Source organism: Sciurus vulgaris (genome assembly GCF_902686455.1).
Source record: "Sciurus vulgaris genome assembly, chromosome: 5".
In the NCBI taxonomy this organism is placed as follows: Eukaryota; Metazoa; Chordata; class Mammalia; order Rodentia; family Sciuridae; genus Sciurus; species Sciurus vulgaris.
In genome coordinates this window covers 14663462-14803103 of record NC_136465.1, presented here as the reverse complement: position 1 = coordinate 14803103, position 139642 = coordinate 14663462, and the positions used below count along the sequence as shown (strand labels likewise).

At 47.7% G+C, this 139642-nt stretch overlaps 6 protein-coding genes and 1 long non-coding RNA gene across 13 annotated transcripts; 5 read left to right on the top strand and 2 right to left on the bottom strand.

The window, feature by feature from the left end:
* Window positions 1-11807: 11807 nt before the first annotated feature.
* On the top strand, window positions 11808-52082 carry XPO7 (exportin 7). 2 transcript variants are annotated; one of them, XM_079140104.1, is made up of 28 exons: window positions 11808-13677; window positions 14215-14361; window positions 16698-16791; window positions 17380-17546; window positions 18518-18610; window positions 21270-21374; window positions 22897-23062; window positions 23833-23906; window positions 25342-25461; window positions 26484-26630; window positions 27675-27847; window positions 29512-29705; window positions 30159-30264; window positions 32593-32728; window positions 33239-33312; window positions 34447-34533; window positions 35426-35483; window positions 35875-35983; window positions 36912-37018; window positions 39673-39761; window positions 40359-40466; window positions 42815-42897; window positions 43165-43379; window positions 43624-43762; window positions 46430-46590; window positions 47288-47386; window positions 48288-48415; window positions 49391-52082. In XM_079140104.1, exons 1-28 carry the CDS (start codon window positions 13657-13659, stop codon window positions 49482-49484), a joined length of 3294 nt encoding a protein of 1097 aa, XP_078996230.1. In that variant the 5' UTR covers window positions 11808-13656; the 3' UTR covers window positions 49485-52082. The 2 variants fall into 2 exon arrangements, with proteins under 2 accessions (XP_078996230.1, XP_078996231.1); XM_079140105.1 differs by having other exon boundaries at window positions 11809-13677; window positions 18518-18583.
* Window positions 34329-35867, bottom strand: LOC306661253. The gene is made up of 2 exons (XR_013763841.1): window positions 35409-35867; window positions 34329-34516 (listed from the first exon to the last, which is right to left on the bottom strand). It is a non-coding gene; the product is annotated as an uncharacterized lncRNA (long non-coding RNA).
* Window positions 52083-55727: 3645 nt separating the features above from the next.
* On the top strand, window positions 55728-75490 carry NPM2 (nucleophosmin/nucleoplasmin 2). Its single transcript, XM_079140463.1, has 10 exons — window positions 55728-55902; window positions 59375-59470; window positions 59868-59956; window positions 60119-60204; window positions 60331-60456; window positions 72536-72629; window positions 73538-73710; window positions 73894-73931; window positions 75220-75253; window positions 75365-75490. Exons 3-10 carry the CDS (start codon window positions 59896-59898, stop codon window positions 75407-75409), a joined length of 657 nt encoding a protein of 218 aa, XP_078996589.1. The 5' UTR covers window positions 55728-55902; window positions 59375-59470; window positions 59868-59895; the 3' UTR covers window positions 75410-75490.
* A 4591-nt stretch (window positions 75491-80081) lies between these two features.
* FGF17 (fibroblast growth factor 17) lies at window positions 80082-85883 on the top strand (the record flags this gene model as incomplete). Of its 2 annotated transcripts, none has more annotated exons than XM_079140376.1 (5): window positions 80082-80116; window positions 80310-80346; window positions 83424-83568; window positions 83812-83918; window positions 85095-85883. In XM_079140376.1, 5 exons carry the CDS (start codon window positions 80082-80084, stop codon window positions 85386-85388), a joined length of 618 nt encoding a protein of 205 aa, XP_078996502.1. In that variant the 3' UTR covers window positions 85389-85883. The 2 variants fall into 2 exon arrangements, with proteins under 2 accessions (XP_078996502.1, XP_078996501.1); XM_079140375.1 differs by having other exon boundaries at window positions 83391-83568.
* Window positions 85884-103214: 17331 nt separating this feature from the next.
* DMTN (dematin actin binding protein) lies at window positions 103215-117224 on the top strand. Of its 4 annotated transcripts, XM_079140371.1 has the most exons (14): window positions 103215-103356; window positions 103565-103639; window positions 104009-104164; window positions 105043-105087; window positions 105443-105542; window positions 105876-105932; window positions 106171-106320; window positions 107589-107713; window positions 108161-108266; window positions 114907-114971; window positions 115108-115156; window positions 115309-115562; window positions 115804-115884; window positions 116023-117224. In XM_079140371.1, exons 1-14 carry the CDS (start codon window positions 103339-103341, stop codon window positions 116134-116136), a joined length of 1395 nt encoding a protein of 464 aa, XP_078996497.1. In that variant the 5' UTR covers window positions 103215-103338; the 3' UTR covers window positions 116137-117224. The 4 variants fall into 4 exon arrangements, with proteins under 4 accessions (XP_078996497.1, XP_078996498.1, XP_078996499.1 ...); XM_079140372.1 differs by lacking the exon at window positions 105043-105087; XM_079140373.1 differs by lacking the exon at window positions 103565-103639 and having other exon boundaries at window positions 103216-103356.
* Window positions 117225-121530: 4306 nt separating this feature from the next.
* On the top strand, window positions 121531-133604 carry FHIP2B (FHF complex subunit HOOK interacting protein 2B). Of its 2 annotated transcripts, XM_079142329.1 has the most exons (17): window positions 121531-121678; window positions 125199-125277; window positions 126924-127096; window positions 128417-128521; window positions 128615-128737; window positions 128933-129178; window positions 129287-129483; window positions 129768-129876; window positions 130095-130171; window positions 130449-130638; window positions 131248-131393; window positions 131508-131639; window positions 131747-131837; window positions 132013-132156; window positions 132488-132628; window positions 132805-132905; window positions 133047-133604. In XM_079142329.1, the coding sequence occupies exons 1-17, from the start codon at window positions 121634-121636 to the stop codon at window positions 133183-133185; spliced, it is 2238 nt and encodes a 745-aa protein (XP_078998455.1). In that variant the 5' UTR covers window positions 121531-121633; the 3' UTR covers window positions 133186-133604. The 2 variants fall into 2 exon arrangements, with proteins under 2 accessions (XP_078998455.1, XP_078998456.1); XM_079142330.1 differs by lacking the exons at window positions 132805-132905; window positions 133047-133604 and having other exon boundaries at window positions 131508-131650; window positions 132488-132627.
* Window positions 133605-135631: 2027 nt separating this feature from the next.
* NUDT18 (nudix hydrolase 18) lies at window positions 135632-138826 on the bottom strand. The gene is made up of 3 exons (XM_079139057.1): window positions 138517-138826; window positions 137435-137648; window positions 135632-137186 (listed from the first exon to the last, which is right to left on the bottom strand). Exons 1-3 carry the CDS (start codon window positions 138676-138678, stop codon window positions 136591-136593), a joined length of 972 nt encoding a protein of 323 aa, XP_078995183.1. The 5' UTR covers window positions 138679-138826; the 3' UTR covers window positions 135632-136590.
* Between the last annotated feature and the right edge of the window lie 816 nt (window positions 138827-139642).

Sequence of the window (139642 nt, the reverse complement as noted above, 5' to 3'; positions counted from 1 at the left end):
AAGAACAGATTCATAAGGCAAACCAGAGAGTTTTTGTGTCCCATACAGACACATTTGAATGAGTGGTAGGGGGTGATATAGAAAAGTAACAGTAATTTATGTAAATGTGAGCATTACTTTGAAATGATATAAGTCTAACTATTGAAGATTTTTCCTGTATTGTTCCTCTTAACAGAAAACTTTTTTCTACCAGATAGTTCCAGTATGGATTCTAATTTAGGTAGGCAGAGAGCCACGGTTACATCTTCTCTGAATACCTGTGTATTAAACTAGAGAATGGTATTCATTCTGTTGCTCTAACATAATATAGGTTAGTAAACCAGAAAAATATTAAGATAAAAATTGAGGAGGAAGAGTAGGACTTTTTAAGCTGGCATATTAGATTTGTTTTTGGCAGACTTTATTTTTTAGAACCATTTTAGGTTTATGGAGAAATTGAACAGAAAGTACAGAGAGTTCCTCCATACCCACTTACCCTCCCCTCCTGTTTCCCCTATTTATTAAAACTCATTCTGTGGTGTTCATTCTATGGGTTTTGACAAAGGTATAAGGACATGTGCTTCATTACATTATTATACAGAGGAGTTTTACTGCCCTAAACATCCTGTGCTCCACTTGCTCATCCCTGCCCACAACCCCACACTCATCTTGCTACTGTCTCTATTTTGTTTTGCATTTTCCAGAATGTAAAATACAGTTGGAATCATGACAACATGTAGCCTTTTTAGATTGGCTTCTTTCACTAGGCATTGTGTGTTTAAGTTCCTCGTGTCTTTTATGGCCAAGTTTGGCACTTTAAATAAGACTTCTATAAACCTTTGTGTACAGGTTTTGGTGTGGACATGTTTTCAAGTTATTTGAGCTCAGTTATTGAATCATATGATAAGAGTATGTTTACTTTTATAAGAAACTACCACACTACAGAATGGGAAAAAATCTACACTTGCACCTCAGATAGAGCATTAATCTCCAAGATATGCTTCTAAAGTGAATGTACCATTTTACGTTCTCACCATCAGTTTCTGTTTCATGTTTTTGCGGGAAGCTGGTATTGTCAGCATTTAGGGTTTTGACCATTCTAATAAGTATTTAGTGATATCTCACTGTTGGTACCTTATAGTACCCTGATGATTTATAATATATGGCTGTTTTTCATTTATTTATTTGCCATCTGTATATCTTCTTTGGTGAGGTATCTGTTCAGACTTTTTGCCCATTTTTAAATTGGATTGTTTTCCTATTACTGAGTTTTAAGAGGCCTTTGTGCATCATAAACATACGTTGGAGAAAAGATAGCCTCTTCAACAGATGGTGCTGGGGAAACTGGAAGTCCATATGTAACACAATGAAATTAGGCCCTATTTCTCACCTTGCACAAAACGCAAAGTGCATCAAGGACCTAGGCATTAGACAGATACTCTGTGCTTACTAGAAGAAAAAGTAGGCCCAGTTCTTCATCATGTCAGCCTAGGAACCGAATTCTTCAATAAGACTCCTAAAAGCTCAAGAAGTAAAATCAAGAATCAATAAATATAATGGTGTCAGACTAAAAAACTTCTTCACAACAAAGGAAACAAATCATTAACATGAACAGAGCGCCTACAGAATGGGAAAAAATCTACACTTGCACCTCAGATAGAGCATTAATCTCCAAGATATGTAAAGAACTCAAAAACTGAACACCAAAAGAACAAATAACCCAACCAGGAGAAATGGGCTAAGGAACTGAATAGACACTTCACAGAAGAAGAAATACAGTCCATCAACAAATATATGAAAAAATGCTTAACATCTCTAGCATTTAGAGAAATGCAAATTAAAATTACACTGAGATTTCATCTCACTCCAATCAGAATGACAGTTATCAAGAATACAAGTAACAATAAATGTTAGCAAGGATGTGGGGGCCAAGGTACACTCATACACTGCCAGTGGGACTTCAAATTGGTACAACCACTCTGGAAAACAGTATGGAAATTCCTCAGAAAAATTGAAATGGAACCATCATTTGACCCAGTTATCCCACTCCTCAGTATATACCCAAAGGACTTAAAATCAACATACTGTAGTGACACAGCCTCTGTTGTTTACCACGGGGACTCGTGTAATGGGGGGGTGAAGGGCACAATGTCAATAGGGGCCCTTACCCGAGAGCCGAAGAAACCACGGGGGCTTGTAATGGGGGGTGAAGGGCGCAGTGTCAGTAACCACACAGACACCAGGAGCCAGGTAAGAGCAGGCGAGCTAGTAGCTGCTGATTCATTTATTGCGGAAGCTGCTGCTGCTTTTATTGAGTACCTATCCAATCAGCACGTCAATCAGCGCATCACCACTTGAAACCACCAATCATTTGAGGGTTTTGTATTTTGCACCAATGGGGATATATTACTCCACAAGCCTTGTCAATGTTTATAGCAACGCTATTCGTAATAACTAAGCTATGGAACCAAAGCAGGTACCTTTCAACAGATGAATGGATAAAGAAAATGTGGTACATATATACAATGAAATATTACTCAGCCTTCAAGAACGCAACTGTGGGATTTGCCTGAAAATGGATGGAACTGGAGATGTATCATGCTAAGTAAAATAAGCCAATCCCAAAAAACCAAAAGTCTGTTCTCTGATAGATGGATCTGACTTACTGGGGCGGGGGGGCGGTTCACCAGATTGGACAGGGTAGAGTGCGGGGAAGGAGGGTGGTGTGAATGGGAAAGACAGCAGAATGAATTGAATATAACTTTCCTATTTTCATATGTGAATACACAACCAGTGAAACTCCACATCAAAAATGGGAAGTTATACCCCTTGTATATGTGATATATCAAAATATACTCTATCGTCATGTAAAACTAAAAAGAACAAATACATTTTTTTTTAGAAAGGTCTTTATATATTTATAATATTACTCCTATGTCAGATTTTTGGCAAGATTTTCTGCCAACTGTAGCTAGGTTTTTCATTCTCTAAGCAAACTAGATTCCCTTTGTAAATGCATTTTCTGTCAATCCTGGAAATTCTAAGAACTAGTAAATAGAAAGAAGGGGGGAAACCTAAGAGTCTTGAAGTTCCTTGAATATTTTCCAAGTCCATTTACGTTTATTTGGGTAGCTTATTAATTGCTTGAATCTACCCTTTTCATCTAGTTAGTGCAAAACAGTGTTGAAATGTGATGTTTGGTGGATTCAGAGATTGGTGATTGTGTGTTTGATGGCTTCCTTTGCTCTCATATATAATTCAGTGTTTAAATGTAGCTTTTAATATATTAACAGGATTCTGCATAAAATGCCTCTAGTACTCTGAAGTTTGAATGTTGTACCAAATTGATATTAAAAACATAAATTTAAAATTATAAATGTGCTCTGGCCCAACAGTATTCTTCTGCAGGGTAACTTATATAATAAAGAACTGATAAAACCAAACAGCTCTTGAAAACCAGGGCTAAGTGAAGTCAGTGTTTATACTTTTTTCATTTTTGCTTCTTTAATGCCTAACTAAAAGAATATCACTTTCTGAACTTTGGAAGTCAGTTGTTTGACCATGCTTGCTACATGGTAAATATCACTATTAAGTTTGTAAATCTGCAGCTAATATCAAGATTGTTCACACCACTATTAAGTTTGTAAATCTGCAGCAAATATCAAGATTGTTAGAGATGTGGGGTGGTACTCTTTTCAGTATGAGGAATTGAACCCAAAGCCTCACACATACTGGGCAAACATTCTACCACGGACCTTAAAAATTTTATTTTGAGACACAGGGTCTCGCTAAGTTGCCCAGGCTAGCCTTGAATTTGGAGTTCTCCTGCCTGGGCCTCCTGAGTAGCGGGAATTACACGGGTGCACCACTATACCCAGGGTAGGGTGACGTTCTTAACAGGAGTATTAAACCTCTATCAGAATGTATTTACAGATATAACTGTTACAAATTTGGGTTCCCAAATACCTGGATGTTGCTTCCTTTGGTGATATGCTCGCCTACATAATCTACTTTCTTACTCAGCTGTTTTCATAGTAGAGTATATTGTTTTACTCTTTTAATACTGTCGAGCAGGGCAGAATTGAGTTCCATAAAAGGCAATTTAGAGACCAACAGCTTTTTTTGATAAAGAAGGAAGTGAAGGTGGCAAAAATGCTCGTGTATGTTGTTTTTTCTTATTGGAACTCCATTTGCAAGTCACAAGATACAAAATTTTTTATGCCCCAGCTTACTCTCTTATACACTATGCTACCGTACTATGCAGTGTCAATTTCAAAGCCAGCCTTCGAGGTTGCTCACCTGCCCTTGTCTTTGGAATGTTAGTTAAAAATGATTTTGCAGCTCTATAGAAAAACTTCCCAAAATTTAAAAGAGAGCATGATTTTATCAGTTGAGGGGGTTTTTTTGTTAATTAAAAACTTCAGCATGGATCTTAAGACTTAAAATGAGAAATCCCACCCACATATTCGGTCCTCTGGTTAAATAGGACAGTGTTAGTGGGGACCTTGGTGATGACTCCACTTGTCCCTTGAGCCAGTCTGGCTTGAGTAAGTCCTGGATGCTCTCCATGTTCAGCTTATCGTTCAGTAGTTGTCCTGGGATCTCACTTCACCATCATCTCTAGGGATTCCCTTGATATTCACACCCTAGTGTTGGATATCCTGTGCCCTCCCCTCCGAGCTTACCTTTCTCATGAGTTACTTTTATTTTAGTGGCTCCTTGAAAAGGGGAGCATGGATGAGAGGCTTCTGTGTCTGGTAGGCCCCAGAGGAGCTTTGTTCTGCCTGCACCCTTGCCTACCTCTGGCTGGGGAGAGGCTCCAGGTTGAAGATCATTGCTTTTCAGATTTCTGCACACCCTCTATTGGCTTCTCGTTTCCATGGTTGACTTTGTGATGTCGAGAGCCATCATACTCCTGATCCTTAAGTGTCACCTGTTGTTTCTTTTGTCCTCAGGTTTCACAGATTTGGTGGATCTTTTCATTCTAGCAACTGATATTCTTCAGTTCTAGGAAGTTTCATCAAGTTATTTTGTCAATGATTTCTTCTTCCTCCCCAATCTCTGTTCTCTTTCTGGATCTTCTGGAACTGAATGAGGGGCATTTTGCATTGGCCTGAGCTTAACTTTGCTCTCATGTCATCCATCTAGGGTCTTCTGCCATGCTATCCACGTGATTGTAACTTTATTTCCAACCTGCCAGTAGATTTTGGTCTCTGCTGTCATAATTTTATTCTCTAACATCTCTTTTCAGGTTCCTTGAATGTCTCTTCAGTGGACTTAATGATATATCTTTTTTCCAGGGTGAGGGGTGGGGGAACATTGGGGATTGAACCCAGGAACTTGCTAGTCACTCTACCACTGAGCTATATCCTCAGCCTCTTTTTTTTTTTTTTTTTTTTTTTTTTTTTGAAACATGCTTTCACTAAATTGCTGAGACTAGCTCAAACTTCAGCTCCTGCCTCAGCCTCCTAAATAACTGGGATTACATGTGTTCCCCACCGTGCCTGCCCCAGATTATTTTTTGTGTACTTGTTATTTAGCATTCTGTCTCTCTTCCATGTGAAAGGCTTTCTTCTGATTTCTGGTACTCCTTGATGGCTCAGTATCAAGGTTATAGACTCCAAAGCCAGTTGGAAGCTTGAAGAGCTTAGGTGAGGCTTGTGGGCTTGAGGCATCACAGGAGACTCATTTGCCACTTTTGGGGTAACGCCCATGTCACTGTATCTTCAGCTATTTCCTTTGTGACTACTGAGATTTTCGAGGGGGAGAATTTCTAAATTCCTGCTTAAGGAGTACCATCTGTACATGACGTATCTGGGTCAATGCAGTGGGGAAGATATAGCCACCTTCCGTGTGGAGGCAGCCACTTTATCAACCCATTTGACATGTGGTGCCCTTATCTTCAAGTGTGCACTGAGTTGGCTTAGTGTCTCCCAAGAAAGGGCCATTTAGAGGCACAGAATAAGGGGAGATATCTGGGAGTCAAAACTTTTCAAAAAAATACTTTTGTTGTTCTTCTCAACTAGGCCTCCTCACTGGACCTGTGTCCAAGCAAGTGCTATAAATCAGGTTGGTTTTAGTTTTAGTCAGGGGCTAGAGAGGGATTTGACTTTCTTGGGTCACTTAACTTGGTTACCATTGATTTTTGTGGATTATAAAATTTTGTTGCTATTGTCCTTTGTCCTCTTTCCTATTCTTATGGGAGTATGAGTTGTTGTTGTTTTTAATCTAACTTTAGTGTTATTTTAATTGTTTTGGAAGGAACAAAATTAATGTGTGGTCAATTGCCATTTTAACCCACAGTCCCTTTAGAACCCTTTTTAAGAGTTGGACTTAACCATTTATGCAAGATATTTTTGTGTGAAGCTCATAGTGTGTGCCATACATACTCTTATCCTGACCATCCAGTGTGTGTATACATAATTAATACAATGGCAACTTTAGCAAATTTTTGAAGCACTTTAGGAATCTGAGAAAAGAGTATCTGTATTAATATAGAAGTTATTCCTCTGTTTGAACAAATGCCTTGAAACTATGGTAATAAATATAGTTGTTTTCATGGGAAACTATGGACCTGGTACCACCAGTGAGACCAGAAATACAACTATATTGTAACTTAATTGTTCCCTGTAGTTATGTTCCATAAAGTCACCAAGAACACTGAGCTAGCAAATACTGAACCATTTTGGGTAAGGGAAATACAAAGTTAGGTTCCCGTCAAACTCATCACAACACCTGCATCAACCAGTTAGCATATAAACTTGTTTTATGTGTTTCTATTTAAAGACATTATATTTAATGTATTTTATTGATTCATTAACCTTGAACTCTGTACCATGATATAATATTCAACTCTTGGCCGAAAACACTATGTAACTCATGCTTCAACAAAGCTTTATTTGACGCACATGGTTTCTTTATCAGGCACATCACAACCTTGCACATAGGAACCCTAGACAGCACTTCAGCATTGTACTTGGGGGCCACTTCAGGCAGTAAAATCAACAAAAAGCACAACACTGCCCCCCAAAACTACCAAAAAATACTACTAAATAAAACACAAAAAGGACTGTACACTTGTTTACACTGTGAGATTTAAGACAAGAAAGCAAAGCATTGCAGTGTTCAACCTCAGTTGGGAATGTGTGTCCAGTTACTCAAATTTGTTGCCTCTCTGCATATCCATGAATGACTGTGCAAAGCTCCATGAGCAAATACTGATTTGTGAGTTACAAATATTTTAGCAAGTAGTGATTTCACAAAAACAGGATCCATGAGAGTGAGGACCAGTTGTATAGCCTGTCCCTAATCCCTCTAGTTCTACAGGGAAAGGGCATTTAAAATTCCTTTTGAAGAACCATGACATATTTTGTATTCATTTGTGCAAACAAATATAAAAACTGCTATTCTTTAGAGCTTTTAGTAGCCAGTAGAATAGATAATAGCCAGTAATAAACTCAGTAATTAGCACATCACCTCACTGACATTTACAGCCTTATGAAGTAGGTATTATTTCTATTTAAAAGAAGAAAAAACTAGTTTGATGTAACCTAAAAATTTAACCATTACTCGGTATTGAACCTCAACTCAAAAGGACCATTGTCCCTGCTGCTAGGTCACTGAAGTTGTTTGTGGGGAAAGGCACTATGCTATAATGACAAGATGTATATATGTGTTACCTGATTTATTAAGAATAATTCTCTTTTGAAAAAAAAATTTGTACTGACTGTTGTCTTCATGACCATTTTAATTTTAATCTTTGGCTCGCTTTTAACTTTGATTTACTTATATAGTTAAAAATAGGAAGAATAGTATATTATAATCATAGAATTTTAGAACTAGAAGTTCTTTGTAAATTGCATAATACAGTCCAGTTACTTTACACATGAGGAAACTAAAGCTCCTGGAAATGAACTTGCCGGAGTCACACGGTTAGTTGCTATCACCAGAGCCCAAATTGCTTAACTCTCAATCTCTTTTCTCTGCCTAAGTTTTTCATAGCCCCTTTTATTCAGAAGATTGTTGTGACCAAATTTGGTAATGACTTACTAGCCCAAGTTAAGCCAAAATCTATATAGCACTGTTAGCTCCCTCCTTTTTACATCTGACAAACTGGCAAGGGGGGTTGGCCCAGGAAACACTTCTCTTTACAAGTGGCACTGGCTAGTGACACTTCAAAATGCAAGTGTTTTTGGACTTTCAGATTTTTCATAGGAAGCTGGAAAATCAGATATTATTACAAAATATTGGCAACCTTGTCAAACTTAAAACCACAATGCAAGACCAAAACCAGAAGTATCTACGGGCTGTTTGAGGATGCTGGTTTGAAACCTCTGTCTTAGCAGATTTTTCTTATGCTGCAGCTTTCAGTTTTCAGCACCACCAGTGACTATGAGAAGGAAACCCAGTTTTCAGTGACAGATTAAGTGAAGAATGCTCTTCGGTTACATTTATAAGTCAAAAACCATTCAGTGACCAGGCACAGTCACTCTGGCTGTTTATTTTGTGAAATTGTTTACGTGTGTTTTGGCCTCTTATTACCCACAATGCAAAGTCCATATGTGTTTATTACAAGTTAGAATTGATTCATATTTTGAAGTTAGAATTTTGCAGTCTCACATGTTAACAGACTTACCATCGTTATCTAACGCATGCAAGGTTCTGGTACAGCAGTATCACTTGCTGAAGTACACAGTTTATCTTTTTTGAAGGTAGTAGACATTACACAGCATCTGCAGCCAAAAAGTGTTTCTCGCCCTCTCAGTACTCTCAAAAGTAGAATGTCCCCAGATACATCCGAAAACCGTACCTTACTTGTTTCCTGAGAAAATAATGGAAATAATGCTTTTTCAATTAAAACAAAACACAAATTCATATGAAACTAAATATTCTAAGTCTAAAGTACAATGATAGGTTATTGATGAACTTCTTTCCCATTCATATCAGAAGATAATAGATAAGAATAAATACCTGGAGAATTTTGGGAGAACTGTGTCATTTATCCATACATTGAAAAAAATACACAAATCATAAATGTACAACTTAGTAAATAGTCACAAAGTAGACATGCCTGAGTAACATGTATACAAGTTAAAATGTGAAATATTTTTAACTACTATTAATGGGTACTTGACTTTTGATTTGGGAACTATTACATTTCGTGCTGCTACGAACATTCTTGAACGTATTCTTTGGTGAGCTTCATATTCATCCCCATTGGGCCACATTACCATGAATGGAGTAGCTGGGTCATAGAGTATCCATAGGTTTAGCTTTAAGAGATGCTGCCAGGTTTGGATCAATTCAGACCCTTAAAGAGCATATGAGCTCCACATCTTAACTAATAGTGATCTTGACTTTTCCATTATTTTCCATTTTCATTCTAATGGGTGTCTCATCATTGAGTTTTCATTTCCTGAGTGATTGCTGAGATTGAAACCTTTTCATTTGACCATTGGCCATTTGGATATCCTTATTTCAGGTTATTTCCACAATGGCTTTCTAAACATTGTACTTAAACTGACTTTTTAAAATGAGTAGTTTGCATGTTTTAACATTCTTATTCAGAGAGCTTGTTAGCTTCCACATTGACTCCACTGCAGTACATGAGTTATTCTCCTCAGAAATAACTTCTGAGAGATCTCCTAATACATGTATAAAACCAAGATGACTTTGGCCCACAAAGATTACCTTCTGTTAACTTTATAAACAACAGGAAAACTTGAGTGAAATGTTCTTTTATGCCATTTAAACTACCAACATTAATAAGAAAGAAAAAAAAGTAGTGATTTTTTTTTCTTCTTTTTTTCCCCAGTACTAGGAATTGAACCCAGGCGCTAGCCTCTAGCTTTTGATCCTCCTGCCTCAGCCTCCTGTGTAACTCATTATAGACATGTGTCACCACTCCTGGCTTGCCTTTAGCCTTTTTGGGTTCATAAATTCTAGTGGGTAACAGATCAGCAGTTAATAAGTAGAGCATTACTTACTAGAAGAGTTGGATCAGAAAAAGAATGGAGCTTAAATTGCCTTTTAAAAACAATTTTTTTTTTTTGATACTGAGGATTGAATTTAGAGGTGCTTTACCACCGAGTCACGTTTATTTGTTATTTTGAGAGAGGGTCTCAATAAGTTGCTTAGGGCCTTGCCAAATTGCTGAGACTGGCCTCAAACTTGGTATTCCCCTGCCTCAGGCTCCAGAGTTTCTGGAATTACAAGGTGTGAACCACTGTACCTGGCTTCAAATATTTTATAGGTACAGTTGTTGAAAATTTTTTCTTGCTTATATATTATTATAAACATTGACAGATTTGTGGTAAAAAATTCAAAAACTGTATACCATAGATACAATATATGGTATATATATATAAATATATATACCATAGATATTATGGATCTTCCATAATCTCACCTTTGAGAGATGATTCAATTTGTTTTTATTCATCGAGATTTTCTTAAAATTTGCTAATATATATCACAAATGTTAATATATATACTGTTTGCCCCTTGCTCTTTTAACCTAACAATAATTCTTGAATTTTTATGTTTTATGATAATTGGATATTCAATATTGAAAGTAAGAATGCCTTAGTGAATAGGTTTTAAAAATATAATTTCTACATTAGTCTCATTAACCTTCTAGGAAATGTCTCATTTCTGGCAAGATTCACAGTCCATCTTTTAAACACTTTTTGTTTCCTGCTATACAGAAGAGTTGCAATTTAGGATCTAAATTAACAGGTTGAAATTGCCTGATGTTTTTCAGCAATTCTTTTTTATACTTAAGACATCATAATTATGAAGCTTCCGTCTCCAAGCTGGTAAATGCACTCTCTGTTCTTTGAAACTCATCGATTGCTCCTCCTCTGTGTAATGTAATGAAATGTAATATAATGTAATGTAATGTAATAGTAGCTTCCCTCAGATGGGCAGGTGGCAGTCAGGTCATGGACATGTGCAGAGACCTGCAAATCTGCTGGTCCTCCAAAAGTTATGCTTATTTCTAACTTATAACTTGGCATTATTGGGAGTGTCATTAAGCCCTTCCAAAAAGCAAGTGTCCTGGTGTCTAGAAATCTCTAAGAGGAGTTTTTGTTTTGTTTTGTTTTTAAAGCGGTGAGGCCAATTTAAAAATATAGAGTATAAGGCTATTTAAAAAGCAATATTAGGCAAATTAAATAAAGTAGATTCCAGGGTGTTCTGCTTTATAGAGTAGGACAACATCTAATCTACAAAGTTTTTATTTTCCTTTAATCTATGGCAACTCTTTAGATTAATCATTATACTCTAAGGTCTGTAGTTTCAACAAACTGCACCTATGTTGAATTGAGAATTATTGAACTGCATTTTCTCTATCCAAGCTGAAAAGACTGTATAAACTAATGTTACTAAATAAAGGTGGTGCTTTTTTTAAAATACCTTCATTGTGGCTTTTTGCAAAATCACTCTGGTTCTGTGTTTGGGGTTAACTGGCTGAGTTTCCTGTACTAAAGTAGTACTTTGCTAGCTGAGGATCGCCTTCCAGTTTTATAAATGTGCCTTTCTGTTCCAGTGACACCAGATGGATGTTTCTGTATGGATTATAGGACAGGCTTGGCAATCTCGGAAACAGAAAATAGACATTCTTCTCTAGAGGCTTTTTTGTGACCGAAGTAGCATCAGATAATAGCTGTCCTTAACAAAAACTGTGGATTAGGGAAAGGTCGAACATCAGTGTTAAGAAGGGAATGCTCTGCTGTGTCATTGCCACCCTCAGAGTGAAGTCCTAGTTTTAATAGCCAGTCAAATAATTGTAAGATAAGTTATTTTAAGCTAGCCCCCCCCCCAAAAAAAAAGTGATTCAAAATAATTCTGACCATTAGAGTTGCTTTGGAAATACTAGGAACTGAAAGACCATAAGTGTAAAAGTCTTATTCCTCTTTTCCAGGATGGGGTAAGCAACCCAAACAAAGTGACTTTTAACCCTGTTTTTTAGGTGTTACCACAAGTTGTTTGGGAAAACAAAATTGTTCCCCATTTGCTCTTCTGGAAACAAAGAAATAGAGCTGTAGTTCTTCGTACTGTATAAATGGTAAATTACTTTTAAATTACTTTTGTTTTGTTAGCAGTCTTGTTTCCTGAGCTGAGAACTCATTACCAGACTTACCCCCAAGTATGTTTTGTCTGCTAAATTAGCAAATGAAAACAAAACAACAAAAGCCCCACCATAACCTGCATGTAGGTTTTTAGCAGTAAGGAACTACCAGTGACAGATGTTTAGCCATTGTTGTGTGAACAAGTGTCTTGTAATAAACATAAACAAGAATTGTGTCTGATTGATGAGACCTTGAGGAGAGTCATTATACCCTAAGCAGCAGGTCTGTCTAGGGATTATCTGTTGGAATTGGAAACCTCTGTGTGGATGGCTGTGGGGGTTGTGAATTGCTGCTGCTCCCTAATACCAGATTTTGTAGCCCGCTTTCACTTGTAGTTGTGGGGTCCTTCTGTTGGTGTCTCTGCCTTACCTGTTTCAAATGATGTGTTCCTTCTAAGTGAATCATTTTATAGGAGGAAATAAAAACGAAACTTCAATATTGAAACAAAACCTTGTGAAGGAGACTTAATCCCTTGTTTAGGAATGTGGGGATTTATAATTAAACTAACCTAATTTTCAGTAAGGTCTGAGCCAGTACTGGCAAGTGTAAAAGTTACTTTAACACATGTTTTATGGCTTGTATAAAATTGGCCTTATCTTCCATTTCCTGTGTTTGTAAGCCATGTGAAGAAAATCAGATACTGTTTGTAGAACTTCATTACTTGGTGTCTAACTTTACAATTGCAGTTTTCTTTGTGCTTTTGAATTGAAGAGATTAAGTGGGGCCCCTGGAAGTCAGAGAGAAACAAGTTCAGCGTAAGCCTACTCACAGACCCAAAATAGTTTGAAGGGTAGTTTTGTTGTTTTGTTTTGACGGTAGAGGATGTTGTTTTATTCTTTTGGGGGCTCTCTGAAGTGACTGATGATCAAGATTATCTTTCTTGTTTCCTTTAGGTTAATGTTGGAAATTTGTTAATCCGGTTGAATAAAATAGGAATTCTGCCTTAAAGGCTTTCCTGCTTAGTGGAAAAGCTGTGATTTATAAAGTCATGGTGTAATGGGAAAAGTGATAATGAAAAGCCTTGGGCAGACTGGCTGTGTAATATATTTTAGGCAATTTACACAGGTTACTTTAATTATTATTTTTCTGTTGTTATTCTTATTAGAATGGCCATTTCTAGTAGTAGGATCCCCCAAACTACTTAAACCAACTCTTGCTTGCTAAGTGAAAATAGGCTCAGATTTCTTAAAGTCCAAACCATTCCTTTAAAGGCTAACAGATGTTTACTGTCCTTCAGTCAGTGAAAGGTGATAGTTGAGTGTGGTCTTAACTAGTTCCTTTCCTCTTTGCCTTGAACATCATGTTCAGTGGAAGTAGATTTGCTTGCATCCACTTGGGCTTTTGACCAAAACACACACCCATAGATTGCCTGCCTCCCTGGAACTGGTTCAAGATTTGGAGAGAAGGGTTTCTTTGGGGGTGTTTCCCTTGTCTTATCTCCGGGTGAGCAGATGCTAGGGTCAAATTTATTTTGGCCCTTTCATTTTAAATTTGGAAGTGAAGCAAGAGTTTAAAGTACAACAGAAGAGACTACTGAACTTTAGACATGAGGGATCCGGGGAGGAAGGTGCGTACCTGCATGCTGAAATGTCCTCCTAGAGGTTCTCTTGGGAGTGATGGTCCTTATGCAGATAGATAATCTTAAGCTAGTAACTACCACTCAAGAGGAAAATACTTAAAACTATGGAAAGATCTGTGTGGCACTCAAATTGTGTGTTTATGTGCTTCATTTTAGCAGCAGTGCCTCTTGTATTCATACTTGTAAAATTGATGACAGAATTAATTTATTTTGAATTTTTATTTGAAAGCCTTTTGGAAAACTTAGGAGGATGAGTATTTGCAAGGAAAAATGTATCATTTGTGATTGATCAGGGAATGACTGAAAAAGTATATAGATATTTTAAGCATTCTAACGTTTTGTCTTCTAAAGCCTCAAATAAAGAGAAGTACAGTGGTTATCAAATAAAGGTTACCCAGCTTCTCAGAGATGAGAAGCTATTCTCTTTTCATTGGTTGTTATTTATCTTTATCTGGTAATTTTGAGCACAGTGCCTTGAGTAGATAGGAGACTGGACTGACTTCTTTCTTGACCAATCTTTTCCAGAGCCTGGCCCAACTAGAGAATCTGTGCAAACAGCTGTATGAAACAACAGATACAACCACTCGACTGCAGGCAGAGAAGGCCTTGGTTGAATTCACCAACAGCCCTGACTGCCTGAGCAAGTGCCAGCTGCTCCTCGAGAGAGGAAGTGTACGTAAGATTCGACAAATCCTGGAGGATGGCAGAGGCTTAGGGGAATACTCTGGTTCTAAGCTCAGGGGTTCATCAGAATAGCCTCTGTTCCCTGATCTGTCATGTGTCCCAACCCTTTCCATTTTACTTTTGAAAAGCACCATACTTGCCAAGTTTGCAGAAAAGGCCATGTGACCTCATCAGGAAAATCTCTTGAAATGTGTACTACAGTCCTATCCTGTTTCATCTTGCAGACAGGGCTATATAGAAATGGCCTTTCCTACCTAAAGTCCTTATCTCTGAATAAGACCCTCAGTCTTTTGTGTTTTTCCTCCTCCATACCACAGCTGCTGTTTATTGCCTTTTATAGGTCTAGGAAACAAAGACCTTGACAATGAAAATTACAGGAAGTTTAGCTTTCAACATTAGAATTTCTTCCAGCTTAAAAATGGCATGGTAATAATCAAAATAATACTTCTAATGAGACATAATTTGGTAGAATTGCTATTTTTTGCAAAAAGGAGGTCTTAGTAAGATCCCACCAGGATACCATGAAAGGGCATGGACAGTCGGAATCACAAGTAGATATTAGCAAATAGCTCTAACTTGCTTGCTTTCTCTGTGTGCGTGTGTGCACATGTACATGGCATGCATTTTACTTTTACATGGTGGGGATTGATCCCAGGACCTCTCACATGCTAGGCAAGTGCTATACCACTGAGCTGCATCCCCAGCCCTTTTTGTTTTTATTTTGAGATGGGAATCTGAGTTACCCAGGCTGACCTTGAACTTGTGACCCTCCTGCCTCAGCTTTCCAAGTAAGTGGGATTACAGTCATGCGGAACTGTACCCTGCTAGCACTAGCAACAAAGCAGTGACATAATCAAGTGCAATTCTCCTGATAGTCCTAATGTTCAAAGAACTTTTAGGCATACCTATCCATATTATCCTGTTTCACAAATGAAAAGGAAGAAACTAAGAAGTGCAAGCAGTAGCAGTAATTATTATTATTGTAGTAAGGGTAAAAATAGAAATGATGATTCAGTATTATATCTTGAATAGCAGGATCCCTTTTAAAAAAAAATTTATCCCTAAAAATCTGTATAAAATTTACTTTTCGTCTGGAAGGAGACAGTAATAAAACGAAAGCAGTTAATCTTGAGAGGGCAGAATTCTAGATAACTTTATTTTTGAGTTTTCATTAGTATTGTCACAGTGTTGTTTATGCAATAGATATAACAAATTTTACTTAGTTCAAATTATTCTTTAGTATTTGAGGATTACAGAGAATGAGTACTGGTCTATTCTAAGGTTTCTGCATCTAATATTTTGTGCATTTCTTTTAAATCACTTGGTCTTAGGATTGATCCTTTGCATTTACCTGTGGGAGAGGCACAACCAGCACTTCAGCTGACTTCTGCTGGAGCTCCACATGCAGTCTCTGACTGCTAACTCTGGGGCCTTGTTGACAGTTTACAGGCTAGAAGAAAGTAGAACTGGTACAATATTGAGCAGAATTATAGTGGACTTCCTTTATAATCTCTCTACTGACTTGTTTACAACTTGGCAGATGTATTGAATTATATATAAAAATCATTTACATATTATATAGTGTGTAGTTACAATTATGTGCTGTGATTATGGTAGTCCCTTGCATAGTATTAGTGGCTTGACATATCCACTTTACCTAACCAGCCTAAATCGTGCTCCAGGTGAGTTGAATAAATATCAAATGTCAAAGTTCTTTTAAAATTTTTTTTTGCCACGGTGTATTACATTAATTCATACAGAAACAAATAGCCTACTGTATTTAGGATTTTTTGTTTTGTGGATAATTATTCTTAGACTCAAGAAGCTGAGGCAGGAGGATTGCAAGAGCATTCAGGGCAGCTTAGTGAAACCCTGTCTCAAAACAAAAATGAAAAAGGCTGGAAATGTAGAACAGTGTTACAGTGTTCCTGGGTTGGATCCCCAGTATGATTGCTTTGACTGATGATTGATTGATCGATTGGTAGGTAGATAGGGCTGGGATGTAGCTCAGTGGTAGAGTGTTTGTGCAAGCCCTGGGTTCAATCCCCAGTACTGCAAACAAACAAACAAAAAAACTGTCATATATATTCCCCAGAGCTATAACTGATCAGTAGCTGTGCTAGTGGAAAGACATAATTTGGAGATTAACTATGCAGCATAATGTGTTAGTTTCCACTAATATTTTTCTTCTTTCTTTTCGAATACTATACATACAGGAATGTTTTGAGGTGAAACTTTGTGAAACATCAGTATAAAATCTCTTAACAAACCTTGTGACTGACTGACCAATACAATTTTAAGTCCCTCTTCCCCCTCTTTTACAGTCATCTTACTCCCAGTTACTGGCAGCTACATGCCTTACCAAGCTTGTATCACGCACAAACAACCCTCTACCATTGGAACAACGAATAGATATTCGTAAGTATGGAATTTTCTTATGTGGCCTAAAGAAATTAGTTTGTTTAGTGGTGTACTAGTAATAGATAAATGCAGTTTTTGGTTTGTTTGTTTTTTTTTTTTTCCAATTTAATAGGTATGGGCCTGTTTGGTAATGTGCTGAAATTGCTAAGCATACAGAATATCTAGAATCCAGCTTTTTCACAGAATTTTGGGCCTATGAAAGTAAAGAGGATCTAATAACAGTTACTTAAAGATAAATCCCAAGTCATTGCCTGGGTTGTCAGACAATTTCTTTCATTCAGTTTTTATTGTCACTTAAACTCAAAACTTTTCTAGGGATTTTGAATTCTGTATAGGACCATGTTATTTAGCCTTGTAGAGGTATATCTGAGGCTACAGTGTTTCAGATCCTTTACATGGCAACATAAAAGACTGAATTTGAAAACCCATCTATGATCTTAAATTTGAGGTCCCAGCATATTTCTCAGCATAAAGAATTAAGAGAGTAAAGGGTGAAGAGTCTAACATTTCTTGACCTATTGATGCTTGAAGACAAACCTCCTTCTCTAGCAGAAATTTCTATTAAGTGGATATTTCCCCCTACAGGGAATTATGTGCTCAACTACCTTGCCACACGGCCAAAGTTGGCTACTTTTGTGACGCAAGCACTTATTCAGTTATATGCCAGGATCACAAAACTGGGCTGGTTTGACTGTCAGAAGGATGACTATGTCTTCAGAAATGCAATCACAGACGTCACAAGGTTTTTACAGGTATATTGTATGTATTTGATATAATAAAAATGGGAGAAGCAATAGAAACTTACGTTTATCTATTTCTTAAAAGTTACACAAAAATGGAATTTTTTGGCATATTCTCTTGCCTCTTTTTTGTCCTTATTGTCTTTACATTGTTCACATCAGCACAAACATCCTTTCAAAAATTCCTAACATACTATCCCCAGTGAAATACCATAGTTTATTTAACCAATCTCTTACAGAAGGGCATTTAGTTTGTTTCCAGTTTTTTGGCTGCTAAATAAATACTTTAGTGGCTATCCCAGTACATTTATTTTGTGCTTGAATAAGTGCTTCTGAAAGGCAAATCCCTTATCTTGGAATTAATTCAATTGAAGGGATATTTAATATTTTCAAATAACCCACAAAATGTTATACCTCATTTATACTTCACCAACATTTTCTAAGAGTACCTGCTTCATATACATACGTCTCAGCCTGGGAAGCTAAACTTTTTTTTTTTTTTTTTTTTCTTTTTAATAGGTAAAACAATTCATATCTCATTGTTTGTGTCGTGAATGAGACAGAACACATCTTCATTTGTTAATTTGCTACTTGTCTGCTTTTCTGTGAACTTCCTATTTTACGTTTTTTTCCTGGGGTTCTTTGTCTTTTTCTGTATTTAGTCTCGTCCTAAAGGCATTATTCATTACAAATGTGTTTTGCATTTTATCTTTTAATAATGTATATGCTACAGTGCTTATAGGAACTTTTTCAAAACCAGAGTTTTAAATCTTGCTGAGGTCAGATTTAGCAGTCTCGCTCTATGAAAGTTAGCTTTTATGTCCTGTAAGGTAACAGATAGAAGCTATAATTCCTTGCTGCCTTGTCTAGGCAGTTTTATTAGTGACCAGGGAATCTGTCATCCAGTAGCATGAGTGCATCCCAAATGCCAAAATCAAGCACACATGCCAACTCTTTCTACCTTAACATATTTTTTTAACCAGGACAGTGTTGAATACTGCATCATTGGCGTCACAATTTTATCTCAGCTAACCAATGAAATTAATCAAGTAAGTGCTACAGCCTTCCTCATTGAAGTAAGTGACATATTTTTTCTTAGTCTTGGTGTTTTCTGCTATGTGTGGGATGATCTTTTTTGGCCGTTGTGTGCTTTTGCGGTAAGTGATTAATGCCCTCTTGAAACAATCTCGTTCCATTGGGCTTTCCTCTGTAAGTGCAGCCTAACCTCATTCTTTTTTTCCTGGTCCCCTTCTGTCTCCAGAATATTGTACCCTCTCATCTCAGCTTTTCTCATTGGTATTAATGTTCATTTTAAAGATGAGAATGATGGTCCTAAGTTAAAAACACAATGAAATATTGCCTTGCTAATGAAAGAGAGTAAGTCCAAAACAGGGACCATAAAAATGGAACCAGCATCATTTGTGTGCCCTTTTTCCTATATACATTAATGCATTGTAGTCATGTATACATTTCTTGTTTCCATGTGCTACTACTAAAGATTTTCCTAGACTCTTTTTAGAATGCATGAACCATTTTGCTAAGACCTGTTAATTTTTTCTTTTGATGCTGGGGATCAAACCCAGAGCTTCACACATGCTGGGCAAGTGCTCTACCACTGAGTTGCAACGCCAGCCCACATGGTGTTTGATATTTTAATAGTCATTAATGTCACATAGTACTACAGAGGAAACACCAGTGGCTTTTGTTTTTGTTTGTGTTTTTGCTCTGGCTATATTTTTTTTCAGTTATTTCCTTTCATGTTCAGCTAAAATTTTATAATTATTGAACAGGCCAATATTAATATTCATTGTAATATCTTACCCTTAAGTTGTCAGTGTATTAATTACATTAGCACTACAGTTGCTATTGCTCATAATTTATGCAGACATTTTTATTAACCCCAAGAAATTTTAACTGTGAGTCAATACTCTCTTAATGCACTAGCTTATAGCCTATTAAAATCTGGAATCCACGTGTTTTTTGTCATGTGCAGTCCCTATTGTGATCAGTAATTATCAAAATAATAACTTATACTTCTGAGTGGTTATAATATACTAGCCCCTTTTCTTAGCACTTTCTATTAACTAATCTTATTCTCACAGCAGTCCTGTAAGTTAGGTATTGTGGTTCTCTCATTTTCTGGATAAGAAAACTGGGACACATAAAGGTTAAATAATTTGCCTACAGTTATAGTAAGCAAGAGCATCTGAATTAGAACCCAGGTAGTCTTGTTCCAGAGTCTATGCTCTTAACTGATTGGTTAACCACTATTACCTTTGTAGTAGGAGAGCATTTGTTAACTAAGTTTAGAGATTGTGGCCTTGTTGTTCTCCTCTTTGAAGTATGTCCCCATAAAATACATAAATGTTGGTATAAAAACTTGCAAGGCTTTACTTTTCTTTTGTAAGAAAGTGATGAAGCTGGGTATGGTGGCATGCGCCTGTAATCCCAGTGGCTCAGGAAACTGAGACAGGAGGATCATGAGTTCAAGGTCGGCCTCAGCAGTTTAGCGAGGCCCTAAGCGACTCAGTGAGACCCTTTCTTTAAAAATATAAAAAGGGCTGGAGATGTAGCTCAGTGGTTAAGCATCCTTGGGTTCAATTCCTGGAACCAAAAAGAGAGAAAGTGATGAAAACATGTCTGCCATAGTTTCAGTGTACTCTGTATTATGATCAGTATGACAGATTATAAAGGGTTCATGATATATAATCTAGCAGCACCTTTGTTATCTAAGTCTACATGCTGACACAGTGACACTGAAACTAGAATTGGAACATTTGAACCTTAAATAACTTTCATTTTCCATAATTTTTTAGTTGTCAGATTCAAATCAGGAAATGTATTTGTCACAATTTCTCTTTGAACTTAGAAATAAAGTCAAGTAAGACTTTGTTGTCTGTCAGACATTTTGCTGAAGTAATTGATCAGTAAACAGATTTATGTTTTTAATAGGTGGTTCAACTAAAGATACCATGGAAAACCTTGAGATTCTTACATTTTATTTATTGTATGCCTACTATGTGTTAAAAATAGAAGGCATGTTAAAGAAGTAAAAGATTTAGTCCTAGTCAGTGTGGTGGCACAAGCCTGTAATCCCAGCTACTCAGGAGCAGAGGCGGGAGGATCACAGTAACAGCTGGGGATATAGGTTAGTGGTATAGCATACCTGAGTTCTGTCCCCAGTACCATAGGAAAATAAAAGATTTAATCTTTAATTGCAAAAACACTTATAACTTAGCTGAAAAGATATGAATAGGAATATGTAAAAAATCAATATACCATTCATTGTCATTTATTTTAAGTTTATGACTGTTAAAGACTATTTTGGAAATTCAGGAGAAATTTCAGCCCTGAGTGGTTTGTTTACCAAAATTCAAGCCTTGCTATTCTGTTTGTGAGACTAAACCACAATATGACATGACAGTAATTATTAGCAATGTCTGCCAACAGTTTGTTAAGTTTTACCTCCCTAAGTGCAGAGGAAAATAAAAATTTGCAGTAAAACTATTTATCCTTTCTTTTGTTTTTCCTCTGTAAGCTGTGAGAAATGAATCCCTGGCTGGCTATCCTAGCAGCTCACTGTCCTCTGCGTCTTCTCACTAGATGATTTAACAACAATTTCAGCTTTTATTGGATATCCTCTGGTTTAAAGTCTACATGAAAAATTCTTTTGTTTTTACTTGGTTGTTTCAATTAATTCTAAAACTGGCATTGGCCTATTCTGTTTCTACACAGGCAGATACCACCCATCCTTTAACCAAGCACAGAAAAATAGCTTCTTCTTTCCGAGATTCATCACTATTTGATATCTTCACACTTTCCTGCAATTTATTAAAACAGGTACAGTTGGGTCATGTCTCCTATATTCTTTTGAAAGGATGAGGATATGTGGGAATTTGTTAGGGGACAACTCCAAACTGAGGAGTTTATGTGTTGCTTTAATCATTCATCTCTCCATACTACACATCTAGAGATGTACAAAAGCTAGCCAGATTAACCACTGAAGTTATAGAAAAGACTGTGATTTTCCTACTTCAAAACTATTCCCTTAGGTAAAGAGCAATAAGTGAACACTTACCCCATTCTCCTATCTTGAATCTAGAGTTTACCACAAAGTTAGAGACTTTGCTATTTGCTTTTTTATAACCACATAAAACCTCTGTTCAGAGTGAAAGCATGTTAGTTTTATGGTATTTGGATTCTTGGTACTTTGAAAGTAGATTCAGACTGCACTGTTATCATACAAAACTAGGTTGTCCCCTGCTGAGTTAGAAGCAGCGAAGAAACAAGCAACATCTGTAAGGAACAGTAAATTTTGAATTTTTAACATCCATTTAGATTTAATAACCTAAAGGGATATATAGTATCACCAGGAAATTACCTGGTTTAGAGAGTTGGTTTTCAATTCATTTATTGATACAGTTGAAGAAAAAAGGTTAACCTACACATTTATAACAATGTCTAGATTCTTTGTCCCTGTGAGAAACTCAGTGGGGTTAGCCACTAGCTTTTGTTCATTTTTGGTTTTGTTTTTTTCTCATTTTCTAGTGTTTCCCAGTTTTAATTTTAAAGGTAAATTTGGATTCTTTCTGTTGTCCCTGTTATTGACATTCATCTTTTACTCAGTTACTTAGTGTTACCTATGAATTCCCAGATACTCCTGAGGTTTGGCAAGTTGCCTGGCAAAGCTGTTATACCCCCTGAATGGGGGAAAACTTTTGAGAACCAAGGGGCGAGTCCCCTTCACTGATCCTATCAGAAACAAATAGCCGGCCAGTCACTGGGACACAGCTGGTATAGCCTTGGAGTCAGTAACCATGCTCACTGTGGAGCTGTACTGAGCTGTATGGTCTGCAGTGAGTAAATACAAATCACAGGGGATTTTGTTTTAATGCTGGTTAGAAAGATTTCTGATGATGATCGCAAGGGTAGTGTTAAAGAGGGAGGAAGGAAGGTGGGCAGGTTGTGAAACTTCCTCAGAACTCCCTCCAGTTTTACCTTAGCCATGTCTAGAAATTGTTAAATTGTTAAGCTCTCATAGGCAAATTTCACATCCCATATTACTTCAAATTCCCTGTGGCTATTCTGTCTAAACACATGAAGAATAAGTTTTAAAAGGGGATTTAAGTACCAATTTCATGTTTTTATAGTAAATATATGTTATTAGTAAAAAGGAAAAGAAGGGATTTTCATAGTAACATTAACATGATAAAGTACAGCATCTTTTTGGGTGGAAAACCATCATTTTCTGTGCTGAAATACAGTCCGCCTTTTCTGGCTCAGCATCCTGCTCCTAAATCTGGGAGCAAGCTGGGAAGAGAGGAACAATTGTTTGGGGCTCATTGTGTGCCAATTTTTCCAGGCTTCAGGAAAGAATCTGAACTTGAATGATGAAAGTCAGCATGGCTTGCTCATGCAGCTGCTCAAACTCACCCATAACTGCCTGAACTTTGATTTCATCGGCACATCTACTGATGAGTCCTCAGATGACCTATGTACAGTACAGATCCCCACCAGCTGGAGATCAGGTAACAGAGAAATCGCACCACCTGGATCAGCCTGCCCTGCAGCTCCTCAGCATGCCTGAACGATAATCCAAAGAACTCCAGTGATCCCTTATTTACTTTAAAGCTTAGAATTTTGATAATTTTGATGTCTGTTTTTATAATACAAAGGGAAAAGTTGTTGGAGGAATCTTATTGATCCCCCAGCATGGGAAAACTCTTAGTGAATGAATAAGAATGGGCACGTATCTTTTACTAATCACTGAGAGATTTGTTATCTATTTAGAGTAATACTTACCTTTAAAAATAGTATCAACCCAGCTACTTAGGAGGCTGTGGCTGAAGGATAGCCAAGTTTTTCAAGGCCAGCCTAGGCAACTTAATGAGACCCTGTCTTAAAATTAAAAAGGTCTGGGAATGTAGCTCACAGAATACTCCTGACCAGTACCAAACATATGTATATATCAAAAAACTTGAGCTTATATTTGTTTTTGTGTTCCTAAGGATAAACTTCTTGATATGGTTAGAGGTGTTAGGATTGTCCAAAGTTCCCTGAGAACCAAAAATTTTGAGGAATGTGTTTCTTATAGTTGCTGCCATTGATACTTAAAGCACGCTGGGGCGGGGGGGCGGGGAGGCGGGCAAAAAGGCCCTAATCGTTACCACTTTCTAAGGAAATAGACATTCTGTAAGATAAATATGCAGCAGCATGTGCTCTTTTAATATCTTAGAACAGAATAATACCAGTAACACTGTGCAGACAAAGTAAAGTGATGTCATTTGTCTTTTTCCAGCATTCTTAGATTCTTCAACTCTGCAGCTGTTTTTCGACCTGTATCATTCCATCCCTCCTTCATTCTCACCTCTGGTGAGTCAGGACCACTGTTTCCAACACAAACTTGTTTCTAAAAAATAGCAATGAGTGTTCATTTTGTTTTATAGGGTATAAATACTAGGGTTAGTTATCTAACCTTGTGAAATTTAGCTCACAGCCTAAAGGTTCTGGCAATAACATTTTAATTGTTTTTAAATTATTCCTATCTACTGACTGGCCAATTGCTGCAAATGGTCAAGCTCTTTTTGTTCATCTTGTCTGACTTTATACTGTATTTCACATCCATTGTTATAGGCTAGAGCATGGGGATTCATCAGACACTATCTGGCTAAACCATTAAGATTGTACTGAGAAGTTTTGACAATCCCTCAGGCAAATGTTACATAGTTATAAATGGAAACTAATGGAAAGGCTAATTTGCAACTCATCTTAAATAACTTTAAAAGGTATTAGGAATGGTATATTTCCTATAGCAATGATTAATCTCAAACTCATTCAGTTTCTAAGACCCCATTGGTCCAGTATTTAAATTGTTCGTCTGCAATGATATTGTACACAAAATTTACAAAGAAAACACAGTAAAGTATAAATGTTCTGCATATTGTGTCTGCAGTGGACTGATTTCCTGGCCTTTGTAGTATTTTTCCAAACTAATATGGACCTTTGATTTAGGATAAATGTGAATTGAGTGTTGTATGCATCATTTAGGTTACTGCAGGAAAAGATAGCGCAGTCAAGAATGCTAATTAATGAAAAGACTGTTGGCAAAGGTATGGGCACAACGGAAGGGAATCTAGCAAGGGGTGGTGGTAGATGAACAGGGAGCCTCCAGGGACAGGAGAAGGAAACTGGAGAGAGCTAGAGCCATAGCCAAGGGGAGGACTGAACAGCAATAGTTGTTGGCCATTCATAGAGAAACTGCCCATCCAGCCCAGCCAGAGGGTGGCGAGAAGGGCTCTGCTTTTTTTCTGCCTTCTGACCCTCCTGCTGGTACTTCCCGGTGGCTTAAGCCAACCAGAATCCAGAGGACAAAGGAATGTGGCTGTTGTTGAGAGGCCATCGTCCCAGGGGACAGAGCAGGGTGGAGAAGGATACAAAATAGATTGGGGGCGGTGAGGGGGGAGCAAACAATATAAATATCAAGCACAGCAGAGAAAATGTTTTCAGTGTAAAAGTTGTTTTTTCAGGACTTAGATCTGACTTGTTTATTTCATTATACATCATATTCATCACTACATAGCAAAGCCTGATTAACCAAAAGTCCTTCAGTTTTAAAACAAAAAAATTAAATCTAAAGCTTTATTTAAAATATAATTCACTTGGTGTTTCCTAAGCAAGAATCAAAGAAGCCATTGGGATTGCCGAAGAAAGTTGTTTCAGATACCCTAAGGAATGTTGTAGGAGGGGACAAGGTGTGGTAAAAATAGCTGTACCATCTTAATCAGTGTGTATGTTGTGTCCTGCTCAGGTATTATCCTGCTTAGTACAGATCGCCTCTGTCAGAAGATCCCTGTTCAACAATGCTGAGAGGGCCAAGTTTCTCTCCCATCTTGTCGATGGTGTTAAACGAATACTGGAAAATCCACAGGTAAGATTTTTGAAAATTTATGTATGTATAGAATTAATGTATAGGAGTTAGAAAGAAATTCATCTAGAGGCCACTCTTAGAAATTTCAGAGAACCATTTCCTCTTGTTCTTTGAAAGATTTCTGAGTCTACATTTCTAGGCAGATTCTGAGAGTATCTGCTCCAAAGAGGAGCTTGTATCCTCCAGCTTCAGAAATGTAGACGTCTTGGGAAGAGATCACTTTGATACAGAAAATAAGGATGGAGCTAGTCATTTTCCCCCAAGCAATTTAGACTCTGAAGTTTGGTTTTGGTTTTTGTTTGCATTTTTTAAATGTACACCCCTAAGTGTGTAGAGCTATTAGGGTAGGGAGATATTTCCCTTTCAAATAATCATTCCATAACTTGATTGCCCAAAATTCAGCTAACATCTACTATTTTTCCAACTATTACTTCTCTACAGTAGAAAAAAAAATCATAAAAACATTTTATTTTTAAATATACTTAGTTCCCTTCCTTTCTTTAAAAATTCCATTATTCATTCAACAAATTGTGTCATGCACCTACTGCATGCCAAGTTTACAGTAATCAACAAAACAAAGTCTCTACCCTACTATGCTAACAGGAAACATAATTAAGAATACTGGTATAATATAAAAACAAGTCTATAATATGTTATTATTGCATAATAAGATATATAAGCATACTTAGATAATTATAAATAACATAATGATACAAACATTTGTGTAAGTTTACCATTGTAGTAAATTACAGTGTTGTGCTTAGTGTTCAGTGTGACAGATGTAGAAATGAGAAATTTTATTAGGTTTCCTTGGGAGGGGAGTGAACAGGCCATCACATCTGAGATGGTGTCCCTCTACCATGAATCAGCTTTACAATAATTGGCAAGGGGTATGATCCCTCTTGGATTTCCTTTGCAAACTCTGCCTGTTGAAACTAATAATTCCATCTTATTGGTGGCTATGAACAGATGAAGTGTGGTTAACACATATTCCATTTTATCTTCCCCCATGCTGTTGCCAGAGTTTATCAGACCCAAACAATTACCATGAGTTTTGCAGACTACTGGCTCGATTGAAGAGTAACTACCAACTGGGAGAACTGGTGAAAGTGGAAAACTACCCTGAGGTCATCCGATTGATAGCCAACTTCACAGTGACCAGCCTACAGGTTTGTCTTCGATTGCTTTTGTGTTTCTTTTTAAACATTGGGATCTCTTCTCTTGCTCATTGATTTTAATCTTTTAAGGATACCTCCCCCTTCCACCCCCTTGGCAAAGGTGACTTTAGATATAAGTTATAAGTTACCCTGCAGAGTAGTTCCTCTTGCAGCCTAGTCTTTTAAGTTTACAGAAGTGCAGGGAAGGGGCTGTGGATGTAGCTCAGTGGCAGAGCACCTGACTCACTTGCAAGGCCCTGGGTGTGATCCCCAGCAGAACCAAAAAAAAAAGTGTAAGGGGTATGATTAGAGAAACATGGGAATTACCAAGGATAATATTTAGATTCAAAACAAAGAAAACTCCCTTTTAACCTCTCTGAAAAAGACAAGATAGAACAGGGAGCTAGACCAAAAAGTAAAAAGTTAGTACCCTCTCTTTTTTAGTCATGTAATATAGAAGTATGCATCTCAAACAGTACTGTTTGCATCAGAATCATTTGGGAACTTAATGAAGAATACTGGTGCTTGAGTCTCACCCCCACAGTTTCCAATTTCCTAGGTCCAGGGTGGAGCCTTAACATCCCTATTTCCAACAAGTTCTCCAGGTGATTCTCATGCATATTAATATCTGAGAAACACTTGCATAGGGCTTTCTTTGTGGGTTAGGTTTACATAGCATAGAACTGCCTTCTCATTAGATGCTTAACCTCTGAAAATACTAAGAACTTTAAACTAGTTGCCATACATAGAACAAAGCTCATAAAACCTTATCCTCTTTTTAAAAACATCTTCATCCTGCTGAACTTGGTGGCTTACATCTGTAATCCCAACAGCTGAGGAGGATTGTAAAATAAGGCCAGCCTGGGCAACTTAGAGCTTGTCTCAGAATAAAAAAATAAAAATGACTGGGGATGTAGCTGAGTGGTAGAGCACTCCTGGGTTCAGTCCCCAGTAAATTAAAAAAAAAAAAAAAGTCTTTTTCATTTGTTTCAAGTGGTCTGGAACTTTGTGTGCAGAAATGAAAAATATGCCTTCTGCTCTTTTGGTTGTCCTTAGCACTGGGAATTTGCTCCAAATAGTGTGCACTATCTCCTGAGCCTGTGGCAGCGTCTGGCAGCCTCTGTGCCATACGTCAAAGCCACAGAGCCCCACATGCTGGAAACATATACTCCTGAGGTCACCAAAGCCTATATCACATCCCGGTTGGAATCTGTGCACATCATACTAAGGTAAAGAAATTTGGACTGATTCCTTCATCCCATCATGCACACCCACTTGGCAAAGGGGGACTTGACATGTGTTCCATCAGTGCCAGTACTGTTTGTTTACGGTTATCCTTCCTGGTCAGCAGAATAGCATAAAGTCTGAAAGAATCGTCTTTCTCTTTAACATCCTGTTCATGTCCCCTTTTTCCACTGTCTATAGCAATGAGTTTGAATACAAAGCATATTTGTATGTTTGTCCTTGCCACTGATTTTCTTCAGATGTGAGAAATTTATAGGACATAGGTGATGAGAATTCCAATGTGTACGTTATGGTGCTTAATGTTTACTCCCGAAGAAATAAGTCCAGTTAGCAACTCTGACTTTAGAGCTTACTCAAAGACGAAAAAATTCAGGGCAGCTATCACTGATTGCTGTACATTAACACAGGGTTTCTCTCTACATTGACTATTAACTGGACCAGAAACCTGTAGCTAAAGAACTGTTGGGCCCTTTCAAAAATGACCCATATTAAATGAAGTTGTCTTTGTTTTGTCTTTTCTTATATATTTTTCATTGGCTATTTTTCAGTAGTATTGACTTAGATTCTGAATGTCTGAAATGTTTTAAAGTCACATTCTTAATTTCCTCAAAGTCAAGTGCATTTGAGTTACAGTCAATTTGAGTCATTTCAAAACCAGAATATTTATGAAGTCACTGGAAGGCATTGCTCTATGCAGTGGGTTTCCAGGAGGCAGTATTGAGGTAGAGAAGTATATATGTAGGCTCTGGGCCCAAAGAGCCAGGTAATAGTAATGTGTTCTTGGTCAACTTTCTCCATTGCCTTATTGTAAAATACAAATGATAATAGACCTACCTTACAAGGCTCTTATGAGGATTAAATTAATATAACCTGGCATGGTGTGTAACACATGGTAAACACAGTCAGCTGCTATTGTGCTGCCGCCAAATATACTATGATGAAACAGTAGCACACCATAGAACAAGGTTTGCAAGGCTTGGTACAGGTCTATTATTATTCAGCTGCAATTCTGAAATCCAAAATGTGAACTAAATTTTCTCAACAGTTTGGCACCAGAAATCACTTGGTAGCAAAATGTGATATGAGCTATCAGATGATTTATAGACTTTTTTTTTAATCCTGTTTAACATGACTGTTCACAATATTCATACATTTGCTTTGGAATATTAAATCTGAAAAGCCACAGGGCCCATTGAGGGCTTTATATTACATGGGGAAAGCATCATATTGTCTTCCTCAAATCTGAAAATTTCTGAATTCCTAAACACATCTGACCACAATAGTCTCATGTAAAAGACTATGTACTTATAGTCACAAAATTTATAGTAGTTAGAGATAAGTGAAAGACTAAGCTGAAAGAGCTTGGAGAGTGAAAGATAAGGCTCAGGTTCAAGGCAGACAAATTGTTAAGGAATAGGAATTCAGGTGGGAGGGTCACTGCTGACAAGTAGAATATACCTAAGAGAGACATGCCAGAGCAAAGGCCTCTGCCTTCTGACTTTTAAAATATCCTTCCTTGGCTAGAAGTAGTGTTGGCCTCTATGATAGGAAATGGTGACTAATTGAAGGAGAAAGAGAGCAGTATTGCATTGGGAAATTCATAGGCATATTTTAAGAGAGGCTCCTTCCTTTTACCCCTTTGGAGTAGAGATGGCCTAGAAGATCCCCTGGAGGATACGGGTCTGGTCCAGCAGCAGTTGGACCAGCTGTCTACCATTGGGCGTTGTGAGTACGAGAAGACATGTGCGCTCCTTGTACAGTTGTTTGACCAGTCAGCCCAGTCCTACCAGGAGCTGCTGCAGAGCGCCAGTGCTAGCCCAATGGACATTGCCGTACAAGAGGGTGAGTATGTTGTGCTAGGGGTTGCAGATATTCTAGACCTTGAGGAAATACTGTCAGAACTCTAAACTGCTTGCCACCTCCCTTTCCAACCCCACCCCCATCGTTCATCCTCAAGTACCTCCATATACACAGTAGAGTATTTGCGAATGAATGAATACCACAGGGGACAAGGGAAAAGTAACTGAAATCATACCTACAGTGAGGGCTTTTAACTCTAAGGAAGTGCTACATTCTAAAAGTAACATCCTTGTCAGATATAGGAACATTGATTATCTGATAATTTCCCCCTTGGTATCACCCTTACCAGAGCAAGGAAGTAGCCATCCTGTGTAAGAAAAGTAAGATGTTATGACTTTACCCGAGTGTCCTTAAGATTAAGGAAGTTCCTAATGAAGTGTATCTTGGTGAAATTATCCCTGGAGATGACACTTATGAGGCTTCCTCCTGCCACAGGGAGGCTGACATGGCTGGTGTACATCATCGGAGCCGTGATTGGTGGCCGGGTTTCTTTTGCGAGCACTGACGAGCAAGATGCTATGGATGGCGAGCTTGTCTGTCGGTAAGACCACTCCCCAGCCACTTTCGGCATCCTGTTGATGTCCACCTATAGTGGACAGTCTTAGGAAACAGAACACCCATGAAAACAAAGGCCTGCTACAGCTCCAACTCCAAGCCTTTATGGGTACAGTGAAAGCTTCACCTATAAGCTTACCAAAAACATTTCAGCAATAATTCAACAAGAAAATGATGGGGACAGAATTAAGAAAATTAATGTGAGAGTAACCATTAGTTCTGTTTAAGGATCATGTCTCCGTTAGTGGAATGTAGGCCACTTTTGCCATGCCAACACAAGTCACAAGGGAAACTGGTTCCTCAAATGTCTCCAAAGGTAGAATTATAGAACTACAGACTTTCATCTCTCAGCCACACATCCATTCATCCACTTTGAAGATTTCAAGTTATTTTGCCCGGTGTGATGGCACATACCTGTAATCCAAGCTACTCAAGAGGAAGTCAAGGAAAGATGGCACATAACTAGTGATTTCTGAAAGCTTACCTAACAGAAACAAAAGGCAGAAATTTTTTCAAGGCAGATGTTCTCTAACATTTTGATCTTAGAACTACCATACCCTCTTAAAAAAAAAAAAAGAAAGGAAAGAAAAGAAAAAAGGCATTGAGGCCCCCAGAGGAGCAGTTGGGCCTTTTAAAAAATATGTATTAATTCATTGTAAAATATTAGTAAGCCCATTAAATGCTAACATAAAATATATTATTATGAAGAAAACTTTTCAAAAATTAATGAGAACAGTGTTGTTTTATATGTTTGCAAATCTCATGTCTAGCATGTTGGAATTCAGCTGGATTCTCATACCTGCTTCTGCACTCAGTTGTTGTGTCACACATGTCCTATAGCCTCTGGGAAACCTACTATACACTCATATGAGATTACAAGCAAAAAGAGCCAAAAATGTCTTAATGCTGTTATGAATGATTTTGTGACCCTGCAGAGAGCCACTACTGTAAACAGTTCTAAACCTTCAGATGCTCTTCTTAGGGATGGACACAACTTTAACCTGATGTCGTAGACTTTATTGGTCCCCAGACATCTCAATCTATAAATTCTTTTTAAAGAATTTAGGGATAACCTAGTTACACCTCATTAGTCACATTGAGATCATAGGCAACTTTTATTTTCTTATGTGCAGTACTGTGGATTGAACTATAGGCTGAGCTATACCCTTGGCCTCTCAATCTATAATTCTTACTCCTCTAAAATTCCCCTTCTGTCTCTTTCTACACCCATTTTGTTAATCAGATGCCCATTTGCCTTAGCTGCCTTAATCCTGAAAAGAGTCTCCATGACATTATCCCATTGGCATTATTTGAAGAACTGAGCAAAGATATAATAAGAGAGATCAGGTGTGGTGGCACACACCTGTAATCCCAGCTCCTCAAGAAACTGAAGCAGGAGGATCACAAGTGTCAAAATAAAAAGTTTTAAATGGCTGGGATATATCTCAGTGGTAGAGCATTTCCCTAGTATGTACTAGATTCTGGATTCAATCCCCACCACTGCAGGAAAAAAAAAAAAAAAAAAAGATTTAACAAGAATGAAATCTAATGCCTTTCTGATTTTGCAGCCTGATACAGTACTATGTCATAATATATAAATTTAGTTTATATGGTGTCTTGTAGACTGGTTCTCAGTTCAGGTGTTGCAGCACAATGACTGAGTCTGATTTACTCACAATGTGTCACAAATAGTTTGCTACCTATTCTCACACTATCAAAATGTCAGATGACTCACTTACAATAACATTATGCTTATTCATTCAGTATTCTTTCACTTGCACTCCAGTATGCTTTTGGGGGGAGAGAGGAGTGCAGGCAAAAGAGACAAAGACACCGATAGCAAATCTGCTCTTTGTCCCTGGAAGTACTACCTGCCTATGAAAATGAAGCTTTACATGTCTCTATCCCCTTCATGACTCTGAGAGAAGAGATTGAGAACCCGGGGCTAGTCCAGTCTGTTTTCATTAGTACAGATGAATGAAGCACATTAAATTGTTCTATCCATGCTCAGAAATTTTAGGAAATATGAAGACCCCTCATGCCAGTGTTTTCCACAGTTTTTAAGCTGATTCTCAGTTCTACCCCATCTATGATATCAGTGGACAAACATCTAACCACTCATTCCTTAGCTGTGGTTCCTGTGGGGTAGAAAAGGAGACTGTTTTTTCCTTCGCCAGAGCTTACAGCCTGCAGACAATGCCTTTCAGGTAGGCTAGATAAGGAGAGGAGGTATGTTTGGCTGCTTCAGGTAGGTTGGATTGTCTAGGGTGACCAGACTATCCGCTGTTGAGAGTCATTGCTCCTCTTCCTCTAGGGTGCTCCAGCTGATGAACCTAACAGATTCTCGCTTGGCTCAGGCGGGTAACGAGAAGCTGGAATTGGCCATGCTGAGCTTTTTTGAACAGTTTCGTAAGATCTACATTGGGGACCAGGTGCAGAAATCCTCAAAGGTAACAGACTCACAGTTGGCTCCATTTAGTTCTCACTTCTCACATGTGAAATTGCTGATTGGGGGAAACTGTTGAGATACAGCCTCCAGATTTTAGGACCAGGATACTCCAAATGTTTTCTCTTAGTGTGTAGAATGCTGGGAGCCTCATTGAGGGGCTGGGTCCATTTCTCCTGTATTCCATATGCTTAACAAATGGCCAGTCAAAACATCTGTTGTTCTTCCCCAAATTGGCAGTTCTTAGTCTGTATACATGAATTAATGTTCAGAACAGCAGAAGGTTTTGGCAGAGTTTTTGTGATTTCAGGATTGAAAGGGACCAATAAGAGAGCTCAGCATCTATCCAGTATTTTGTAATACTTAGAAACTAGCCCATCCCTTCAACAGTTGTTCCCAGGATTGTTTCCATTTTCTTCCCACATCTTACCCCTGAATGTGGACAAAAACAGTCCAGGCATGTGATTGTTCTAATGTTCTCTGGTTACTTTCTCTCCCTTTAACATGACACCAGCTGTACCGTCGACTCTCCGAAGTTCTCGGCTTGAATGATGAGACCATGGTCCTAAGCGTCTTCATAGGAAAAATGTAAGTGTTTCAGCTTGCCCTCAGCAAGAGGCCCTTGCAGTCCTATTGCAACTGTACAATGTGATCTGGGCATTGTGCTGCCAGTGCCTGGGTATTCCAGCATTGATCGTTTGCGTCAGAAAATTGTGCCTTTGAGTGTGTGACAAGCTGTGCTTAGAGATATGGCCCGGCCCCAGAGCATTCCAGGCTTGTTCAGAATCTTGCCGAATCTCCTCTTTAGCCTCTGGGATCACAGGTGAAACCCTGTCATGGCATTAGCAAAATGACTCTCCTTCCCCAGTGACGGTGCTTGACCTCTCACCTGATCCCTGAGCTGCCCAGGATGCCCAGAGTATGCATCGCTTTCTGATGCTGATTTCCATTAGTTATGCGCCCCCCATCCCGGGGGGAGAGCCCCACTTTCAGTCGGGCTTACTCCTCTCAAGGAAGCATCATACCCACTGAGGGTCTTGAATCTCCAAAATCTGGTTTGAATTGTCTTCAAAGTTGGCGCTCCTGATTGGCCCTTTTTTTGTTTTTGTTTTTGTTTTTAAGTTATGCCCCTTTAGTTATATTTTCCCCTCTTTAGGAGCTCAATTTATCAAAGCACACACTAGGAGCCAAATATATTACCCAGGGCTGTGTGCAAAGTGATGTTTTGCCTCCTTCCAACTATCCCAGCCCTAAACACTCATATCCATGAGCTGGTTAATAATTTAAGATGGAAAAAGCAAAGGGGGTCTAAAGGACTCTGCCAGCCAAGAATCCAGAAGCAAGGGCTACTAGAATTCTGCAGCTGACAGTGGATGGTGCAGGTGCAGAATTGCATACGTCTGCATGTTATCACTGCCGCAGAAATCTCTTACCCTTGCTGCAGAAATCAGCCCTGGAGTGCCCCAGAATTCCAAGGGCCTGGGTATGGGCCAGTGTAGCTTTGGAACCAAGTAGTGAAGATTATCTGAAGGATAATTTTTCTAGTCAACCAAATGTAAGTACGGAGATTTTATACCCATTTTTTTGTGGTCGTGATGTCTGTGAATTGGTGATGCAGATGTGTGGTGACTTGATGGATGATTTTCTTCTTCTCCCAGCCTTCAAGGAGACCAGGCAAATCAAAAGCGTCTCCTGCTTTTTTTTTTTGTTTTTGTCCTCCAGCATCACCAACTTGAAGTACTGGGGCCGCTGTGAACCAATCACCTCCAAGACACTACAACTTCTCAATGACCTCTCCATTGGATATCCTTTTCTAAGCTAGCTTCTGTGCACAGCATAAAGTATGGCATGCTAGTCTTTGAAGTCATGGCCTCCTGTTGTTGCTAATTTCATTGACTATAGTATATACTTGGGTGTCCTCCATTTTCCTGAAGTCAAAAGCAGTACCCACACAGAATCCAGAATAATTCCAGACCCCCCTAAAATGAGCCAACACAAAACTTAATAATTTACTATAGATGTATCCCTGGTTAGTCCTAAGGTCCTGAAATACCCAGGAGACCTAGTTCACAGGTGTACATTGTGGCTGAGGTTTTAACATCCTTAGTGAAAACAAAGTTCCCAGCTGACTGGTGGAAGCATCCTGATGCCAAGCTTTGCAACTGGAGTAGTGGCTGACTTTCCTCTTGACTTGGATTATGTGTGCTATAAAGTTTGAATTGCTCTAGGTCAGCTTTTCACAACCAGGGGTCTACAAGAACAGTAAACCCTATAAAAGTATTTGAGCCATTTTTCTCCTCCGTTCTGCCAAAGGTTGTACACAGCTGGTGTCACTGAATAGGAAAAGAGTTTATTTATGGTACACACTGGTTGCCTTAGGCGAGAGTGTAGGCTTAAGTTAGGTTCTCTCTTGGAACCCCCACCCAGGAAACCTACTCTAGGAGATTCATAATTCATAGGAGAAACTGCTGGGTTTTATCGATTTCCTTACAGATAGGTATTTAATATGACTGTTTTCTTATTGATCAGTTAAATACCGCTTAGAAGAGAACACTTTTATTCCTATTTAGTAATGGTATACTCAAGTGGTTTAGAAAAATAGATGTTTGGGTAAACTGTACTTAATCCTAGGGGTGTTTTTTTTTATCTTAAAGACTCTTGGTTGGCGTCACACTATCCTTGACTTTGTCTTTACGTACAGTAGTGTAAGGAAGCTAGTGAAGCTTAGTGCGGTACAGTTCATGCTGAACAATCACACGGTGAGTGATTTGAGCCCCTCTTCCCATCCTCTCTCCACCATCCACACACATGAGGAGAGGTCAAGCTGAGGTCCTGGCTGCCACCGCAGCACAGGCTGTTCCCACTCCCATCACACTGCCAGATTACAGTTCCTAGTGTCAGAGCTACTTTTGGGGATCAGGATGACCTGAGCTATGTTGATGTCACCTGCTACATTCATACCTGAAATAAGTTGTTAGCAGGTAAACAACCATATAATTAAAAAAAGAAAAGAAAAATACCCTTACATTCTTAAGGAATGACCATGGAGCCATTAGCCTAAAAGGGCTCAGTAATTCTCAAATTACTGGCTTGCATTCTGCCTCTAACCCATGTTTTTACCTTTTTAACTTGTTTTCTTTTTTTCAATAGAGCGAGCACTTTTCATTTTTGGGTATTAACAATCAGTCCAACCTGACTGACATGCGGTGTCGGACTACCTTCTACACAGCACTTGGGCGTCTCCTCATGGTGGATTTAGGTACTGCAATAAATCCTAGAGGCTCACGAAGTAATCTGGCACTGTTTAAATTTTTAGTTGAGGACAGAAAACCAGATGTGGGGGAAATCTTCTCTGTTGTTTCAGTAATAGCAAAGCCATCTGAAATAACAGTTGAATTTCACCAAGAACACATCATGCTGGCGTAGTCCCTATAACTGGAAGGGAATACAGCATGTTCCCAAAGTTTCTGTCTGATATGCATTGGCTATGAAGTTCTCATCTGTAAAGTAAGGGAATTGTGCTTTGAGACTGCTAAACTTATCCTGTTGGCCAGATACCTCCTCCATCCCAAGTTGAGGTGCAACCCACTAGAGACAGTCAACAAGGGTTCATTGTTCAGGTCTCTAGCACATAGGAACCAGGAGGGTTTAATCATCTTGTAGCACTGGTGGTGATAATAGTGGTTTGGGTCAACTAATAACTGGAGCTCAGTGGCTATTCTAATTTTAAGCTATTTGAATTTAATCCTACTAAAATGACATGTGATCCAGGTTTATGAAAAATTACTAGGAAAAGAAAAGTAAACATGAAGAAAGCATCCCAAGTACTAGGCTCAAGTCTTGCCTAGTTCTCATATCAGCCATTGTCCTTTCTTGACTGATTCTAGTTCTTAATGAAGGCAAAATAAATCATTTTATTCCTAATACACATACATATATCTCTGATACTGTAACTCAATCTAAAAAACTTGGGGCATTCCTGCACTAGAAAGTTTGTTGTTTTCTACTTTTAGAATGTGTTGACTGTATATACATTTTGTTCTTAAATTACTGTGAATTCCTGTTAGGATGAAGGGACCCTTGGAATTACACTGGGGCCTACTCATCTTTAATCCCAGCTTATTTCTCAGGCACACAGCTTCGATTTGTTGGAGTCAGGGTGACACGTGGGGTTGTTTCCCTTGCAGGAGAGGATGAAGATCAGTACGAGCAGTTCATGTTGCCACTCACAGCAGCGTTTGAGGCTGTGGCCCAGATGTTCAGCACTAACACTTTCAATGAGCAAGAGGCAAAGGTAAGTCTGTCACCCACCAACTGATCAGCTTCTGGTGGAACAGAGTCCCTGAAAGAGCCCAGGTTAGCCAGCACTGCCAAAGTAGTGCTCATCCTTACACTACCCACTAGTTAGCACATCATCTCTTGGGATTATGAAATTAGAGAAGTAATAGAGATTTATTAAAGTCTAGCTTTTTATATTAAAGTATATTTATTCTGAAGCATCTCAAGATTTTTTAATCTGCATTTTCAGATTTATTAACAAAGTTATTTACAGTCTCCTGACTTTTTAGTCACTTCATCTTTATAATTATGTCCCCTTGTCATTTTTGATACTGCATATTAGAACTTTTGCTGTTTTTCTTGTCTTTTTTTGGTACCAGGATTTGAACCATGGGCACCTTACCATTGAGCCATATTCCCAGCTCTTTTTATTTATTTATTTAGTTTTAGTGAGTCAGGGTCTCACTAAATTGCTGAGGCTGGCTTTGAACTTGTGATCCGCTTATCTCAGACCCCCGAGTTGCTTGGGATTACAGGGGTCTGCCACCATTGCTTCTCTGGATCAATCCTGACTAGGATTTTTTCAGTTTTATTAGTCTTTGACAAAAAACAAAAGCAAACATTTTTTGGTTTTACTGTAGTTCTGTTGTATATGTTTTCTGTTGTATTCATTTCCACTTTAGTTGACTTTATTCATTTCTACTCTCATCTTCATTTTCATGTTACTTGCTTTAGAGTTACTCAGTTGACTTCTTTGCAGCCCTTCTTTCCCGATATAATCAACAAAAAACTGTTAATGCATCTTAGCACATTATCCCACATTTATTTTAATTGTGGTAAAAATACATAAATTTTACCATCTTAACTATTTTGTGTGTACAGTTTAGTAGTGTTAAGCCTTTCAAAGTTGTGAAACCAATCTTCAGAATCCACAAGGGTTTTTTTTGTTTTTTGTTTTTTTTAATATTTGTGTATACATGATGAGTTTTTGTAATTTCCCATTTCCATTAAGATTCCTTCTTTGAATTTCTATATGTGTGGATCTTAAGTTACTTTTAGTTGTTAATATCTGACTCTCCAAATTGTCATTCATTGATTGTTGCTTTCCTGATCTTTTTACTTCACACACACCTGCTCTCCTGACCTAGAGGCAGCTGCTCAAATCAAAAGGTGCCAGGACATTAATATATTGGTAGTGCCTTCCCCTGTGCCCCTAACAGCACCATGCTGAGTAGGAGAGCCACCAGATAGGGCATTGCCAGGTTTTACCTGATATTGTAAAGTTCTCCTTTTTTATCTGAGTGCCATAGTTTTCCACCTTCACATCAGCAGGCTAGTCAGCAACATCACTTTGTCCAATGCTACCCTTTACCCTTGTGTTTTGAGATCTGATGGGTACCATTCAAAAAGATGAGAGAGTAAGTGTGGAACATATTGGTGACTTAGGCTACAGTATTAACCAATATCAAGGACTTAATTAAGGGGTATCAGTGAATATCATGTGTTTTCCTATCATATTAGTTCCATAAAAAGCAGGTAAAAATTACCTAAAAGACTGTCCTTGGCCTTGGACTACAGCAGTCGGACACATCTTTGTCACGTCCCATGGAACAAGTCTTTTAGATTGACCATGTTTTAGATTAGAAAATTGAGCTTCTGGTATCAGCTCAGGAATAGAACTATTTGCTTAAAACACACCCTTCACAGAAGTGTGGTAATTTTTTTGCCAAAAGAGTCAGGATCCCCATATGTTCTACCTTCTTGAGCATATTGATAACTGTTCAAGTTTATAAAAACATTGTTAATGCTGATAGAACCCCCAAGTAAAAATTCTGTTGACAAAGTATTGGGTTTGAAGTCTTGGTGCATGCTATGGGTCCTAAGATGGGCCCTCCTGCCACCTAGCAGCATGAGCACTAGCAAGTCATTCCACCTCTTTAAGACCATGTCTCATTCACATCTCTGTCAGAGAGTACAGTAATTTACAGCCCCAAGATAAGACATGATAGTCTTATTTCCAGACCCAAACCAAAGAGAAGGAACTACGTAGATTGCCCCTTGTCTTCCCTCTGGTAGGGTCTACGTTTGAGTTCTTTTAAGACACAGACCTTTAGGATATGTCTCTTCTACCTTTTCTTCTGTGGGCCTTTTTTTTTTTTTATCTTTTTTTGCTTACATTTATCACTTTAATATCTGTAAAACTTTCAGCCTTGTTTTTTGCTATACTGAGCCACAAACCATCCTGTTTTCTTAGTACAGGTTGCATATCCCTTATCTGAAATGCTTACATCAGATTGTTTCAGATTTTTTTTTACTTCTTGTTTTTTAAATATTTGCATATACATAATGAGATATCTTGGGGATACGATCCAAATCTAAACACAAAATTCATTTGTTTCATATCACTCAAAAAGTTTTGGATTTTTGAGCATTTCCTACTTTGGATTTTCATTTGAGGGTTCTCAACACGATAACAAGCTTTTCAGAACTTTTTTTCCAAGTGAAAAGATCCCATTCTAGCTTGGAGGAAATTGATGCACAATATTCAGGGAGTATCTGTTAAACAGTGGAAGGAAGAATTTGATTACTTACATGATGTGTGAATTCCCCCATTAGATGATTATAGACTTGGCTTTTCTTCTATTTTTACATTTTTGTCTTCTATTACAGCGAACCCTAGTTGGCCTAGTGAGAGACCTGAGAGGGATAGCTTTCGCCTTCAATGCCAAGACCAGCTTCATGATGCTGTTTGAATGGATGTATCCTAACTCAAACTAAAATTATAGTATACAAGCCTTAACTGGAGTATGACTTTGTGATGGATTATCAGGATGGGAAATTGGCAAGGGAGGCATGGTGAGGCAAGAAGATGAGGAATTTCCCATAAGGTCTGCCATATGTCCTATAAGCCACCACTGCAAAGTGGTCTAACAGCATAATGTTACCTGGAGGTTAGGACATGAATGAGATCATTCCCCAGTTTCTCTTTTACTGAACATCACTGTGGAACTGTTGCATGTAAACTCCATTACACTTAGAAAAGAGAGATGGTCCAGTGTACTCCCCACCCCAAAAAAGAAGGAAAGAAAAGAAAAACAGTTTTTAGGAATTAGGAAGTCTAAATTTACTTCACAATCTTAAACAGACCATTTCAAATCTGCATGCCTCAGTTTAAATACTTAAGGAAATAGCTTATCCCCTGTCCCATCACAGCAGTGGTAAAGAATAAATAAGAATAAATAACAATATGAAATACGTTGTGCTTTGCAAAAAAAAAAAAAAAAAAAAAAGGCACTGTATAAAGTGTATCTTATCTTTCTGGATTCAGAAATTCTTCCTTAGCTTCTCATTTACAGTTACCCATCCTACATGCCAATTCTCCAGCGGGCCATTGAGCTCTGGTACCATGACCCAGCCTGCACCACACCTGTGCTCAAACTGATGGCTGAACTAGTTCATAACAGGTAAACAGGCAGAAGGCATCAGAAGGGCACAGTTGCCCCTTTAGCTGAGAAAACCCTGAGAGAATTTTCTTTATCTCATGCTTTGGAAAAACTGGGAGATAAGATGCACTGCTATCAAATTTGAAAACCTACAGAAGTTTTTTTTTATTTGAAAGAATATCCCCAACCACACAAAGCCATAGCTGCCTGTAGGAAATAAGTCTTCTATCACTCTCAGGATTTCCATTCTTATGAGAAGGAAGTTTGACAAACAAGATTCTGATTTCCCTGCCTACAGATATAAAAGTTAATGTGGTAATGGTGTTGTGCCTGGCACATTTCAGAGTAGAGAAGGACATGAAATGTATGCAGATATCCTTCTTTTAGAAAGGTGCTTATTAGACAAACTGAAGAGGGATCAATAAAGTTTTACTTTAGTTGAATAGTAAGAAAGACTTCCAAAACACCAAATTTTAAATTTACCCAACAATTTATGAATGGTTAAAAAGAAAATGCCAGCACCTTAGCTTTGCTAGAATTTCAGGTGTATATATCTGTCTCTCTTGGCACCCTGAGAGAATTCATTTTCAAAACTACCTTAGAGGTGGGTGTAGTGGTACACGCCTGTAATCCCAGCTACCCAGAAGGCTGAGCAGGAGGACTGCAGGTTCAAAGCCAGCCTTGTCAACCTAGTGAGACCTTGTCCTCAAACTAAAATTTTAAAAAGGTCTGGGGATGTAGTTCAGTAATTTATAAAACAGACACTTGAGAGCACCCAACCTCTGTCAGGCCACGTCCGTATCTGTTGCGGTAGGCAGAATCTCTGCTTTCTTCACTGTCACATGCAGTAAGAAGGACAAACAATACCAAAAAGTACAAAAGGCAACTTCAGGTTGTGATTAAGTGCTGGTAGTGGGGGGAATGAAAGGAATAGGAGGCTCAGGGAAGGCCTCTTAGAGACCTCAGTGACAGAAGACTCTGATAGCCCTGCAAATGTAAGGGGTGTTCTAACCAAGAACACAGCTGCAGGAGTGCTGAGAGAGGCTGAACTGCTGGGATCTGAGACAGAAAATGCCACTGTGATAGGAGCCTGGTGAGTGAAGGCTGTAGAGAGAGAGTCGAACCTCAGCAGAGGCCAGTTCTGGTGCCTGGTGCAGCAGCAGAGAGGAATTGGCATCAACTCTCATTGCAGTGGGAAGCTTGCTTATTTTAAGCAAAGTTGTAAAATGATCTTGGTTACATCATCTAAAGGTGTTGTTCTAACTGCCTAATGTGTAAATAATGGGGACCGCTGCAGGCAGGAGTGGAAACAGGGAGGTCCCATAGGCAGTGGGTGGGTTCAAGACATATTTTAGAACTAGGTCTTCATGGATTTGATGGAGACAGAAGAGTCAAGATGGGCTCCTGGATTTGAGACTTCACCAACCTTTATCGAATGCTCAAATCTGAGCAACTAGGGAGACTGAGGCAAGAGGATCACAAATTCAAAGTCAACCCTTGTCTCCAAAGGGGAGAGGGGTGTGATTCAGTGGTAGAGCACCCCTAGGTTTAGTCCCCAATATCACCTCCACCACCACCCTGCCAAAAAAAAAAAAAAAAGGAAATCTGACCCAAAAAGAGGTTTTGTTGGTCTGATGAACAAAGAACTCAAGATTGTTGAAAAAATTTTCCTTTTCTGCCTGACTTCCCTTATGGCAATTTAAGTTCCTTTGTAATCTTTTCTTCTTCTAAAGTGGTAACAACGTATATACCCCTTCCTCCCTAAGTTGCCACTGAGGCTATAAGGGTGATTAAATTATTGCCCAAAGGACTGTGAATAGAAGCTATATGTCAAGAGAAATGGGGAATTTTAAAAGAGTAATTTTATATACTGCCTCTTTTTGTTTGCTTTAGCACTAGGATTGAACCCAGGGGCGCTCAACCACTGAGCCACATCTCCAGCCCTTTTATTTTGAGACAGGACCTCACTAAGTTGCTGAAGCTCGCTTCCAACTACATTCTCCTGCCTCAGCGTCCCAAATTGCTAGGATTAGAGGCATGAGCCACTACACCCAGCTTGTTTTTTAGCTTTTCTTTTTCAGTGCAAGGGATGGAATTCAGGGTTCACATATGCTAGGCAAGCACACTACACTGAGTCTCACCCCAGCTCTGTTTGTTTCTTGACAATTTTTTTAATTTCAGCACTGGAAACATGAATATAGCATGTTAGTCTTTTAGAGATCAGCAACATTACTGTATAAATATCTCAGCTAACTTGGTTATCCTCACCTTGGGACAGACTGCATATCCTACTCTAGTGAGAGCCTCATGTACCCCTATGTTCCAAGAAAACCCTTTTGACTCTTTCTCCCTCTGTGTTCTCTGCTCAGATCCCAGCGACTCCAGTTTGATGTCTCTTCCCCCAATGGCATCTTGCTCTTCCGAGAAACCAGCAAGATGATAACGATGTACGGTAGGTACTTTAGAGGAACGGGCTCCTGGAGGTGAATCTGGCTCAGCCATCACACTGTAAGCAGCATGCAATCTCAGGTTAGCCCTGGCAGTAGTCAAGACAGCATTCCTGGGGGTGCTCTGTTTTTCATATATATGTATCACAGGGCCAGCTGCTAGCAAGGGCCTGCTAGAACTTGTATACCTTTGGAATAGGAAGGTCAGGGTGGCATAAAAACTATTAATTCTGAAGTGACTGATTAAATATTTATCTTATGTGTCTACTCAGGCAATCGCATCCTGACATTAGGAGAGGTCCCAAAGGATCAAGTGTATGCTCTAAAACTCAAAGGCATCTCCATCTGCTTCTCTATGCTGAAGGCTGCTCTCAGTGGGAGTTATGTCAATTTTGGAGTCTTCCGTCTCTATGGAGATGATGCCCTGGACAATGCTCTGCAGACCTTCATTAAGCTGCTTCTCTCTATTCCCCACAGTGATCTCCTGGTAAGCCTTAAGCCTCATTCACTGATAGGATCTTGCCCCTCATCACACTGTCTTTTTTTTTTTTAAACCTGTGACTATGATTGAATGTTTCTCCCAAGAAACTACAAGCTGACTCCTTTCTGCTATAACAAGCTTTTTGTTTAACCAATTGAAAGGAACTAAACTATTTTATTTAAGGTCTGCCTCCACCATGCTGAAGCCTGCACTAACTAACTAGGCTGATTTTCTTCCTTCTCTGCCACAGGATTACCCCAAGCTCAGCCAGTCTTATTATTCACTACTGGAAGTCCTGACGCAGGACCATATGAACTTTATTGCAAGCCTGGAACCTCATGTTATTATGTATATTCTCTCTTCCATTTCTGAAGGACTTACTGCACTTGGTAAGCACCTCAGTGGACTGATTTATATACCACTTAACTAAACAGAAGGGGAGAATCCTGCCCCAGTGTTCAAAGGATTATTATATTAGGGAGTCATAGTACATTCTCATGCAGCAAGTTCTTAGTGATCCCCTCCTAAGTACCAGGCACTGTGAGAGACACCAGAATTCTATAATTAACAACACATAGTCCCTGTCTTTAAAGAGCTTTGTATCTGGTAGATGAAACAGACACACAAATGGACACCTGCCTGTTTACTATACTTATACACTGCAGTGGGGTGAGTGCAGTGTGCCACAGGCCCTCAGGAAGAACACCTAATCTCCTGGCTTTGAAAAGGTGGGGTCAGGGAAGGCTTGACAACAAAGCATACATACCAAGCTAGGCGCATGGTGCCCACCTGTAATCACAGTGGCTCAGGAGGATTGCAAGTTCAAAGCCAGCATCAACAACTTAGGGAGTCCTTAAGCAATTTAGCAAGACCCTGTCTCTAAATAAAAAAACAGGCTGAGGATGTGGCTCAGTGGTTGAGCGCCCCTGGGTTCAATCCCTGGTACCAAAAAAAAAAAAATAGTAAAGCTGCACAGGTGTTACCCAAGTTCCTAGCCATGAACCCTGTTGGCAAGAAGGAGCCAAGAACTCCAGGTAGCTACACTAATGCAGAAGAGTTAGGAATGAAGTGAAGCTGAATTGGTGAGCAGGAGCAAATGTGAATGTCACGAAGGCCCCTGTTAGGGTGTTCAGACTCTTTCCTAAGGGCAGTAGAAGCTGTGGGTTTTTTATACAACCAGCCCCATAACTTTTTCCATCCTAGTCCATGCAGTTCCTATTGACCATCTTGTTTCTAGGTTACCTCCCCCAGATTTCTGTGTTTGGATGTGCACGCATGCATATGTGGGTAAACACATTTTTATATTAGGCTGGGCAAAACAGAAATAAGTTAACTGCAGAATAATCGAGATACATTACAAATGTACATAAAATGACTTCTGGGTTATCTGTTGTGAATTATCCATATGTCTGTGCCACTTCTGTGGTGCACATTTATCCATCAGGAGCATATCCATATCTAGAACAGTCCAGTCAGGTGTCATATCTTGCTTTGGAAGACTGTTTTATACCTTCTTAAAAATAGAGGGACCTCACTGGGCACAGTGGCACACACCTGTAATCCCAACAGCTTGGGTGGCTGATGCAGGAGGATCACAAAATCAAGGCCAGCCTCAGCAATTTAGTGAGACCCTAACCAATTTAGTGAAACCCACTTTAAAATAAAAAATTAAACAGACTAGGGATGTACTTTAGTGGTAAAGTGACTCTGGGTTCAATCCATAGTACCAAAAAAAGTTAGAGGAACCTCAGCACTCCAGGTATCAGAGAATTATTTACTCTTTCAAATATTCATCATTCAACCACTTTGCTTCTCCTAATTAGCATTCAGTCCACAGGTTCTGCTACCATGTTCCCTTGTTAAAAACTCACAGATGAGTTGGGCATAGTGGTATACACCTGTAATTCTGATGACTTGGGAGGCTGAGGCAGGATGATTGCAACTTTAAGGCCAGCCTCAACAACTTACTAAGACCCCATCTCAAAATAAAACATTAAATGGGCTGAGGGTATAGCCCAGTAGTAGAACATCCCTGGGTTCAAGCTTTATTTAGTATGGGGAGGGGTGGCGGGGACAAAGACAAGTCTGGCTTTCCTCAAGATGCTCTGAAGATAACAATAAACCCCATTCTAAAAAATGTAGATGTCCACAGGCTATATGAAGTAACTCAGAGCATAGACTCACACCTCAGCCTTCTTGGATTCTAATCACAGTGTTTTCAGTTACTAGCAGTGTGATTTTTTCAGCAAGTTTCACAAACTCTCCAAACTGTGGTTCTCTCATGTAAGATAGAACGCAGGCCTCCTAGAGTTCTTGAGAGGACAGAGATAATACCTATCAAGTACTCAGCACAGTATTCTTGCACAAATGAAGTGCTTGCTGAATGTAAACTATCTGTGATTTTTTACAAAGCAGAAGACATAACATCCATAACCCATTGAGCCAGTAATTTAATGTTTACTTATGTAATGTATTACCATACACTCAGTTTCAAACTTAGAAATTGGGCTCAGTATGGTGGCACACACCCGTAATTTCAGCTTTATGGGAGACTAAAGGCAGGATTGTAAGCTTCAAGGCCAGCCTGGGCAACTTAACTAGATGCTGTCTCAAAACTGAAAATAAGGGACTGGGGTTGTAGCTCAGTGGTAGAGCACTCGCCTAGCCTGCGTGAGGCACTGAGTTTGATTCTCAGCACCACGTATAAAGAAATAAAAATAAATGTCCATCAACAACTAAAAAATATTTTTAAAAAATCATAAAAATAAAAAGTCTGGGAGTGAAGCTCAGTGGTTAGAGCACTTGCCAGTGGTTCAATCCCCAGTGCTACCAAAAAAAACAAACTTAGAAATTGGGCCTTGCTGTATGATGGTATGATGGGGTGAGAGGTTAACAGGAAACAGCCTGAGTAGGACTTTGGCTACTCAAAATGGCCACATGCCCAGTTTTAATAGTGTACCTCTCTGGCATCTCAGTCAGAAGTGATCTCTGTTGCCCAAGTCACCTTCAGCAGCTCAGTATTCCTTCTCTCTTCTGCGTGCCCCACTTGGTTCCAGACACCATGGTATGCACAGGCTGCTGCTCCTGCCTGGATCACATAGTGACATACCTCTTCAAGCAACTGTCACGTAGCACCAAGAAGAGAACAACTCCCCTGAACCAGGAGAGCGACCGCTTTCTGCATATCATGCAGCAGCATCCAGAGATGATCCAGCAGGTAAGGGTGCTGCCAAGGATTAGGAGGCAGTGACAGGTTGTCCAACAATAGAAGAGAGAGGAAGCCAAGCAAGATGATGAGTTAACCTCTCAGTTTCACACTGCTAAGGTAGAGTTCATGTCTTAAAATTTCAGTGGACTGGATGGAGAGGCTTATGCCTATAATCCCAGCAACTCAGGAAGCTAAGGCAGAAGGATCACAAGTCTAAGACCAGCTTCAGTAATTTGGCAAGACCCTGTCTATTATAAAAAATAAAGGGCTGGGGAGATAGCTCAGTTGGTAGAGTGCTTGCCTTGCAAGCACAAGGCCCTGGGTTCGATCCCCAGTACCGCAAAAAAATAAAAATTAGGCTGGGGATGTAGCTTAGTGGTAAAGCACTCTGAGTTCAATCTCCAATATTCCCCCCTCCCAAGGAAAAAAAGTAAAAATTACAGTGGATTTTGAAATTACTAAGTAATCATTGGATATGGAAAATCTGAAAAAAATCAGGTTCTGAATTATTATTCTGAATGGCACAAACCCTTTGCCTTGATCTGAGACCAGTACTTGGAAGCAGTAGTACAAAGCTTCAGAAAATATTTGTCTGGTTTACCCTACACCGAAACAGCCTTTAGCCTAACACACTCCTCTATTTGGGATCTATCAACTTATCTTGGGTAGCCACATACTAGGTCACTGCCTGATTTTCCATTTTCAGATGCTGTCCACGGTGCTGAACATCATCATCTTTGAAGACTGTAGGAACCAGTGGTCTATGTCTCGACCTCTACTTGGCTTGATACTACTTAACGAAAAGGTAGGAGAACCAGCTTCCTGACTGCAGAAGCAGTGGTGACATACATTTGGCTGTCACTTTTCAGGTACTATGAGAAAGGCTTATAGAAAGCCAGGCATGGTGGTGTAGCCTGCATTCTCAGCTACTAGGGAGGCTAAGGCAGGAGGATCACAAATTTGAGTCCAGTTTAAGCAACTTAGTGATACCCTGTCTCAAAAGAGGGGGCTGGGAATATAGCTCAGTGGTAGAACACTTGTCTAGCATGTATGAGACCCTTGGTTCAATCCCTAGTACTGCAAAAAAAATAAAGTAAGTAAAGACTTCTAGAAATACCCCAGAAGTATGGCAAAACTGGGAATTTACTGAGCATGCCCTATTCAGCTTGCCTGTTACAAGTAGTGCTTGTGGCAGTTCAAAGGGTAAAAGGTGGAGAATTCATTTCCTCCAAGTAGTAAGAGAGACTCCTTTAAAAGAAGAAAGTACCTGTATATCAGCTCACTTCATAAATCAAATTCTAATTCCAGCTCTATCAAAAACAAATATGTCTTGAGATTTCTATAAAAGAAAACATCTTAAGGTGCTTTACAAATTTAAAATTCCTGATGTTTCGTTGGGCACACTCCTGTAATCCCACCTACCCAGAAGGCTTGGGCAGAGAGTCACAAAGCCAGCCAGGGCAACTTAGCAAGGCCCTATCTCAAAATTTTAAGAAAAAAGAAGAGGGTGTAGCTCAGTAGTAGAGTGCTCACACAAAGTCCTGAATTCACTCCTCGGTATCACCAAAAATAATAATACTAATAATTTTTCAAAGTAGAATGAAGACATACTATCCTGAATTTAAAAAAAAAAAAAAAAAAGTAACAGAAGGCTAATTTGCTTATCCCCATCTTCTCTTACCTTCTGTTTCACTCCTTGCCCACAGTATTTTTCTGACCTAAGGAACAGTATCGTCAATAGCCAGCCACCAGAGAAGCAGCAAGCCATGCATCTGTGTTTTGAAAACCTGATGGAAGGCATTGAGCGGAATCTTCTAACAAAAAATAGAGATAGGTAAGTACAGAGGACCCTGCCAAGAAATCCTGGGCAACTGTTATATTTTAAATCATTGAAAGGAGGGTCATTTTCTGTATTTGAAGCCCATCTAAACCAACACTGTCCAATAGAAAGCAAACCACATGTATAATTTTAAATTTCTTAGTAGCCACATTTTTAAAAAGTAAAAAGAAACAGGCAAAATTCATTTTAATATTTTATATAACCCAGTTTATCTAAAATATGTCAATATATAATCAATTTACAATTGGGTCTTAACATTCATTTTATTGTATTATCTTAAATTATTTTATACTTACTGGCACACCTCAGTTCAGAAGCTAAATTTCATCAGTCATCTTTGATCTCTATTTAGATTTCATAAATTTCTTGTTGACAAAGTAGATTCCCATACACAGGTTGTTCCAAACATACTAAGAAGTTTTCTAAGTAGCTGAACTGATTATCTGGGGGTTTTAATTCATTTTTATTTAATTTTAATTAAGGTGTTTTAATTTAAAATTAACTAAAATCTGACTGGGAAACTGAATTTTAAATTCTGTTTGATTCAGTTCTAATTTGTCCCTGCCACAGATATGGCTCACTAGCATGTGGTTAACAGCTGCCATTTGGGAAACAGAGCGCCATACCACTGCTCTCTTGGCATTAAGAAATGAGACAGCCTCATCCTCTTATACCACCCTCCCTTTGTGAGGGTTACTTCCCACCCCTGTGATTGATACTCCTCTTGTAATGCCATGGTGGATTTCAGGTCCTTAGATTTGACCATCTCTAGCTTTCTCTGAAATTGCCAGGTAGAAAGTGGGGCAAAACTTAGCCACCTTTCCCTTATAGTTTTAAGAGTGAGATAGAAACTGACCGAGAACGGGAATCCATCTATTCCTTTGTTTTTCTTCTCAGTAGCCACTTCTCTGCTATATATAAAACCTTCCCCTTCCACTCTCCCCCAATCTACATGCATCCTCTCTGCAGGTTCACCCAGAACCTGTCAGCATTCCGTCGAGAAGTCAACGATTCGATGAAGAATTCCACTTATGGCGTGAATAGCAATGACATGATGAGCTGACACCTCCTTGGACTCTACTTGTACAGAGCAGCGTCCCTTTGGTGTGGCCCAGAGGGGTGAACAATTGCAAGGGGAAGGGCCTGGCTGATCCTGGCTTCTTCCTCCAGGGGTGTGGGGAAAATGCAGAGGTCAACTAGCTACTTCCCCAGGGAATGGGGTGTGTGTGCACTCACTAGTGGGCAGGGCGCTGCTGGTTCCTGGGCGTCTGGGTGGGAAGGGTGGTGGGAGGAGACAGAGACACAAACAACTGAGACTCCAGCCCCTTCCTCCTGGGGCCACCCAAGTGGAGAGAACCCCCAGTGTCCTGCCACAACCTGCCTTGTATAAACATGTACATTTTTTCATAACATTTTGAACAAGGTTTATATTGACTCAAGTTTAAAAACAAAAAGTGTGACTGAAAAATTTTTACAGAGTCTAGTGCACCAATGCTGATGTGAGGGGTTATGTATGCGAGTGAAGAAAATGTGTATTCTGGTGGCCTGAAGCTTTACTGGACAAGGATGTGTGAAAGTGCAGAGATATATTTAGTGACACAGTGTAGAGAGGCAAAAAAAAAAAAAAAAGTAAAAATTCCAAATGTATATTTTTTCTTATTGCCCTTTCCTTGCCCCCAAAATGATCACTTCCTGTTGCTGTATTAACCCTTGTTATTAGGAACTCTAAGCCATGCCAGAGCACGGTCCCTCTCATTTAACTGTGGATGCTGCCCTAGGTCCCCTGACCTCTTGCAGTGACAAGTAACTCCAGCTAAAAGTGTTTGGTGTTCTTATCTCCATCCTTTCTCCCACTTTGCTTACCCTCATTCTCAGACAGATGCCTCTTGCTTTTAAAAGTTGGATTTAACTATGTGTTTTAGGGTTCTTGGTCTCTGCAAAAGGGAGAGACCACAGAGAAGTAAATGAGCCAGTTGCTCTCTGGTTGAGCAATTTGGGTGAGTCCACCAGAGGCCTAACTGCGTGTGGCCATGACTTTGTCTTCCCCAGCCCTCGAGGCAGTGTGTGTGGGTGTGTGTGTGGATATTTATGTATGTACCCTGCACTCGTGAATGTATGTACTGGAGGAAGTTACGACAGGGGAGGGGTTCTTAATAACAAGGTCTACCTAGCATGAAGTATTTAACATTTTCCCACCCCTTGAAAATATACATTTTTATAAAATGAAAACCATAATAAATGTTTTGAATATAAAAAAAATTAACCTACAGAGGAAAATTAATGGAGAAAGCTATTTGCCTTGTACTTTTTCCACAATTGTTGCTGCTAGTTGTTCACATCTCTAGTTCAGCTCTTGCCCATGGGACACTCATCAATTAGGTTTTAATTTTATTTCTCTCCTCTACCCCCAGAAACAAGCCTGTTAATTTTTTTTTTTTTTTTTTTTTTTTCCTTTTCCTCTGGCGACTGTGTGGTGAATCCTTTCTTGCGTGATCAGGTTGCGGATAGACTTGTAAGGGTGTTTGCTGCATACAGTGTAAGCATTGTGACCGCCAATAAACTTCAATGGTTTCTACTGACCTGGTTTCAGCAATCAAGTCGAGTGTGTGTTCAAGGACGTGTCTCACTCTAAACACAAAGCTGTTCAAAACATGCATCCTTAAAAGCCAGTGGGCGACAGAGTCCTCTCAACCTTAAAAATCAACTTGTTTCTCATTGGACTAAATCTAAGTGGTGGCCACACCTATAATCCCAGTGACTGTGGAAGATAAGGCAGGAGGATAGCACGTTCAAGGCTAGCTTGGGTAACTTAACGAGACTGCTCAAAATAGAAAAATAAAAAGGGCTGGGGATGTTGTTCAGTGGTAGAGCACCCCTAGGTTAAAAACAAAAAAGAACAATTCCTGGACTAAGTCTGACTCAATTTCTTTTAAAGTATGAGTAGTTCAACTGACATACATAGGGTATAGCATATGTCATCCCCAGATGTAAAGTGAAGCCACTCTCTATCTCTACTTGCATCCAGGTATTAACATGGCCATGCATGGACAAGCAATAATTAAAGAATGCCCAGCTTTCTTAATGTTCTGACATTCAGTAGACCCTGACAAGTTCAAGGGCAAATGTTATTCCCTGGAATACTTTACAGACCTTATGGGCCAGATACAGCAAATGAAGTACACTAGTGAATATGGACTCCTCCTAATTCCTGAGCTGCACAGTACCTAAGTATGTGGGAGCTTCATTATCAGGAACGCTGGAAAGCAGGCGTGTGTACCTTACTGTAGATTAATACCCAGTGATTCACAGGTTCAAGAGTGCCACTGTTGTCTGCCTTATATGCTCATTTTTTGTGCTGTTTCAGCCTTCTGGAAACAGATATCAGCTCAGTTCTAAGTTGTTTTGAAGAAAAAAAAAATTGTATTCTAATGGCAAATCTGTCTAGCACAAGTCTGATCTAGGCAACTCTGGAGGCTAGGGTGGGAGGATCTACAAATTCAGAGCCAGGCTCAGCAACTTAGCAAGACCCCATCTCAAAAATAAAAGACAAAAAGGGCTGGGGACCTAGCTCAGTGGTAGAAGGCCCCTGGGTTCAATCCCCAGTGCCACCAAAAAAATAAACACAAAAAGGCAAATAGAATTGACTGATGTAAGTTCCACCTGTACGCCTAGAAGAGATACAAAATGGTGAGTGGTGAGGCTTCATTGATATGCAAAATACTCCTGGCACATGCTCCAGGGACTTAGAATTCTAATTCTGAAGACAAAACAGGAACAATTTTCTCACAGGTACTTGAAGAAGGGTCCCCTTTGTTCCAACTATCTTGAGATGCCAGTCCATCTGCAAAATCCCAGAGCCTTTCCCCTTCCTTGCCACAAAAATAATTTGAGGCAAGAAACTCCTCAGGCATGGTGGTCTCCTCAGGACAGGCCGAGTATAGTGGCCAAGGGGCTGTTTCCTCCTAATTGCCAATTTTAAGAGTGGGTACCCCCCCCCCAGTAGCCTTATTTTTTAAAACATGATTCTTAATTTTATATGATTCAACCTAATAAAAACGAAGTTATCTTAAGTTTCAGTTTCCCTAGAAATCTTGTGGTTTTATTCAGTCAAAAAATTAATTTTATGGGCTGGGGAGATAGCTCAGTTGGTAGAGTGCTTGCCTTGCAAGCACAAGGCCCTGGGTTCTATCCCCAGCACCATTAAATTAAAAAAAAAAAAAAATGAATTTTATGTAGGAGTCTATTCCTAGGCACTTTTTCCTGTACCTTACCATGAAACAACAAATTCTTTACTGTTGACTATTAAATGGTGTGTGTGTGTGTGTGTGTGTGTGTTTGTGTGTATACTGATTTTGTTGGCTTGACCCAAATAGGGGTTATCTTTTCTCACAAAAGTATTAATCAAACGAATGGAGGCAGACACTGTGGTGCACACCTGTAATCCCAACTACTTGGGAGGCTGAAACAGCAGGATTGCAAGTTTGAGCCCAGCCTGAGCAATTTAACAATATCCTGTCTCAAATTTAAAAAAAAAGGCACGGCAGCACACTCCTCTAATCCCAGGGACTCAGAGACTGGGGCAGGATTGCAAGTTCAAGACCAGCCTCAGCAACTTAGACCTTGTCCTCAGTACCAAAAACAAATAAATAGGGCTCAGGGTCACATTTTTAACTTTTTAAATTTTAGGAAGTAATGACTTTCAGAAGATCCAACTTTCTGATGATAAATGACAGCCTACTAAGAAATAAAGGCTTTTCATTCTCCAAAACATGGGGTTATTAAGGACTTTTTACCCCCAAGTGGAAAAATGTTGAAGTGTACCCTATGAAATTTCACCCAGGTACACAGATCACTTTCCCAAATATCCATGGTAATGGGATAAAATGATAACAAAGGTCCAAAACACCTCCCTATGTCCTACTTGCCACAAGTCAACCCTGTCCTCATATAAAATTTTTGGTTAGATCTAGAAACCTAAGCTGACATCTAATGTTGCCAAAGTCTCAAGTGTTAAAGCAAAAAAGGTGAGGGGGCGGGGGGGGGGGGGGAGAGTCACAGGGAACCTGTAAAAGCCTTAACTGGGCCTTGCTTGAAAAATTTTAAAAGAATAAAAATATTTATCAGCCATAATTATGCAACTTCTACTTAGATGCTAGATAATGTCTAAAGGGGTTCTTGTCTTTAGCTTTCTTTTGGATCCACTACCTTTACCTTGGGTGCCTTAGATACCCTGAATTCACTGTTAGCCACTTTGGTGTGTTTTCAGGGCCAGAAGATCAACTAGAGAAAGCAGCTGTCAGACCATTAGACATTAGACCATCAGGGTAGAGGGTGGAATCAAGTTTGGAAAGTTCTCCCCTTCAGAAAACACAGTTCTTGGAAAAACTTAACTGCTGCCCTTTGTCATTTGTCCCTTCATCAAATACTTAGCATCTATAAATAGCTTTCTGATTGTCAGCAGTGGAAAAGGAAACTAAAGAAAAGCAGAAAATGTCATCTGCAAGGCAAATTTATTTCCACTCTTCTGTGTAAGATCTCTCAATAGTTCAAACTGACTTTAAAATGCAGTCAACAGGGGCAGGGGTTGTAGCTCAGTGGTAGAGTGATTGCGTAGCACCTGTGAGGCACTGGGTTAAATCAGCACCACATAAAAATAAATACATGAACATTTTTGTCTACAACTAAAAATACTTTTCAAAAAATACAACAGGGCTGGGGGTATAGTTCAGTGATAGAGCTTGTGTTTAGTGTGTGCCACGTTCTGATTTAATTCCCAGCACCTCTCCTTCCCCACCTCCCCCCAAAAACAGCGAACAGTTCTTAAGGCACCATACACAATTATACTTTCGTTTGAGATCTATGAAGAAAATTCATAATGCACTGAAGCATCTGGCATCTATATAGCCTAGTTCATCTCATTAGGTTTGCAAAGGAGTGAAGAACGACAAAAGGGTAATATCCTAAACTCTATTACTGTGTCACAGATTTAGCAAGTCAGACATCAGAATTCAAGGTCTGGAGGGACAACTAACCTCATGGTATAAAAACTGGCCAATGGATTGTGAATTCAGCCTATGTAAAGGTCAGAGAGATACTGATAGGTACACACTACAGCTAGTAAAAGGGTAGGAGAGTCTAGTCGGAAAACTCAAAGCTTTCTCTTCCCAGCTCTTAAGAGATTAATTGTACTCTGCAGTGAAGATAAAGCATCAACTCAAGCCAAATTACTTCAACTGGAAAATGAGAGTACCAATAAGAGTGTGGTGGTAGATGCCTGTTATCCCAGCCACTTGGGAAACTGAGGCAGGAGGACGACAAGGTCTTGGCCAGTCCATGCAACTTAGCATCCCAAAAAAGGGTCGGGGACCTAGCTCAATGATACGGCGCTCCCGGGTTCAAACCCCAGTATCAAAAGAAAAATGTAACAGGCCTTTATCAATTCATCAGAAAACTATTCCATTGTGTACAAACTTCACCAACCCAGCCACAAACACCGCAGTGGAATCCCTCCATTCAACCTGACAGACGCAACTGCTGCCTCGGCCTCCTCACCCTCCTGCCTTTTCCAAGTCTGGAGGACCCTCTTTTCTCAGTCAAAACTCAATGCCCGTTGTTCACCTACCCTTTCCTAGCCCGTAAAATCGAGCCCCACTTCCTCTCTAAAGCGCCCCCGTCCACGGTTTCTATCCCTGAATGCCTTAGGACCTGCTCGTTTATTTGAACTGTTCTTAACCCCGTCCCCTCCGTGTCTCGCAACCAAAACACGCTCCTCTGGAGCCGGGACCAGGCGATCTTGTTAGGCCATGATGAATACACGAATGTGTAAATTCTGGGTTGAGGGAGCGTCCGCAGAAGACGGTGAGTGGCAAGAGCAGGTGAAACTAATCTGATGAAGCTCTTGCAGAGCCCCGAGGCTGCCTGGTTCGGACCGGTTACACTCACATCACGACCACAGACCTCCACGGAAAGGAAAGGAGCAGGAGTCGCAGACACGGTCCCGTCCGGACCTCACGAAGGAAAAAGTTACCACCCAACATGCGACTCTACTCCCCATCCGCGCCGCACGAGCAGCCGCCGGCCCGCGGCCCGGAAGTGATCCGCGCGCCCTTTGCGCCGGGAGCGGCGGTGTCCCGGTGCGTCTGCGCACACGGGTCCCAACCGCGCCCTTCGTGCGGCGCCGCTCGCCACGCCCCGCCCCGCCGTCCCCGCAGGCGCAGTCACGGACTCGGTCCTGCAGTAGGTTTGAGTTTGGGAGACCGTCGTTACAAGCGCTGCGAGGAGGGAGCGTTCTTGGCGAAAGGCTGCCTCCCCGCCCGCGCCTGCTGCAGGTGAAGAGTTCGCTCGCACCGTGGCCTCACGCCCAGCATCCGCAGCGCTAATCGCAGACGCCCTGGAGAGGGCTGGGTGCGGGGAGGACTCAGTGGAGCAGGCTTCCTGAAGGGGATGCGCGCCGTACGGCAAGGAGCGCTAGGAGGACGCAGGTGGGCAGGACTGGCCAGTCCAAGAAGGCACGGACGTGAAACTTCGCCAGCCTTCCCGGGGGTTCAGAAATCTGACTAGAGGTTGCAGCCCCGAATGTAAATCTGTGGATGAGGGGTGGGGCACAAGAGGTGAAATTTAATCCTAAAAGCTCTTGATTTCCAAGGCCACTTATCAAAAGCAACCTAGCGGCTCGTCTGTTTAACCCACCAGCTGGTGGGTAATACATTCGAACCAAGGCAAGGGTGTGGAGAAAGGAGTGAAGTGATACTAAAAGAAAAGAATCAACAGGGCTCTGTGACCAGTTACATTTGGAGAGTAAAGAAAAGATGATTCTAACATGATTCTCTGGTTCCAGAATAGAGGGGCAGCTGAGTGAGGAAATGAGGGAGCGAGGGGCAGTACGGGGGCGTGGGTACTGTAGGGAAGGCAGAGCCTTTGATGAGCCTCACGAATCTATGATCCGAAGAGAATTCCCTGCTTTTGCTGGTGGCGCCTCAGAGACATCAGACTGAAGAAATAATACCAAACACACAAGTTCAGTAGGAGGGAACACTTCCAATTCATTTTACTAAATAGGCATCTCCCAAGCCGAATCCAGACATTAAATGAAAAAAGCGAAACAAACTTTTAGATTACCATCCCTTATAAATTCATATGCAAATATAAACAAGACAAACCCAACAATATATAAGAGCTACCTTGACCAAGGGGGATTGATTGATCTACGAATCAAGATCAAGGTTAATTCAACACCCCCAAAATAATAATTTACCATATAAGCAATATAAAGGAGAAATAAGATTGTTTCAATAAATAAAAACATAACGACAAAATTCAATACTTATTCATGATTTTTTTTTTCAGTGCTGGAATTGAACTGAGGGGCAGTTTACCACTGAGGTACATTCCCAGGCCTTTTTAATTTTTATTTTGGGGCAATGTCTCACTAAGTTACTAAGGCTGGCCTCAAATCAGTGATCCTCCTACCTCCTGAATTACTGGGATGACAGATATGCACCACCAAAACTCACTATTAGTGAATTAAAAAATATAAAATTTCGTTAAAAGCTTAAACTAGCAATAGAAAGAAACTTTGTTACTGGTTTTAGTTTTTTTGTTTGTTTGTTTTTTGTTTGTTTTTAATTTTTGGCTGAGCTGGGGATCAGACACAAGGCCTCATGTATGTCACCCTGCTCCAGCTCCAGCTTCAAAATAAATGTTCTCAAACTGATAAAGGACATCTACAAAAAGCCCATCACCAACAGCATAAGTACAGGTGAAAAACAGTGTTTCCCCAAAAGCCAAGAAGGTTAAGGATGCCCATTCTCACCACTTCTATTTAATATTTTACCTGGGGTTCTCATCTGTAAAGCACAAGAAGGAAAAGGCACACTGATTAGAGAGGAAGAAATAAAATTCCACTCACAGATGTCGTGATTTAGGGTACCAAAAAACTACTGAGACTAATAAGTTAAATTTAGCAGAAACCCAGAATGCAAGACCAATAGACAAAAAACAATTGTATAGGGCTGGGGATGTAGCTCAGTTTGTAAAGTGCTTGCCTTGCATGTACAAGGCCCTGGGTTCAATTACCAGCACCAAAAAAAAAAAAAAATTGTATAGAGTGTACACAGACTCTGAGTTTGAACACCAGCAACACACACATAAACATACACACACACGAATTGTGTTTCTGTAAACAATTCGAGGAAGAAATTTTTAAATATATGCCATTGCTGTGGCATCCAAACCATGAAGAACAAAAATAAACAAGATGGATGCCAGGGCTGGGCATAGTGGCACATGCCTATAATCCTAGTGACTTGGGAGGCTGAGGCAGAAGGATCTCCAGTTCAAAACCAAAACCAGTCTCAGCAACTTGGGGAGGCCCTAAGCAAATTATCAAAACCCTGCTTAGAAATAAAAAATAAAAAGGGCTGGGAATGTGGCTCAGTGGTTAAGCATCCATGGATTCAATCCCTGGTACAAAAAAAAAAAAAAAAAGATACATGCACATCTGTACTCTAAAATCTACAAAATACTGCCAAGGAAAATTAAAGATCTTAGTAGATTGTAATGTGTTCATGGATTAGATAGCTCAAAACTATGTCAGTTATCCCCACATTGATCATCAATTTGCATCAATAAAATCCCAATAAAAATTTCAAGAGTTTGTTATAGAAACTGACATAAATTTTACATGAAAATGCAAAGAATCTGGAATAGCTGAAGTATTTTTCAAACAGAATAACAGTTGGAGGACTTGTGATTTCAAGATTTACTATGAAACTATAGTGATCAAGACAGTGTGGTATTGGCCCTAGAGCAGGCATATAGATCTATGAAACAGAATGAAGTCCAGATATAAACCAACTTTTACAACTAATTTATTTTCAACAAAGATGCTAAGGTAAATCAGTAGGGAAAGGATAATCTTCAAAATTGGTGCTAGAGGAAATGGATATGCCATTGGGAGGCAGGGATGAACATTGATCCTTACCTAACAGTGTACACAGAAATTAACTCAAAATATTTCATAGGCTAATAGTAAAAGCTAACACCAAAAAGTCTAGAAGAAAACTTAGGAAAAAAAACTTTAATAACCTTGGGTTAAACAAAGATGTCTTAAAACCCCAAAGGCATGAACCATAAAATAAGGAAAAAGGGTTTGGGAATTTAATTCTGTGATAAAGCACCAAAAAAAAAGGAAAAAAGATAGGGTTTCATCAAATTTTGAAAAGACACCATCTAAAACATGAACCAGAAAGCCATAATGGAAGTGAAAAATCTTTGGAATACATAGATTTGACCCCAAACAAGTATCCAGCATATATAAAGAATCTCTACAACTCAATAAGAAAAATAACCTCAAATAACTCTTTTAAAATAGGCAAAATACTTGAACAGGAATTTTTTAAATTACTATATACATGAAACCAGTAACCCCTTGAAAAGATGTTCAACATCATTAGTCATCAAGGAAATATAAAAACCACAATGAAATCGCACTATAAAATCAAATACATCTTGCTAGAATGGCTAAAATTAGGAAGACTGACAATGCCAAGTGTTGACAAGGATGCAGAGCAATCGGAATTCTCATACATTGCCGGCAGAAATGCACAGTGGTAGCCAACTCTGCCACCTCCTGCTGCATCTCCAATTGAATCAGTAAGAAGGAGCATGCAATAGGTAGGCCTTTGTGAATCCCGTTGGCCATGAGGTTGGTTCTTACTGAGTGGTCCTGCACTGGCAGCACCAACCTCACCTGGATGCTTGTTAAAGATGCAAATTCTCTTAGCCCCACCTAGACTTTCTCAATGGGAAACCCAAGGTCAGGCCCAGCCAAGTGTGTTTTAATGAGCCTTCCAGGTGATTCTGGGCACAAAGAGGAGGAAAAAATAGCATGGGGAGAAAGGACTGCTTCTTGAAGGCTGATTGGACACCTGCCCTTCCTCTTCCCCTTCCCAGGCTTCTTTAACAGCCTGGTGTGTGCGTTGAGCCCTCTGTTGAAGCGGGGGTGAGGCCGCAGTCAGTGAGAAAACCCATGGCCTGAGCAGCAGCACGGTGAGATTAACGAGGGGCTGAGGAGGCTGGGACCCAGGGCATGAGTGGAACTAAGCCCAAACTAGACAGACATTCTGTCTTTTTTCTAAGACCCCCATGAGGTCACACACACCCGCACCCTCCCACAGGGCCAGGAGGGCCCAAAGTGCAGCCAGCTGATCTCAGCACACAGGGCTTGACAGAACCACCTTCTGCTCCCTGGTACTGCTGTTTCGGGTCTGGACTGCCCTCATCTGTGGGGCCAGAGTCTATAATGAACCCTTGACCATGGCGCCACTCTTAGGCTGCAGCCAAGGCCCCATCACCTAACCTCTGGCCCCATTCAGCAGAGAATGAGTGCTGCTGAGTTCCCAGCAGGGGCCCAGGGCCTCACTCAGCGCAAGCCCCCTCCTTACAGCTGCCGGCCACCACCACTGCTCAGCGACATGAGTCGCCCCAGCACCAGCAGCACAGCTGAAAAAGCACCACCGCGGAATGTGCTCTGGGGTGAGTGAGGGGCAAGACCGGCCTCAGGCAGCTCCACCCACCCAGCAGAGGGGGCGGGAAGGAGATGCTGGTAACTGGCCCCCAGGAGGGTGGCCTGCAAGAGATACTGGGGAGCCTCTCCTGGGCCTCCCGGCCCCACTTCACCCCTCTCTCCCTTGGCAGGAGGGGAACTAAATCAGGAGAAGCGGACTTGCACCTTCAGACCTCAAGTGGAAAGGAAGGAGAACTGTAGGCTGTTGCTCAGTGCGGTGGGTGTCCCTTAAGGAGGGGAAGAAGGATGGAGCTGGAGGGATTCTCTAGTCCCAACAGGCACAGTAGAATTCCAAGGTCTGCCCTTGGGGTGATGAAGTGCCTCTGTTTGCAACCCTCCTCAGATTTGTCTGGGGGAGAAAGCCAAAGAGGAGGTGAACCGCGTGGAGATCCTGCCCTCGGCAAACCAGGAGGACAAGAAGACCCAGCCCATCACCATTGCCTCGCTGAAGGCCTCCGTCCTGCCCATGGTGAGCCTTGCCCCACCGCTGCCCCACCCTGCTGAGGACCTTCATTCCCCAAAAGTCCTGCTGTGCTGGAGAAGCAATTTAGCCCATGACTCAGAACCTTATTTTCATCCCACCTTCATGACCTTGGGCAAGTCAAATAACTTCCCTTCAGAAGTTGGCCACACACTTGTAATCCCAGTGACTGGTGAGGCTGAGGCTGAAGGATCACAAATTCAAGGTCTCACTTAGCAACTTCGTAAAACCCTGTCTCAAAAATAAGAAGTGCTGGGCATGCGACTCATAGAGCACTCCTGGTTTCCACCCCCCTGTACCAGAGGGGACAGGTTACAGCTTTAAACTGTTTACTGCTAGTGAAAGGAACACTTGATTTGCATAATTATTTTATATGCAGAAATTTTCTTATTTTTTCCACTGCCAGGGATAGAGCTCAGGGCTTTGCGCATGCCAGGCAAGCACCCTACTCCTGAGCTACAGTCCTACCCCAGAAATTCTCTTGTTTCTAATAATTGATCTTGGCTTTGCTGTGCAGTTAATCAGTGTTTGTGAATAATGTCAGTGTTTGTTGGTGTTTTTCCTTCTATAATCCTCCTTTACCCCTGCACTAGCTAGTAATGCAGATGTAGCACAGACGGAGTTGTGTCCTGACAGATGCCAGGAGTGGAGAATGCATTTACTAACCCACAGAGATCCTCGCCGGCAGCACAGCACACTGCCAAGTGTCAGCAATTGGCCTTGCAGATTGTGGGCTGACAGGGCCGCAGCTCATTGCCATTGCCCACCACAAACAGAAAGGATTGGACAGGGTGTGTCTAGCCAGGGAAAAGGTCCAAACTGAATATTCAGATATGGTTTCTATTGCATGTATGGCTTTCATAACACTTTAAAGCCAGAAAATTGTGAGTTGAACCATCATTAAATCAGGATTGCTTGTGTTGGATAAATGTGAGAATGGATTTCTTCCTGAGTTGTTGTTATTGTTGTTTTGTGGGGTTTTTTGCACTTGGAATTGAATCCAGGGGCACTCGAGCACTGAGCCACATCTCCAGCCCTCTTTATTTTTTAATTTTGACACAGGGTCTCACTAAGTTGCTAAGGGCCTCACTAAGTTGCTGAAATTGGCTTTTTAACTGCTTCTAATGCTCCTTCATTAAGCGTGAACTTGCCCTTTGCCAAGTTAAGGTACCCCCCATCTAGTCCTGCTTTGTTCTAAAAAATTGTTTTCTTTTTAATAATGATAAATGTTGTCAAATGCTTATCTGCTTTTATGATCATGAGTTTGTTCTCCTTTATTCCATTACTGTAGCAAATTATTTTAATAGACTGATATATGAATCTCTTTGCATTCCTGGGATAAACACGACTGGATCTTGTAACTTCTAGATTTGCTTTGCTAATGTAGTAGCACTTCTTTACTCATAAGTGATGTTGGCCTATAAATTATCTTTTGGCGCATCAAGGCATAATAGCCTCATGAACTGAGGATGGAGCGTTCCTTCCCAGCTCCCTGGAATAGTGAGCAAAAGTCTAGGCTTAGTTAGTCCTTGAATCTTCGTGAGACCCAGCTGTAAAACGGCCCTCAGACCTACTTTCTTTTCAATCTACAGTCACTCCCTAGAAGGTTTCATCCATTCCCTTGGGCTTAAAAACCCTCTGTACAAATGAAGACTCTGAAACCTGTTTCTGTAAACCCAATCTTTCTCTCTCTTGAACTCCTGATCCTATGACCAACTCTATATATTTAGTAGAAGCCAGACTCAGTGCCTGAGCCTGTGATCCCAGCCGTTTGGGAGGCTGAGGCAGGATGATGACAAGTTTAAGGACAGCATTGGCAATTTAGTGAGACCCTATCTCAAATAAAAATTAAAAATAAAGGACTGGGAGGGCTGGGGAGATAGCTCAGTCGGTAGAGTGCTTGCCTTGCAAGCATGAGGCCCTGGGTTCGATCCCCAGCACCGCAAAAAAAAATTTTTTTAATTTAAAAAAAATAAAGGACTGGGGATGTAGCTCAGTTGGAAAGTGCCCATAGATAATTCAATTCCCCAGTACCAAATACATATGCGCACGTGCGCGCACACACACACACACACACACATACACATACACACATATGCTTACACACATACATATGTATATACATATATATTTAATTGAAATCTAGTAGATATCCCAAATTTAACATGTCTAAGTCCAAATTCTTAATTTTTATCTGTAATCCCCTGCCTATCTTCTCCTAAATAGCTTGTTCTTCCAATTAGTCAGAACAAAATGTCTTTTTCTCACAGTTCATATCTTATCTGCCAACAAATCCTATCTGCTCTATCATTACGATATATCCCAGCCCAATCTTGTCTTGCCACCTCCAGCTGTACCCTGGTATGGGTGGCTGACACCTCCACCTCCATCTTGTTACAGGACCTCCCAACTGCAGTCGTTCCAAGGGTAAGCACTCACAGGGCTAAATCTAGCCTACCGCCTGTTTTGTAGGTCAAGTGCTATTGGAACTTGGCCACACTGGTTTACTTATATTGCTTTGACTGCTTTGCCTCCATAACAGCAGAGGTGAATAGTCTCAACAGAGACCACACCATTTGCAAAAACTAAAATATTACTATCTGAGCTGTGTATGGTGGTGCACAACTGTAATCCGAGCAGCCGGGGAGGCTGAGGCAGGGAGATTACTTGTATGTGTGTGTGTGGTGCTGAGGATGGAACCCAGGGCTTCTCTGCATGCGCCTACCACTGGGCTACACTCCCAGCCCCAGAAAGATCCTTTTAAGCACAAGTCAGATCATTTTGCTTCTCTGCTAGAACATTAGGTTAATAGCCTCCCATTCTACTGAGTGAGATTTTGATAGTCACAGCTGGGTAAGGTAGCATACACCTGTAATTCCAACAACTCGCCAGGCTGAAGCAGGAAGATGGCAAGTTTGAGGCCAGCCTCTGCAATTTAGTGAGGCCCTAAGCAACTTAGTGAGATCCTATCTCAAAATAAAAAATAAAAAAATGGAATGTTGCTCAGTGGTTAAGTACCCATGAGTTCAATTCCTGGTAGCAAAAAAGATTAGAGAGTCATATGGCTCACCTCAAAGCCCTCAGCAACCTCCTTGACCTCAACCTTAGCTACTCTTCTTTCCCTAACCCTGTTCAAACCATATTGGTTTCCCTGACTGTATTGTTTAATTTTTTGGGGTGGGGAGGGGGGTGGTGGGGGGGGCACTGGGGATTGAACCTAGGAGCACTCTACCACTGATCTTCATCCTCAGCCCTTCTGTTTTTTGTTTGTTTGTTTTAAATTTGGAGACAGGATCTCACCAAGTGGTAGAGGCTGACGTTAAACTTATGATCCTCCTGCCTTAGCCAAGTCCCTGGGATTACAGATGGGCATCACCGTACCTGGCCCATGTATCTTATAGTCCAAACACACCCCCTTATGTATCTTATAGTCCAAACACACCCCCTTCTCAGGGTCTTTACGTTGACTATTCCCCTGTGTTCCCAGGGCTTGCCTTCCCTCTTGAATTTAGTCTTGGTTCCCATGGCATCTCATCTAGACAGTCTTTCTTGACCACAAGCAGCATGGACTTTTCCTGCTTCACCCGTAAGTCCCTCCATCTGCCATCATGGGACCCATTGCTAGCATCAGTTTTCATTTGTGATTGTCTTTCTCCCCATCCAGAATGTAAGTTCTAAGAGAGCAGAGGCTTGCCCTGTTAGGTTTGCTGCATATTCGTACAATATTGCCTACAATAATGCCTGCCGTAGGTAGAGCTCCATATGCAGCGAGGAGTTAAATCAATGAGTTGTGTGGAGTTGGTATGCTTTTAAGCTAGTTTAATGTAACAGCTATAGGTCCACCCAAATGTTTTTATTTCTTTGAATCCATTTGTCAGCTTTATTGGGGTAGAATTCATGTCATGACATTTATCGGTGACAAGTGTACAACTGGATGTGTGCGAATGTGTTCCATCATGTGGCCTCAACCACAATCAAGGTAGAGAAGATTCTCATCACTTCCCAATACTTCCCTCTGCCTCCCTGGCCATCCTTTCCACCTGTGCCTGTCTCTGGCAGCCACTGATCTACTTTCTGTCACCGTAGTTTTTCATTTTCTAGAATCTCACTTAATGAAATTGTGCAGCATGCAGTGCCCGGTGTCGGCTTCTTTCACTTGCCAGTTCACTTTGAGATTTCTCCACATTGGTCAATAGTCACGTGCTCCTTTCTGTGTTGGATGGCTCCATCCTATGGCTCCATGTCATGGTTTGTTGAATCTGTTGATGGACATCTGTGCTGTTCCCAGTTTTAAACTATTATGAATAAAACTGCTATGAGCATCTGCGTGTAAATCTTTGGGTAAACATGTTTCACTCCTCTCGAGTACAATGGTGGGCGTGAAATTGCTGGATTGGATAACAAGCACACATTCAACTTTATACAAAACTACCAGTTTATTTTCCAAATTGCTATATGATTTTTGCATTCCTACCAGCAAAGTTTCTTACAACATACCTCTCACAGCTCACATCCCTATTGGGCATTTGTCTATCTTTGGAGAATTGTCTGTTTAAGTCCATTCGTTTGTTTTCTTTGGGTTTCAGGTTATTTTAGTATTTCTTTCTGCTGTAGTTCTGCTAGTTCTTTCTATATTCTGTATACAAATCCCTTATCAGATTATCTGCAGTATTTTGTTCCATTCTGTATATTTTCTTTTCACTTTCCTGTTATTTGCAACACGGATTTTTTTTAGTTTTGATGTAGTTCAATTTATATAGTTTTTTCTTTGGTTACTTTTGGTTTGGGGGGGTGAATCTAAAACCTGTTGCCTAGCCCAAGGTCACAAAAATTTAAACCTACGACTTCTAGGAACTTTAGGTTTTTAGTTCTTATATTTAAGTCTAGGATCCATTTTGAGTTAATTTTTGTATATGGTGTGAGATACACAGGTAGCATTTTGTATGTGGGGGTATGTGGTACTAGGGATTGAACCAGGACCCAGAACATGCTAGGCAGGTGCTCACTGAGTCACATCCTCACCCTTCTTATTTTGAAACAGCATCTCACTAAGCTGTCCTGGATGGCCTTGAACTTGTGATTCTCCTTGTGGCTGGGATACAGGCATGTGCTTCCACCCCTGCCAGACAAGATTTTTAAATTTCATTTTGCAGTTGTTCATTACTAGTCTGTAGCTGTACATTTAGTTTTATGTCCTATGTCTTAGTCCTTGCAGCATTTTGATTCCTTAGAATTCGTTCTGTGCGTATTTGTGTCATCTGTGAATAAGAGTTTGACTTCTTCAGTTTCCATCCGCACGCCTCTACACCTCTGTGTGCATCTCTGACCACACTTCAGTGACTGGGACCTTGAGTAGGCTGTTGAATGGAAGTGGTCAGAGCAGGACCATCCTGCCTTGTTCCAGATCCATGGGGAAAGCATGCAGTCTTCCCAGGATGTCCCGGACCAGTAGAGAATGTTCCATTACCCTAGTTTTCTGAGATATTTTTATCATAAACGGCCATTCAATTTTGTCGAAGGATTCCTTTCTGTATCTACCGAGGTGATTATTTTCTCTCCTTTATTCTGTTATTTGGCAAATTAAATTTGATTTTCAGTCCATTATAGTTATTAATCACTATGCATTTCTGGAATGGGCCCCGTTTGTTATATTATCCTTTTCTTTATTGCTGGATTCTGTTTGCTAATATTTAATTAAGCATATTTGTGTCTGTTTAGAGCAACATTGTCTGTAGTTTCCTTCTTTTTGTCTGGTTTTAGTATCGGGCTAATGCTGGCCTCCAAATGAGAAAGAGGGTGTTGTCTCCTGTTTTTCCGGAAGAGTTCATATAAATTTGGTAGAATGCACTATTGAAACAGTATGGTTGATTTGTGTGTGTATGTGTGAAAGAGAGGAAGACAAAGATACAAGGTCCCACTACGTTGCCCAGGCTGGCCATGAACCCCTGGGCTCCAGCAATCCTCCTGGCCACAGCCTCCCAAGTGGCTGGACCCACAGCTGTGTGCCACTGCACTCAGCTCTCATTGACCTTTAACCTGTTAAAGATTAAAGGCCTTTAATAGATACAGGCCTATTTGAGTTGTAGGTCTTTTCATAAGAGAGCTTCACTAGTGTCTTTTAAGGAAGTTTTCCATTTCATCTAAATAGTCAGATTTCTTAGCATAAAGTTGTTCATGACATCTCTTTGTTCCATTTCTGTGTTATCTGTAGTGACATCTGTTCTTTAACTTCTGATATTGGTAATTTGTTTTTGTCCTTTTGTAAAGCTTGTCCAGAGATTTAATAGTTTTACCAATTTCTCTCAGAAACTAGCTTTTGGCCTTCTCAATTTTCTGTTTATCTGCTTTTATATTTTATTGATCTAGTCTTTATTGCCTTTCTTCTGTTTATTTTGTTTTGGACTTAGTTTTTTGTTTTTCATTTTGTTTTGTTTTGCCTTGATACTGGGGACTGACTCAGGGTGTTTAACCACTGAGCTATATCCCCAGCCCTTTTTATTTTTCATTTTGGTAGAATGGTGTTGCTAAATTGCTAAGGCTAGTCTCAAACTTGTGAGCCTCCTGCTTTAGCCTCCCAAGTCACTACATTTTAGTGACTGGGATTACAGGCATGTCCCACCCAACCTGGCTTCACTTACTCTTTTTGTAGTTTTTGTTTTGATTTTTTGCAGTGCTGGGACTTGAACCCAAGGTCTTACATGTGGTATGCAAGTACTCTACCACTGAGCTACATCCCCAGCTCTGCTCTGTTCTTTTTTTATTTATTTTTTTAAAATATTTTTAGTCCTAGATGGACACAATACCTTTACTTTACTTCATTTTTATGATATGGTGCTGAGGATAGAACCCAGTGCCTCACGCATGCGAGGCCAGCACTGTACCACCACCGAGCTGCAATCCCAGCCCCTGCTGGTTTTTTTTTTTTTTTTTTTTTAATTTATAAAGGGAGGAGAAACATGTTTGGGTGTGTATACACATGTATGTTATATATGTACATATATATACATATGTGTATACATATATATAGTATGCTATACCATATATAATATATATGTATATTTTGGTCTTTTATAATACAAGCATTTCATGCCATGATTTTCTTCTAAGTACCTTTCTAGCTTCAACTCACAAATTTTGATAAGTATTGTTTTTGTTTTCATTCAGTTCAAATCATCAAACCACTTTCCTTCATCAACTCGGGTATTTACGAATATGAGTTTTTTAAATTTCCAAATAATTGGGGATCTTCTAAGATGCTTTAGTTGATTTCTAGCTTAATACCATTGTGGTCTGAAAATGTAACTGGTAAGAATTCAGTCTAAAATGTAGTGATTTGTTTTATGGCCCAGAATATATTTTGTCTTGATGAATATTTTGCTCACACTAAAAAAAAAAAAAAAAAAAAAAAGTGTGTTCTGTTGGAGGTATATTGCTCTACATCAAGTTAGATGACATTTTATTTAATTTACACAAATAGTCAAGCAGGCATGGTGTCTCACTCCTGTAATCCCAGTGACTCAGGAGGCTGAGGCAGGAGGATCACAAAGTCGAGGCTAGCCTCAGCAACTCAAATAAAAAAAGGGCTAGGAATGTGGCTTGGTAGTAACATGCCCTGGTTCAATCTCCAGTACCCACTCCCCCAAAATAGTCAATAACCCTTTTACCGAGCATTGAGGTTAAAACCCAGAGCCTCACATACGTGTCAATGAGTTTGCCACTGAGCTACATCCCCAGCCCTAATCTAGATCTTAGTAGTAGTGTTTATGTGGTGTATTCTTCCTATTTTTTTCCATTATCATTTTACTTTTACTCTCTAAATCTTTATACATAAAGTGGTTTTCTGTGAAACAACATAAAAGTGAGTCTTACTTTCTTACCCAGTTGGATATTCCTCCCTCTCCCAGTAGAGGGTTGAACCTAGGGGCACTCTCCCGCTACTATAGCCCCTGACCTTCTTATTTTTTATTTCAAGTCAGAATCTAAGTTGCACAAGATGGTCTCAATCTTGTGATCCTCCTGCCCCAGACTTCCAAATAGTTGAGATTACAGGTGTGCACCACTATGCCGAGCCTAGGCCATTAACATTTCATGTAATTTATCAACCTGGATTTAAATGTATCATGTTGCTATTTTCCTCCACCTATTTTCCTTTCTTCCTCTTTTGGATTAACTAAATCGTTTTCATGATTTTTTTTTTTTTTTTTTTCAGTGCCGAGAATCAAACTCAGAGACCCAAGCAGGCCAGGCAAGCTCTCTACCACTGAGTCACATCCCTGGCCTTTTTATGATTAAACTTTCATCTCTACCATTAGCTATACTTAATCATTTTTTAGTGACTGTTTTAGGTGCATCTTTAATATATAACGATCTACCTCCAAATAATATTATACCTGTTAATGTACTCTACAAGACTATTACTGGTGGGCATGATGGGTGGTCCATGCCTGTAACCCCAGCTACTCAGGAGGCTGAGGCAGGAGGATCACAAGTTCAAGGCCAGACTCAGCAATTTAGTGAGACTTTGTCTCAAAATAAGAAATGAAAAAGAGGCTGAGGCTTGGCCCAGTGGCGCACGCCTATAATCCCAGAGATTCAGAAGGCTGAGGCAAGAGGATTACAGATTCGAGGCCAGTCTCAGCAACATACTGAGACCCTATCTCAGGGAAGAACTAAGGATGTAGCTCAGGTAGAACATTCCTGGGTTTCAACACCACTTTGTGCTGCAATGGAAAAAAAAAAAGGAAAGGAAAAAGAAGAATGTTAGTCCAGCTTCTTCCATCTCTACCTCCTATCTTCTGTGGTATTGTCACAACTTTACCATCAATATAGGCTATAAAGTCTATACTACACTGTTACATTGTTTTAAAAGCCCTAAAGCAATTACAGATTAGAACAATTCATTTCTAATAGTTGCTCACATATTTACCATTTTAGATCCTTTCATTCCTTTGTGTATTCCATGTTTCCATTTGGTAACACTTTCTTCTGCTTCAAGGACTTGAACATTTCTTGTATTGCAAGGTCTGCTTCTGATGAGTTCTTTCAGCCTTTTTTGTCTGGAAAATTCTCATTCACCTTAGTTTTGAAAGACAGTTTTACTAGGTAAAGAATTCTAGATTGAAATTTGTTTTTTCCTTTCAATACTTGAAAAACCTTGCTGTCTCCTAGTTTGTATTGTCTGGAGAAATCTACTCATATCTTTATCTTCTTCATTCCTTTTTTCCCCCTCTGGCTGCTTTTAAGATTTCTGATTTTTATCGTCAGGCGTGGTGGTGCATGCCTATAATCCCATCAACTCGGGGAGGCTGAGGCAGGAGGATTGCAAGTTCAAGACCAGCCTCAGCAATTTAGTGAGACCCTAAACAATTTAGCAAGACCCTGTATCAAAATAAAAAATAAAAAGGGGTGGGGATTTGGCTTAGTGGTAAAGCACCCCGGGATTAGATCCCTAGTACCAAAAAAAAAAAACAAAAAACAACAAAAACAAAGAGTTAACTAAATAGTCAATTATTTGGCATTTGTTGAGACTTGATTTATAGACAAGTACATGGTGGTATCATAGGGTTCTATGTGTGTCTGCTAAATCAGGTGTATTAAGCTTTCAAACCTGTCACTTTTTTAATCTCCTTCATCTATCAGTTAGCAAAAGAAATGTGTTAAAATTTCCAATTATGCTTGTGGATTTTCAGTGAATTCTTATTATAATTTTATTGTACCATGTATGTTTATTTTTTAATCAAAATTTTTAAAAATTGCATAGACAGTCCCCAACTTGTAATAGTTCAAATTAAAACTTTTCAGCTTTATGCCACACCATTAGATGCATGTTGGACCTTCTCATTTTAGTTGCCCATGTCTTAGCCTTTCTTTCATAGTTTTGTCTTTTGTTATTTTATAGGGGTTTTTTGCTTTTTATTTTTATTTTTTTCTCTTTCATATTTTTGAAATCTCTCTCCACTTTTTACTGGGTAAGAGGGTGGGTACCAGGGATTGAACCCAGGGGTGCTTAACCACTGAGCTACACACCCCAGCCCTTTTTTAAATTTTTTCACTTTGAGACAGGGTCTCACTAAGTTGCTTAGGGCCTCGCAACTTAAATTGCAGAGGCTGGCTATGAACTTGCGATCCTCCTGCCCCAGCCTCCAGCCACTGGGGTTACAGGCGTGCACCACCACACCTGGCTTGTACTGGGTAATTCTTGACAGTATCACTGCATTTTACTAATGCTTGCTTCCACTGGCTTATTCTGCTTTTTCACCATTTAATCGGTTTATTTTCATGCTCTTATTTTCACGGCCAGAAAGCTGCATTTGCTTATCTTCATCGGGTTTCTTTTAATGGTTCCGATTCTCACTTTTACGTTTATTTGGTCTTAATCAGGTTCATTCCGTAGTGTGGGACCATTCTCTCCCATCTGGACTTCTTGGTTGTGCTCCTCTGAGGTCGTCTGCCTCTCCCTGCCGACTCTGGCAGGGCTGTCTCTCGTGTGCCGTGAATTTACGTGGTGAGCTCCTCCTCGGGGGTTTTGGTTTGCTTGTTCTGCTCTGAAAGCACCCTGTGTGGCCTGAGCCTGGGGAGCATCCCAACTGAGTGGTTTTGTCTACATTGCCTTTTGCTCCAGAAATATCCCCAGCCTGGGATATCACACCAGCTTCTTGCTTGGCGGTGCCCACTGCGTGAATCCAGCCCTCGGGGGCGTGGGAGGCACAGCTTGTTGTTTTTAGGTTCTCCCAAGAGAACCACACTGGTTCTCCTTTATCTTCCTTCAAGTTTGCTAGGTGGGTTTGTTGGAGTTTTTCAGGTGCTGGGTCTTGTGCTAAGTACTCCAAGAGCTCTGGTCTTGGTTGCAGTTACGACTCGCCTCATCTCCTGCCCACTTCTGAGTATGAAACCCAAGGCCCATGATGCCTCAGGCCCAGCTCTCCCCTGGGCTACTGCAGTGCTAGCATGTGACACTTCTGACTTATTTCTGCCTCACTCTCAGCCCTGCGGTAGCCTCGTCCAGCATGTTGCGCTGTGTCTGGCCACAGAGTTCCAGTTTTGCTTACCTCCCTCCTGTCTGAACCGGAAACTCTAAGTGCATCTCTAAGCCTCAGCTTCCTCTTCTATAAACAATAGTATAGAAGCTGGAAAAATATAAGTTGTTGTCATTATTCTAGAAAAGTTGGCTCGGGTACAGTGATGTGTTCCTTTAGTTCTGGCACCTAGGAGGCTGAGACAGAAGGATCACTTGAGCCCAGGAATTCAAGACCAGCATGGGCAACATAGTGAGATCCCTGTCTCAAAAGAAGAAAGAAAAAAATTCGGAACATTTGGAAAAGTATAAACACAATAAATACCTTACTTTCCTCTGACGATTATCATTGTGTTTTAGTATATTTCTAACCTTTATTCATATGTATCCATGTTTCTCATAATACAAAAGTTGTACTGTACATCCAACTTGGCATCTGCTTTTCACATTTGATCAGTGGGTAAGTCGGCTCGGGGTGCCGTAACAAGGTACAGGAGACAGCTTTATTGTCACAGTTCTGGGTGCTGGGTGTCCAGGAGCAGCATGTGCCTGTGGGTAGGCTCTGGTGAGGCGCTCTCCCTTACAGGCAGCCCCTCTTGGTGTGGCTCACCTGGTGAGAGGAGAGAAGAGCCCTCTGCTAGTTCTTCCTATCAGGGCACTGTCCCATCAGGACCCCCACATCCATGACCTCATCTGAATCCAGTCACCTCCCAAAGGCCCCATGTCCAAATACCATTGCGCTGCAGGCTTCTGGGGCTTAACTCTGAATTTGGCAGGCGAGGTCCCGAGTCAGGCCACAGCATTCCGACTTCTCTAACAGCTGCCCCTCCTCTTGGAAGGCAATCTGTGGTCTCTGAGAGTGAGATTAGCAGGTTCCCGTCTTGGACAAGGTCCACCTCAGCAGAAAGGGGGCAGATGCCAAGGTCCACTCAGCCCATGAGTGTGTGTGGTGGGGGGAGTGTATCTGAGTATCACCAAGGCCAGCCCCCAGCAGTTGCCAAACCTCTGTGACCCTGTCTCCTCTGCTCTGTCCCCACATCCCTTCCACTGCAGGTCACCATGTCAGGAGTAGAGCTTTCTCCTCCAGTTACTTTTCAACTCCGGGCTGGCTCAGGGCCTGTGTTTCTCAGTGGCCAGGAATATTATGGTAAGTATGAGGTTGGACATGGGCAAGTTTTAGGGTATCATGGCAAACACAGGACTAGGGACATACTGGGTACTTAAACATTTGAGAGATTCTTGAATTAAAGGACAAAATCCCCAAAGGCAACATGATCACCAGTAGCCTGAACTGGAAGGCCATGGCAAGGTCCTGGTCCCATGTCCTCTGTGGGCCTCAGCCCCTCACCCATAGCATGAGAATGGGATCACCCTTGGTGTCATTTTGAAGAATCGTTTCAAGAATAAATGAGGTAGTCAAAAGAAGCACTTAGCATGATACCTAGTACCCAGGACCCCCTCAGACATTGGCTGGTAGTAAGTAGGAAGCTGCGTAATGAAGGGAACCACAGCAACTTGTTATGATGTTGTCCCCTTCAAGACTCCTTCCGCTGGACCCTTCTCTGTCCAGCTGTGACTCTTTCAGGGTACTCTCCTCCCCCAAATCCCTTGGCATGTCCCATTTCCCTTAGAGTAAGAGCATTCATCTACTCATGAGGGTGGAACCCCATGACCTAAATCACCTTCCACTGGGCCCCACCTCTTACCCGTCCCACCAACTCAACAATGCCATGCTGGGGACCAAGTCCACCTGAACCTCCTCACCCTCTGCTCACCTCAGCCTTGGCCCCCACCCCTTCCTAATGTGCATGGTCCTCCTACCCTGCCCTCTTTCTACCATGCCCACCTTCTGTGAGGTTTTCCAGGGTCCCACTTTGTGGAGGGGCAGAAAGGCTCTTGGCAGTAGGTAGGCAAACACTTTCAGCCCTATGCCAGGATTCCCCCAGGACCACACTTGGGGCACAGTCTTGGAACAGGACAGAGGTGTCACCCAGCTGCTCAGAAGCTCTGCCACTCCCCCACTGCACCCCTGCCCCTTTGCCCATGCCATCACAGAAACTTCAGACCTACCCTGGGAAGAAGAGGAGGAGGAAGAGGGGGAGGAGGAGGAGGAGGAAGAGGAAGAAGAAGATGATGACGATGAGGATGACGCTGAAGTGTCTCTAGAGGAGACCCCTGTCAAACAAGCGAAAAGGCCAGCACTGCAGAAGCAGATGAGCATTGCCAAGGTGGGGGGAGAGCAGAGCTGCTTCCGATGAGGTGGGACCCTGCGTAGGCACCTCAGAGGAACTGGGCTGCAGTTCAGCCCGCCGCCCAGGCGAGCCTGTGGCTGGAACTGCATGGGGCTTGCGAGTCTGACGGCCCTGGGCCCTACCCTGACTCTCCTAGTAATGCTTGGTTTTGGTTCCCAGAAAAAAAAGCTGGAGAAAGAAGAGGAGGAGGCAGTAAGGTAACTCTTTGCACCTATTAAATTAGCCAAAAGTCGTTAGCTGAGGCACAGAGTGTGGTTCCACAGGCAGACGCAGGAAGGGACACTGGAGCTGGCACAGACCTCCTGGAAGGCAAGAGAGTGTTCTCTTCTGAAAAGAAGCCTATTCGAGATATGGGGTAATTATACACATGGCACTGTCCAAAGCCCAGTATTCAAACACTGCCATGGCATTATTCAAGTGCTGGTGAAAGTGGCCAAGCACGGGCACACGCCTGTAACCCGCAGCTCGGGAGGCTGAGGCCGGAGGGTCTCAAAGTCAAAGCTAGCCGCAGCTACTCAGTGGGGCCCTAAGCAACTCAGTGAGACCCTGTCCCTAAAAAAATACAAAAAAGGGCTGGAGACATGGCCCAGTGGTTAAGCGCCCCTGGGTTCAATCCGCGGTACCAAAACAACAACAAAGAACTAGTGAATAATGTAAGCATTCTAAATGTCTACCGACATAACAGTTAACTAAATGATGCCCCCCCACTCTTTTTTTCCTCCTTTGGGTACTGGGGATTGAACCCAGGGGCACTCTGCCACCACAGAGCTATATCACAGCCTTTTTTATTTTTATTTTACTTGAGGGGGATGGTACTGGGGATTGAACCCAGAGTCATCTTTTACCACTGAGTCACATCCCCTGACTTTAAGACGGGGTTTAAAAAAAAAAAAAAAAAAAAAAAAACACAGGATCTGACTAAGTTGCTTAGGGCCTCACTAAGTTGCTGAGGCTGGCCTCAAACTTGTGATCCTCCTAGGTCAGCCTCCCAAGTAGCTGGGATCACAGGCATGTACTACCATGCCTAGCCACATAATGCTTTTGAAGCTTACAGCAACCTAGAAAGTGTTGATAGTTCAAAGAAGGATATCAAACCATTTTCGTTTTATCTCACATGTTTTTAGAAATAGTTTACAGAAAAAATACACTGAAATGTTAATGTTGGTGGGAAGTAAAGAAAATTATAAGTAATTCTCATGTATTACGTGCAATGCAGTTAAAATTATTTTAATAATGAAAATGATGCCTGTGATAAGTAAAAGAACGCAGCTGGAAGCCTCAGAAGAAAAATCATGTTTTCTTAATAAAAAGAGAGGCAGAGCGGCCCTGGTGACAGCCAGGGTGGGATGGGCCAGTGGCAGCCACCTATCCTGGCCCACCTGCCCAGGTGAGCCAAGCAGGCATGCGGAGGGCCCAGGCTTCTGGCATCAGGCCTGGCTCTTGCCCACCCATGACCCACTCCTTGCCAACCCTACCCTGTTCCAGGTTCAGCCTTCCAGAGAAGAGCCCTGTGAGAAAGGTGAGTGGCAGCAGATGAGGCTGGCCTCACCTCTGGGGAGCCTCCGGGTTCTGGGAGGCCACCCAGGTCAGGGAAGGGAGTGGAGACTGGAGCTTTCCCTCATCTTCACAGGCCAAACCCCCAGTCAGACCTAAGAAGCTGGGTTCCAAGAAATAGAAGCCAGAAGGGCCACCAGCCCACCACACAGCGGGCTTTCCTCCTGCCGCACGCTGGGTTCGGATGTCCCCCTCCCAGCCCCCTCCAGCTGAGCCTCGTGGTGACAGGGTGTTGTGAAAGCCCCACGGGAGCCTCACACCCCCACCCTGCGGTTTCAAGAGGCCCTGGGGAGAAGAGCCTGAGAGCACAGGCCACAATAAAGTTTGCCTCATCAGGCCTTTCTCCTCCTTCCTGGGGCAGCCTCACCTACAGCTGTTCGCGCGCTCGGTAGAGGGCGCCACGAACCAGCACTCGGGCCCTGGGGGTGCCCAGGATGCCGAGGGCCAGCACTCAGCCCAGCACTGGGCCCGGCCAGCCGCACAGTCTTCAGGATCTACCTGCTCGTGCCACCAAGAAGAGCCTGGTCCCCAAGGCACCAACTCCAGTGCCGTCTTCCCCGTCCCGCTCCTGTCAGGCAGCCATCTAATGTGCAGAGCACCCATGGGGCCTCCGGGGACTGGCTCTCCCAGCCTCTGGGAGGGCACGAGTCCCATGGGCCACTTGAACGGGGCCCAGACCAGTGTTGGTGTGAGGCCAGTAGACAGTTGGGAAGTGGCCTGAATGACCACTGCATGGCTTGGGCCGCCTGCCTTCTCCAGGCCTGCCATGGTGGCTGTGGGGTTCTCTTTACTGATGGGTGACCCTGGCTTAGTCCCTGACGCAGGCAGGCACGCAGATAGCCCCCCACTGCACAGGATACTGCAGAGCTTCTGCTGGCCTCTCCTAGCACCCTGTGGGCCAGGCCTGAAGCAAGGCAGAGAGTGCCCAGGACCCCCAGGTTCAGGTCCAGGAAGTCAGAGGTCTTTGAACACCTATGTGGGAAATTAAGTAACGGGCTTTGGACTCCTGTTCGGCTCATCGGGCCCTTGGTAGGCAGCTGGTGTTCACTGAGCCTAGTTTTGGCCACAATTATACAGGATGGACAAAACCAATTCCTTACCCTCAAGTCACCTGGGATCTAGTGGAAAACAGAAGCCAGTGCTGTAATTTCAATTACCATTCAATGCTTGCTTGCCTTTTTTTTTTTTTTTTTTGCGGTGCTGGGGATTGAATCCAGGGCCTTGCACTTGCAAGGCAAGCACTCTACCGACTGAGCTATCTCCCCAGCCCCCATTCAATGCTTTGAAGGAAGTAGAACAGCTTAATTTCCATGGCGGGGAAGGGCCATTTGTTAGGCGCCTTGGAAGCTGAGGACAAGAATGAGTTAAGTCCAACCAGGCGCTGTGGTGCACACTTGTAATCCCAGCAACTTGAGAGGCTGAGGCACGGGGAATGAGAGTTAGAGGCCAGCCTCAGCAACTTAGTAAGACTTTGTCTCAAAACAAACAAAAAATAGTACTAGGGATGTGGCTCAGTCGTAAAGTACCCCTGGGTTCAATCCCCAATGCCCGCCCCCAAAAAGAATTAAGTCCAATGGAGAGTCTAGCGGATGGCTGAGCTGCTTCACAGCCACAGGTATGTGGCAAGGACTTTCTCCCTTCCCCCAGCCCCAGGCGAGAGCCCTGTGGATCACACAGAAAGGCCCTCAACAGATAACCAATGAGCATCTGATTTTGATCTGCAGGCACACAGTAGGTATCTTAGCAGATGGGGTTCAGTCTGCGTTCCTAGGGCGCCCTTCGCCCTTCTCCCTTCCCCTGCCCTAACCCTCTGGGTTTCAACAGGAAAAGGGTGGGCTGGGGCTGAAGCAGGCAGTCACCTGTGGCAGATATGCAGGTGGGCTGTGTTTGCAGCAGCTGGGCTGTTGGAAGGAGCAGGTGCTAGACGGCCCAGCTGGGGGGTGTTGAACTTGGCACTAGGGGGTAGAGATTACTTCTCACTTCCCTGATGGCCTCCTCTCCTCAACCCCATGGATGTTAATGAGCTCTACCTTCTCCCCTCCCTTCCCCCAGCTCCAGTGGCGGGGCAGTCTGTCAAGTGAGGTAAACTGAGGTTGAACCACAGAGTCTGCCCCTTTCCCTGTTCTTGCAGCACTTGACACTCAGTCATCTGAGAAGTCACCACAAACCTCAGCTGACCTTCACGGTTGCAGTTTTGACAACAGTAGTGGCCATTTCCTTCTTATGAACTGGGGACCTGAGACCAGAGAAGTAAAGGGACTTGACATCAGTCATAGAGCTGTAAAGGCCAGGCAAGGGGATGGAAATAAAACCCAAGCCCTCGCCTACAGCACAGCATGGCACCTCCCCACTCAGGGCCTGCCACTGGCTCTCCCATGGTGTGAAGAAAGCCAGGCCTCCGAGCACCGAGTGGAAAGGGAGAAGGGGCCAAAGAGGTCTCACCCATGAAGCAGGCTACCCTGCCACGTCGCTGAGCCCCAAAGCCGATCTTGACTGCTGGCATCTGTTACCATGGAGACCTGGGCTGAGGGCTGGCCGGTGATAGCAGACCCTGTCCCCCCACAAGAACCTGGAGCTCAGGCTTAGAGGCCTTGAACAGATCCCAGTGTCCCCTGGGTGAACGAGCCCTGAGGGCACAAGGTAGGATCCCCCCTCTCACTACAGCTGCCACCACCACCATGAAATGCCAAGACCTGAGCCCTGTGAATCTGTGCCCTCTAGCCTGTGACCCACCTGACCACTGGGATTGAGGTTGGCTGGAGATGGCTTCTAACACCCGTCCTGAGAGCTGGTGGGGTGAGGGCATGAGGTCAGGGGTTCCCCACGGGATCAAGACAGTCAGATGGGGGAGAGAGAATGGGGGAGGTTTCCCTGGAAGAGGCAGAGACTAAAGCAGGCCTCAGTCATGGGAGGAATGTGGAAGATGAATATGGGCAAGAGGCTCAGCAGGGGCTGAAGGCTGCAGCTGGGTGTGGTCAGAACAGCAGGCACTGTGCTAGGCATTTGAGCATCTGGCCCTTTATCCTTCCCCAGTGGCACCTGCCAGCCATGAGCCACGAGGTGAGTCATCTGTCCACTCTGAGTCTTATCTGTGGAACGATGGGTTGAACTAGACGATGAAGCTCCAAGATCGCTTCCAGTTTTGATGTCATTTGAGTCTGAGTCCAAAACCCTGGACTCCCCTGGTTACTTGAGCCCCCATCCTCCTTAAACCAGTTCAGACCACTTACTCCCAGGCCCCCGGCTTGGTGCTTAAGCCTGGGGAGGGCGGAGCTGGAAAGCCCCCTGCTGGAGCTGGCTGGAGTGCCTGAGGGGGCTGCCTGGCTTGTTTGTGTGGTGGCCAGGGTGGCAGACCACTTTGTGGATTGCTGGAGCTCAGGAAGGCGAGAGGAACCCCGAGGTGAGAGTCTCACCCCGACAGTCAGCTCCTTAGGTAAATACCCCTACATCCGCATTTCCCCTTTCTCTTCCAGGCACCAAGAACTGCAGGGAGTCAGAGCTGAGGCCCGGCCTCTCTCAAAGTCCCAGCACTCCCAGCTTCCACAGTCACCACCATTCACCTTTCTGTAGGGAGGAGACAGCAGGACCTCCCTGCCATCCTAAAACCCAGGAAGGCTTCTGAGTCCCTCCAGGGAAGCCCGGTCGGGTTGGGGCTCTGGAGGGCGTGGCCACGATCCGAACTGAAGGACCGTGGATCCACTAGTCGGCTCTTTCTGAGCAAGTGACCTCCCAATGTTTCTGTTTTCTCATCTGCAGAAATGGTGAAACTGGCCCAGCATAGGGCATGTGGGCCTGGGGGGCAGCCCAGGCAGCTGCTGGGGACCAGGAGCTCAGGGTGGGGCCCGAGTGGCGGGGCGGTAAGTGGGCTGGGTTTTCAGGTCAAGAGCAAGGCTCGGGGCGTTTTGCAGATCTGCTAAATGCTGTTCTGGCGTTTGGTCCCCCAATACCCTGAGGCATCATTACCCCCATTTCTCAGAGAAGACTGCGGAGGTGCCCGGGAGAAGTGGCTCAAGTACCCTGCTCTTCTCCATCTCAGGCCAGCTTTTGTGACTCCAAGACCCCCAGCTGTACCTTCATGCCCACCTCCAGCCTGAGCCGCTGCACCCACCAGTTGCTAGGGTTGGACGGCCTTAACCCCTCCTTCCCAGTGGCAAGGGGTGATGAGAGGCAGCGCCAGCAGCCGCTCAAGCCAAGCCCACCCCTGCCCCCTGGAGGGAGGCTCCTCCTTTTAAGGCTGCTTCTGGGAGTTCCCACCCTGAGCCAGAACCCGGGACCCCAGCCCCAGCTCAGTACCTGCGGCTCACCCTCGGGGAGATGGGGCGCCAAACCTGAGGGCGGGAGCAGCTGACCCTAAGAGGGGAAGGCGCCCTCCCTCCCGCTGCCTGCCACACACCCCGCACCGCATGGAGTAAGGCAGGTCCGTGCGGGTCAGGAATAAAGTGGGAGACTGCAGGGGCAGCCTCCGATCGAGACCGCTCCCCAGCTCCATCCTGCGCCTGGGCAGCCCAACCCGGGGTTGGCAGCCCAGAGGACGCGAGCTCGGGAGCCCCCACCAGCGGCGGCTTTGCAGCCTCACTGGCGGGGAAGGTGGACACCTCACACCTCAGTCTCCCAATTACGCCCTCCTCCCCTCCTCCCCTCCTCTCCCCCCTCCTCCCTTCTCTCTCTCCTTCCCCCTGAAAACCTGTGGCTCCGAGAGACCTTGACTTCTCTGGGACTACCCCTGGGGCCTGCCCACATCTGCTCCTGAGTTTGGGGGCAGGGGGGCAACCGCCCCAGAAGTCTCTCCAGCGATGGGAGCCGCCCGCCTGCTGCCCAACCTCACTCTGTAAGTGCGCTCGCTGCCTGGGACTGGACTTCTGGTGCCATTTCCAGCCCCGGGGCAGACCTATGTCCCCCGACTCCCATTTGGGTGGGCTGGCCCGGTGGAGCAGGGCGGGGAGGGGGGCTGGGGGGGCCTGGGTGCACCCCTGGGCTTGCCACTGCCACCCACACCTGAATCTGCCTTGTCCCCCTCACAGGTGCCTGCAGCTCTTGATTCTCTGCTGTCAAACACAGGTAGGCGCCCCCACTGCCCGGCCTTCCCACAGCACCTAAGAGAAGGGGAAGGTGGTCTCTGAGCCTCTGGCACAGGCAGGCTCTGGCCTCTCCCGCATCTAGAAGGTGCTGAGTTTTGGGGGATGATTGGAAAAGGAGCTAGGAGAGCCTTGGGGATCGAGGGAGGTTTGGATCTGAGGCCTCCTTCTGACGACACCGCTGCTCCCCGAGTCTCTGCTTCTCTCTCCATCCCTCTGCGCTGGGCTCCCGAAGGCTCAGTGCGCGCAGACTTTCCAGACTCAAGGGAGGGAGCCTTGCGCTGAGGGGAGGGGGCAGTCATGGCGCAGGTGAGGCTTGAGCCTGCAAGTACCTGAAAGGACAGGTTTTGGTGCAATCCGCTCCTGTGGTCCCCTGTTGCCCGCTCCCACCTGCACAGAGGTCCAGGAGGCGCGAGGCTCCCACGCGGGCACAGTGGGAATGCCCAGCTGGGGTGCCGCCTCCTTACCTATAGGGCGCTGAGGTCAAGCCCAAAGAGATTTGTTTGGGATGGAATTCAGGGTTTGCCTCTTCACACCCCCCACCCCAAGTCTGCCCTCCGCCCCCCACGCACACCTCCCACCCCCAGCCTCAGCCCCCTGTGCGAGGCTCGTCCTTTTTTGTGATCCTCCATAAAAGTGCAGCTATTAAAATGCAGTGGTCCAGAACCGCTCTGGGGAGAGACCGCCTGGCTTTCCCAGGCCAGAGGCCGGCTTCTCTTCCTATCCAGTGGGGACTTTTTTTGAAGGTAAATGCCTTTTCTCTGGGAAGGGACAGGGCTGCCTTTGAAGCAGTGGGGGGGTGGGAGAGAGAGACAACGCCCCCCTTTTCCTTCCCCCTTTTGCTGTAGCCCCGTTCCAGGCCTTTTGCTTCACACATCCAGGGAGAGCAAGAAGAAAGCCCCCAGCCTGTCTGGGAGGGGGCTGGGGGTGGCCCAACCTGTTCTGGAAGGGGAATTAGCACAATGGTGCGGCTGGCCGGGCGTTTATGGCCTGGCTGAGGCCCCATTCAGGACGTGGGGAAGGTGGCAAGGCTGTCCTTTCCCCCTTGAAGTGCCCCCTCACCCCCCTGCGAAGGGGGGCAGCAGGCTGAACCACAGCCATGCTTGAGGGGCCGGCTGACAAGCAGCTGTCTGCGGCTGTGGAAGGGGAGGTCCCCCCGCAGCGGGAACATGAAAGGGACAGGCAAGGTCCCGCGGGGAGAGGGACTTGTGGGCTGTGGGCTGTGGGGGGGCGTGGGCTGCTTTTGTGTAAGGCTTGAAGGGGAACAGGGAGAGGAGGGGGCTTTGGGGGGCCCTCTCTGCCCCTGACCTGGAACAGACTGCCAGGAGGAGGCTGCCCGCCAAGAGGGGCGGACAGCCTGAACCTGGGCCAGGAGGCTCGGGCTGGGACAGTCAGAGACCCCACCCCAGGCAGGGAGGCCGGGGAGGGGCAGGCTGGCAAATTCCCCCACCCCAAATTCTCACCTCAGGATTTTCCAGGGTGGGGTTCAGGGTAGTTCCCAAACTTGTTACTCTCTCCTGGAGTCTGGCGTTGACCACGGCAGCGAGCAGCAGCAGGATTAACCAGAGCAGGTTAGACCTTTGGCCTCAGCTGCTCCTGCCCCTCTCCGTCCTCAAAGGTGATATTTCCCACCCCTCTCCCTAGGTGACAGTGGCCCCTGACAGATGCCCAGTTGTGTCTAGCTCTGTCTGGATGGTTGGGATCAGGCCTGGTATACAGATGGAATTAGGCCAGGCTCAGTGCCACACACCTGTGGTCCCAGCTACTCGAGGTACTGAGTAGCTCAAGGAGGATCACAAGTTCAGGACCAGCCTGGGCGACTTAGCAAGACCCTGCCTCAAAACAAAATTAAGGTGGGGCAGGCTGAGGGTACAGCTCAGAGGTAGACCACTTCTGGGTTCAATTCTCAATATCAAAAAAAAAAAAAGGAAATTAGGAATTCTGGGCAGGGCAAGGTCCTGCAAACGCCTTTAGTATCCAGATGGAGAAACAAGTGAGATGCATCTTCACGCTAGAGATGAGGTGATTTCCAGTGGACAGGAACTTTCCTCCTGGTGGGCACCTAACAGGTGACCAGAGAGCAGGAAGTGACCTGTTTCTCCCCGACTCAGTGTTACAGATGGTCCAGGGCAGCCCCAGTGTGGAGGTGGTGATGGTAGTGGGCCCAGCTTCCTAATGGTGTTTGGGTGGAATTGGCTCCTCTCTCAGCCCTGGGAAGAAGAGCACCCTCCACTCACCCTGGGAGCCTTGGGTACACTGTGGCACCAGAGGTCACATTGTGGCCCGAGCAGGCAGGCAGCCTGCGCGAGCAGCCATTGGGTCCCACAAAGAGCACCTCCCATGAGGGAGGTCCGTTGACCCACAGAGCCCACAGAAGAGTGAGCAGGGAAGGGGGACCAACTGCCCATGGAGCCCATGGGGCTCAGTGTGCTTGGGGAAGAGGCAGGGGAGCAGGGCTGACAGGGGCCTACAGCACCCCGAAGATAAGGGCCAGGAAACGCCAGCGTATTCTCCAGTACCCTAGCTCAACACATCTAATCAACGTCTGCTCTGTGCACGTGTGCTGGGCCCAGCATCTTTCGAGGTGTGAGGGGAGGATAAAGGATAAATCTGGTAGTCCCAGCTAATGGCTCCAAGACCCCAGAGATAGGGAAAGGAGGTCTGTCTCAGGTGGGCTGTGTGCCCCTGAGCACCAATTCCACAGAACATGGGGAAGGAACACCATGACCTTGAAGGTTCCTTCCAGCTTCCCAAGTTAGGATTTCAGGTCTGCTGTAGCACTGTGTCCCCCAAGCCTGGGCAGCCACAAAGCTCCTGCCTCAAGCTGGACACAGCCAAGAGGCCATGATGTCTCACCCAGCAGCCTGGGAAGGTCGCGTCCATATGCCAGCTCACCCTGCACCTTCTACTCTGCAGGACACAGGGCCTGCCCCCACTGCACTCACCTAAACACCCCTCTCCCCCATGGACCAGTGGTGGCATCATCCAAAGCAAATTGACACTATTTTTCCCTTGGTAACCGCAAAGGGGGAGAATCACCCGTCTCCTAATTTTAACCAGTACGTGAGGGACCAGGGTGCCATGACCGACCAGCTGAGCAGGCGGCAGATCCGCGAGTACCAGCTCTACAGCCGGACCAGTGGCAAGCACGTGCAGGTCACCGGACGTCGCATCTCCGCCACCGCTGAGGATGGCAACAAGTTTGGTGAGACCCGGCCCTCAGCTGCAGACCTGGCCTCCTGGTCCATCCCCAGGTCCTGTGCCAGGGTTGAGGCCACAGTGGGAAGGCCCAGGGAGGAGGGCCCTCAAGGGGCTGCGGGCTACGGGCCTGACAGTTCTCAGTCCTCTCACCTGCCTGAGGTTGGAGGTCAGACCAGTTGGGGGTCCCTTTCTGCACCTCTGGGTAGCAGCCCTGAGGACTGAGGCCTTTCTCTCCTCCCCATTACAGCCAAGCTCATAGTGGAGACAGACACATTCGGCAGCCGTGTGCGCATCAAGGGGGCGGAGAGTGAGAAGTACATCTGCATGAACAAGAGGGGCAAGCTCATCGGGAAGGTGAGGCCTGCAGACAGTGCCTGCCGGCAGGGGCAGGCCCAGCAGCACCCGCGTCCCCTGCTGACCTGCCCACCAAGGAAAGATAGGAACTGCAGCAGTCTGCCTTCTTCTTCTCCTCTCAGCCCACTCACTCCACCTCCCTTTTTCTCTATTTCAATGGCTTTCTTAGCCTTCTGAGGAGACTCCCTGACCCATAAGGATCCCTGGCTCTCATACAAGGTGCATTTCCCCAGCAGTATTCAGTAAGAGTGTTAGCACCCACATGTCCCTGTATGAAGGGCTAAGGGCTGAGGAGGGTTGAAAGTTGGGGCACATTTAAGATAGAAGCTCCCCCAAGTTCAGCAGGTCCATGGTCTCCAGCTAGTAAGGTGCACACTAAGCACTTGGTGATGAACCCTCCCTCAGTGGGTCCAGCTTGTCAATAAAGAGAAGTATATTTCCTTTGGAACTGGGAACCGCTGGCTTTCAATTCTGGCCCATGCTCGCCAAATAACCTCAGGTTTCTCATCTGTGAAATGGGCATAGGGAATGGGACTCAGAGGGTCAAAGTAGGCTGCTATGTCTGACACTTTTTTTTTTTTTGAGCAGGGGCACTGAGGATTGAACCCAAAGGTGCTTTGCCTCTGAGCTACATTCCTAGCCCTTTTTTTTTTTTTTTTGAGATAGGGTCTCACTAAATTGATGAGGCTGGCCTCTAACTTGTGATCCTCCTGCCTCAGCCTCTTCAGTTGATGGGATTACAGGTGTGCACCACTGAATCCTGCTCCTTATTTCTTTTTTTTTTTTTTCTTTTTTTTTTTTTTTCCTTATTTCTTTCTATCAGAGACAGTTGCCTCCTTCTCTTCACTCAGCAGTACCCCTCACCCAGATTGCATGAGAGTTCTCAAGTACCAAGTGCCCCAGGGGACATGTATTACCTTGATCTTTAAGTCATATGTTGGGAAACTGAGGCTCAATGGCTAAATGCCTCAACTGCCAAATAATAAGCCTGTATCTCAGTTCAGCTCTGACTCCAAGAAAAGCTTGCTCATTTTTCCCTCTGTTGCCTGGCTAGCAAGGATGCCCACGGCATCAGACAGTTGCCTCCTGGGAGTACGGGACCTTCAAATTAGGTCCAAAGGCAGGTAGGCACCCCCAGGCTGGGTGGACAAATCCTCCTCCTCCCTTCTCCTGCAGCCCAGTGGGAAGAGCAAAGACTGCGTGTTCACCGAGATCGTCCTGGAGAACAACTACACGGCCTTCCAGAATGCCCGGCACGAGGGCTGGTTCATGGCCTTCACCCGGCAGGGCCGGCCCCGCCAGGCCTCCCGCAGCCGCCAGAACCAGAGGGAGGCCCACTTCATCAAGCGCCTCTACCAGGGCCAGCTGCCCTTCCCCAACCACGCCGAGCGGCAGAAGCAGTTCGAGTTCGTGGGCTCAGCCCCCACCCGCAGGACCAAGCGCACTAGGCGGCCCCAGCCCCTCACGTAGTCGGGGAAGGAGGCGGGAACAGCTGCCCCGCAGCAGCCTTCCCACCCCCTTCCCTTCCCGATCCAAAGACTGGGCTGGGATGGAGGGAGGGGGACCAGAGCCCCAGGAGGACCCTGAGGACCTGAAGCAGCGGTGCACCCAGCTGGGAAGGGACAGGACTGTGGCACCCGTGGGCTGGCGCCACACACTGGAATAGGCTCCTTTCTGGGGCAGCGGCAGATCCCAGGAGAGGAACTAGTCTGTCACCCTGATCTCAGAGCCAGCCTCCCAGCAGTGGCCTGAAACAAGCAGCGGACAGGTCAGAAACGTGAGCCTGGCAGAGGCAACCCGGAGGGAGGTGGCCGTCTTCAAGTCTTGCTCCCCAAATCCTCCTCAGTCTGTCCCCGGCTCCCACGCTCCTCCTGGTCACAGTAGGAAGGGACTTTTGGTTTTGTTTATTAAAAAAGAGAGAGAGAGAGAGAAAGGGCTGCCATTCCTCCCTCGCCAAGCCCCAGGCCGCACCCACCCCAAGCCCAGAATAAAACATTTTCCTGCAAACGGGTCATCTGAAGTGGGGCGGGCCCGAGTCACGTCGGCCGGGGCCAGGGGCGCGCGGCCGCGGGATGGGTGGCAGGTGCAGGGGCGGGGGCCGTGCGCGGGCGGCCCAGGGCGTGCCCAGGCCCCGGGGACCGGGCGGCCACTCCCTCTGCGGGCTCCGGTGTCCTCGGGTCGCACGGCGCGTCCCGTGCTACCTGTTGGGGCGGAAAAACACCCAGCCCCTAGGTGGGGCCCGAGCTGCCGGGCCGCGCGTCCCGCTGGGCCCCAGGCCGAGGCGCCCGCGCGGGGCCCGCGGGGCGGGCAGCAGCGAGGCCGGCGGCTGGCGGCCGGCGGAGCCTCGGGCCGCGTCGCGGGGAGCAGGATTGCTTTCTTCCGGTGAGGAGGGCCGGGCGGGCTGGCGCTGGGGCGAGCGGAAGGGGCGGGCGCGGGAATGTGGCCCCTTGTTCTCCCCGGGCCCCGCTGGGGGGGCGGGGGCCACACCTGAGGGTAGGTCTCAATTAGAGGCGGCGGCGGCGGCGGGCGCCCTGCCCCCGCCGCGCTCCGGGGTGGGCTTTCCCACAGGCCTCCAGGTGCGCCCGGGGCTGCGACCGGGCCATAAAGCCGCCTCCCGACGGCGACGGCGGCGCGCGGGCTTTTCATCCGGGCGGGGGCGGGGCCGCCCGGCTGCCCCCGCCGGCCTCTTCTGCTGCGGGACCCCCGGCCTCAGTTTCCCCGCCCGCCCGCCTCTTCCGAGAAAAGTTGGGCAGGAGGATCAGGGGAAGAGGAGAAAGGCGAGAGCCATCCCCTCTCCCCACTGCTCCCGAGAGGGGCCTGAAACGAGGCGAGAAGGGGAGATGGGCCGGAAAGGGAGGCGGCAGCCGCAGGCCAGGTGGACGGCGAGGCTGGAGCGGAGCCTGACCCCAGCCCCGGGCCATTTAGAAGGTGGGGACCGCAGCAGCCGAGAGGGAGGTCCCCAGGCCTCAGGACAGACATTCTCCTTGCAGTTTGTCATAATTGCTTTTCACCAGGTTGCTTTTTTTCTCTCCCCCCATCACAAAGAGTCTTAATCCTGGTGAAGACCGTGGGCTGTGTTGGGGGTAGTTTTCTGGGGTGTGTAGGGCGGGTGGTCTGGAGCCGCAGCTGATAACTGGCGAGTTCAATGGGACTTTAAAACTGGGGCAACACCCAGCAATTACTTGAGGACAAAGGATCGGGGGCCCCCCAGGTGTGGAGGACTGGACTTTGGGGAGCGGGGGAGGAGGCCGGGAAGGAGGTGTGTTGGGGAGTGGGGGCTCTTACAATCACTGTGATTTCCGCAGGAATTTGAGACATTCTTTAAGACTTTAGACTGCCTCCCCCCAGCCGGGCCTTTGGCCCACCCCCATCCCCCACCCCCTCGCTCGGGTTAGAGACGGCTTCAAAGGTGGACGGGGCTCTTTGTCCTGCCTGAGCTTTCTTCTTGGCCTTTTTCTGGCCCCTCCTTGGCTCTTTTTGACCTCCCCAGCACTGGCAGGCCTCTGGGGGCCGGCTCCAGAAAGCCCTCACTGTTTCCTTTCTTGCCTTTTGAGGTGAGACCTGGCAGGCAGGGACCAGGAATGGGGAAGGGCAGGAGAGGGCAGCTTCAGAGGCCCGTTCTTCTCAGGTAGTGCCTTCACCCCAAGCCAGGTCCTGGCCTGGGTGTCTGATGCCTGCTCTGGCTTCTGGTTCCTGGCTGGGCTCTGAACTTCCTCACCACCACAATTCTTAGTGCCTCTGCCCTGGAGCCAGGCACCCTACTCATCCTGGGGAAGTCTGCTCAGTTCACTCCTTCCTCATAGAAGATGCTTTAAAAAAAAGAAGCTGCTGCCACACCAGGCACAGTGACACATGCCTGAAACCTGGTGACTCCAGAGGCTGAGGCAGGAGGATTTGCAAGTTTGAGGCCAGCCTCAACAACTTAGCCCCTGTCTCAAAGAGGGAGGCGGGGCAGGGATGCAGCTCAGTGGCAAAGAGCTCTGGTAGGAAGCCAAAAGAATGGATCTCTGATAATCTGGGAACTTCAGAAGGGAATTAATGTACATGTGTACATGATGGGAAAGAGGCTTCCTCAGGACCCAGGACCACACCTGGCTTCAGCAGCCCTGGTTGCTTCCTGTTCCTGAAGGTTCTAGCAAGTGTGAGCAAGGGGTACCCCCAGGGGGCTGCTTGCTCTTGGGGCAAGATGAACCCACCAAGGGGAGGAAGTAAAGGAAAAGGGTGGCGGCAGAGCATGCCTCAAATTCTGCACCTGTTTGGAATTACTGAGACCTCTGCCTAAGAATAGCCCACATATCGATCTCTTTCTCCGCCCTGTCCTCTAAGTGGCCAGATGAGGTGGAAGGGAGCCAGAGCAAGAAGCCAGAGTGGGAAGAGTCCTCTTACTTTTTAGGCCACGAAAGCTGGTTCTACTTATGTCCCCGCCAGAGGCCTCCCATTCACCAAACCAAAAGCCTTGCTTCAGTCCACAGCCTTGCTCTCAGACCCACAGGAGGACCGATTCTTGAACTGCTTCCCCTGAGACTGCAAGCCAAGCTCTCCTTGGCTTCTCTTTCCTGGATTCTCCTGTAGAAACAGTCCTAGGATTTCTTCTGTGTTCTTTCCTGTATGCTGTCTCTCACCAGCTATCTCCACACCCTCCGCTCCGTGCACACGACTGTTTTCTCTCCTAGACTGTGGAATTCTGCTCCATTGCAGGCCTCCCTTGAATCTGTCTAAATTACTGCAGTGGCTTCCTCGTGGTGCCTGCCCCAGCTGCGTTCTCTGCACAGGTGGCTCCGCTTACCCTGCCTACCACATACCAGCTCTGTCCAGGCCCATCACTAGCAAACTCCTAGCATGGTTTTCAAGACTCCAGTCCAGGCTATCCAGTCTCCCTGTCCAGCCGTCTCCTTTAGAGCATCCCCTTCCAGAAATGCTGTTAAAACAGGAACTCTTGCCATCACAAAGTGTGCTGTCCCCATGTCTGTTCAGAGCACCCCCTGGACTGGCAGGGGAGCAGAGAACATAGAACACTAGGCATTCTGGAAGTTCCTGCTGACAGGCGCAGTGGTGCATGCCTGTAATCCCAGCAACTTGGGAGACTGAGGCAGGAGGATTCCAAGTTCAAAGCCAACCTCAGCAACTTAGTGAGGCCCTAAGCAACTTAACAAGACTCTGTCTCAAAATAAAATGTAAAACGGGCTGGGGACGTGGCTCAGTGGTTGAGCATCCCTGGGTTCAATCCCTTGTACCAAAAAAAAAAAAAAAAAACAAAAAAAAAACAAAGTTCCTGCTGCTTAGCAACTCTTCATCAACATGCTCACTTGCTCACTTGCTCACTAGCGGCCTTCTCTGCTCCACAGGCTTTTGGTCCTCTCCCTGTCTGTTGCTGGTCTTGCTGGCTGATCACTTACCTTTCTTTGCTTCATCCAGCACCATTGTTACGTGTATTTGTGTGATGGTTCTGCTGGAATAAAGGGCCTCAACAGTAAAAATAGTGTTTGCTTCCAGCATGAGTCCAATGCAGGACAAGTCACAAGGGAAGTGGATATTGAGGGAATAATCCAACTGAGGTCCCAGAAAGAAGTCGTTGCCCAGAACCCTGCTGTCCCTCCAGGTGCAATTCAGTTGGAGGAGACTTCAGCAGTTTCTCTGTATGGTTCTCAAGCTCTGAAGCTCTGTGCTAATCCTTCAAGTAATTTTAAAAAATTGACAACAGGGAACTTTCAAGGTCCTTCAAATTTATTTATTTGGAGGGATAAACCTATAGACTTTTTTTTTTAATGTGATGTCTGTTTTTTTTTTTTTTGTTTTTTTTTTTTTTTTTTTTTTAGTTGTAGATGGACACAATACCTTTATTTTATTTATTTTATGTGGTGCTGAGGATTGAACCCAGTGCTTCACACATGTGAGGGAAGCACTCCACCTCTCAGCCACATACCCCAGCCCAAACCCTTGGCTTTTCAAAATCTCTTATATTTTTATTTTGGAGGGATTGAACCCAGTAGTGCTTTAGCACTGCTCCATCCCAGTCCTTTTTCATTTTTTATTTTGAGACAGGTTCTCCTTAAGTTGCTGAGAGTAGGCCTCGGACATGCCTCAGCCTCCTGAGTCACTGGGATTACAGCACCTGGCTTGGGACCCCTTATTTAGGGCAGGAGGTTTATTCCCATGTGTCACTTGTGGCAATCTCACATTCAGAGATCTAAAACCATTCACAGTGGCACGGCCAGTGAACACTGTGGTCCAGACTCTTTCCGTCTTCAAAACCTGTTCTCTGCTCCCCTGCCAGTCTGGTGGGTGCTGGGCGGGAGAGAGAGGGGGGCAGGTGCACCTGGGAGGGTGCAGTGGTATGGCTGGGATCAGCTGGAGTTCATTGGAAGGAAGAGGCACAAGGGTGGACTATGGAGGGGGAAGCACACTGGAAGGAAGGCTGAGAGGTAGGAAAATGTGAGGCTTATTCAGGGGAAGGTGAAAGATCCATGAGTTTGACAGGAACTAAAAGTGCCTAGAGAAATGGTAGGAAGTGATTGAGTCAAGTTCTGGAGTCCGGTCTTGGTAGTGTCAGGGAGCAGACAGGAAGGCTTCACTAAGGGGAGTGACAGATGGAATGGTCAGGTAAAAGCATTCTGGGGGCTGAGGTCCTGGGATACTGGAGGCCCAGAGTCCAATGCCCAGAGGGAAGAGGATGTGGCTTCTAGTCGCTGGTGAGAAGGGTCCCTTCCTTTTCCCCTCCTGGGCCTGGATCTTTGCTCTCTCCCTCTGCCCTGGGTCTTCTGGTGCCCTGGAGGAACCTCTTCAGGAGTTAATATTTAGACAGATGGGGGGCACTCCTGGTGCCTCCCCCCCCACCAGCACGTTGGTGCATGGGGTGGGGCCAGGGGGCACTGGAGTGAGACAGACTCAGCCAGAGAAGCCTAGTGCATGCGCCTGGGAGAGCGGGCAGGTGGCAGGGCCAGAGTCCACTCAGGATCTCTGGCACCATTGACCTTGCTGGAGAAGGGAGCTAAGAAATAGGTGTCTGGGGCTTGGGACCCCCTGCCAGAACCCCCTGTTGTGGATGAATGTGCCCGTCAGGAAGACCTGAGAACTCCCCAGCTTTGAACGGTAAGGTGGTCCTGCCTGGTCAAGTGTGCTGAGGAAGCTCACCTGGGCCTAGACTGACAGACACTGGGTCACCGTTGCCTGCTCTCTCATCCCAGCCCTGAGGTGGGGGCAGGCAGACCACAGGGAGGGCCTCCCCTCGAGCTGGCCTTGGAAAGACTGGGAGGAGGGGGCTGGAGGCAGCGCAGTCCTCTGCTCAAGACAGAGATGAGGAAAGAACAGAAGGAGAGGATGGCAGGGGAAAGGGTCTCCCGGCCTGGCTGACCCCCAACACGTGCACCTGTGCACACACCAGGATCCCTCCCGGCGGGAATGACCTTGGCAGCTACCACTCCTCAGGTCGACAGAGGGAGCCCTAGCTCTTTTCTGCCTGGGTCCGGAGCTGGCTGAGCCTAAGACTATTCCTGCCCAAGGTGGCTGGCCCTTGGAGGGTCATTCTCAAGGACTGAGGGTCTGAGGCGTGGGGGACAGTGGGGCAGGACCTTAAGGGACTAGAAGAGAGCTATCTAACACTCTGACTTTTCTCTAGGTTGAGGGAAATGAGGGAGGGTTTGGAACTAGGAGGAGGGGAGGAGGTACAGAAGTAGGGGCCCCTCTGACACACGCCCACCCCAACCAGTGCTCTTCCCATCAGGGACCACCCTCGGACCCTTTGGCATCAGGGCTGCTGCTCCCTTGTCTGTATGACCCCTCCCAGCTGCATGCTAGGCTTCCTAGGATGGGACAGTCTCCCTAGCACATCATCCCCCTTCAAGCCCAGCCTGCTGCCTGGCCCTGAGTTAGAGTTCTCCTGAGGCCATCCTTGGAGCCAATCCTGGACTAAGAGTGGGAGGAGGGGAGTCCTGGTGGGCACGGTAGGAGCCCCAGCCCCAGCACTAAGAGGCTCCCTGCAGCACCCCCTCAATCCCTGAGGAACAGGCCGTAGGAGCCACAGCTTCCTCCTCCTCCCCCCACCGCTGCTGAGCCGGGCCTGGCTGCTGGCTGGTTGTCTTGGCAACCGGAGGCGGAGAGGAGATGCGCCGAGGGATGGAGGTGTATGTCACCGCAGAGGCTGCTGTGCTCCTGCCCCACGCCCCAGGCCCCTGAAGGTACTGAGAACCCTCCCCCTCCTCTACCCTCCTCCAGGTCCTTCCCCCCCCCCCCCCACCACCACTCCATACCACACGCTGGCTGCCATTAGGAGACTCCCTTCCTCCGGGCTCAGCAACTCCCACCCAAGGCTCCTGACCCACCTCGTTCTAGGCCCCTGTCCACAGTGGTCCTTCCAGCATCAGCTCATCCCACCCTTCCCTCTGGGGACCCTTGTACCAGATGACATGTCTCCTGGGGTGGGGTCTGGTGGAGGCAGGTACAGGCAGGGGAGGAACCAGGTGGTGGAAAGTTCAGGAATCCTGAAGGCTGAGTTGCTCTGGAGGTTGGAGGGAGATGTTCAGGACTGGAGTGGGGCCAGACCTCTCCTCTCTCCTCGGACCTGACTCCGGAGCAAGAAGGGTGGGGCTGAGGGACTGCAAGCGCAGGCTGGGCTGAGGCCAGGCTGGCTGAGGAGGCCTGTGAGCCCCTCCTGCACATTAAAGGTGCACCCCCTCCCACGTCACTCTCCTGGCCTTTCCCCCTGGTTGTGTGGATGCTTCTCCACACCTCAGGTTTCCTCTGTACCTTCCACTTCCACCGGGCCCTCCCCACACCCCATCACAGCTAAACCCGGATTCTCTCTCCCCTTTCCCAGCCACTCACTGCCTGCCGCTGCGTTGTCATTTCTGTCTGGAACACCCTTCCGCTTACAGTCTGCTCTGCCGCCTTCTAATCCAGATACACCTTCCCTTCCTGTTCCCTCCCGTCCTCTTTGAGCAAAGGATCCTGGGGCACACTCTCACCTGTCCCCTTCAAGGTCTCCCCCTGTGAGTTTCCATTCAGATACCCAGAGCCCCCTCCCCAGTTTTGAGACTTCCTCAACAGCCAATACCATCAGCTGAACGGCTGTGGGCAGCGGTTACCAGGGCAACAGCAAGGCTGCCTAGGTAGGCAAGTCTGTGGTAGAGGCGGAGGGAAGGGGGGAGCCAGCCAGGGAGGATCAGGGTCACTGGCTAGGCTCATTACCCTCCTGCCCCTGCCCAGGGGGGCACCCCAAGGCCAATGACAGAGGCCGAGTGGTGGAGGTTTTGCCAGACAGGGAAGGCAGGGTTCAGGAAGTTCTGCACTCCATAAAAGGGACCACCTGGCAGGAGCGCCCTTTTCATAACACCGCTCTGGGGAGAGCTGGGCTCCTTCCTTCTCTCTCTGTGGCACCCTATTGCAGTTCCCAGGGGATTCAGGTTCCTGAAGGACCAGCCTGAGCCTCTGGCACTGAGGACCTGGTTTCCTGCCTCATTCTATTCTCTACTCCCAGGAGAGTGCTAATCCTGGGGTGGCCAATCTGGTACCTCTGCCTGTACCCTCCACCCAGAGGCCTCTGCTGCTGCTATAAGATGATGAGGTGGCCGGGATGGGGCAGGAAGGAGGTACAGGTGCCTGGAGAGCCATGTACGGTCCCCCTCAGCTCTCAGTAGCGCATCCCCCAGCAACTTGAAGTCTCTGGCTGTTTATGAGAAGGATGGAGGGACTGTGAGTGTGTGTGCGTGTGCAGGCACACGCGTGTGTATCATAGAGCTGGGGGTGTGGGAAAGGGGAAAAGGACAGCGCAGTGGATTCTGCTTCGTCATGATGCCGGTTAATGCTCCTCTTGTTTGAAATGGATTGAGCTGCAGCCCGGGTGGAAGAGCAGCCATCCAAACACACCCTCCGCGGCCACTATCAGCTGGAGGCGGGAGGGTGCGGGAGGGTGTGGGGGAGCCGAGGCCACCCGCCAGTCATCCAGCCGTCCGCTGCCCGCCCATCAGACGCGGAGTCCCCAGCGCGGACCCAGCCGCGGTGTGGCTGGCGGCGCAGCAGGGTGGGGACGAGGGGGTGGGGGCCCAGGGGGGAGATCAGCGCTCAGCCGCGACCAGCTCCCCTCCTTTGCCAGCTCCCATCCCACCCACCCAAAGCCGGCTTTCTTCCTGTTATTTGTGCTTCGGGAAAGCACGGCTGGTTTCCTGGAAGAGACGCCTCTTACCTAGGCTCCTGAGAAAACGCAGCCGCAGCCTGTGGACCAGGGCCTGCACCTCTCTGGGGCCTTAGAGCATCTGGGCCTCGGTCTGGGAAGAGGTAGGTGGCAGGGTCTTTGCCTCTCTTCCCTTTCCCTGGCACTTTGGGCTGCAGCCCCTGCCTGGAGCAGGGCTTTGGGTGGTAGCAGGAATGCCCCAGCTCTGGCAGCTTGCTCAGTAGGAGACAGGACTTTGGTGACCAGACCCTGGGTTTGATCTGATCTGGGGAAGAGGGCCTGGGGCTTTCCATGCATACGGAGTCCATGCTGCTAGTCTAATACCTGCTTCCCTGGCCCTGCCCACCTAGATTCCCTGACCAGAAATCCTAGGGACGGAATTGTGGGGGCATGGGTTGGGTAAGGGAGCTGGTCCCTCTTTGCTGAATAATGGAAGAAGAAGCTACAGCCAGCTGCCCACCCATCAGGTGCACTCCAGGTGCACTCCAGGAGCGGTGCACTCAGGGACCCCAATACTGTTGATCTGGAGTCTGCTCCTGAGCCCCTCCTAACCCTGGCTGGCCAGGCTGGGTGGGACCAATGGAGAATGAGGCTGGTGGAGGGTGCGGTTGCAGGCCTGGCCTCTGCTTTCTCGGTCCTGGGTCCTGGTGCAGTTGTGCCTGATGGGGCTGGGTGCTGAGCAGACATGGGCCCTCCAGGGTCCTGGGGTCCCTGTCCCAGATCTAGAGGTCCCTTGGGCCTGGCAGAGTGAGCTTCCTTTCTTGGGCAGGCGCACCTGGTGGTTCCCTCCCAGGAGACTTGTTGCCAGGTTATGAGAGTCAGGGGAGGGGGCCAGTCTCAAAGGCAGGCTGTGCAGCTGTGGGAGTGAGGGACTTGGGGAGGCCTCCAGGGTCCTGCGAGTGTTGTTGCTTGTACACGTGCTCAGCTCAGGGACGGTGGCAGCATGTGGTGTGGGGGGCTGAGGGTAGAGAACGGTTGCCAAGGGGAGGATCAGTGGGTGGGTTCAAGTGGGTGTCCTCAGCACCATGTGGCGCTGTGTGGGGGCCTTGCTGGGAGAGTGGGGGCGTGATCTGGCAAGCATTGCTGCGGAGTCGCCCCGTGTGCACCTGTGTGCACGTGTTCTGTCTGTAACTGTGTGTTGGCGTGGGGCTCTTCGGCCCATGTGCACCTGTGAGTCTTGTCTCAGTGCTGCTAGCCTCTCTGTGGCCAGGCCAACACCTGGGCCAGGGTGTCCTCTGGTGGTCAGATATCTGCAGAACGATTCTTTCAGAGCTTATGAGCAAAGAGAGAATAGGGATGTCCCAGAATTTCAAAAGAATTTACTGAGAACGAGCCCACCACCTCCCACAGCTCTCCCCGAGTAGTTTGGACATCAGGACCAGATATAAGCAGAGGCTGGAGCAGGAGCAAGTTGGGACCAAGCAAGCTCAGGGGGTTGGGGGAACTTAGGAGAGGCCTCGTCAAAGGGAGGGTATATAGAGATGATCTTCAAACCCAGGGAAGAGAAAGATCCAAGCAAAAATGATGACTAGATACCCATTTATGGGGGTCAGAGGGGAAACGGGCCAGAGGCTCCATCCTGTGTCATCTACAGGGGTAAGGCAAAGCCTGGAGCAGGTGGTCTCTGGGCTTACTACCTGCCCCTGCCTGATCCTGCTCAGAGTGAGAGAGTGTCATACCGCGTTGTCATTACAGGCACCCTATTCCTAGCAGGTAGAACAAGCATTTTAAAAATTGCCTGGGGGAGACGCAGAAAATGAGAGAAGAAAAGGAAGGTCCCAGGTTTTCCCATCCTTAGAAAGGCCTGGGGTTCAGGCCTGGTCTCAGTAAGGGATACCTGGTGAGCCATTGGCCTGGAGCAGGCCTGAGCCCTCCCTTGTCCAGCATCCTGCCTCACCCTCCAGTGCATTCACACATAGCCACTGGAGTGCGCCTGGTTCCTGCCCTGTGGTCTGCTCCACTGGCCCTTGGCCTTCTCCTCCCCACCCTGGGATGCTGTTTTGGGAACTGGTGACCTAGCTGGATCCTGCCTTTATTTCTGGCATTGAGTTGTTGCCACAGCAACTGCGGAGGTGGGGCCCAAAGGGGGAGAGGGAGAGGGTGAAAGGGAAAGAGAGAAGGAGGGAGAAAAGACGAAAACGGAAAATAGAAAGGGAAAGAGAGGCAGGAAGACAGGGGCGAGGCAGTCACACTGACTGACACAGAGGCAGAGGCAGCGCTGGGCCAGCCTGACCCCAGCCCACTTGACCAGCTCGCCTCACTTCCTAACTCCTTCACGTCTGCGATGCCTCCAGCCTGGCTGGACCTTGCCCGGTGGCACAGAGCTGGGTCCCCCAGACTCCCAGCTCCTGTTCTACAGGTGAGATTGGCAGACCAAGTTCCAAGTTCAGATTGAAGTGTATTCTTTGGGGATTCATTGCAAAAAGCACTCATTGGCTTTGGCCCACACTGCCTGGGAAGGAATTCCACCTTGACTCCCCCGGGGCGGCACTTGGCTGGTCACCCTCTCAGCCTCATCTCTAGTGAGCAGAGTGCTGGTTTGTGAGAAGTTCACTGCGGACACGTGAGAGTTCTTAGCACGGGAGCTGGCCCAGGCGGGTCGTGCTGGCAGAGGATGGAGAGCAAAGGCCGGACCAGAGACCTGAGGCCTAAGGCTGCGGTTCTGCTGGGCGTTGGGCGTCGGGCATCGGGCATCGGAGGGCCCGGAGGGGTGCCAGATGCCTTCCCTGCTCCAAGTCTGGATTTGACCCTGCCAGGAGCAAAAGCCTTGGGGCTGGGTGGGCACAAACTGAGAGGTCCCTGCAGGCAGGTCTTATCACCTACTTCCCAGGGAGCTGCCTGGCTCTGGTTGGAGATGAGAGGGTGGGTGGTGTGAGGTGGGGCTGGGCTGGTGGCTCAGATAAGGCAGGGACACACAGCTGGGGGAGGGTGGGGCCAATGGGAGGATGAGAAGCCTGCTGGCAGCCTCCCAGAGCCCAGGAGGCTGAGAAGTCCCTTCCGCCACCTGGGCTTGCCTGCCGCCAAGCTTTCCTCTTCCCATCCTCCCTCCCTTCCTGCTGCAGTCTGCCCTTTTGGTCTGTCTGTGGAGGTCGCTGGGACCTCTGGAATGCAGGGAGCTAGGCAAGGAGTGTGCATGGATGGGAGAGGGGGCCGAGCCTGCAGTGGGGCAGGGAAGAATCAGGTTTGGGGAAGGGGCAACCCGTGGGTGGAGTAGCAGGTGCCTGCCTGGTGATTTAAGGAGCCAGAAAATGCTCGCATGCATTCTCTCTCTCTCTCTCTCAAGCCAAACGTTCTCCTTGCTTGCTTTCTGGCAACCTAAAATTTCAGCAATAAGAACTTGATTCCTTAAGGCCCAGCCCAAATTAAAAAGCAAATGCTCCCAGAGGGGTATGATGGTAATTCTGCCTTCGGAACCTCCAGGGAAGTAACTGAGCAGCTTGCTCTCTGACCCGGGGCCAGCCCTGGGACTGGATGTGGAACCCTGAAAGAGCCAGGGGCAGGAGCCCCAGATGTTGGGCAAGACGTGCAGCGGGGCCTGTGGATAAGGAGGGGCTGGGAGGTGAGGAACTGAGGAGCTGGTGACTAACATCACAGTTTTGCGCGGGAAGAAGCTGAGGCAGCGTGAAGACCCGCTCTTCAAACCCGGATTCTTGTGACCAAGTCAGAAAGATTTCAGACATGTGGCTCAGAGCAGAAGGAATGAGTTTACTGCTGGAACAGGAAAAGGGAAAGAGGACACGCTCAAGGGAGAGAGTGTGTCCTCTCAGAGAAGAGGGGAATCGCATGTAAAACTCGAGTAAAACTCCAGTTTTACTGGGGATCCCAAAGAATTCCAGAGAATCCCACCCAGGTCCATCTCTTATTATTTTTTTTTAATTAGTTGAGCTATATATATAGCTTGTTAAAAATATACTTTTAGTTGTAAATGGACACAATACCTTTATTTTATTTATTTTTATGTGGTGCTGAGGATCAAACCCAGTGCCACACCCATGCAAAGCAAGCGCCCCATCACTGAGCTACAGCCCCAACCCTCAGGTCCACATCTTGACTGACAGCAGGGTAACATCAGACTTTCAAGTCCCCACTGTCATGGCAACATTAGGTCACCTTGGCCAGTGCTGACTGGTTCTAATTGTATTCTTAGCGATACATCCTTTCAAATTTTATGGTTAGGAAGAATTATCCTTATCTCCCACAGTTTCAGGATCTGGTCACAAAAGTCTCCTTCGGGGTAACTTGGGTTCCTCTTATCAACATTATATTGGGCCTGCATTTCTCCTGCAGTGAACAGGTAGTTTGCTGAGGAATGTGACATATCCTGTCCACTGAGGCAGGCAGGGCTGCAGGTGAATTGCTTCTTGGAAAAGAAAGCACGTGGGGGTCAGCACGGTGGGCCCATTTGATAGGATTATTCTCTTAACTTCATGTTCCCACCATTCACATCTATCTGTCCCCTAACAGTATCATGGTTAATGGGCTTAAATTTTACATAGTACTGTGTCCTTGACCAACTACCTAACTCAATTTCCTCTCCACAAACCTGAGATGATAATAATAATCACTTAGCAGGATTGGATGTCAGGATTTTTTTTGGGGGGTGGGGGGATACCAGGGATTGAACTCAGGGGTACTCAACCACTGAGCCACATCCCCAGCACTATTTTGTATTTTATTTAGAGACAGGGTCTCACTGAGTTGCTTAGTGCCTTGCTTTTGCTAAGGCTGGCTTTGAACTTGAGATCCTCCTGCCTCAGCCTCCTCAGCTGCTGGGATTACAGGCTGGCAGATGTCAGGATTAAGTAGAAGAAAGAATGTAAAGTGCCCAGCACAGTGCCAGCCATAAAGAAGATGTATTGTTATTATCACTATTATCACTGTTTTGGTGATCCTGGGGATCACAGGGCCTCACACATTCTAGGCAGGTGCTCTACCACTGATATATTTCCTGCCCTTTTATAAGTTTGAAACATGATCTTGCTAAATTGCCCAGACTGACCTCCAACTTGGGATCCTCTTGCCTAGGCCTCCTGAATAGCTGGGGTAACAAGTCTATGCCATCATGCCTGGCACACACCAAGTATTAAATCTTACTCTGACCATCAATATCTGGAATCATGTTCCCACAGGCTGTGCCATTGGCCTGGTGTTTGCACACGTGTGAGTGCAGGTCTCGGTGTCCGACAAGGTGTGTGCGCTGGCACATGGCTCACCCCAGATCCCTCCCCATCTCCTCTCCTGAGCAGTCGCCACTTTGAGTGACAGCCACTGCCCCCTCTGTACCCCTAAAATGGTGTTTAGGGGAGGGCACCAGGGCCACCTCCAGGCTCAGCTCCAGAACACTCACATTCTACCCAGGCCTACCCAAGCCTCGCTGTGCTCAGCTCTACCTGCTCTTCAGAGAGACACCTCCAAACCTCTACTCACTGCCCTGGGCTACCTGTAAGATCAGCACCTAACCTCTCTCACTGGGAAAATACAAGTCTCCCAATTGGCTCCCTTTAGATGTCCCTATGTCCCCGTTACCCAACTTCTTGACCTTTCCCCTCCTTTGAGGAAGCACGTGCTGTCTTCCAAAGCCATTCCTCCACTTGGGCACAGACCCATCCCCTTTCTCCCTGCTGGCGCCTCACTCCACCCAGTGTTCCCGCTCCTGCAGCCTCAGCCCTTCCTCTGCTTGCCTCCTCCTTTGCTGCCTGCCATCATGGTTGGCTCCCCTTCCCTTAAAAACCCACAACTTGCCTCTTCTTCCAAAGTCACCCTCCCAGCACTCTCCTGTCTTGCTAGGGCACTACTTGGAAGTGACACTTGCCCTCTGCATATAGCCTGGTCAGGCCCTGCCTCTCTGTCACCCCAAACCAGGAGGCCATTGGGCCTTGAGGTGGAACTGGAGGGAAATCCCTCTGGCACCTCTCCCGCCCTCCTCCCCATGGCAACAGCCTCTGGCTTCCCTGGCACTCTGGTTTCGGAGTCCTTCCACCCCTCCTGTCCTCCGTCTCAATGTGAAGTGCACACTTACTGGTCTCAGGCCTTTTGCTGAAGATGCAGAGGATCGCCAGACACACTCCCTGCCCCAGGATCTGGCCACCTGCTTCCCCAGCCCCCTTTCTGATTGTGCCCGCCCTGGCTATTTCTTTCTTCCAGTCCCCAAGTGTTTCTTAGGCTGCCGTGTTGACCTTCTTTCTCCCTCAGCAATCACTGTATTGACTACCGCCCCAGCCCAGCCCCAGCCCCAGCTGCTTTCCTCCTGGACCTTCCCACCTGCTGCTACCCCTCCTCCTTCCAGTCTCTGCATGGCACCTGCCCTCCCCTGGGGAGCCGGTCTTGCTTTGCACCAGCTGCCTCTAGGTTTCCCGGTTTGCCTGCTAACCTTCTCAGCCCCCTGATCTAGACCTTCACAGTCCTCTGCTTAAATGCCGGTGCAGCTTCCCGGCTGGTTTCCCTGTGGACTGCCTCTGCCTGTCCGGTCCAGCTCCAGGCCTGCAGCTAGATGGGCTTCCCCCAAACACTGTGTGGATCCTCTCACTTCTTTAGTTAACAAACAAACAAAAACTACAAAAACAAGTTTTTACTTCTATTTCTTTCCCACAGAACATAATCTAACTCCTGTGTGGGACCCTCCTCCTGTTCCAAAAGTATCTCAAGCCTCAAGCTCTACCATCCAGCCATATCTGCTGTCCCCCAGATAGACCCAGGGTGTCCCCATGTACCACCTTTGCTCTTGTCACTTCCTCTCTCAAAATTCCTTTTTTCTTTTTCTTTTTTTTTTTTGTATGACCTCAAACTTGACCTCCTGCTCCAAGGAACCTAATTTCCCCTGCTGACACCCCGGCAAGGGTAATCTGTCTGTCCCTGACTTATCCTAGCCTATGCTGTCTTGCGACACATGTGGTTGTTCATCCCGCATGGGAGTTATCTGCAGGCAGGCCTGTCTTCTGGAAGGGCGCTTCATTGCTTTGACTCATCCTCCTGTTCTCCTTGGGGCTCCTCACAGTGCATCACGCTGTGCTCACTGCAGAATAGGTGCTCAGAAAGGATTTGCAGAGTGGATGGATAGAACAATACATGCCTGGTGGGTGGGTGGGCGGGGGATGGAGAAGCACTTGCTTCTAGGGCTGAGCCAAGTGTATAGTGAGTGTAACAATAGCTATTAGCAATAGTAAAAGCAGTGAGAACTTACAGGTCTTCTAACACTACAGGAATGTTTTGTGTTGCTTACGCCTAGTTAAAAGCATCTCACAGTGAGTACTAAGAAATCAACGGGAGCTTGAAGCTCTGGAACAGTCTTCTCTCTTTTTCATCTTTGGTACTCAGGGTTAGTCTCACCAAGTTGCTGACACGGGCCTTGCAATTCTCCTGCTTCAACCTTCCGAGTTGCTGGGATTAAAGCATGCACCACCAAGCCAGGCTGAATGGGAAGCTTTCCCTGAGAACCAGATGCTAAAGTGCATCAGGTGGCCAGTCTTGTCTTGGAGATGCTATGGTTCTAGAATTCCAAGAAGACTTGATAAATTGAGCAGATCCAAGTCTGTGTCCATGGTGCACAGAGTAGACGCCATGAATTAGGCTATGCTGAGGACAGCCATTTTTAGCCTGGACAAATCTTTTACCTCTCTGAGCCTCAGGTTCCTTGTCTGCATAATGGGCCTACCCTACAGGATTGTCGTGGTCATTGCTGCCCTCCAGGGTTAGCAGTCAGGCAGCATGTGATCAGCTGCTTAGTTGTGTGGTTCTTTTTTAGGTCCACTGGAATGCAGAGAAGGGCTTACCAGGAAGGACTAGAAGAGCAGGGGAGGGGACTTGCAGATGAACCTGGAGACACGGGTAGCACTGGGGAGACAAAGATGTGGGCAGACGTGTGTGTGAGGACGGTCGGGAGCCAAGGCCCGGAAGTGGGAGTAAGGGCTGCTTGTGTGGCGGGCAGATGGGTTTGGTGACTGAGTGGGAGCAGAATGGCCTGATAAGAGTACAGGTGAAAAGACTGGGAGCACCAGTGGCCTCCCTCAGTCTTTGGTGACTGTTGCCAGGAATGGCTACGGAAAAGCCCCTAAGCTGTCAGTCTGTGGGGAGGTGGAAGTACAGGGGATGTGTCGTATTTTACAATCCACTCATAACTTGCCTGATCCTTACAGCAACCCTATGACTCAGGGACTGTTACTACCCCTCATTTTCTAAATGAGAAGCTCAGAAAGAGTAAATAACTTGTCCAGGGTCACAGAGCATCTGAGTAGCAGAGTTCCTCAAGCCCAGGCACTCTGGCTTCAGAGCAGTCCGAGCTGATCGTCACCACCTTAACCTCCTTGTTGTACTTTCTGTAGCTGACAGTTCTCTTCATTTTGTGGCTTATTGCCTGCAGATGGATAGGCAGCCCTGCCGCTGCCACATTGGACCTAGCTGGAGGCTCACTGCGTGTTAAGGGGTGCAGGACAGGGAGGAGAGGGGGGAATTGCTGGGAGAGTCACCTAGGGAGAAGGTGTGGGCCATGGTCACCATCTCCTGCTCCAGACCAGACTTGGTACGCTGGGTACAGACATTCTGAGAACTTCGTGGGAAGCAGGGATGGAGCGCAGGCCCCGAGGATGCCTTGCCAAGTCCCTCAGGAAGACTGCCTGCTGGACCAGGAACGCCAGGGGCTGTGGGCCCCCTCTGGGGCCAGCAGCAGTGTCCAGCCAGTGGCCTGGCCGTGGAACTCCGTGCACTTCCCCGCACCGCCCCTCCTCCCCACGTCCCTGCGCTCGCCCCTAAGTATGACCATGTTCCTCGGTGTCAGTGTCACTGGGAGAATGAAGGAGAGACGGGCCGCGGGACACGGCTGGGGTGGGAGAGGGCCTGAAACCCGGACTCCTGCGGGCCGGGGCAGGCAGGTGTGACAAGGCAGGGGATGTGAAGGCCACACTGCACGGGGAGCCGGCTGACCCCTGCCGTCATTTCCTCCGGAGCCAGAGAACAATGGCTCAAAAACAAGTGCCGCGGTCCGCCCGGCCGCCTCGGTCCGCACGCGCGCCTTGCCGGGCCGGCCGGACGGAGAGCTGAGCGCAGCGCCGCGGGACCCCGCCTAACGGCCCTCTGGCCGCCACCCTCCCTGTCCTTCCAGACCTGCCTCGCGCCCGGCAGCCTGGAGAATCGCCGCGGGATGAGGATGCGACAGCGCGGGGGGACGCCCTTGCTGCGGGAGCCGGGCCGCGCCTGACACCCCGTCCTCTCCACTCGCGCACAGGCCTCTGCGAGTGAGCGGCGTGGCGAGCTCCGTGCCGCATGGAACGGCTGCAGAAGGTGCGCGGGCGGCGCCCGCCCCGGGCCGGGGGCGCTGGGGTCGGGGTGGGGGCCGGCTGCCCGCGAGGGCCAGCTCGGGAGTCGAAGGCGCCACCTGGTGGCCGCCCGCCGCGCAGCACGCCGGGTCCCCGGAGGCCTAGGGCAGACCCGCGCCCCCGCCCTCGCACCCACGCACATGCCCACTCGGCCGCCTTCTCGCTCTCCCCAGCAACCTCTTACCTCCCCTGGGAGCGTCAGCTCCTCCCGAGACTCCAGTGTGCCCGGCTCTCCCTCCAGCATCGTGGTGAGTACCCCTGGCCGCCACCAGCACCGCAGGCAGGCTGGGAGGAGGGAGGGCGGCACCCCGCTTCACTCAGAGCCCCCCTGCTGGTCCTGCCGGCGCCTGGCAGGTGGAGAGAAGCCGGAGCAGGGACGGTCCCCACCGCCCCGGCCCGGTCTAGCCTTGGTGCCTTCAAAGTGCTAGTCAAAGGACTATGGTGCTTTTTAAGCCATCTAAATCCTTAAACTTAAGACAATGAGCTATCAACTTGTGAGAGTGGACATCTAAAATGGCTGCCCACTTTCTTGGCAACAAACTAAGCCCAGCCAGCAAGGGCAGTGTCCTAGGAAAGGGTTTCAGCACATCTGTTTCATTTGCCCCATTTCCCCTCAGGCCAAGATGGATAACCAGGTGCTGGGCTACAAGGACCTGGCTGCCATCCCCAAAGACAAGGCCATCCTGGACATCGAGAGGCCGGACCTCATGATCTACGAGCCCCACTTTACCTATTCCCTCCTCGATCATGTGGAGCTGCCCAGAAGCCGGGAGGTGAGTGGGGTTAGGGACTGGCTCCCCAGCCTACTGGAGGGTGACTGGGATCCCTCTGTGCCGTCTCTCCCAGAAGCCAACCTCCACCCAAGGAAAAAGGGACCGTGCGTGGGAATCAGGTGGGAATCAGGGAATTGACGGACTGGCATTTGCAGAGAGCAGGCAGCAGAGCTCAAGGTTAGGGTGGGGCCACATGTAGAGAGCTGGGGAAGCCACCTTTGAATGGTAGTGGCATAGAGTGGGGTTGCGTGGGGAAAGGGTAGAGTAGGTAGCAGGACAAGATGTATAGAAAGAGCTTAGCGCTGAACTTGGGGGCTGGAAGTCCTAGCTCAGGTCCATTATGACGTTGCGGCCTCTGTTTCCTCTCCTGTAACAAAGGTGACAGCTCTGCCTGTCTACCCCACTAGGTGCCTGAAGCAGTGCACAGGCAGGTATTTTGTCATTTGTATTTAAGAAAGGGACAGGATCATGGCTGAGCAGTGAGCTGGGGACAGACGGTGGAGGGACTTAAATACCTGGCCAGAAAGCAGACTTCTTCCCTGGCTGCTTGATGGCAGTGTCCCTGCCATTCCTTGTTAGTCTCTGAGGACAGGGCCTTAGCTAGTTGGCAGTTGGCCCTCAGAGCATCCAGCACACTGCTCCAAGATGGCAGGCTGCTTCCTGCTTAATATGGAAAGACTCAGGACTCCGTCCTGAGAATACCAGGAAGAAGAAGGATGGAAGGCCAGCACTGGGAGTTGGCAAAGATCCCAGAGAGAAGAGAATGGCTAGGGAAGTGTGTGGAATTGGGTGGAGGGGGAAGTGGCCCCTGCGAGGTTCCAGGGATGAGGGTTGAATCCCACCCTTGTGACTCTGACCCGCCCCCTCTCCATTCACAGCGCTCTCTGTCGCCCAAATCCACATCCCCCCCACCATCCCCAGAGGTGAGTCTGTCCCACCCTGAAACCTGCCCAGCCCTGTTCTGATGGGGCCCCCAACTCCCCTCCCCCTAGGATCCAGACTGAGCTCTGCAGAGTACAGGGGATGACAGACTCAGCAGATCCCAGCCAGTCACTGGCCAACTCTGTGCCCATCTGTGTGTCTGACCCAGGACTCATTTAACACTCTCCCTGGGCAGATGGAGTCCTTGAATGCCCTTCCTCTGCCACAGTGTTGCTCTGGGGCTGGGACATAGGCTGCCTGGGTAGGAAGACAGTGAAGGGTGAGAGGCGAAATGGTGTACCTGTGGCCAGAGGGGTGACGTGGGGGACCTGGAAGCTGCATACTTCTGTTCTGCAGGTGTGGGCAGAGAGCCGGACCCCTGGAATCATCTCTCAGGCTTCAGCCCCGAGAACCACAGGAACCCCCCGCACCAGCCTGCCCCACTTCCACCATCCTGGTAGGCCTGGTTGCCTGCATGGCTAACCTTGCCCTGTGACTTCTTTCTACTTCAGGACCCCAACCCCTTACTCACAGCCCCCTGCTCCTGGGCCTATGAGCCACCACTGCTGTGGCCAGACCCCCAGACATCAGGACCCAGGCAGAGCTGCCAGTGCCAGTGGGCCTGTCTTGTTCTCCCTCCTCCCTGACCCCTGGGGGTCAGTGCCAGGCCCTCTAGTTCTGTCTTGGCCCTTGGTCCTATTCCATTTGTCCCTTTCCATTTGTCTCCGTCTCCAGCATTTTCTGCGACCCACATATCTCCCTTCTCATCTGCTCTTGTTCCCTGTCACAGAGACCACCCGCCCAGACTCCAACATCTACAAGAAACCACCCATCTACAAGCAGAGAGGTGAGGTTCCCCTAACTTCCCAGGTTCCCCCTTCTTGCCGCAGGCTGGGGGGTCGTGGCGTGCTGAGGGCTGGCTGGCAGGGGATGGGATAATAACCATTGGTGACTGCATGTGATGTTGACCCTGGCGCTTTGCTGTCTTTTTGCTTCTGCATCCAGGAGCAAACAGGTGTGAGGGGAAGGGAGGGAGCGGGGCCAGGTGGGGCGATGTGTGTGCCAACTCTGGCCTCCGCCTGCAGAGTCCACGGGAGGCAGCCCTCAGAGCAAGCACCTCATCGAGGACATCATCGAGTCCTCCAAGTTTCCCGCAGCCCAGCCCCCTGACCCCAACCAGCCGGCCAAGATTGAGACTGACTACTGGCCATGCCCACCGTCGCTGGCTGTCGTGGGTAGGAAAAGCTGGGGAGAGGGGAGGCAGGGACCCCTCCTCTCTACTCCTTGGCCCCTGTTGAAGCCCCATGAATCCACTTCCACCCCACCCCACGCCCAGTGGCTTTTAGACCTACATGAGCTGTCCCCAGCCCACTGAGCACCTGTCCCTGCTCCCCTGTGGGAGCAGCCTGTTAGTTGTTCCTTCTCCCTGGTTCCTTCATTTATCTGGTCACTCGAGACACATGTCTTAAACTTCTGCTGTGTCCCAGGCCCTGGGATAGGAGCTCTGGGGGAGAGAAACAGAAACAGAGGTCTTGGTTCCAGGGAATTTAAGTCATGCGTCTCTTTTCTTCCATACCAGGGATTGAGCCCAGGGGCACTTAACCACTGAGCCACACCCTCAGACCTTTTTATATTTTATTTAGAGACAGGATCTTGCTAACTTGCTTATGTCCTTGCTAAGTTGCTGAGGCTTTCTTTGAACTCACAATCCTCCTGCCTCAGCCTCCCAAGCTGCTGGAATTACAGGCATGAGCCACCACAACTGGCCCCATGTGTCTCTTTTCTGCTTAGCTTCACAGTGAGGAGAGGAAATGTTACTCTGGTTTTTTTGTACTAGGGATTGAACCTAGGCGTGCCCTACCACTCAGCCATTTTTAATGTATTTTTATTTTGAGACAGGGTCTCACTAAGTTGCTGAGGCTGACCTCAAACTTGTGATCCTCCTGCCTCAGCCTCCCAAGTTGCTGAGATTACAGGCATGTACCGCTGTGCCCAGCTTTATTTTTATTTTTTTAAATTGTTATTATTTTTGGTGCTGGGGATGGAATCCAGGATTTTGTGCATGCTAAGCACATGCTCTACCACAGAGCAGCACCCCCAGCCCCTACTTACTTATTTTGTTTATTTATTAATTTTTATTTATTGTTGTCCTGGGGACTGAACCCAAGGCCTCATGCATATAGACAAGCGCTCTACCACTGAGTCCCTCCCCAGCCCCTTTATTTTATTTTTTTTTAAAGACTTGTAGTTCCAGACTTGATGGTACATGCTATATCCCAGTACTCAGGGGCCCGAGGAGGGAGGATTACTTAAGCGCGTGAGTTTGAAATCAATCTGGACAAGTGGCAAGACTCCCATCTCAAAAAAAAATTTTTTCTTAAATTAAAAAAATATTTAAATAAAAATAAAGAAGAATCTGTAGCTCATGGGGGGGCGAGTGCCCTGTGCAGAGCCCATCCCGAGACGCCGTGGCTGGTGGGCCGTGCTACCTCTTGTCCTCTAGAGACAGAATGGAGGAAGCGGAAGGCATCCCGCAGGGGGGCAGAGGAAGAGGAGGAGGAGGAAGACGATGACTCGGGAGAGGAGATGAAGGCGCTCAGGGAGCGTCAGAAAGAAGAGCTCAGTAAGGTAGCGTCTCAGGCCCCGCTTTGTCATCTGGGGGACACACGTGCTGTCCCATAACTGGCCCCAAGCGATCATGCCAGGAGAGCGTCCTTGTTAAACAAGCAAGAAACCCTCTTCTTCCCAGGATTCCAGGTGCTGCTTTGGAAGGGACTCCTGGACTCTCGGCTCCTGGGGGGTGGGAGTCATGGAGAGGCCACCTTCCCCAGGGCTTGTGCTCCGGCTGGGGCAGCCTGGGACAGAGGTCAGCGCGGTAGAGATCGGCTGAGTTCTTTGAAGAACCCAAGGTGGCTGTAGGTCGGATAAGAACGGGGGACTCTCTGGGCCCCCGGGGCACAAGCCAGCCACCTGGGAAAACCACCCCTCCTCCTTCCTGCAGTTCCCAACTCTGGCCTTAAGGAGGTGAGAAACCGGGATCTGTGTCTCAGCCCGTCTTCCTCCTTCCTTCTCCAGGTCACTTCCAACTTGGGAAAGCTGATCTTGAAAGAAGAGATGGAAAAATCACTGCCTATCCGGAGGAAAACCCGCTCCCTGCCCGACCGGACGCCCTTCCATACCTGTGAGTGCCGTGGAGGGGCCTAGAATCACCCGGCCAGCCTCAGGGCTGCACTGCAAGTGTCCGCTGCGTTGTTAGACGTGGAAGGTGTGGGTCAGCGGGTTGTGTGAACTGAACCAACACTAGCCCAAGGTCTGCCACGCCCTCCGTACTGGGGAGATCAAAGTGAAAAAGAGTCTCATCCTCCAGAAGCCTGTGGTCAGTGGGGCGCTGATACGGAAAGTGGAGTGTGGTACATGTGGCAGGTGTGGAGACAGAGGGTGCGAGGACAGTGACAGGGCCTGGGTGGCTAACCTGAGTCTTAAAGGGTGAGATAAAATGAGCCAGACAAATTAGTGAGAAAGACAGTCTGTCTTTGCAGACATTGGGAACAGCGTGGGGGCAAAGGCAGGGAACGAGCCATATCCTGCCCTGCTCAGAGAACTGCCGAGAGCCAGGATTACAGAGCAGAGTACCATGCAGTGAGGCCAGAGAGACTGGCGTTCTGGGGCTTTGAGTGCCAGGCTTTTGGTGACTTAAAGTTTGCCTGGACTTCCCTAGAGCATATGACCACAGGGAGAGAGACCTGAGAACCCCAAAATGATTTGGCAGGCCTTGCAAAACCTAGACCTAGAAGCCACACTGCATCACTTCTGTTGGCCAAAGCAGGTCACAAGGCAGCCTAGACACCAGGAGGGAGAGAGGCTCTGCCTCTTGATGCAAGGAACTGTAGGGTCATGTTGCAGAAGGTAAGCAGGATGGGCATTGACGGTACCAGCCGTCTTTGGAAATGATCTGCCACACTCTCCAGTCATCTGATCACGTTAGTCAGCTTTCCTTCACTGTGGCAAAAGACTTGAGGTAGCTAACTTTATTAATAAAAAAAAAGGTTCATTAAGCTCACAGTTGTAGAGGTTCAGGGACTCACATCTGGAGACTCTTCTTGCTTGCAGAGTCCTGAGGTGGCATAGGGTTCACATGACAAGAGACTGGGCGAGCAAGTGTGCATCTGTATGTCTGTCTGGTCTCTCCCCCTCTTCTTATAAAACCATCAGGATTCAATCGTGGGGGTTCTATCCTGATGACGTATCTAATCCTAATCACTCTACAAAGGTGCCACCTCTGAACACCGTAGCTGGGTTAAGTCTTCATCGGGTAGCACCTCACAGTGAGGATTAAATTGCACCACAGCCTTGGGGGACACCCTCGGACTGTGTCCACCCAGCCACGGATCTTCAGGGGCCCAGGAGGGAGGGGAGGGATCTGAGGAGAACCTAGGAGGTCGAGTGCGCTGCATGGAACCCCGTGGCTGTGGGGAGCGAGGAGCTGGGGGTCTCGTCTTGGGTGCTGGGTGTCAGCCTCGGCACTGAGATGGCAGAGGCGGGTTTCCAGGGAGCGCAGGGCCTGGTTCCAGGCGGGTGGGGTTGAAATGCCCGGAGGGCCGAGCTCTGCTGCGTTGGGCTGCGTTGGGAGCGATCGCCTTCAGGGCGGATGTGGTGGAAGGGGTGAGAAGAGACGTGGGTAGAGACGGGAAGGCCAGGGCGCCCTGGAGGACCCGTCAGCCAGGACCGGGGAGGGCTGGTTGAGAGGCCTGTGGGAAGGACGTGGCGCCTCAGAATGTGGGAGGCTGACCTGGAGGCCCCTCCTTTGAGGGGTGAGGACGGCTGTGGGGACAGGCCAGCTTAGGCGCTGAGTTGCCTGCTGTGCTTCTGTGTGAGGTGAGGGGTCGGGATGGTGCGGGATTTACCTTATAGCTTTTTTGTTTGGGCAGGGGGGTGGTACTGGGGACTGAACACAGGGGTGCTTGACCACTGAGCCACATCCCCAGCCCTTTTAGTCTTCTACTTAGAGCCAGGGTCTCACTGAGTTGCTTAGGGCCTCCTAAGTTGCTGAGGCTGGCTTTGAACTCACAGTCCTCCTGCCTCAGCCTCCCGAGCCCATGTGCACCACTGTGCCTGGTTTACTGTGCTGATCCACAGGCGGGGCTCTTCCTCCATGGCTGGCGGCAGGAGGGTTGATTGCAGATTAGTGTGTTTAAGGCAGATGCTGAGGGGCCAGCTCACTGCCGCAGAGACACCTGACCACAGGGAGAAGCTGAGAAGGCTGAGATAAGACACCAGAGTTCTCTAGGAGACTGATGGGCCAGTGGGGTGGGGTGAGACTGAGCGGGAGCTACAAACAAGGGTGGCTGCAGCCACCAAGTGGGGTCTCTGACAGCTTGGAGGACAGCACTGGTGGCTGATAACAGGCTCTGCAGTGTGGCCCTTTTGTTTGTTTGGGTTTTTTTGTTTTTTGGTACCAGGGATTTAACCAGGGGTGTCTTACCACTGAGCCACATTCTCAGCCCTTTTTTTATTTAAATTTCAAGACAGGGTCTTGCTAAGTTGCTCAGGGCTTCACTCAGTTGCTGCAGCTGGTCTCGGACTTGCAATCCTCCTGCCTCAGCCTCCTCAGTTGCTGGGATTACAGGTGTTGCCTCCACACCTGGCAGGTTTTCTGATAACAGAGGGAGAAGCAAGCCCCTGGGACTGGGAATTGAAGGACCTATTGTGGCTAAGATGTCAAGAGTGCCCAGGGTGCCAGTTCAGGGTGGGTGGGAAGTTACGTAGGCATCTTAAATACATGCCCTCAGTAGTTGAGGACTGGAGAATGGGGTAGATAGAAGGATGCGTCAGGTTGGATTCACCCTCAGTGTTCTACCAGGTTCTTCTCAGCCAAAAATGAGCTTTGTAACTTGCGTTTGGGCTTTGTAAGGTTGAATAGCCATTTGCTACCCGAATATCACTTTTGGCATGGATTCGTGCATGATCCATGGTCATGGGGTTGTGCAGGTTACTGTTGTATCTGATCAGCCTTAACAGTTCAGAATCACAACAGGCTTGTCTTTCCAGCTAATGGTAGCCTTGGAGCTGTCGGTTTCAAACATAAGTAAGGAGCCCAGCACAGTGGCCCATGACTGTAATCCCAGCTACTCAGGGGGCTGAGACAGGAGGATCACAATTTTGAGGCCAGTTTCAGCAATTTAGGGAGGCCCTAAGCAACCTGGTGTCTCAAAATAAAAAAAAGTTAAAAGGACTGGGGGTGTAGATGCATGGTAGAGCACCCCTGAGTTAGATTCCCTGTACCAAACAAACAAACAACAAACAAGCAAAAAACATCAGTAAGCATCTAGAAGTGATTTGGAGTGAAAAATCTGCCTCTGTGCTTGGCGGGCTGCGATTGCATCAGTTGGTTGCAGTATAAATGTGTACTTATCACAAGCGTGTCCAGGGCTTCAGTCATGAATGGTGATTGCAAAGGCTGATGATTTTCCGTACCGTTGAGTATCTCTTATCTTAAATGCTTGGGACCAGAAGTGTTTCAGATTTTGGAGATCCACCCCACTTCAGATTTTGGAGTATTTGTATAGACTAGTTGAACAACACTCCTAATCCTCATATCCAAAATCAGACATGATGCTCTGAAATCCAAAACTTCATGAGTGTGAGTGATGTCAGCAAAATTTTGGAGAATTTCAAATTTTCAGATTAGGGATGCTAAACCTGTCTGAAAAGAACCCTTAGGTTTCCACTGGGCATGGTGGTGAGGTCTGTAATGCCATCATCTCAGAAGGCTGAGGCAGGAGGATCGCAAGTCAAGGACAACCTTGGCAACTTAGGGAGACCCTGTCTCAAAATAAAAAATAAAAAGACCTGGGGACGTAGCTCAGTAGTAGAGTGCGCCTGGGTTCAATCCCTAGTAGCAAAACTAAATAAACGTTTTTCCTTACAGTTTTGAATCTACTGAGGTTGAACTAATTTATGCATGTGTATGTATGTATTTATTTATTTTTTAAGCGTGGGAAGATACTTTACTCAGACCCTTACAATAGGTATCAGGACTTTTGCAAAGGGATCTCGGAGTGGAGTCGAGAGACTGGGTTCAACTCCAAATGCAATGTGAGCACGTGGGAATTTACAGCCAAGGAGCATGGTGTGTGTTGCGGGGGGGGGGGGGGGGGGGGGGCGGTGGCTAGAAAATGACTAACAAGAAACATCAGGGTTGAGGGTATTCTGGCTAAAAGGACCACACAGTATTTTTACTGGAGACAGAACATCAACCAGGGGTAGCAGAGGTCAGAAATGGAGGATATTGGGGAAGCTGGTGTTCTTGCTAAACTGGCTAAGCAGGATTCTTTGATAGCCCTGGATTTTACAAGAAATGGACTGACCAGATGTGGGTGGTGGCACATGACTGTATTCCCAGCAGCTTGGGAGGCTGAGGCAGGAGGATTGAGTTCAAAGCCAGCCTCATCAATTTAGTGATGCCCTAAGCAACTCAGTGAGACCCTGTCTCTAAATGAAATACAAAAAAGGGCTGGGGACATGGCTCAGTGGTTGTGTGTCCCTGGGTTCAATCCCTGGTACAAAAAAGAAAGAGATAGAGAGAAAAAATGTACCCACGGTCCTAGGAGAGGGTTCTGCAGCCTGATAGAAATTTGGCCACTCTGAGAATCTGTCAGTGTCCCATTTTTTTTTTTTTTTTTTTTTTTTTTGTGGTACTGGGGATTTGAACCCAGGGCCTTGTGCTTGCAAGGCAAGCACTCAACCAACTGAGCTATATCCCCAGCCCTCAGTGTCCCATCTTGTTGAAGAAAAGAAGAGTCATTCTTCTCTCCTTTGAACAATACAAATCCCCGTCCTCATTTGGTCGTCTTCAATTTACTAGAAACCAGCTGAATCGTCTGTAAAGAATATTTGCTGGATGGTGCTAACAGCCATGGATTTAATGAGGAGGAATTTCTATGCAAATACAGAAAAATAGATGATTCCTGTAGTGGGAAACCCAGCGTCCGAGTCCAGAGGGAGGCCGCTGAGATTTCTCCATGTTGGTTTTGAGGACAGCGACAGTCCCACAGATGCTCTGGTTGCAGTTTGAGCGTCTCTGGCGATGGCCTCAGAGGTTCTGGTTCACTTTCTGAGTGGCCCACAGCCCGCGGTTGTCTTCTTCCACAATTCCCACCGCGCACAGTCCTTACCTGCACCGGTCACCTGCCAGCAAGAATCTGGTCTCCAGCGAGTGTTGCTTTTTCTTTTGCATGTATTTTAGGATTTCCAAAGTCTGCTTAATTTCAAGAATTAGAACTTTCAGCCTGTTTTGCTTTTGAGCAAGTTTGGGCTCCATGATTTTCTATGGTTGCTACTGTTCTCCCAGCTTCTTTGGTCCTGTATGTACAGTCTGTATCCTCAGGCTGTTTCTTGAAGGAATCTACCTCCTCCGCAAACATGGTCTCAGGAATCCCCCAGGCGGAGGCTCAGCCTTTTGCCGGCAGCAACTTCTCCTGTGCCACGCCGAGGCTAAACAAATTTAAGCAAAAATATTTGTCAAAACAACTCCTATAGAGCCTGTATACACACCATGTGCAGAATATATAGTCTATAAACCGTATAGAGCCTGCAGTGGTGAATGTCTGTAATCCCCAGCTGACGCGGGAGGCCGAGGCAGGAGGATTGCAGGTTCAAGGCCAGCCTCAGCAGTTTAGTGAGAACCTAAGCAACTTAGCTAGACCCAGCCTCCACATAAAAAATAAAAAGGGCTGGGAATGTGGCTCAGTGGTGAAGTGCCCCTGGGTTCCATCCCTAGTACCAAGACCAACCAAACCAAACAAAAAACAGCAGCGATTTCTAGTACTTGGAGACTGAGCTATACTCCCAGTCCAGTGAACGAGGTTTATTTATTTATTTTTTATTTATTTTTTTTATTTTTATTTTTTGGATGCTGGGGATCGAACCCACCGCCTTGTGCTTACAAGGCAAGCACTCTACTGACTGAGCTGTCTCCCCAACCCCAGTGAATGAGTTTTGAGATCTGTTCAAGCTAAGAATTTTAGTTATGAAGTTCTTTCTAGGGGAGCACATTACTGAAAACAAATTTTCTAGAACTGTAATCTGCAGTGCTTGGTTTAGAGGTCTAATGAAATGTGCAAATTGCCAGGGACATCCAGTGACGGAAATGTGAAGTAGGCTGGCTGCTGGCGTGACCATGACCAGCGGACTCTGCCCAAATGGTGATGGCTTCTGTGTTATAATGGCAGATGTTCAAAGTTTGATGGCTGGCTGGGTGTGGTGGCATATGCCTATAATTCTAGCCCTGGAGGCTGAGGCAGGAGGATCATAAGTTCAAGGCCAACCTCAGTACCTTAGCAAGACCCTGTCTCAATAAACAACAAATATGTTTGGGATTGTAGCTCAGTGTGGAGCAATCCTGGATTCAATCTCCAGTACCACAAAATAATTTTTTTTAATTGCTAACAGTGTTAAATGGTTATAATTATTCCATTATTTCGATTAGACTTTGGATCTATCTGTCTATCCCAGAAGCCTGATTCAGATGGTGAGCCTCCGCTTAGGCTCAGGATTTTCACACTCAGACTTTTGGTCTGATTGTGTATTTGGTGTGTTCTTAGACGCGGGAAAAGGCAGTCTGGGTAGATCAGAAGCCCCGGCACTGTGTTGCTTGCTGAAGTTAATGGGCGGGAGCTGGGAGCCAGCCAAAGCCTACCCTGTTCCCCTCAACTCCCCCTTCTCTGCCCACCAAGCAACTTCTGGCAGGGGAAGTCCAGAGGGGCGTCCCTCTGCAGCAGGACTGTCAGGTCCGAGGCACTGAGCCGCTTGCTCTCTTCCAGCCTTGCATCCAGGAACATCTAAGTCATCTTCTCTCCCCTCCTACGGCAGGACCACCCTGAGCCGGGTAAGGCCTCTGCATGGCGGGCTGCATGGGAGAGCTGCTCGCAGAGCACGCCTGGGGGCCTGAGCACCGGGGAACAGGGAGGCGCTCAGTGAGGAGTGTCCCCAGCTTCCTCTGACCCCTTTGTGTCCTTTCCTAGCTACAGTCCACAGACTTCAGCCCATCAGGAAGTGAGGCTGGAAGCCCAGGTGCGAAGCAGGCTGGAGAGAGGGGAAGGGCAGCCCAGGGTCCCGGCAGCCTGTGGGTGGGGGTCTGTGTGAGATGGCGCTGCTGAGCTGCCGGGTGTGGAGGCCTGCCCTCCCTGGGGTCGCCTCTGAACAATGACCCTTGTCTCCCGCAGGCCTGCAGGTGAGTGCCCCTGGAGGGGAACAGGTGGAGCACCGGAAGGCAGGGCCAGGCAACCGGCAGCGCTGGGGAAGTTTGGGTGTGGGGCCGCCGAGGGGCCTGGTGAAGACTGCCGAGCCCCAGGGTAAGGCTGGGACGGTCTCCCTGCCCCGCTCTGGCTCACTGCGGCTTTGGTCTCCCCAGAACGGAGAGGGCCAGAGGGGGAGGATGGACCGGGGGAACTCCCTGCCCTGTGTGCTGGAGCAGAAGGTGAGGGCAGGGGACCTGACCGCCACAGCGGGGTGGGCAGTGGGGGGTGAAGCCAGCAAGTCGAATGCGCTCGGGGTCCTCCTGGAGACGGTCATGGGTGGCAGCAGGGGAACCTCGGGAGATGGATGGCAAGATGGCATGGACCCAGTGGCCTCTGCAGGTGGACAAGGGGCCTGGGGAGGAGACGGGTGATGTGGACAGGAGACTCCCTGAGCCTGAGATGGCCTCCCTGCCCCCTCAGATCTATCCGTATGAAATGCTGGTAGTGACCAACAAGGGGCGAACCAAGCTGCCCCCGGGCGTGGATCGGATGCGGCTTGAGGTATGCGGGGAAGAGGCACTGGGGGCGCCGGGCTTCCATGGGGCTCCTGTCTGGTGGGGGGGAGACCTGGGCCTCCATCAGTGCGCCTAGTCACTCGGCACAGTCCTCACCCTGAGCCGCCTGTGCGTCCCCTCACAGCGGCATCTGTCCGCCGAGGACTTCTCCAGGGTCTTCGCCATGTCTCCTGAAGAGTTCAGCAAGCTGGCCCTGTGGAAGCGCAATGAGCTCAAGAAGAAGGCCTCCCTCTTTTGACTGCCTGCCCACCGTCTCCACGACCAGCCCCTCTCCTGTGCTGCTTCAGGGCTCTGGAGCTGGGGCCACTTGACCCCGAAGTGTCCTCTTCCCCTGGTGGGCTAGGAGCAGTGGGAGGCAGGGCAGAAGCAGAGAGGGCTCCATTCCTCAGGGCGAGAGAGTGCCCGGCCTCTGCAGTCCCAGAGCCATGAGGCATGGACTTCCTTCCCCACAATGGGCCGGGGCCTCCTTCTGTCCCTGGTCCACACTGCCCAGCCAAACCCAGCCTGGTCTCCAGCACACAGAGAGTTAATGTTTGCACCCTCTCCCTGCCTGTCACCCCCACATGAAAGTCCCCAGAATTGGGTGAGGAGAAATGAATGGGGTACTAAGTGGTGAGACCGGTCATCTGTCCTGCACAGGTGGTGGGATGAGGCCAGGTCCAGACAGCTCGGGGGCCCTGTGTCCACCTGCCCAAGCACTCCATTCCCTTCTGACAACTCCCTGCACCTGGGCTTCCTGCTTCGCTGACTGGCAGGAGCAGGCTCCAGCTGGGCGTCCAGCAGGGTGGTCTCCCTGCCCTCCAGCTTGCCCTATCTTCTACTTGTGACCCCCAAGCTTTGAAGCCTCCTCCTCCAGCCCCATGGCTTCCCCGGAAGCCTCGGCTTAGAGTGGAGATGCCGCCTATACAATGCCTAGCCTGCCACCAGCGTCCAGGCAGAGCCAGCCAGGGGGCCTTCTAGCACTTGCCCGGGGACCGGCGGAGCCCGGCCTTGAGCCTACCGTGGATGGGATCAAGAGGCTAAGCTTGGGACGTCTCTGAGAGTCCTGGCTCCCAGGTCCCACCCATCCCTGTGCATCCTCCACTACGCTCTCTACAGAATGTAATTTATTGGGGCACCCCTGCTGCTTTCCTCACCTGACGCCCCGCCCTGCCCAGTCGCAGCCCAGCTTTCCTCCTCTCCAGACACGTACGTGTATATAATTATATATATATTTTTGCCCAGGCCTGGGTTTTGTTCCTGCCCAGACCCTGGCATTCCCTTTCCACGTGTGTGTGATCATGCTGGGAGAGGAGACTCTGCTTGGAATTAAAAGGTTGCATTGGGTCCCTAAATCTATTTGTTCTCTGTGAGCCACCAGCCCTGGGTGAGAGGGACAGGTGACATCGGGCTAAGGGAAGCCATGGGAGTGAGGGCTCACGCGCAGCACACACAATTGGAGTGTGTGGAAAGATGGTGCCCACATGCCCCTGCCTAGCCCTGGGCCCCAGGATCAGGGGCTGGTGTAGGCATCTGTCTCCTCTCCTTTGGGGGCCGGTGATGGTGGCAGAGAGGTTGCAGGTGGGAGACAGAAGCCTTGGTGTTTAGGACTGGAGGGAACCTGAGAGGAAGCCTGAGATGACTGCCTCTGTCTTCCACCAGGGCCCTGAGTGGTCACCTTGGTGGTCAGGCTCATCAGCATTGGACCTGATTGCACCTCTCCTGGGCCCATGGTGATCGCTATTCAGTGGGGAAGCCAAACACACAGGGATGGGTGCCGGTGTGGGTGTGTGCGTGTGCAGGTGTGGGGAGTCAGGACAAACAGGAGGGAGCAAGGGACGGCGAGGCCACGGGAGGAGGCCGTGATTGGTCTTGGTCGATGCGGCAAGGCCTCCCAAGGAGGACAGACGTGGGACAGCGTGGCTGAGGGGTCAGATTTGGTCAGAACATCAGAAGGAAGGCTTCAGGTGTGCACGATGAAGGGGGTCAGGACCAGCCTTGCCTGACTGGGACATCAGTGTGGGGAAGGACAGTTGGAGAGATGTCGCAAGTCACACACCTAAGACAGGAGCTGGGGCTTGATCCAAGGCCCCCAGAGGAGTTTCTAGACCCTTTGGCTAAAGCAAAAGCAAAGTAGATAAGAATCACTCAAATCTGAACAATTATTTTCAACTGAGCAGCAGCACAGGGCAGGCAAGGGGGTGCAGGGACAGAGAAGCAGGCTCCACGTGTGTGTGCTCGCCACCAGCATCCACTGAATGTGCACAGGCTTGCCCCATGCTGGGCATTAGGGACACAGCAGTGACCAGGCCAGCACAGCCTCTGTCCACATAGAGCTCCCAGGTTATTGGGGAAAATGTCAAGGTCATTGCACACCCAAGGTTGCCAGAGACAGTGTGTGATCAGAGTTAATGGGGGAATATTTGCTGCCAGCCAGATCTGATACTACATCCCAAAGGGATTTTTTTTTGCGGTGCTGGGGATTGAACCCAGGGCCTATGTGCTCGTAAGGCAAGCACTCTACCAACTGAGCTATATCCCAATCCCATCCCAAAGGCTTTTAAGGGCCTGGTAATTTAGAGCTGCTCAGTGTGGGGCTCGGTCTCTAAAGCAAAGCCTTAGGGAGAGTCCATGCCTCCTCCAACCCCGCAGTCACACAGATGTAAAACCAGGAGATTAGTCCAGTGGTTTCCAAAACTTTTTAATAGCAAAGCTTTTTTTTTTTTTTTTTTTTAAAGATCTTACAGGGCTGGGGTTGTGGCTCAGTGGTCGAGTGCTTGCCTAGCATGAGTAAGGCCCTGGGTTCAAACCTCAGCACCACATAAAAATAAAATAAATAAAAATAAAATAAAATAGTTGTAGGTATTGTGTCTACCTACAACTAAAACAAAATATATATAAGCAAAGATCTTACTATAAGTAATTAGCGTAAGTTGAATTTCATAGTTAATTATGAAATTAACTAAGAACAAAGAAGCTGTCTGATGAAAAATGTCAAGTCGAGGGTTCTCTATGACAGTTGCACTTCTGTCAAATGTGGCATCTAATTTATTATTGTGTTTGGTGGCACAGTATTGAGGGAATCCTGATTCAGCCACAGAATTGTGATTTAAAACCGTGTGAGTGGATTCCTTCAACTCTTCCCATGGAGAGGCAGCCACCCTGGCCCTCTCCTTGCATCTGGACTTGGTGCTTCTCATTTAAAGCAGATGGCCCTGCAGGGGCCTGGACTCTCCATTCAAATTGATAGGAGAGGTACCCCCCCCCACCCCCCAAATGAGCTAACCTGGCTACAGAGCTAAGTGGTGTCTAACACCTTCGTCTTTCACTGGAGTTTTTAAAGTAGCACTTTTTAAAGTCAAATGAAAGGTTATGGGCTCCCTGGGCACTTGCGTTATTCCCTGGAGTTCCTGGAACCACAGGAAAGGGAGAACGGCCGATTCCATCCAGCCAGCATCCTTCATCTGTGAGGAAGTGGACCCACGAAAGGGCAGCAACTGGACTGGAACTCAGGTCTCAACTTCCTGGGGTTTTTCCCTAAGTGCCTCCCCACACATAAAACAGCCCTTTCTTCCCTCGTTCTGACACATCGTGGCCTAACAGTCCACATTTCCCATAGGGGTCCTCATGCGGGAGCCTATCTACAGCTGAACTCTGAAAATATCTATTTTGCCCTATGGTGACTCAGTTGTACTGCAGCTTCCATTTCACACACACAGTCACCTGGGGCAGGCCTTGGTCTCCTGGGCCTCTATCTCCCTGAGGAACAGAGCCCCAAAGGCTGGCCAGGGCCTGCAGGGGAAAAAAAAAGCCAAGACCCTAAAGCTCTAGGCTCTACAATTCTGGGAGGAGCTACTCTCTCCTCTCCAGTGGGATTTTTTTTTTTTTTTTTTTTTTTTTTTTTTTTTTTTTGGTACTGGGGATTGAGCCCAGGAGCACTTTGCCACTGAGCGACATCCCCACCCTTTTTTAAAATATATTTTTAAATTTTGAGACAGGATCTTGCTGAGTTTCCCAGGGTGAACTTTTAATCTTCTGTCCTAGCCTCCCATGTTGCTGGCATTACAGGTGTGTGCCACCATGCCCAACTCTAGTGAACTTCTTGTGTGTGTGGTGGTAGGGTACTGGGGATTGAACCCAGAGTTGCTTGCCACTGAACTACATCCCAGCCCTTATTATTATTATTTTTTGCAGTACTGGGGATCGAACTCAGGGCCTTGTGCTTTGCGAGGCAAGCACTCTACCAGCTGAGCTATCTCCCCAGCCCTTAGTAGTTTTTGAGACAGGGTCTCACTAAGTTGCTGAGGGCCTGGCTAAGTTTCTGAGTCTGGCTTGGAAGTTGGGATCCTCCTGCTTCAGGCTGGTGAGTCGCTGGACTGTGCCACCTGCACAGTGGGACTCCTGATACCTTCCCCTCTCTTCATATGATACCAGTGATTAACAGAATTACATATTAAACAGACAACAGCCCTGATCTTGGGAAGAATCTCTATCTGGAACTAGAATGTCTACTCCAAAGACCCAGGAAGCCCTGCTAATTGTTGAGGGCCCTGTTTAATTCTACCCCAGCCCCACTAGTGATTGAACCCACGGGGGTGCTCTACCACTGAGCTACATCCCCAGCCCTATTTTTTATTTTGAGACAGGGTCTCAATAAGTTACCCAGGCAGGCCTGGAACTTGTGATCCTCTTACCTCAGCCTCCAAAATCACTGGGATTACAGATGTGTGCCACCTGGCCAGGCCTGCCTATGTAATTCCTGGATGCAATTTCCCAGGGCTGCTTCCCACTCTGGAGACCCACCATCTGTTTTGTTTTTGTTTTCCTTAGTGTGGCTTGGAAGGGTACAAGTTGTGGCTTCCTCCCTGGGACCTCTAGAGTAGTAGAAACAAAATGGAGCCACATATAGTTTTAAACACTTGCTATGCCTGTAATCCCAGCTACTTGGGAGGATGAGCAGGAGGATCAAAATTTCAAGGCCAGACTTGGTAACTTAGGGACACCCTTGTTTCAAAAAATAAAAAATGTTTGGGCATGTAGTTCAGTGGTAGAGTACCTTTAGGTTCAATCCCTAGTATTAAAAAATAAAGGAAAATAAGATAAAAAGGACTGGGAATGTAGATCAGTGGAACCCCCTGGGTTCAATCTCCAGTACCCGGGAGCCGGGTGGGTACAAAGCGACAAGTGTAATTATTTAACTCAGTATTCCTAACACATTACCTTCCCAACGTGCAATCAACATAAAACATGATTAGGGAACTATTTAACATTCTTTCTCTTCCTGCCATACTTTCCGAGACTGGGTGGCCTTGGTCTTGCGCATCGGGCAGGACCCGCACGTCTCCGGCGCGCCACAGCCACAGGTGGCGGGGCCACTCTGTGTGCAAGGCTGGGGCGCAAAACGTTGGGCGCACACCCTCAATTCAGAAGCTCTAGCTCCTCGTCGAAGGGAAACCGATTCACCGTAAGGGCCTTTTTCCAAGGCGGGGTCGCTGGCGGTCATCGGCTCCCCAGGACGCCCGGTGGCCCGGCCCGGCTGCGCGCTGCGTGGCTCCGGCTGGCGCCCGGCTCGCGGGCCCCGGGCGCCCCCCACGCGGCGGTCCCAGCGACCCGGGCCCGCCGGCCGCGCGCGTCCCCAGCCCGCCGCCCGGGGCGGGGCGCAGGGCCCGGCCCCGCCTCCGCCGCCCGGCGCCTCCTCCGCCAGCGCGCCGCCGCTGCCGCCGCCGCCGCCGCCCGGAGCCGGCCGGGCCGCCATCATGCTGAGCCGGCTCGGGGCGCTGCTGCAGGAGGCCGTGGGGGCGGTGAGCCGCGGGCCGGGGGGCGGGCGCGGGCCGGGGAGGCGGGCGGCGGACGGGCGCACGTCCCCTCGGGCGGGACCCCTCCCCGGGCCCGGCTGGCTCCTGGGCCTTCCGTCGCGGGTCGCCGCCTCGGCACCGCGCGCCCCGTGGCTTCTTCCGCAGGCGCGCAGGATTCCCGGATCCTCTCCAGACCGCCCCACTTTCCTGATCCCGCGCCCCGACCCCTTCCTCTCCTGCTGCGCGCGCCCCACCGCTCCCCGGCTCCCCAACTCGGCGCTCCCTGCCACCCACAGTTTCCTCCCGGTTCCCCCAAAGCCCCTGCCCTCGCTCCTGTCAGCTGCGGTCCTCTCGCTCCCTCCCTCACCTGGGTTTGAAAAACAGTCGCCCCTTCCCCTCCTCTGAGCCCTGCACAACTCCCAAGACCCCGATGGCGGTCAAGCCGTGGGAAGTACGGGCCTTGGGTGACCACGTCCCCAAGACGGGAAAGAAACCGTGCCCTCAAATAGCCGCCTGTGGGAGAAACGCGGTCTACAGCACGCATCCAGCCGAATTGACCCTGATCGGGGGAGGGGCCTGGTGGCTCCGGGGTGGCCTGGTGTGAAAGAATGCACTGATTTTTCACATTCTGTCAGTATGTGTTTTTGCCATTTTCTTTTGGGACAGGGCAGGTCCGGGACAGCCCAGGAGGGTTCACTTCACTTTATCTGCAAGATAAAGTGCAGTTTAGATAGGGTGGGAGGAAAGCCCTCTCCCTGAAAGCAGCCTTGCTAAGACGCTGCGAAGTTAATTCTTGTTCTCCTAATTGATGAGTTCAGAGTATCACATTGTCCCAGGAGAAACATCCTTGAGTTCCACCCCTCCCCACGTCACCCCCTCCTCCGTCAGAGGTGGTTGTGGTTCCACCTTGGCGGACAAGTTACGGAAGTAAAAACCTTACGCACACACACACCCCTCTTCTGTGCCTCCCAGCCCCTCTCTGCACCAGAACTTAGGTCTGAGCACCGGTGGAGGAGAGGTTCCAAATGGCCTTTCCTTTCTTTCCTATCTGTCCCCAGTCTCAACAGCTGTCATCTTAGAAAGTGATCTGATAAGCTAATGCCAACCGTGGGAAAAGGTCCATCTAACAAGGAGAAGGGATGGACATCCCACCTGTTCCTTAAAATGCAGGGAGTTCAGGCATGGCACTGGAGATATTGGGAGCAGTGGATATATTTTTAGGCAGGTAATCTCCCCACCGCTACCACTGTATGCAACATGTAGATGGTCCTGGAAGTGTGGCCCTGTGTGATCTGCTGACATGGGAATCTCTCTCTTCCACTCCACCCCTCTGGGATCTAAGTCTTTCTCTAGGCTGAGTCACCAAGTCACTGTGACCCTGGAAGCCAGAGTAAAACCAGCCAGAATAAGAATCATTTGGATTCTTTCTAAAACGAATATCTCTAAAAAGAAACAGTTTGGTGCAATTTCTTTGGTCTGGCATCGTAGTGGCTAGTAATATTCAGGTGGACTGTGACCCTGCCTTCTCTCAACAGTTTGTGCTGGCTGGCCTGCCCTCTCCTGGGCTTTCTGGTCTTACCTGAGTATTCTTTTTGGCTGAAAGCCAGCTTAAGTATTTTTGGAGACTAAATGATATTTGACGGAGATGAGACCCCATCACCGAAACATAATTGTGCTCTTCAGGGCTCAAGGGCATTCCAAGGCGAGGAACTGTGGAAAGAGCGTTCTCAGAGGTTTACAGGAATAGGTGGTAAATGTGGAGTATTCACCGTGCGCAGAGCCCTCTGGGGCAGGCTGGTGTAAAACACAGAGCCCTGGCCCTAGGAGAGCTCTCAGTTCAGCAGAGGTGACTGACTACACAGCCCAGCAACGTCACATAGACATTAGTAAGATGCAGTAGCTCATCATGGAGTGTTTGGAAGTCTGTGGGAGGTGACACTTCAGGAAGGGCCATGGTCCCCATAGCCAACTGAAAGAAGACAAGATTGCCTGGGGCCAGGATGAGGAGTGCCTCAAGTTGTCCTTCTGGTGTCCCCCTTTCTCCCCTGGACGCCCTGGCTTCTAAGCGATCTTCCTGCCATCACCTGCTTTCCTATACGAGGCTGTCAGATGAATTTTCCAGAAACACTGCTTAGAAGGTGGCATTGACCTGTTCCTTGCTGCCTGCAAAATAGTCCCCGGACTTCTTGGGTTGGCCGTGGAGGCCCCACAAACTCATCAACCCTGTCCTTCCCCAGATGCACCTCAGAGTTCCCTTCTGAAGGAATGTCTTTCTTCTCGGTTGAAATCTGATCCAGTTCAAGCTTGAGTTCAGGGGTGGCCTCAGTATAGCCTTCCCTGTTCTGGCCTGGTAAAAGTGACCCTGTCTTTTGTGAGAGTCCTCTCGCCACTCCCCTGAGGCCTCATACTTCTCCCTTGTGGTTTAGTTATTCATTGTGATTTTTCCGTTTCTTGAGGACTGAGGCTTCGTCATTCTGGTCGCAGCACCCAGCTCGGCACTGTGCACCTGCTAGGCACTCACAAGATACTGTGCGGTGACCTGACGGGTGTGTGGCCAGCTCTGTGGGGTGGAGAAGCGCAAGACTAGAGAGATGTGTGCAGGCAGGAGTCCAGGACAGGGCTTTCTGGAGCTGCAAGCCTTTTGCTGGACCTCAGTAGGGACTCTCAGGACCTAGGCAAGTGTAGAGGAACTCAGGGACCCCAGAGCAGTGTACCCTGAGCAGAGGCCTAGAGGTGGAAATGAGCACCTGGGTCCAGGGACTGTTTGATGATGTGGTTTTCTCCTGCACACTTTCACTCTGCAACGGAAGAGGAGTGACCCTTTTTGGAGAAGTTTCCAGGGAAGGTGTTCATCATTGGGTCTGAGAACACGGAGATGGAGAGAACTGTCACAGAAGAGGGGAGCTTAGTGACTTGCACAGAACAGTGGCCCAGCTCTCTCAGAAGGAGTGGCCGAGGGGGCCGGGAGTGGAGTTGACTAGGGAGTTAAGGGGTGCAGCCCGAAGCCTTGGATGAAAGAGGAAACCCATAGTAGGGCTCTTCTATGCTGATGTTCCCTGTCCAGCTGAGTAGAGTCTGTCATGGCCTTGAACATGGATCTTCATAGATTGAAGGGACCTGAAACTTCGTCTTTGCAATGATTCTCACTTCTGTCATTCCATGGGTCTTGGTTCCTGCCTGTCCCTGTCTTCTAGCATGAGCAGGTTGTGTTGAAATGCTGTGTCTATTTCCCCATCAGCGTGCTTAGCTCTCCAGGACAGGGTCTGCAGGATAGGGACACGTGGGAGGAAGGGGTGGCTGGGGAGTGGTGCTGAGGTCCTTGGCAGGAGCTGGAGACCGTACTTGTGTGGCCTGGAGAGATGTTACTCTCTGAAAGGCTGAGAATGGAGTGGTTCCTCCAGGGCCTCGTGACCACCTGACTGGACGCTTCACAGGAGTGTGGGGTGTTTGTTCCTGGGAGCACTGGCCACGGCAGGCTCGTGGTCATTAGCGCTCCCATTAAGGTGTGGCTCTGCTCTCTCTGCAGCGGGAGCCCAGCATCGACCTGCTGCAGGCCTTCGTGGAGCACTGGCAGGGCATCACACACTACTACATCGAGAGCACAGGTGGGGCCTGCTTCTCCCCAGCCTGGGGATCCTGAGGAAGCCAGGGGGCAGACTTGGTCAGAGGGTCACAGTGTAGGCGACGTGCACTGCCCAGAGCTGGGGCCAAGCCAGTGGAGACAGGGAACAAGAGGAAGAGAGAGAACCCTGGCTACCTGGTCTTTGTGGCTTGGTTGCAGCCTGCACAAGGAGAGGACCTGTAGGAAGGATGAGTCGGGATAGGGAGGCTGGGGATCTCTTGGCCTGACTTCAAGGCGAAGGTGGCTTCACCTCAGCTTCCTGCTCGGTAGATCCTCCAGGCCTTTATTCACTGCGTGCTTGTGCCTGGTGAAAAGAAATGGAACACATTCCCCCTTTCCCTGAGCCAACCTAGGACATGTCCCTTATGGAGACAGTTCTCCATAGAGACAGGAGGAGAACAAAAACCAAGGTCTGGCATATGCCTGGGTCCTTCTCTCTAAGCTGACACCTACCTTAGAGGGCCACAGTCTTGGGTCATTTGGCCCCTGAGACCACTCGCCGAGGGGCAGAATCTGATTGGTTGCTTTGTAGTCAACATACCTGTATTGGTGGATGCAGAATGGTTGCCAGGCAACCAGATCCTGCATCCTTAGCTTTCCACTTCCCAGTGTTCAAACTGTGTGATTCCAGGCTACACCATTTCGAAAGCTTTCTTTCCAGCCTGAACCAGCCCAAGAAATTACAAAGCGGCCTTTGGGCACTCTTAGGACCCTCTGAGAATTCTTTTAGACCAGGTTTCTTAGTCTTAGCACAGTCCACATTGAACTGGATTGTGCTTTTAGGAGGAATGTCCTGGGAAGTTTTGTCTGTTGAGCAGCAATTCTGGTCTCCATCACCTGCCCGCCATTGGCACAACCATAAATGTCTTCAGACCTTGATCCCACCCCATATCCAGTTGGGAGCCACCCCTTTAGACTACAGCAATCTAACAGAGATCCCCAGACCACGGGAGAGTGGGATGAGATCGAGAACTGGCTCAGACCCACCTGGGGCTTTACCTGCATCCAATTCTTTAATTTCCAAAATGGTTCCTAGATCCCAGGAGGCTCCTGAGAGGAGGAGGCAGCCTGCCTTGCTGAAGAGCCTATGCCTTAAAGGAAAGCTAGGGGGTGCTCCAAGGCCAGTCCCCAAAGCTTTCTCTAAACACCCAGCACCCTGTGCGGCTGGCTCCTGAAGCCCTGCCATGATGGCAGAGCAGGTCGGATGGTGTGCAGATTGTGTCCTGTTTTGTAGAAAACGGTACTGCCCTCTGTGAGCAGAGAACGGGCATAAACAGGCTCCAGGGGGTTGTCACTCAGGAAGCTTCTAGAAATAGCCTGATATGTGATAGACCCCTGAGTTCTCAGCTGCTCACTCAAGCCCAGAGCAGACAGGCAGGCAGCTCCTAAAATGTCTTCCTGTGGGCCCATGATGTGTCCCTGTCCTGGGGCTTGTAGGAAAATGACCCTCTGATAAAGGCTATATCCTGGGCCTCATCCAAAAAGACTTGAAGATATATGAACTGTAAACTTCCATTTCCTAGTTGTCCTCAACCCCTTACCTCATCTCCCAGATGCGACCTACCCCTTCTGGGCTCTGAAAATATCCATTTTCATCCCACTCACCCTTGCTTTCTGAATCTCCGTTAGATGAAAACACCCCGGTCAAGAAAACAGATATTCCCTGGCGGTTGAGGCAGATGCTGGACATCCTGGTGTATGAGGAGCGGCAGCAGGCGGCAGCTGGCGAGGCAGGCCCCTGCCTGGAGTACCTGCTGCAGCACAGGATCCTGGAGACCCTGTGTACCCTGGGCAAGGCTGAGGTGGGCACGCCCAGGGAGCCTCCAGAACCTTCCATCCCAGCCAGCCCCGGATTCCTTTTCTGCCCTGTCCTCCCACATACCCACACTAAGGGTGGATGAGCCAAATGGAAAGGGTGCTGTGGTGTCTCTCTTGGGGCATCCTACCTCCTCCCAGAGACTCCTGTTCTTTTTGTGCTCATTTAGCAAAGATATACTGAATACCTGCTATGTGCCAGGCTGTGTTCTAGACACCGGGGACACCACAGTGATGAAAAGAGACAGGAATCCTTATGGATGAGGGGCAGGATAATTGTGTACAGTTGGCCCTTGTTATTCATGGGGGATTGGTTCTAGGATCCCACTATATCGCCCCTTAAATACCAAAATCCATAGATGCTCATGTCCCTTATTTTAAAATGGGGTCCTGGATCCAGTCCCCCATGGATACCGAGGGAGGACCATGTTTGCATATAATCTATACACAGCCTCCTGAACCTTTAAATCCTGACTAACCAGGTGTGATTGGTACATATATGTAATCCCAGTGGCTCAGGAGGCTAAGGCAAGAGGATCACAAGTTCAAGACCAGCCTGGACAACTTTTAGCAAGACCCTGCCTCCAAAAAAAAAAAAAAAAAAAAGAGAGAGAGAGAAAGGGCCGGGGCTGTAGCTCAGTGGTAGAGCACCCTCAGTTCAGTCCCCAGTACTGGGGGAAAAAAGTCATGTGTAGATTACTTGTAATGCCTAATACAAATGTAAGTGCTCGCTGGGCACAGTGGCACATACCTGCAATCCCACTGACTCAAGAGTCTGAAGCAGGAGAATTGCAAGTTCAAGGTCAGCATTAGCATCTAGCAAGGTTCGAAGTAACTTAGCAAGACCCTGCTTCAAAATTAAATAAAAAGGGCTGGGGGTGTATCTTGGTGGTAAAGTTCCCCTGGGTTCAATCCCTGCTACCAAAATCAAAATAAGTGTATGAAAATAGTTGTTTTCCTACATTAATTAGGGAATAATAACAAGTGACATGTCTGTACATATTCGGTACAGATGCACTGTGGGATTTTTCTTTTTCATCATTTTGATCTCAGGTTGGTGGGTCTATCCTGTGGATGTGGATGGCCATCTATCGTATGTTTGATGATGACTCAGTTGTAGAGAAAACTAAGGCAGGAAAGGGGTTTGGGAGTGCAGGGAAGGCCAGTTGACAGGGAAGGGAGTTTGTGAGAAGGCAGCCTCCGAGCTGTGACCAGGAGGAGTTGAGCCCTGGGGTTTCTGGGGAAGAGCGTTCTGGACAGGTAGCCGTGGCCTGGTCTCTGAGAGGGTGCTCTGCTCTTGACCCCAGTACCCCCCAGGCATGCGGCAGCAGGTGTTCCAATTCTTCAGCAAAGTTCTGGCCCAGGTGCAGCACCCCCTGCTGCATTACCTCAGCGTCCACAGGCCTGTGCAGGTGAGGGACCAGGAAGCCAAGGGGTGTCTGAGAAGGAGGCCCTCCTGCCCCACCACCCTACTCCCGTGTCTTTCTGCCCCATTACCCTTCCAGAAACTTCTCCGACTTGGTGGGACAGTCTCTGGATCCCTCACAGAGAAGGAGGAGGTGCAGTTCACCAGCGTCCTCTGCTCCAAGATCCAGCAGGATCCAGAGCTGCTCATGTACATCCTCGAAGCAAGTATTTCTGCAGAGAACGGGAAGGGGAGGACCTGGAACCTCAGGGGCAAGCCCCCTCATCCCTTCGAACAAGCAGAGAGGCCACAGGCAGCTTCCCTGAGGCTCCAGGCTGAGGCCCTGTCCCTGTACTCTTCAGGGAGGTCCCAGCCAAATGGTCTCCACTGCGACCAAGGCATGTCCCCTTCTTTGCAGGGTAAAAAGATTATCAGCAGGAAGGCGGCATCCAGAGAGTCTACCACCCTGCCCAAAGACTCTGCCTGCCACCCGGACAAGGACAGTTTCCACAGTGGTGCTCCTGACAAGGGTTCCCAGCTGGATGGGGAGCACTGTGGGGCCCAGGCCTTGAACAGCCACCTGCCTGCAGAGACTGAGGGGCCAGATAGTGGGACTGGGGAGAGTACCCTAATCACCTCCCTGCTTGGACTGTGCAAGAGCAAGGTGCTAGCTACAGTGACGAGGGCGGAGACAGGGAAGGGTGGGTGAGTTGCTGGGAGGTGACTTGGGGCTTCCAGTGCCTGTCCCTGATGCATATCCCTGTCCCCTCAGAAGAGTCGAGTGGCCCTGAAGGCCCAGGAGAACCTGCTCCTCCTGGTAAGCGTGGCCTCCTCAGCAGCCGCCACCTCTCTGGCACAGAGCAGCCCCTGCTGCATGGCCCTCACAGAGCACCTTTGCCAGCTGTACCAGTCCCTGCCTGCCTTCCTTGACCCTGCAGACATCGCGGCTTTAGAGGGCATCAGCTGGAGGTAGGTCCTTGGCCACGAAAGGCCCGAAGCTCATTGCTCTGGTTTTCCACATAGGCTGGGGACCCCTGCTGACTACCTTCTTGAGGTTACAGAGAATCCCCAGGGGCCTTGTCACCCTTCTGAAAGCTTCACTTCTGCAGTCTCTGATCACAAGGCCTGCAGGAGTCCTGGCTCCAGTAATAGAGGCTCAGAGGAGGAGGAGAGGGCTGGCTTCCAGATGTCCCTGGGGAAGATCTCGAAGCTTCTCTCTCGCCCTCCAGACTTCCCACATCCCTCTCCCCTAGGTTACCCAGTGCACCATCCGATGAGGCATCCTTCCCTGGCAAGGAGGCCCTGGCTGCCTTCCTGGGCTGGTTTGATTACTGCGACCACCTTATCACAGAGGCACATGCGGTGAGCAGGGGCAGGCATAGCCGGGTGCTCTCATGGCGTCCCTTACCATCCCAACTCAAGGGCAAGTGGAGCAGAGGCCTGTTGCCTGGGGCCAGGAACCAGCAGGGTCCCTGTTAGCCAGGCCCCTCTGTCTGGCATGCAGGCACTGTGAAGACAGTGATTCCCAGGGAAATTGTGATGGGTATGAACATGGCGGAGACACACTCTTTGATACTCAGGTGGTTGCGGATACCTTGGCAAAGGCGGTGGCTGAGAAGCTATTTGTGGAGACTCTGCAGCCCCAGCTCCTGCATGTGTAAGTGTCTGCCCTATTTCTTGGGCCTTGGCCCATACCCACCACACCAAGCCCCTTCCTGTCCCTTTAAGCCCAGGAACCTCCTTGGTTAGAGTTGCGTCTGTATGCTTCACTGGTTAATGTGTGACAGGCCTGCCCCTGACAGCACATCACTCTGAGCTACATGACCTCAGTAGGGACATGTTAGCCAGAGAAGGAGAGCAGCAGAGGGTTCTGTGCCTGTGCTCTCTCCACCTAGCTCAGGCTGCTCGCCTGGCTAAGGTCCCTCTCCCTGTAGGTCTGAGCAGAGTATCCTGACCTCCACCGCCCTGCTGACGGCCATGCTGCGCCAGCTGCGCTCCCCTGTGCTGCTGCAGCAGGCTGTGGCCTTCCTCCTGGGCACCGAACGGCACCCCGCAGTTGTTGAGGATAGCCCCCGCACCCTGTGTTCACACCTCATCAGACACTGTGACCACCTCTCGGACGAGGTAAGACAGGAGGGACACCTGACTCTGCTCACCCCCACCCTGCCAAGGGGGTCTCCTGAGCACTTCTTCCCATCTTCATTAGCTTGCCCAGGAGATTCTGCCTCTGAGGCTTTGAGCCCCTCAAAGCAATGACAAGGTGATTGGCAGCTGAGCTGTTTTTGTTACCCAGTAATTTTCTGTGACAGTATACTCTTCATGGTGTTGTGTGGTATCATAGTTTTCCTATTTATTTGGCTTGTTGGAGGTTCAAGCCCTCTGTGATATAGGGGAGGCTGATAGTCCCATCTTTTAGACGGGGAAACTGAGGCAATGACCTTGCCTCAGATAGCGCATCAAATAAGTAACAGAGCCGGGGATGTAGCTCAGTGGTGGATCTCCTGCCTAATGTGTGTGAAGCCCTGGGCTCGACTGCTAGCACCACACACACGAAAGGTAGCATAATGACTTCCTGCTTCCTGGGCCACCCTCCGCTCAACCTCGCACCCCAAAACCTGCCACCTTAACCCCTGGCCAAGGGCAGTGACCCCTCCCTTAGAGGACTTTTTTATCTGGGCCGGCAGTTCCCAGGCACTGAGGTGGGGGGCACCCTGCCACCCCCTCTTGCTCCAGATCAGCATCGCCACACTGAGGCTGTTCGAGGAGCTGCTTCAGAAGCCCCACGAGCAGGTCATCCGTGACCTGGTCTTGTGCAACCTCGAGGGCCGTCTGTATGTGGCCCGGGGCTCACCAGAGCCCGAGAGTTATGAGGACACCCTGTAAGTACAACTGGGAGGCCCGGGGCTGCCCAGGACCCTGCCCAGCCCTCAGCGCACCCATGAGCACCCACCTGCCCATCCGTTCATTGGCGCGTGCGTCCGCTCTGGCCACAGAGACCTGGAAGAAGACCCCTACTTCCCCGACGACGGCTTCGACTGCAGCTTTTCGCCCCCTGCAAAGCCTCGTGCTGTAGCTCCTCCCACAAGTGCCCACGGCAAGACCGCAGTCACCGAGATCGTCAACAGGTGGGAAGCAGGTTAGGCAATCGGAGCCCCTTGACTCATGTTCTGTTTTGGGGGTCCAGTGAGCGGGGAGCCCAGGGAAGCACCTCCACACCTGGGCTCTCTCTCAGTTTCCTCTGCCTGGTCCCTGAGGAGGCCAAGACCTCAGCTTTCCTGGAGGAGACTGGCTATGACACATATGTCCACGATGCCTATGGCCTGGTGAGTGGCACCTCTGCAGTCCCCTCTTGCCCTTCCAAGGCACTGGGTTGAAAAATGCCTTTGATTTCCTGCCCAGGGGGCCCCAGGCCCATCCCTCCTGCAGGGGGTCCCTCTGCTGGGCCCTTCTGGGCCTGCTTCCCCCACTGTTCCCCAACTCTCCCGCTTTCTGCTTCAGTTCCAGGAGTGCAGCTCCCGCGTCGCCCCATGGGGCTGGCCCCTGGGTCCTACACCCTTGGACTTCCATGAGCCCGAACGGCCTTTCTTTGAGGGTCACTTCCTCCAAGTGCTGTTTGACCGAATGGCCCGGATTTTGGACCAGGTAGCCAGTAGGACTGGGCCCCAGAAGAACTCCAGGCTGGGGCTCTGAGTCTTTCAGGAGAGCAGGTGCTAGCCACAGGGCTCGGCCCCTTCTCTGGGTCTTCATCTCCATGGCCCCTCGCCCTTCCCAGGCGGGAAGCCCCGTCTCACTTCTGCTTCACGTGCCCTAACATGCTTTGGCCCTCAGCCCCAGGGAATCCATGACACACACATCACGTGAGTCTCCCACCCCCGCACATGTTCACACCAGCCAGGCGCCTTGCTGGGGGAGTGCAGAAATGCTCGCCACCCCCTGCCAGTCCTCCCAGTATTGTCCATCTCGTTCCCTCCAGCCATACAGCCTGAACCTGCAAGTGACCTCAGTCCTGTCCCGGCTCGCCCTCTTCCCCCACCCCCATATCCACGAGTACCTCCTGGATCCCTACATCAACCTGGCCCCTGGCTGCCGGAGCCTGTTCTCTGTGCTTGTTAGGGTAAGAATGCTGGGGAACGGGCAGGAAGGGAACTGGCCAGGGGGCTGGGGGCTGGAACCCTCGCCAGTGCCCGGGAGAGCACAAGTCCCCACCCCAGCTCCATGGCACAGCAGAACCAGGGGAGCCTGCAGAAACGTGGCTGGTCCCCATCTCAGTCCTCCCGGTTCCCATTCCAGGTGATTGGAGACTTGATGCAAAGAATTCAGAGGGTACCCCAGTTCCCAGGCAAACTGCTCCTGGTACGCAAGCAACTGATGGGCCAGGTCCCCGGGGAGCAGTAAGTCACCAAGGGTACTGGGTGGCTCGGGTGGGAAGGTTGGGGGAGTGTCTGGCCACGGTGTCAAGCCTTGACATCAGGCTGTCATGCTGGGAACAAGCCTCCACCACCCAGCATGTCCCCTGTGCCGTCTCCCCTCAGGCTGGAGCACCAGACCCTCCTTCAGGGTGTGGTCGTACTTGAGGAGTTCTGCAAGGAGCTGGCCGCCATTGCTTTCGTGAAGTTTCCCCCACATGGTCCTCAGCTGAACCTCTCCCCACCCCCGGAAGGGCAAGTCTGACCCAGGAGCATGACCGGCGGGTGGGGAGACTCCCATCCACAGCTCTGCTCAAAAGCTGCCTCCTGCCTGGCCCTGCTGCCACTGCTGTCCTCCAGGTTGAGGGCCTCAACTCCCAGGCCAACTCCGGGAGGCCTTGACCTGTTGACCACACAGCCCTGGGTTTCAGGGAGTGGGCTTCTAAGGTGCCCTAGAGCAAAAGAGATGGCTTCCCAGGCAGTATGATGTCCTCCGGCCTTCTTGGAGAATCTGAGTAATGGCCAGTGAGCGCCTGGACCCCTGTGTTGTGACTCTCCCCTCAGTACTGGCCATGTGTGGCCAGGGCCATGACCTGTAACAGACAACTCCAGGGGCAACAGGGACTGAGCTCCTGGCTCCAAGGCTGGCCAGGAACTCAAGCCAGAGAGACGGGGACCAGAAGCCCTGAAATTTGACAGTTTTTCCCTGCCTTCTTGGCTTGAGCCGCAGAGAGGGGGACGGTGGGGGATGCCCCTCTTCCTGCCCTGCCCTCCTGGAGACTATTGCGAAATTCCCAAACTGCCTCATGGCACATGCCCAAAGCATGCTCCGCACCCAGGCGGGGGCAGCCACTAATGAGAACCCCAAAGCCGTGGCAGCCAGGGCAGGTGGGCGCCTTGGAGCTGGGGAGCCAGGTGCCAGTCCACAGCTCCAGCTGCTTCCTCTCTGGCGCCTTCCGAACCCGTCTCAGCAGGTCCTCAACACCTGGGCAGAGAGGTCAGTGCAGGGGAGGCCATCCTTGCCCTCCAAAGTCTACCCTTGCTCAGTGTTCTCTGAGGAGCACAGGAGCTCAGGGTAGAGACAGGCAGGCTGCCCCTGCCTCCAGCCCCCCGAGGCCCTACGGGGAGGGGCTGAGGCACAGGCAGCCTGGTGTTGTTCTCCCCGTGTGCACTCCACCGCTGGGCTGCCACTCCACCCGGCCCAAATCTGTCTCGACCTGCAGGAGCATGGGCGTAGCCAGGCATTACCTCACAGCAGGACTGCAGTGGCTGGCTTGGCTCCTGGGCAAGGAGGAGCAAGCCAGAGCCCCTTTCGCTTCCTTTTCCTGCCCATGCCGCTTCTAGAAGCCTGGCATAGGTTGCCAAGAGGTGACATGAAAGAGAAGGGAACTCAATGACCTCTACCTCTCCCGCATTCCTCCCGGCGGGGGAGGACTCTGCTGCTTCTCGGAAGAATGCCATGCACGTGTGCATGTGTGCACAGGGCGTTGGGTGGCACAGGAGAGCAGATGGTGGCTGGATTGGGTCTGGACTCAGATTCTTAAGACGTTCGAGGGTCCGAGAGTCACAGGCCTCTAATCAATGCACTTTGGCATTTGCACGGTGTCTTCCCCAGATAGCACAGCAATAAACAGTGTGACTGCGTGGACACAGTGGCTCCGTTCTTCTGCCTTCTCATCCCCTACCCAGAGCTTCACTGCTAATTTGGGCCCATCTTCCACCCCTAGGAAGCCAAGTTCAATTCCTTTTCCAGCACTGGAGCATAGGTGGGTGGTAAATAGAGACAGGCTCTGGTAGTGCAAATCCAATATTCCTCCACACCTGCCAGGAACCAGACTCTCTTGGCTGAGCAACATGACACTGTTTCTACTTAGCTCACCTACAACAGCCTGCCAGCCTGGGAGCGACCAGGAGGGGACAGGCGGTGTGGGAGTGTCTGCATGCAGGTCTCCTTTTCCTGGGTTTGCTGCGTGCTGTGTAACTTTCATTCTGAAGGGTGGGCCTGACATTTAACACCTTCGTCCTTAGATGTATTGAGAGGGGAGGGGGCTCCTCTGAGAGGTCACTAAGAGCGTTCCAGGGGTAGAGGGGCAGAGAACTTAAAGGGCCCTCCTGTGGCTCTCAACCAGGTGCATATTAGAATCACCTAAGCTGGCTTTTTTTTTTTTTAACCCCCCCCCCACCCCCCACCCCAGTAACATCCCCAGCCCTTTTTTAAAATTCTGAGACAGGTTGCTGAGGCTGGCCTTGAACTTGCCATCCTCCTGCCTCAACCTCCCCAATTGCTGGGATTATAGACATGTGCCACCATGCCTGGCTCCTTTTTAAAATGCCAGTGCCCAGCCCGCCTACCCCAGCAATTCAGTCAGTTCGGGGGTGGGGCAGAAGGGTATGGAAGTTCTCTAGGTGACTTTCATGTGCTCCCAGTGTTGAAAACAACCAGGCTAAATAGTGGGAGGGAATATCGCTGCCCTTCTGACAGGGACGGGGACATCTCTCAGACACTCCGTGAACCAAAAAGTGTTCAGAAGATGTGTCCGTCTTCAGAGGGGCCGAGGAGTTCAACCGCTCTCCAGAGGCCAGAAAGACAAGATGGTGGCTGAGAGAGAAGGCAGGGACTGGGAAGGGCCAGAGTTCCCCTGGCCCTTCCAGTCAGTGTGTTGTCACCCAAAGGAAAGCCCATTCAAGTGTTCCCCTGCCAGAATCAGAAATCTGTGCCTTAGATATGGTGATTAGCACACGATATATTTTATTTTTACCTTCGGTTTTCCCCTAAAATTCATTTATTTGAAAAGAAAAAAAAAAGGAAAAAAAAATATATATATATCCTGCCATGATTTGGCAGGAATCTGAGAGGAACTGAAGAAAGGGTTTACCACAGCTCAGGCTGAAAATGTAAGCAGGCAGAGGCGAGAGGGAGCGGGTAGGGCTCAGAGCCTGGGAAGCTCAGGCAGAGGCAGGGGTGGCATTTCTGGCTCCAGTCCCACCTGCACCTTCCCGAAGTCCCCACTGCTCAACTCCTGGAGGGGTTCCTCCTAGTCACATCCTGCCCAGCAGGATAGAAAAGCCTGAGCCCCGGTGGGCTGAGTGGTTACAGTGAACAGCAGGAGGTACCAGCCCCCACCACCCTGTTGGTGCACTGGGGTGGGGGGACTGAGTGGCTGTGGGTGGGACAGGGGAGCAACAGTTCTCGGGAACAACAGTCTCCCTCACTTCACCCCCAGAGACATTTAGGCAGGAAAGGCAAGGTGAGCAATTTACTATTTACTCAGCAAGGGGCCCTCCTTCAAAAGCCTCCCTACACCCTCCTCCAAGTCAGAAGTGCTTGGAAGAATCAGCATGCAGGCCTTTACCAAGGTGGGCATAGAAATGATGTGGAGATGCCATCTGGGGATCCGAGAGCTTCTCATCCGCTTCGGGAAAAGCATGTGTGTGTACCCTCAAGGCAACTGGGTGCTTGCGCTCTAGACTTCCTGCTTGATTAAAAGGCACTGTCCCTTTTGACACAACCTGTTCCACAGAGTTCCCCAAAGTTCCCCTGGGAATCAGGAAAACGGCCCCTAGGCTCTGTGCAATCAGACTGCCAGCCTCCTGCCTGCCTCAGAGGGAGGAAGGCAAAGTCTGGTAGAGACGCCCTACTGCCCAGCTCCTGCTCACAGCTGGCACCTCTCTATCTGTTTAGTGGGACAACAGAAGATGGCTGGAGCCTCTCCAAGAGCTGGGTTTGTAGGTCTCCCTCCATCACCTTCCACCAAAAATAGTTCTCACCCAGAACCTTTGGGGGCTCATCTTGGACCCCTGGGTTCCGAAAAGCCACTGTCACCAGCACATTCAGGCAGATGCCATCTGTTTGTTCTTTGCCCAGGTGCTGCAGTCCGAGCAGCCCCTTGGTCTCCACTGCCAAATTGTGCAGGGTCAGACACTCCTGTAGCAGCCGCAGGACAGCCACCTTGATGCCACCCCTCTGCTCCATGGGGGTAAAGCCACAGGCAGTGATGGGCAAATGAGGCATCCCCACTGTGCCCACCAACACCCACACTGTCTGTACATTAGTAAAGGTGGTCACCAGCCGCTGGCAGACCAGGCTGCAAGGAAGCTCTTGGGGTAGAATGAGAGGATGCCTGGCTTGCTGGCGGTACTGGGCAGCCAGCTCTACCAGGTGCAGGATGTCATGGGCCCGCAGTGGAGTGGGCAGGGAGATCCGTGGGTACCAGCCAGCCTGCAGAGACTCAGCATCTGCCTCCTTGGAAGTCTTGAGAATTCCGCCTAGGGGAGATTTGGGGGACAGGAAGAGGGAAGGTATTAAAAGGAGTGTGGGGACTGGCAGGTTAAGGAATGCCCAAGAACTCCAGCCCTGATCAGGGAGGCCATGAGCCCCCGCGCTGCAACCAGCCAATGCCAATCTTGTACGAGTCAGAACAGGGCTGGCTGTGGAGGGGCTCATCTCACCAGAGGACAAGCTGGGGGAAAGGTGGCCGTTGGCCCCTGCTCACATGCCACCAAGTGGGCTGTACCTGTGGGGCGAGCAAGGAACACGAAGCGGATCCAGGAGGGGCCCCGCTCCTCCACCAAGAGCAGTGTCACAGGCTCACAGTGCAGGCCAGCCTCCTCCTTCACCTCCCGCTGCAGTGCCTCCACGATGGTCTCCCCAGGCTCCATTCTCCCCGCAGGAAGGTACCATGACCCCCGGCACTCCCTCTTGGCCTCCTGGATCAGTAGCACCTCATCCTGAGGGGGCAGAGAGAATCTTCACCCCCAACCTGGCTGGCAGTCTGGGGCTCCAGAAGAGCGGCCCTCAAGCAAACTTCCCCACCCAGGAGTGGATCTGCCCAAGACTCCCTCAATGGTGGACACCTTCAGAATGCTGAGCTTTCCAGGCGACTGGCCTTTGTGTGGCTAGGGGCAACAGACATCTCTGTAGTAATTCAACCCTCTGTGAATTCAGAAAGACTTCCATTTCTGCAAGGGGCTAAGAGTCCTGGGAGCTGCTTCAGGGGCTGCAGATGAGAGCAGCCACTGTCCCATACTGATTGGTGTCTATATATATCACAGTGTAGCTCTCACCTCCCCCTGGGGTTTACAAACTGCTCATGGCCAGGCCCTACTCTGGCCACAAGCTTTGAAACTTGTAGCCACCCTCCTCTCGGCCCCTATGACCCACCCCTCCCTACGGTCCTGGACCCTTGTAGCTGTCATTACATTGACTAGTACAGACATCGGCCCAAAAAGAGCTCTCGGGGTGCCCAAGGCCTGAGTGTAAGCTCCCCATTCCATTCCTTGGCAGTCCTAGCCAGCCGATAGAGGGTCCTGCTCCATGTCACCGGTGCTAGAGTCCTGGGAAGGGAGGAGGTATGCCATGGCCCTCTCCTCAAGGCGCTGAGGCCTACTGAGTGAGACCACCAGCTCCCGGGCCTCAGTGTCCTCCTCTCTATCGGGACAATCGGAGGGCTCAGATGCTAGTGTGAGAGTGCTTGGAAAACTGGGAAGCGCCACGCACAAGGCAGTGGTGGCTGCGGCCGGCGTTGGCTCTTGGTCCCCACCTGGGCTGGCTGCGCGCTCCCGAGGCCCAGAGGAGGGCCGGCGGGCGGACGCTCACCTGCTCGTTGAGGAACACGGCCAGCACCACGTAGCAGACGTTCTTCCGCAGCCGCACGGGCGCGGGCGGCTCGCCTGCCGGCCCCGAGTCACAATTCTGTACGTGCAGCCCCCGGCCCCCCAGCACGGCCGCCAGCGCCCGCGCCAGATCTTCCGATGCCATCGAGTCCCCTGGCAGGCGGCGGCGGCCGAGACCCGCAGACTCCAGAGCCCGCTGGGCTGGACGTGGGCGAGCGTGGGCTCCTTTGCCCACGTCCCCTCCCCTGCAGCCTCCGGCCGGCGCGAACGCGGAAGCGCCCGGCGAGCCCCGCCCGCTGATAGGCTGCGTGTTTCCGCGGCCTGCACCGATTGGCCGACCCGAGTCGGTCACCGAAGGGGCGGGGCAGCCCGTCAGGGGCTGGGCTCCGGGCTGGGCTGAGGGGTCCCTCGCAGCGCTCCTGCCCGCTTGTCGTTCCTCTCTCTGCCGGGCGATCTCCCGCCGCCAACCCCTCTAATTCCTCCAGCTCGCACTTGTCAGTGCGGGTTCCGACGGTGACGTCACCCTGCCCTCAGGGTGCTGAGCGCCCGGCGCCCGGTGTCGGTGGCGTCACAAACCCGATGACGTTACAGAGATCGGGGCCCGCCACTTGGACCCACTGTCCAACTTTCATCATAAACAAATTAGGGCACTGCCCGTGATGATCATCTTCCAAATAACTTTCTTCTTACTTCGTTAAATTGTACTAAAGGTCACGTGGCCGGGCGGACACAGACCAATGCCTTGGAGATTCTGATCTAGTTGGAGAGATGGACATAGACATTTCATAAAAAGTCAACTGACGGTTATAGGCTAAGCGCTAAATCATTGGTTTGGGCAGAGGATGTGACAGACGGAGGCTCAGAGGAGGGAGAGGACAGGACTGGGATGGTCAAGGTGGGGCAGGGTTGGGGACGGTAGGAAGGGATTTGGGGCTGAGAGAGAGCCTGGAATCTGGGGCTCAGCCTTCATTAGAGGGCCCCTGCTCACGGTATTTCCCATGCAATTTCGAGGCCGCCCTGCCTCTGCTGCAGACTGAACCCGCGGAGGGTTCGGGTGGTGCCCTCCCACCCAGCATGCAGGGCCTGGCGCATGGAGAGCGGGTGTGGAT

Excerpts from the sequence above, each read along its gene's own strand:
- XPO7 (XM_079140104.1), top strand. The coding sequence starts at position 13,657 with ATGAGGGATCCGGGGAGGAAG. Across the intron at positions 40,467-42,814 it reads GCTGAACTAGTTCATAACAG|ATCCCAGCGACTCCAGTTTG; the intron begins GTAAACAGGCAG and ends TTCTCTGCTCAG. Across the intron at positions 47,387-48,287 it reads TGATACTACTTAACGAAAAG|TATTTTTCTGACCTAAGGAA; the intron begins GTAGGAGAACCA and ends CCTTGCCCACAG.
- NPM2 (XM_079140463.1), top strand. The coding sequence starts at position 59,896 with ATGAGTCGCCCCAGCACCAGCAGCACAGCTGAAAAAGCACCACCGCGG. Across the intron at positions 59,957-60,118 it reads ACCGCGGAATGTGCTCTGGG|GAGGGGAACTAAATCAGGAG; the intron begins GTGAGTGAGGGG and ends CTCCCTTGGCAG. Across the intron at positions 60,457-72,535 it reads AGGCCTCCGTCCTGCCCATG|GTCACCATGTCAGGAGTAGA; the intron begins GTGAGCCTTGCC and ends CTTCCACTGCAG.
- DMTN (XM_079140371.1), top strand. Across the intron at positions 105,088-105,442 it reads CCCCCCCACCATCCCCAGAG|GTGTGGGCAGAGAGCCGGAC; the intron begins GTGAGTCTGTCC and ends TCTGTTCTGCAG. Across the intron at positions 108,267-114,906 it reads CCGGACGCCCTTCCATACCT|CCTTGCATCCAGGAACATCT; the intron begins GTGAGTGCCGTG and ends GCTCTCTTCCAG.
- FHIP2B (XM_079142329.1), top strand. The coding sequence starts at position 121,634 with ATGCTGAGCCGGCTCGGGGCGCTGCTGCAGGAGGCCGTGGGGGCG. Across the intron at positions 128,522-128,614 it reads GCGTCCACAGGCCTGTGCAG|AAACTTCTCCGACTTGGTGG; the intron begins GTGAGGGACCAG and ends TTACCCTTCCAG. Across the intron at positions 130,172-130,448 it reads CAGCCCCAGCTCCTGCATGT|GTCTGAGCAGAGTATCCTGA; the intron begins GTAAGTGTCTGC and ends CTCTCCCTGTAG.
- NUDT18 (XM_079139057.1), bottom strand. The coding sequence starts at position 138,678 with ATGGCATCGGAAGATCTGGCGCGGGCGCTGGCGGCCGTGCTGGGGGGC. Across the intron at positions 137,649-138,516 it reads CCGTGTTCCTCAACGAGCAG|GATGAGGTGCTACTGATCCA; the intron begins GTGAGCGTCCGC and ends CTGCCCCCTCAG. Across the intron at positions 137,187-137,434 it reads GTTCCTTGCTCGCCCCACAG|GCGGAATTCTCAAGACTTCC; the intron begins GTACAGCCCACT and ends AATCTCCCCTAG.